Source organism: Sebastes umbrosus, chromosome 3 (assembly GCF_015220745.1).
Source record: "Sebastes umbrosus isolate fSebUmb1 chromosome 3, fSebUmb1.pri, whole genome shotgun sequence".
In the NCBI taxonomy this organism is placed as follows: Eukaryota; Metazoa; Chordata; class Actinopteri; order Perciformes; family Sebastidae; genus Sebastes; species Sebastes umbrosus.
Genome location: NC_051271.1, coordinates 14,721,956 through 14,831,209, shown reverse-complemented (window position 1 = coordinate 14,831,209; position 109,254 = coordinate 14,721,956). Strand labels below are relative to the sequence as shown.

At 38.9% G+C, this 109,254-nt stretch overlaps 11 protein-coding genes and 2 long non-coding RNA genes across 20 annotated transcripts; 12 read left to right on the top strand and 1 right to left on the bottom strand.

The window, feature by feature from the left end:
- Nucleotides 1–1,281: 1,281 nt before the first annotated feature.
- On the top strand, nucleotides 1,282–3,430 carry scpp9 (secretory calcium-binding phosphoprotein 9). Its single transcript, XM_037765491.1, has 9 exons — nucleotides 1,282–1,374; nucleotides 1,477–1,535; nucleotides 1,646–1,660; nucleotides 1,761–1,964; nucleotides 2,535–2,609; nucleotides 2,711–2,767; nucleotides 2,876–2,944; nucleotides 3,030–3,080; nucleotides 3,287–3,430. Exons 2-9 carry the CDS (start codon nucleotides 1,491–1,493, stop codon nucleotides 3,353–3,355), a joined length of 585 nt encoding a protein of 194 aa, XP_037621419.1. The 5' UTR covers nucleotides 1,282–1,374; nucleotides 1,477–1,490; the 3' UTR covers nucleotides 3,356–3,430.
- Nucleotides 3,431–5,916: 2,486 nt separating this feature from the next.
- On the top strand, nucleotides 5,917–9,079 carry odam (odontogenic, ameloblast associated). Of its 3 annotated transcripts, XM_037765481.1 has the most exons (12): nucleotides 5,918–5,988; nucleotides 6,076–6,148; nucleotides 6,233–6,268; nucleotides 6,370–6,417; nucleotides 6,526–6,663; nucleotides 6,694–6,798; nucleotides 6,880–6,936; nucleotides 7,022–7,144; nucleotides 8,496–8,528; nucleotides 8,641–8,724; nucleotides 8,838–8,895; nucleotides 9,025–9,079. In XM_037765481.1, exons 2-11 carry the CDS (start codon nucleotides 6,089–6,091, stop codon nucleotides 8,868–8,870), a joined length of 717 nt encoding a protein of 238 aa, XP_037621409.1. In that variant the 5' UTR covers nucleotides 5,918–5,988; nucleotides 6,076–6,088; the 3' UTR covers nucleotides 8,871–8,895; nucleotides 9,025–9,079. The 3 variants fall into 3 exon arrangements, with proteins under 3 accessions (XP_037621408.1, XP_037621409.1, XP_037621407.1); XM_037765480.1 differs by having other exon boundaries at nucleotides 5,917–5,988; nucleotides 6,526–6,798; nucleotides 8,499–8,528; XM_037765479.1 differs by having other exon boundaries at nucleotides 6,526–6,798.
- Nucleotides 9,077–13,172, bottom strand: LOC119485735 (acidic proline-rich protein PRP25-like). 2 transcript variants are annotated; one of them, XM_037765488.1, is made up of 14 exons: nucleotides 13,049–13,172; nucleotides 12,892–12,957; nucleotides 12,678–12,806; nucleotides 11,315–11,434; nucleotides 10,660–10,680; nucleotides 10,538–10,558; nucleotides 10,418–10,444; nucleotides 10,274–10,300; nucleotides 10,149–10,178; nucleotides 10,031–10,060; nucleotides 9,818–9,853; nucleotides 9,695–9,730; nucleotides 9,341–9,406; nucleotides 9,077–9,235 (listed from the first exon to the last, which is right to left on the bottom strand). In XM_037765488.1, the coding sequence occupies exons 1-13, from the start codon at nucleotides 13,145–13,147 to the stop codon at nucleotides 9,353–9,355; spliced, it is 696 nt and encodes a 231-aa protein (XP_037621416.1). In that variant the 5' UTR covers nucleotides 13,148–13,172; the 3' UTR covers nucleotides 9,077–9,235; nucleotides 9,341–9,352. The 2 variants fall into 2 exon arrangements, with proteins under 2 accessions (XP_037621416.1, XP_037621417.1); XM_037765489.1 differs by having other exon boundaries at nucleotides 12,678–12,803.
- A 1,331-nt stretch (nucleotides 13,173–14,503) lies between these two features.
- Nucleotides 14,504–17,302, top strand: LOC119485745 (non-classical arabinogalactan protein 30-like). 4 transcript variants are annotated; one of them, XR_005206348.1, is made up of 5 exons: nucleotides 14,739–14,845; nucleotides 14,957–15,030; nucleotides 15,146–15,208; nucleotides 15,324–15,659; nucleotides 15,697–15,789. XR_005206348.1 is itself a non-coding variant. In XM_037765502.1 (4 exons), the coding sequence occupies exons 2-4, from the start codon at nucleotides 16,687–16,689 to the stop codon at nucleotides 17,204–17,206; spliced, it is 294 nt and encodes a 97-aa protein (XP_037621430.1). In that variant the 5' UTR covers nucleotides 14,504–14,845; nucleotides 16,668–16,686; the 3' UTR covers nucleotides 17,207–17,302. The 4 variants fall into 4 exon arrangements, 3 of the variants coding, with proteins under 3 accessions (XP_037621430.1, XP_037621428.1, XP_037621429.1); XM_037765502.1 differs by lacking the exons at nucleotides 14,957–15,030; nucleotides 15,146–15,208; nucleotides 15,324–15,659; nucleotides 15,697–15,789 and adding exons at nucleotides 16,668–16,740; nucleotides 16,892–16,939; nucleotides 17,015–17,302 and having other exon boundaries at nucleotides 14,504–14,845; XM_037765500.1 differs by having other exon boundaries at nucleotides 15,324–15,789.
- Nucleotides 17,303–23,768: 6,466 nt separating this feature from the next.
- On the top strand, nucleotides 23,769–25,098 carry LOC119485753. Of its 2 annotated transcripts, none has more exons than XR_005206355.1 (4): nucleotides 23,769–23,854; nucleotides 23,950–24,027; nucleotides 24,138–24,182; nucleotides 24,918–25,098. It is a non-coding gene; the product is annotated as an uncharacterized LOC119485753 (long non-coding RNA). The 2 variants fall into 2 exon arrangements; XR_005206354.1 differs by having other exon boundaries at nucleotides 23,804–23,854; nucleotides 23,954–24,027.
- Nucleotides 25,099–30,113: 5,015 nt separating this feature from the next.
- Nucleotides 30,114–31,749, top strand: LOC119485742 (uncharacterized protein DDB_G0284459-like). The gene is made up of 3 exons (XM_037765497.1): nucleotides 30,114–30,315; nucleotides 30,402–30,494; nucleotides 30,595–31,749. The coding sequence occupies exons 1-3, from the start codon at nucleotides 30,271–30,273 to the stop codon at nucleotides 30,865–30,867; spliced, it is 411 nt and encodes a 136-aa protein (XP_037621425.1). The 5' UTR covers nucleotides 30,114–30,270; the 3' UTR covers nucleotides 30,868–31,749.
- Nucleotides 31,750–34,765: 3,016 nt separating this feature from the next.
- LOC119485723 (MAGE-like protein 2) lies at nucleotides 34,766–37,879 on the top strand. Its single transcript, XM_037765472.1, has 7 exons — nucleotides 34,766–34,899; nucleotides 35,023–35,325; nucleotides 35,444–35,500; nucleotides 35,941–36,099; nucleotides 36,949–36,984; nucleotides 37,083–37,121; nucleotides 37,251–37,879. Exons 1-7 carry the CDS (start codon nucleotides 34,846–34,848, stop codon nucleotides 37,533–37,535), a joined length of 933 nt encoding a protein of 310 aa, XP_037621400.1. The 5' UTR covers nucleotides 34,766–34,845; the 3' UTR covers nucleotides 37,536–37,879.
- Nucleotides 37,880–39,316: 1,437 nt separating this feature from the next.
- On the top strand, nucleotides 39,317–41,704 carry scpp7 (secretory calcium-binding phosphoprotein 7). The gene is made up of 9 exons (XM_037765496.1): nucleotides 39,317–39,414; nucleotides 39,517–39,581; nucleotides 39,908–39,952; nucleotides 40,185–40,232; nucleotides 40,323–40,364; nucleotides 40,765–40,824; nucleotides 40,914–41,072; nucleotides 41,384–41,456; nucleotides 41,643–41,704. The coding sequence occupies exons 2-8, from the start codon at nucleotides 39,528–39,530 to the stop codon at nucleotides 41,426–41,428; spliced, it is 453 nt and encodes a 150-aa protein (XP_037621424.1). The 5' UTR covers nucleotides 39,317–39,414; nucleotides 39,517–39,527; the 3' UTR covers nucleotides 41,429–41,456; nucleotides 41,643–41,704.
- A 1,115-nt stretch (nucleotides 41,705–42,819) lies between these two features.
- On the top strand, nucleotides 42,820–45,004 carry scpp5 (secretory calcium-binding phosphoprotein 5). The gene is made up of 11 exons (XM_037765492.1): nucleotides 42,820–42,881; nucleotides 42,992–43,062; nucleotides 43,175–43,234; nucleotides 43,375–43,467; nucleotides 43,567–43,614; nucleotides 43,723–43,791; nucleotides 43,936–43,965; nucleotides 44,072–44,119; nucleotides 44,213–44,263; nucleotides 44,359–44,442; nucleotides 44,596–45,004. Exons 2-11 carry the CDS (start codon nucleotides 43,012–43,014, stop codon nucleotides 44,611–44,613), a joined length of 552 nt encoding a protein of 183 aa, XP_037621420.1. The 5' UTR covers nucleotides 42,820–42,881; nucleotides 42,992–43,011; the 3' UTR covers nucleotides 44,614–45,004.
- A 5,596-nt stretch (nucleotides 45,005–50,600) lies between these two features.
- LOC119485740 (resuscitation-promoting factor RpfA-like) lies at nucleotides 50,601–53,634 on the top strand. The gene is made up of 5 exons (XM_037765495.1): nucleotides 50,601–50,650; nucleotides 50,833–50,897; nucleotides 51,022–51,051; nucleotides 51,602–51,673; nucleotides 52,733–53,634. The coding sequence occupies exons 2-5, from the start codon at nucleotides 50,844–50,846 to the stop codon at nucleotides 53,063–53,065; spliced, it is 489 nt and encodes a 162-aa protein (XP_037621423.1). The 5' UTR covers nucleotides 50,601–50,650; nucleotides 50,833–50,843; the 3' UTR covers nucleotides 53,066–53,634.
- Nucleotides 53,635–54,125: 491 nt separating this feature from the next.
- Nucleotides 54,126–56,546, top strand: LOC119485750. Its single transcript, XR_005206350.1, has 4 exons — nucleotides 54,126–54,508; nucleotides 55,997–56,113; nucleotides 56,208–56,276; nucleotides 56,490–56,546. It is a non-coding gene; the product is annotated as an uncharacterized LOC119485750 (long non-coding RNA).
- Nucleotides 56,547–56,574: 28 nt separating this feature from the next.
- Nucleotides 56,575–62,501, top strand: cnga1a (cyclic nucleotide gated channel subunit alpha 1a; the record flags this gene model as incomplete). The annotated part of the gene is made up of 5 exons (XM_037764078.1): nucleotides 56,575–56,840; nucleotides 56,929–57,033; nucleotides 57,385–57,491; nucleotides 60,610–61,220; nucleotides 61,311–62,501. Coding segments are annotated over 5 exons (2,058 nt in total), but the record flags the coding sequence as incomplete, so codon positions are not given.
- A 12,182-nt stretch (nucleotides 62,502–74,683) lies between these two features.
- Nucleotides 74,684–105,772, top strand: tacr3a (tachykinin receptor 3a). Its single transcript, XM_037765458.1, has 5 exons — nucleotides 74,684–75,306; nucleotides 81,693–81,881; nucleotides 83,210–83,360; nucleotides 102,121–102,317; nucleotides 103,417–105,772. The coding sequence occupies exons 1-5, from the start codon at nucleotides 74,936–74,938 to the stop codon at nucleotides 103,748–103,750; spliced, it is 1,242 nt and encodes a 413-aa protein (XP_037621386.1). The 5' UTR covers nucleotides 74,684–74,935; the 3' UTR covers nucleotides 103,751–105,772.
- Nucleotides 105,773–109,254: the final 3,482 nt, after the last annotated feature.

Below are 109,254 nucleotides of genomic sequence, written 5' to 3'. Positions count from 1 at the left end.
AGTGCCCTCTATGGTGCTCTACCAGTAGAGAAAACAATATAAAGTGCCCTCTAGGGTGCTCTTACAGTAGAGAAAACATGATAAAATGCCCTCTAGGGTGCTCTTACAGTAGAGAAAACATGATAAAGTGCTCTCTAGGGTGCTCTTACAGGAGAGAAAACATGATAAAGTGCCTTCTAGGGTGCTCTTCCAGTAGAGAAAACATGATAAAGTGCCCTCTAGGGTGCTTTACCAGTAGAGAAAACATGATAAAGTGCCCTCTAGGGTGCTCTACCAGTAGAGAAAACATGATAAAGTGTCCTCTAGGGTGCTCCGGTAGAGAAAACTTGATAAAGTGCTTTCCAGGGTGTCATTCCGGTGGAGAAAACACAGTAAAGTGCCCTCTAGGGTGCTCTTCCATTAGAGAAAACATGATAAAGTGCCCTCTAGGGTGCTCTACCAGTAGAGAAAACATGATAAAGTGCCCTCTAGGGTGCTCTACCAGTAGAGAAAACATGATAAAGTGTCCTCTAGGGTGCTCCGGTAGAGAAAACTTGATAAAGTGCTTTCCAGTTTGTCATTCCGGTGGAGAAAACACAGTAAAGTGCCCTCTAGGGTGCTCTTCCATTAGAGAAAACACAGTAAAGTGCCCTCTAGGGTGCTCTACCAGTAGAGTAAACATGATAAAGTGGCCTCTAGGGTGATTTTCCAGTGGAGAAAACATGATAAAGCATCTTCTAGGGTGACCCTCCAGTAGAGAAAATGTGATGCAGTGCTATAGAGGTTGCCCTACATGCTATAAAACGTTATGCACGGGTGCCCCTTTGCATGCAGCTGGTACCCGTTTTATTTTTTTCGCCCGTGCCCCTCAGACAGCCTGAGTCGGCCACTTGGTGTGCTGCTTGCTGGGTAAATCTTTAATTACATATAAGCGAACGCACGTGTTTTTTATGGTTTCTCCATAAAAAGCAGTTGATGATGATGTCAGTTGTTTGCCTCCTGTAACCACAGCCCGCAACATTTAGATGGTTCATACTGGTTATAGCTTCCAGAAACCTCCTCAAACCCTCCCCAAGACACTGAATCACTCTGTTGTTGTCTGTGGTCACTCAGCTGTATCCAGAACAATGTCAGATGGTTGTACAGGGTGAAGTGCATTTGAAAACAGGCAGCTCACTGTTACATTATTTCTTTGAATCTAAGAAGCTGTCATATCACACAACAGGTTCCCATGACACACACAGGTACAAATATAGTTTATGAACAAGTCAGAGTTCTCCTCTCTAATTGGCTCTTAATAATCTCTGGGACCGATAAAAGGTGCTCTAAATTCAGAGAGCGACTATAGTCCTCCTCGGCACATAACAATTTGAAAGAAGAGCAAAAAAAACAAGGTATGTATTGTGCAACTGAGATAAAAAATACAGAAATAGTCATGGACTAATATCATGCATACATTACAATAATATTTACATTTTAAATGTGTCTGTTCTTGTCTTTTTTACAGCAAAATGAAGTTTCTTCTCCTCACAACATTTGTAGCAACCGTCTGCTATGTGAGTAGTCTATCTATCTATCTATCTATCTATCTATCTATCTGTCTATCTATCTATCTGTCTGTCTGTCTATTTATCTAACTTCTCTCTGGTCTCTTTACTTTTTGCAGGTCAGTGCAGGCAAGGTAAGAAACATTCCTACTAATAATTTCATTTATAATATGTGATTATTGTGATAATCCAAACAAAAATGGTTAAAAACGCTCTTTCTCCTCCTTCACACAGAAACAGAGGATGCTGGCCGCTATGAACGGTATGAACGGAGGGATGAACGGAGGGATGAACGGAGGGATGAATGGAGGGATGATGGGAGGTATGAACGGAGGAATGCCAAATGGAGTGAACCCTGGGATGATGGGTGGAGGCCTGAACACACGCATGGTAGCTGGTGGTGGGGCCGGTTTCATCGGGCAGCCGCAGTTTGCTCAGGTGAGTCTATTATCAGGTTGATTACATCAGATCAACAGGAAGGAAAATGACTCAACATAATTCAACAGTGTGGTTCAAATGAATGAAGAGTTGGAGTCTTCTTTAAAGGTACAGTGTGTAGGATTTGGCGGCACCTAGTAGTGTGGTTGCACATTGCAACTAACTGAGTACCCCTCCTCTCACTCCTATCCTTTCCAAGACTGCAGTGAACCACCGACAGCAAAACCGTGGTTACGCGTGGTTATAATAATATTAGAATGACTATTAATTCATATTTCACTTGTGAAAACAACTACTAATCCAACAAATGAGCAGTACATGCATGGTATTGCAATGAATTTGGTGGTTGTTTTCTGTGAACTCCAACTACACCACAAGATGGCACTCTCCTGTTGTCTCACCTGTTGGTCCCAGATGTCTTCATCATTAGCAAATAGAAAATACTTCACATTATGCAACAATCTGTGATACATATCTGATCTGATCTTTCTTATAAACTATTTTACACTAAATTGCAATTACTATAATGAATATAAATAATCACGTCTGTATCCTCTCTCTCTCCTAAAGTTTGTTCCCGGACTTCCTCCTTTTGCTGCACCGGCGCCCTTTCCTAATATGTTCGCTGCCCCTGCAGTCAACGGGGTTAGTGTTGCACATACTATCACTGTGTTATCATTTGATATTGTTTCAGGCTTTAGAGTCCCACACAAGAAGCATCAATTTATGTCTTTCTTGTCTGGCAGTTTCCTTTCATGGGAGTCCCTCAGATGGCACAAATGAATCCTCAGCAGCCTCTGATGGTGATCACTGATTCTCAGTCCACAACACTCTTTTATGACAGTTTACATGATGATCTGTAGAAGTTTAACAAATCACTTGAATCACTAAATCTTGCTGTCTTTGTTTAGGGGCTCACCGGCGGTGCCATGCAGCAACAGCAGCTTCCTCTTCAGCCTGATCCATTCAGAAGATTCAAGGTATAAACCGTATTTACAGCTACTGTATGTGAATACTGATGAAAGCTACACTATAGTGGCTCATTGTTGTTCTTTGACTCTCCAGCGTCAGATTATGAAACAGGACAACACCTTAAAGACCACTGTGGATACTCAGGTAATGTTATTTACAAGGAAAGAAGCAGATTTAGGTGGAAAACATCATCAACACCGTCTGATATGAGTTTTTTTTCTTCTTTTGTCTCGCTGCCATGTGTCTTTATAAGATAAGATAACATATTATTTATCATATAAATATACTTTATTGTCCCAAGGGGAGATTTTTAATGTCTCATTCATTCGTTCCCGTCTTTGTTCCCTCAGATTCAGGCTCCCACTGAAACCGCAACAACAATCCCCTGTGACGACGAAGATCATCATGAGGATAATTAAGATGTTAACTTTTAATCAAATATGCAAAAATGATCAAAGTGATAATGAAACCCTGACTTTGTCTATCACCAATGACCATGGAAGCTGTGTGTATTATTTTAAAACTAACTTTAGAATGAACCTCAGTAATTGATGTGACATGTTCAATAAAATAAATCATACTTTAAATGAAAGCTTGTTTTGTTTTGATTTTACATTAATGAATTGAATCAGACGCCTCTCACCAATAAACTGTGGTCGTCATTGCAATTTATAGTGGATCTCTGCTGCCATCTAAAGGATAATAAGTATAAAACACACATTATAAAACAACACAAGACCACAATGTCATGAAGAACAGAATAAAAGAGGTTAGCTGAATAATTGCAGTGAAGAAAATCCACATTTTGAACAAATTAATTTCCCAAGTAAGAGCTTTTTTTGGGTTTCACTCACTGTTGAAGTTAATAGAAACAGGGTGAGGACTATACAACTACTACTTTTTAAACCTTTATTTAACAGGTAATCTCACTGAGACTCTGGGTCTCATTCTCAAGAGAGAGGTGTGAACTGTTATATATATATAACCTTTATTAAACTAGGAAGTCACATTGAGATTAAAACCTATTTTACGACATTTTGACATGTCACAGTAAGAAAAGCACAGCATGTTGTAGACTATTGTCACACTGGGACACTTGAGGCATCGTGTTATTAGCTTTTCCTGCTGCAACAAGTCAAAATATCTGCTGTGAAAAGGGACCCCTTTGTCACATTTCAGGTTTAAAAACAAGGACAAGATTACAGTTTTTTAATTGCTTACACACTAAAATGACACATAAAGAACAATTATTGAAACTGACACTCAGAGAGCAAAGCCTCAGCTCAAGTCTCCAAAACTCTAAACAAATTTTCTGCATTACACCCAATTTGCAATTTGCAACACACTGCACACGGTTCTCTACATGAGACACAGGTATCTGACACAAAGTCACTTGTTTGTCATTTTAAAACACTACAATTCAAAATGCCACACCCATTCACCAATTGGCCAACACACGTACCACCTGGCCGAACACCCAATGGCTTGTCAACTCATCAATCAGGATGTCAAGCACTATAAATAGACCGAAGGTGAGTACCTGTTTACAACAACAAGGGAAGCCAATATAGCAGCTTTTTACAAAAATGTGTATTAGCAATTGAAATAAACTGTAATTCAAGTTTTCTTTTTTACTGTGTTTATGTACTTTATTCTGTTAGAATATGTCCTGTTCTGATTTCCAGTGCAAAATGCATTTTTGAAAATGCATGGATTTTACAGTGTGGAGAGAAATATCTATTTTCATTAGTGTGCCGTAAACCATTAATGCTGCTAATGTATTTAGTGTTATATATGTTATTGCAAACTTACTAATGTATATAGTGGATTATTCTGTGTTTATAATTTAGATTTTTATATGCTAGTTGTAATAGTATATTTATAGTGTATTCCAATATACTATCTATCTATCTATTTATCTATCTATCTATCTATTTATCTATCTATCTATCCATCTATCTATCTATCTAACACACTGATGTGTGTTGTGTTTGGTCAATACATTCATGTACTTTCCTTTGACAATATCTCAGAAAACATCAAACCCAGACTATATCATTAGAAGAGAAATGTTAAAAGTGTTTTAGATTGAGCACAGCAGTGTGTGACTGGTTCCAACAGAATCAGATCCTATGAACCATGTTTGTGCCATAAACTGACAAAATTGTTTTTTTAAATAAATTATTGTATAGTTTTGAAAGAAGTGTTTCATTTTGCAAAAAGTCTGGGGTGTTCTGCTACTTGTGTGTGTGGTTGTGTCAATTGTGCTTAAATAAGCAATCGTAAAAAAAACTGTAAACTCAATTTTAATTGTCATTTTAACCTGAAAAAGAAGTTACAACCGAGCACAAAATAATAAAAAAAAAAAAAAAAAAAGAAAAGTTCCTGTGTGCAGTAAAATTATGGTCCTTGACATTTGAACTAATGTAGAATCAGTTCAACTTATCTGGACAGACACACAAAAACACACAGCCGGTGTAACTTTTCCAGTTTTCTGCTGTGTATCATTTATTATTGTACCCACAATTTACAAATTAGATGTCAACATCAGTCAGCGCATCATGAACAACTTGTGACAAATGTCTGATTATAAGCTCCCAGCTCCTGTTTGCATTTCGCCCCCAATGACATGCCAATAAATTATAACCTGAAGTGCCACACTTGAATATATGCACAGAAACTTCACTTAAGAGAACATATCAGAAGTGTGTTATATACGGTACACAGTTCCCCTAAACTGAGGCTAAAACAGTCAGTGAAAAGCTGCAATGTCTGCACTTACATTTTTAAATTCTTTAGAGGATTGTTAACGTCTTGACGCAGACCATGTCATGGTGTTTAGAGACATGACTTACACCTAATAACATACTTACCTGTCCTGTGTTGTAAGTGTCTGAGTCTGATGCCATGAGAAACGTCTGTCACACTGACCACACGTTGTCTGGGTGGGTTGGCGGTGGACTATAACAGCTCACATGGACACAGTTTAAAAGGGATATGGACAAGGTGAGGAGACGGGCACACAGAAAGAGAAAGCAGAGCCAGACCAACGGTAAAGAGGAATTGGTAACAGCGAAAGTTTCATTTCTGTCATGATGATTTTATGGAGTTTATTAAACATGCCTTATGTTTTTTACAGACTGTGAGACATCATGAAGCTGCAGACCGCCCTTTTGTTGGTTTGTCTATTCAAGACAAGCTTTGCTCTTCCAGTGAGTTGAATCTCTTGCTAAAGTATATATTTCTCACATCTTCTAAAATGGCAGAGATGAAGTGTTATTTCTTATGTTTTACAGTTACAGATTGGAATTATTGCAAGCAACAGCAATGAGGTAACTGTTAAAACTTTTGTGTTTGTTGGTTGTTAAGTCAAAATCCTTTGTCATTTAGAAATAATATGACCGCATTTTATACAACCTTTGTGTGTGCTCAGATCCTCAGACTGAATGGACTAACACTTGCAACTCTTGGACAAACACAGGTACTGGAAGTGCATAAAAACTTGTAACCTTGAGTTACAACACTAATATTATGTGCATTCCTTTGTCAGATTAAAAATGCAAACTAAACCACATCCCTTCTCCTCCAGGCATCTTCCATACTACCACAGTTTGTGCTGCAGCAGCAGCAGCCGGAGGTACTGTTCACACCACAGTTGGTAAACTTCAACCCTCAAATGTCCGGTCCCTTCGGCCCCCAGGGGCCCCAGATGTTCCTCCCCAACCAGGGCAACCAGCCTGTGTTCCTCCCCAACCAGGGCAACCAGCCTGTGTTCTTCCCCAACGGCCAGCAAGAGCAGCTTGGACCGCCACAGGACCCCAACGCTCCTAATATTCCTCAGCAGGCCCAAAACCCCTTTCAGGTACAACAAAGACAACATGATAGTGTTCCTGCTCCTCACAGACATATGGACACATTAACAATTGTTTCAAATTTCCTTTAGATGTTTCCGCCATTCCAGTACCCGTCTTATGGATTTCCTCAGTTTCCCAGACAGCAGGTATGAAGAAAATCATAGTGACCTGTGTGCAAACCTCTTTATTTAGATGCTCGCTGCAGATTTAACCTGATTCTGTCACCCACAGGGCTTCCCGTACTTCATGCCTCCTTACCGCTATCCCCAGCAGAGGAACCCTGTGGTGCTGCAGCCCAACAACGGTCAGCAGAGGCTGGAGAGAACCACACAGAGACCGCAGCTCCCTCTGCAGGTAAAACACATGACGTAAAGCTCCCGAACTGAATGAAGATTTGCTTTGTATTAGTGTTACCCTGCATGTGTTCTACCAATTCGGCCTACAGTAGCTGACTTATCCATGTAGGTTAACTAGGTTAAAATTAGGGTATTTCTGTACTGTGTTACAGAAGTTAACACAATATGTTAATTTCTGTATCTCTCAATTTCTGTGAAAGGGGAAATATGTATTATATAAGATCCAATTACAATGTTATAGCTTAAAAAAACCTAAGAACTCACGTTGCTGGGTGGTAGAGGGTCAAATTACATAAAAAAAATGCTTTATTTTTCTTATACCAGCTGTGCTACAGCACCTCTTCTCACCCTCAAACTCCCTTTTTCGAGGGTGTGCCAAACTAGCTGCTAAGCAGGTGTTCTGCAAATTTGTTACTTGGTGACATCACCACGTTACGGAAGAAAAGGCAGGACTTCAATGAAGGCGTTTAAGGCAGTTCAGGAGCAGTGTTTCTGTGGGGGAGAGTAACTCCCTTTGGCCTGGACTTTGGGCTTTGTAACTTTGCACACATTTTACATACACAAAAAAACAATATAACACACTAAAGGAAAGGGGAAAAGCACAATAGCATAATAGGTCCTCTTTAAATGGAGGTTACATTTTTGTTTGTAATAAACTGTGATCTAAATTATTTGAAAGTTTTGTCTAAGCCATAGCACACCTATGTCCTTATCTCAGGTTGTCCTGGGTATACATTCTTTTTCTGTATTATTCACACCATTTATTTTTGTATTTAATTCCATGTTGCTATAGATTTATGTACATTTATTGTGAATATGTGATTACCTTAGATGTAGATGTGTTATGCAATGTCAACACAATATTTCAGTTACTTGATGCCTTACGGTAAACCAGTAAAATTTAGTCACAAAATAAAAAAAATGACAAAAAAAGTTGTGTCTATCAACTTCCCTTTGCCACTTTGAAATAAGGTTAAGAACAGATGCAGCAGACTATTATGACTAAAGACAAGACTTAATGATAATAACACAGCTGCAGATGTTGAGTCATGTGCGGTGACTGTGATGCAAAGTCGACTGTCTGCCATATTGACCACACACTGATGAGATCATGTCACATCTCAGTGTTCATCTCCTGCTATATGATTCCTATTGCAGCTTATAGGTTTGTTAGTTGTGTGCAGATGATGTTTGTAACAGAGATGCATCTTATTTTATATCTGTTTAATGTCCATGGTTGTGTGTCTGAGGTTGGCTTCAGATGTCGCATTCTCAAATTTAGAATCTAAAATGAAATATGTAGGATATACTTTGTAATATAATTTCCTTGCATTTTCTTCCCATTTTAGCAGGCGTCCCTGCCTAAGGTGCAAACAGAAAGAGTGAGTGCGCTACATAATCATCATCTTCATTTTTATTATTTCATCAATAAACCAGAGGCAAGAGAAAGTGTGCACCGGTTCAGTCTAATTTTTTTTATTAAATCTCTATCAGACGTGGCCCCTGGGGACACAGAAAGAGTCGACTACGATTCCTCCTGATCCTCGTGGCGACACATCTGGCCCAGGGGTTGATGAGGTAGGATTTTATACATTCATGTATATGCTGACAAACTGTTATACGTCACTGTCATTCAGCAGGATTTGATTCTGAATATTTCAACTATTGTTTTTTTTTTTATGTTTCTCCAGGGCCACAACTTCCCCTTCCTGTTTGAGCCTTAGATGTCACCTGAGAAATAACAACAAGGTGATGAGCCCAAAATTAATTTCTGTGTTCGGCCACATCGTTCATTCTTCTGTATGCCATTCTTCCAAATGCAATTTATTTATACTCAATTGTTTTTATATCACACTGAAACTGTCTTGCTTGTTTCAGGAATCTGCTCCTCGCTCTCACAACATGTCAAATAAAGACCTTTTTGCCAAAATAATTTGTTCAAGGATTTTATTTTGGTGCACAGAAATGATGGTTTTACAGGAAAATGCCGAATTACAGGAGTGATTTCTCAGAATATACCACAGGAAAGAAAACCATAATCTTCTTTATTAAAGTCGGTTGATCAAACTTGTAGTTGTTGGTTTTCTTCCTGAGAAAAGTGTGAGATAAGAAGATTTGTCAGCAGCAGTTACTGTAGCAAACTGATCATCAGGGAATTAAACTTAAATCACATTCAGTCCATTAACAGCCTCACCTTTTAAAGTTGTCAGTAATCTTCTTCTGGATGGTCTTCCACTCCAAAAAACTCACCAGGGTTCATCTTGAAAATAAAAAAAGTTGTTGAAATTAACTAAACAAAGCGGATCTCTACATACAGAAATGTCAGTAAATGTGCTTAACGTTTACTTTTTGTTATTAGGCTGATCCCAAATAATATGCATATTAGTCTCAGTTAAATATAAAAGGTAATATGAGTAGTGATACTACTAATAGTAGTACTATGACTGGCACATTTACATCTATTGGTGATCATAGCATGCCAACAACAATAAGCCTTGGGTAAAGGTTGCATGAGAGTGAGGATATAGGCTTAATAAATTATACTTACAGGTTTCGAAACCCCGACCTCGATGGAGACTTTGTTCTTCAAATGGAAAAAAGATAAATTATGATTATTATTGGAGACATATCTATAAAAATAAAACATATAATGTACAGTGAAGGAGATTACCGGCTCTGCGGCCTTGTAGATGAGCTTCACATATTGCTGAAATTGAGAAGAAGAGAAACAAAAATAACAATGCCGTTGTTTTAAAGATAAAATCAAGGGAAATTCTGAAGCCTAAACAAACCAACCAGAGTAGAAAATAAAGCTGTTTATATATACATATATATATGTATATATATTTGACTGAAATTAAAGTTTGACAAACAGCCAGTATACCCCAGTCTTTGGAGGCCCGTGTCTTCCTCCCTGTAAAACAGTAAAAATCAGACTGAGTGTCTGAGCTTTGTTGCTATAATCATTGCTACAAAGAGTTAAATACTGTATATTTGTATACCTTCTGATGGTGATGTCCTCTTCCACCATGCTGTGGATAGATTGTCATTAGTATTGATTGATAATGAAAATAATCTTTATGATTTTTCTAATTAAAACTTTATATTGAAAAATTCAGTCACTTACCCTCGGCATCAGAAATAAAGTTTCCCCCTGTAACATTTTAACACCGAGGGTCAGTGGACTCATAACATTTCATCAGATGGTGTAATTTATAATATAAAGTGAATCAATAAAAGTTAAATTAAGCCACTAAATCATGTTGTTTACCTCCTTCAGGGTTACATCAGTGACGTTCTGTGGATGAAACGTTACACGGTTAGTTGAACATTTAAATATTCAGTTAAGTCTGCCGTGTCAAACATAAACTAAACTGTATATTAATCTTACCTGAAATGCCACGTTGTCAACCTGAAAAGGAATTATAAACACATGAAAATCAGAGTTTTTTGCAAACTGTTGTGATAAATTTGAGTGTGTTAATATCACAGTGAGAGATGACAGTAGCCTACCTTGAACATCGGGGAAAACACCTAAAACAAAAGAGAAATTATATCATATTTTGTCATCATGTAGAATAAATATCAGGGTTTAGCTGGGATGTTTAAGTACGTAAGTAAAGTTTTTAAAGCACCTTTTGGAAGCAGACATTAATAAAAGACAAAAGCAGCTGACATTATACACAATATAAAAGTAAAAAATAAATAATTAATACATAAATAAAAATGAAAAGAATTAAAACTAAACAAAAATAAAGAGGTAGGTCACAAGCTGCTTTTTGAAATGTAAATTTGTCAGGGTCTAGTATGTTGGATGTAGGAAACGGGGGTGCTGAAGGGTTGTTTGTCTGTGCTATCAGTCCCTTTACCCAGCCGATTACCCAGACTGTTGTCAGTCTATTAAATAGGCATTATCAGTCACTTTTAACCCCATAGATGTGGGTGAATAGGGGCCTACTGCACCCACTAGTAGGTTTTATCATCTATTCACATGGTCGATCACTGGGGGAAGGTATAAAAGAACATGACAGCGACCTTTAGTGGCTGCAGTAATTATGAGTTTGCATCCCGTGTGAAACCAACAATGTATAGTTGGCTTTGTGTTCGTAGTTATTTTAACCCAAAACATGATGTTTTTCTCTAAACTTAACTGTTTTTTAATGCTCACCATTGTACTGGGGTCCCTCCTATTGGGCCTCTTGCCACCTGAAGATCCTCTGCGTCTCTCAAATTGCCTGCCGGGTCCAGGAGGAGGGACTCCAGGCCCATCAGATGTGAAACCAGGAGCCTGTGTGAGGCACAGATCAAATGTTGTGTACAGTAAATAACCTAATGCGCTGTCAGGTGTCGGTACAGTATGGTCTGTTACAGCAGATCTCCATAACCACTATTGTACTAAAGAGAGGTACTCTCTTTGGTTTTCTTTCCAAGATGAAGTATGGTGAATATATCTTAGTGTAACTTTGTCAAATGTAAAGTAACCTCTTATAAATTCACAACATCAGACAAAATATAGATATTACCAGAACTCCTCCAGATCTCCCTCGGTCGCAACTACAGTATATACTCCTTTAGCCCTCTTCATGTCTTATTATTTGTCTATTATTTGTGGTTTTAGAGGGAGTTGTATGCTGCAACTATCGATTGATGAACAACAGGTTGTCCGTCTACCCAGTATGCTGGTTGCCTGGCAACCTGACAGTGTGGGAAGTCACTATGCCTGCTTGTTGTTTGCTCATAGACTGTATATAAGCAGTGGACGTAGTCACCTTGACGTCACCCATTGGTTTGTGGACTGCCGTTTTGAAGCCTCGAGTTTGGCATTTTGGCCGTCGCCATCTTGTTTTTTTTGCAACCAGAAGTGACATGAGAGGATGGAGCTAAGTTCAACTGAATGCTAAATGAGACATTTTTAGTCAACCAAAAAGGTTATAATGAACTTTCATGAACTACAAACACACTGTGAAAGGGTTAAAGTTGCAAGACAAAAACACAGACAACTCCCAGACAGGACAACGTCGTGGTTGCGACCTGTCAATCACAAGGTAGCCACGCCCTAAAGCATCCCCTGCTTTATGGTCTATTTGACTCTAAATGGGACCATCATTTATTAAATGAACATCATGCTGTATTAAAGAAGACTTGAAACTAGCGATTGTGACCATAAACTCATGTTTTCAAATTTTTTGCTGAGGTAATAAATCAAGTGAGAAGTAGGCTCATTCTTTCATAGACCTCTATACATTCAGACTTCGTTTTGCAACCAGAGGAGTCGCCCCCTGCTGGCTGTTAGAAAGAATGCAGGTTTAAGGCACTTCATTTTTGGCTTCACTTTTCAGACCCCGGGGTTGCCCACTGTGTTTCCCACAAAAAATATTTAAAGGAAATAATTTCCCATAAAACCAAAACATGTTCACGTTATTGTTTGTGGAGAGTATATTAAATGTATATATGTATTTCCCAAAATGTTCAAATAGTCCTTTAATGAGACGACCAAACTGAATAACAAAAAAATAACTTAATGTAAAAACCTGTCTTTTGCCCCGAGCAGAAACTTGAGAAGGTCTCCCCGGCTGGTGATCATCCCCGTCAGTCCCTTTCATGGGTGGATTTCCATTTTCTGGTCTTGTGTCTGGCAACCAAGAGGGCATCTCATCCTGCTACCCCAAACAAGAACAGAATCACTGATTATCTGCAACCACCATGTCATCACAATCAACTCACATGACTTGAAACACCACATACCCATACTGGATGGCCAGACACCCATTGTGGCCAGACTCCATCGAACTCTCCGTCTCCATCTTCTGTCTAAACGAATAATTCAATGAGAAATACTTCACATGCAGAGAGTAGAAACACCTCTGGATTATTCTGTGCTACCTTAGAGTCTGCATCCTACCTGGGGTCCACCTGGAGGCGGAGACCTTTCATCCGGCCAGAAATCTGGCTGAGCAGCTACTGCTGACAAAAGTAGAGTTGCAACACACAAGAGCTGCATTGCTTCTGGAGAACCTGCAAGAAAAAATTACGCTCTATTATGCTCTTAAAACAGACCAGACAATTCACATTGCAAGTCGCTTACTGTATAGCATCTATTCTGTAACACTCACCTGTGCTGTGCAAGTACGTGTGTGGCCCCTCGTGCATCGATACTTATATCAGACATCAGACATTGAGACACACCACGCATTTCTCAAAACAACACATCTTAGTCACGCTTGTGCAAAACAGCAATTACTTCACACACTGTTTGCTAATGTCTTCTTAATTGACGCCAGTTCTTTGCAACAGTACATGATGACAACAATGATGATAATGTCTTAACATTTTCTTAACTGTAAGTGCAATTGTCACAACTGTTTCATGGAACATCACAACTCTATTGCATGTCTTCAAAATGGTAGTAACTCACCCAAAACACTTCATTTATACTTCAAAACATAGTTATTGTGTCTGTAAACTGGCCAATGACACCAAAATGAAAAGCTGTTTTGTCATCGTGGCAGCCGTACTGGTAAAAATGTTTGGGTGTTTTTTCATCAGTCAACCCTGGAAATGTTTCGTAATATACTAAGTATAAGTATAAGTATAAGTATATACTAATAAGTCTCTGTTTCGTTGACACTGACTGCTTACTGTATTATACCAGATTGCCAGTTTTGTCTACCTGAAGGTTGAGCTGTTTAGATTCCCATTTCAACAGTATAGGTCAAAGTTTACTGGGAAAAGTCAAAACTGTACAATAATGTATACACAGACAATGGATATGTACTGTATGTGTGTACATTATAAATAGAAAATTCAGCTTTGAGCTTTCATGTGAAGTCATATACAGTGAACAGAAAATTTGCCACAAAATTATGCAACAAACAAACCCTGCAACGATGAATGAACCTGCGGTAGTGCAGTAAAAAAACAATTGTGCCTCCTCACAGTATGTAACACCATGTCATAGATATTTATGGAATAATATACATGTATGTCTGACAGATTTTGATAATTGAATGGATCATTTTGCATGTGATGGCTCAAACGATAAAATAATGTTTAGAAGTTGTGAAGAGGACGACAATCACACTGAGAATCTACTCATCAGTTTTGATCAGCAAGACGTGTGCCATTGGTTATCGTTCAAAATTGGACAATTTTACTGACTCTTTTATGCTCATGTGCCAAAACCAGTGCAATTTTCTTGAATGAATGAGAAATTCTAATCTGTTGTGAAAAAACAAACTAATTGTTCAGAGATTTGAGCTCATTGTTTTTAAAAAAATAATTCTCATTCAAGAATTGAGCCAAAGCGAATGAGACAAACTTTAAGAAACTGGGACAGTACATGTGATTTTGGGTAGTAGAGGGAATAACAGCAGTTAATTTCCTAAAACAAAAGGAGGCAAGAGGAAATGCTTCACTAGGTGTTGCCTGTTACCTGCCTAAACCACTAAGTTTCTTGATTTGTAATAAGACCAGACATCTAATCATACGATCCAGGTGTGGTTCCCATCTCTGATCAGCCACACCTTGAAATGTGGAAGTGGGAGATTTCCTAATATTTGCTATTTCCCAACATTGCTGTGTGCTAATGACATGAAATCCGCTCAGGTAACTGTATATAAGAAAAACATTCAGAGCGACACTACAACAACCTCCTCGACCATCTACGAGACAGTCTGCTGAAGTTGCTGAAGACTTAAAGGTACATGAATCTTCTGTTTCTGTGTATTCTGTGTGAGGTTGGCGGTGATTTAGCTGATATTTTGTAAAATCTGTTCATCTGATCGAGTCTTTATTGTTCCCTTTTCAACAGTAAAGATCACTGTAACCATGCTGAAGATAGTGTTTGTGCTTGGATGCCTCTTGAGCATCGCTCTGGCTCTGCCTGTAAGTGTAACATCCACATACTCAGAATCAATACCACTGTACTTATATGCTGATACCATATTATAATAACTGTATAATGAAGCAATATCAAACTCGTTGAATTGTGTATTTTCAGATGGACATGGAGCACAAACGACTTGCTCGGTCAAGCTCTGACTCTGGCTCGAGCTCCGAAGAGGTGAGCGCTTTCTCTACAATTCAACATTCAACACACCTGAATGTCAATTACAGTAAAATCCTTAGAAACTACTCTGTTGTATATTTGACAATGAATCTTTCTGATTTTCTTGAAGCGTCCCAGCACTTCTGGCACTTCCGGCACTTCCAGCACTTCCAACGGCCAGCCTACTCCTGAACAGTGGCTCAACTTCTTGTTAAACGTCATCCGGCTACAACAACAAACTACTCCAGCGCCTACTACTACTGCTACTACTACTACTGCAGCTCCTACTACTACTACTGCAGCTCCTACTACTACAACTACAGCTCCTCCTACTACTACTACTACTGCAGCTGCCACTACCCCGACCCCTGCTCCTACTACTACGGTTGCCAAATAAAACCGGAAATTTAACCAATAAGGGAATGAACACCAGTATTGAATGGCTCAGCTCTGTCTTGTGTCAGTTTGTCATGAAAACTGTTTCTTTTTCTTTTCAAATTAAAATGATGTTGTCTTAATCAGAGTGTTTTCACATCTGCATCATTATAGATCAGTTAAACTGTGTGTTTATTCTCTGTAGTATGTGCTAAATAAACTTCATTAATGGAAAACTTGGACCAGATATGTTCTTAAAATCCTTATATTTAGATAGATAGATAGATAGATAGATAGATAGATAGATTACTCACATAGCAGACGGTTGCTACAAATGTTGTGAGCAGAAGAAGCTTCATTTTGCAGACCGAAACCTGTAAAAAAGACCACAATAGACACATTTAACTCATAAAATCTAACTATTCTTGCAATGTATGCATGATATTAGTTAGAACATGATTATTTCTGTATTTTTAATCTCACTCTAGTCTGTTCATCTCAGAGTTTTCATTCACATATCTTGAGGTCAGAGGTCAAGGGACCCCTTTGAAAATGGCCATGCTAGTTTTTCCTCGCCAAAATTTTGCGTAAATATGGGTATTTAGCGTTTTTGCCGCCGAGCTAACATAGATTTTCTAGTTTCATATGATGTTATCTTCACTCTAGCTTATAGACTGAGCCAACTACAACTACTACCACCACTAATAGATAGATAGATAGATAGATAGATTGATAGAGATGATAAAACAGAGCACCTGAAACATATCCAGTTTCAACACCTTCACTGTTTCCCAACACCTCTGAGTGTCTGTCTGACTCTTGTGGCGACTGTGGTCACAATGAGCCACCACATACATGGTTTCATCACATTTCACACCATCAATAGAATTACAAAATCACAGCCCAGTCTGACAGCTGATTGGATGACTGAGGAGTAAAAAATGTCTTTAAAAAGTGGACCTGGACTGAAGGAGGACCACTCTCGGTGGTTACTCTTACAGTAAAATCCTATTTGACTGAAGGTAAGATTATTTCCTTGTTTTTTTTTGTTTTTTTTAATGTGAAATATGCAGCTGACCCCTATTTGTCTTTTGTAAAGGATCACGCCCGTCCCAGCTATGAAACGTCTGGTTTTGATTCTGTGCTTCGCCGCGTTGTGTTCCTCCGCCTCTGTAAGTATCGCAAACCAACAATTACAACAATCTTCAGATCTGAGTCACATAGGGCTCTTTTAATCGCTGTGGTGGTGTCATGGTATTGTAATGCACTTAATTATATCACTTCTATCATCAGTTTTTGATGTGAGATCATTTGTATCTTAAGGTCTCTGAGGAGAAGATACGGGTAAAACGCTCAGATGACAGCGATGAGGTCAGTATCTGGACCCACTGTCTAAATAATCACACACACTATACAGAATTTAAAGATTTTTACTGTGTTTTCCAGATGAGCCAGAACAACATGCAGTTCCAGCAAATTCAAATCCCCATTCCTGTGCCATTCCCACGGCCTTTTCCTATCCCTTTCCCTTTTGCCTTCCCTATCCCTCCACCAGTCATCCCTCCAGTCTTCCCTCCGGTCATCCCTCCAGTCTTCCCTCCAGTCATCCCTCCAGTCTTCCCTCCAATCGGAAAATGAGACGAGCACCTGACTGACTGGGGAAAACTTAACTTTACTGTAAACATTGTCCCACTGAAATGGAATAAATAATGAATAAAGCAATGTATGAATTGACTTCTGTGTTTGCTTTTTCACTTGAACGTTTTCATTTTTTTTCATATATTTAGAGCGTAAGACAGACTTTAGTCCCAGCTGTTTGAGATTGAAATGTTCATTTCAACATATCAATATATGACAAGTTCACTGTTGCAGATAAAATAAGACTATTAGATTGTTTGGAAATTAACACTGTCATTGTCAGGAGCTCTCTAATTTTAACCGAGTGTGCTTTTAAACTTGCGCTAACACTTCATTTTACAGGTCCGCAAATTTCATGGTAATTAAGTGATAATTAGCAAGTAACCTATTTGAAATTTCTTTTGAATTACTGCCAAATTACCCCAATTTTTACCTCAAAATTTATCGAAAATTATGTTATTATAAACATTATTTAATAAATTACTTTGTTTGGCTGTCTTGTCTTTGGACTTGACTCTGGACTTTTATTATTATTATTTTATATATATTATAAACATTATTATTATCTATTTCTAACACTGTTATTAACATTATTTATTTATTTATTTATTTATTTATTTATATTCCGCTATTTCCCAATAAGCAGTAAAAAATAGCTGGTAATTTATTTAATACATTTCCAGGAAGAGAATACAAAGTTAATTGATATGCTTTATTTCCATGTCTGCTGATAAATAGATAATAATTAGCAAATCACTTATTTGAAATTTCTTAAAAAACTCCCTGAATCATTACATTAGCTACCAGGTTACATTTGTGTAGACAATAAGTCACATAATGGTGAGATTTGTGCCTGATCAGAAGTGTCTTCTATTAGTTTTGGTTTTCCACCTCCGAATGAAGAGCGGCGCACAGCCGCTTCTCAAGCCTAAGGGCCCTATTATAATGATTATATGCTATTTGATAATTTTCGATACATTTTGAGGTAAATATTGGGGTAATTTGGCAGTAATTCAAAAGAAATTTCAAACAGGTTACTTGCTAATTATCACCTAATTACCATGACATTTGTGGACCTGTAAAATGAAGTGCTACCTAACTCGCTTTGAACAACAACATCATCACATGTGGATGGAAACTGAACATTTTTACATTGTCATTAATAATACAGGTGTCATGGCTGTGGCTGTGGCCTTGTGGTGGGCGTGGCTCCGCTCCATGGCTCCCAGTTCACACACACACACCTGCCATCAATGGGCTCATCAGCCCTCCCAGTCTGCTCGCCTGCCTCTCATCAGTTCATCAACCTCGCAGTATTTCAACAACCTCAGCTCCTCACACATCCGGTCCCACATTATTATCTCAACTACTGTGGTAGCTCCGCTCCGCTCAGGCCAAGCTTTAAGCTTTCCTTGTGTTTTGTAACCATTTGTGTTTGTTTCCTGAGCTCCAGGATGCCTGTCTGCTTGCCCTCCTGTCTGCTACCCGCTGTGCAACCTCAACCTGCCCAGATGACTCACCCTCGTCCAGTCTGATCTCACAATAAACTTTCTTAAAACATCACCAACCTCTGTGTCAGTGTCCTGCAATTGGGTCCACCAAATTTAATGTACCACCAACAATTGGTAGTACGTTAAATACTACAAAAGTTTTTTTTTTAAAAGTGTTGATTATTTAAATATCAACCAAATTATTGGATTTTTTTTTTTGGCAACTTTATTTTCATTGACCTTTTTGGGCCTAAAGAAAGGGTTGATAAGGGTAACATTATATTTAAGTAATTTGCTACATTCTTCTACAATAATAAAAAAAGGAAAATCAAAATGCATAAATTCCTAACTTGGACCTAAAACGTTGTGAAAGACTTGTGTCAGGTGAGGAAAGGCGGTATTTTGTAATTGTATGAGACAATGTGGCGTTTCACCATTCTCTCCCAGTCACAGACTGGTTTACAGCCCGTTCCACGATGGTGTAACGTTTCCTCTCAGCTCCATTTCTCAAACCCGGAGAGGAATTCTTTACCTCATAGAAGGTTTATAACCAGCAGCCACGTGATCAGATGTCCCTGACGGATGTCTGGACACCTGTGGATGGATCAGGTGTGCCAAAACATTCTTTCCCATGTGTGTTGCAAGAGAGGGTTTAAGGTGTGATGTTGACGAGAGCTTGTGGCCAAATGCAGAAGACAGTGTTGACTCGCACTGTTGTAATTCTACATCTGTAGCTATCCTCTAAAAGTATGTACTGTGTGAATGTGTACAGTTTTTTATTGCAGTACTGGAATTACTTTAGTTTTATTTTTTTTCACATGAATTCGTTTTCTGCACCTGCTCAAACGCATTTTCTGAAACTAGGGCACTCTTTGTCAAAACTCTACAAACGTAAACAAAAGAAAACATACACAAGATACAAAATAGCTCTTGCAAAAGCAAACACTTCATTCAAAACTTAATAAACTCTTCTAAAGCTGGTATTTCTGCTTCACAACTTCACACACAAACAACAAATAAATGGTTCTTTCCACATGCCAACTGCACTCTGCTAAGTATAAAACATTATTATGTAGAGTCTTTTCATTTTCATTTGTAGCATGCTGTCAATATAGACCATGGACACAAATGCAATGGGGAAACAAACACATTTGTTTATTCTCAATACTCAAAACAGGATCAGCCACAATGACTTTAACTGAAGATGACATGAACATTACTGTGTTGTACTGTAAATGTATATTTCACACCTCTTCCTATTCCTCCAAAATTGGCCTTCATTATTGTCCTGTTTATAGTGTTCAACCTCTCATTTCTAAGTGATTTAATTGGTTACAGGTGTTTCGAAAGGTGCATTCTGAGTGCAGGTGATTGACAATTCAGTGTAGATATTTCACTGACAGTGTTTAGCAAACAACAGCCAGGCTTTTAGTTTTGAATGATGTTTATAATGTAGATATATGTGTAGTTATTAGCAAAAAGTGTGTTTTAGAATTTCAACCTTAGTTTAAAGCAGACAATGTGCTTCTGGTTCAGCATACCTGCTCAGTAGACATATAGATACAGTGTTAATGGCTTCAATTATTGTGCCACAAGTACAGTTTTTGTGTCTTGGCAATTGCAAAAAAAAACTGCGCTCATTATGCAAAAATGGCAAATAAAGCGTATTTAGGCATATGGCATTTCTGATTCATCTCTGTTACATATACTGTAAAAGATAGCACAACCCATGCAATAAACTATTTTACAAAGACAATAGTGATACATATTGTAATGCTGTTAGTGTTGTTTTAGGACATTGTGTAATGAGTGATCAAGTGTTGCTGTTGGGACACAAATGTTGTCAGTGTTCTGGTTAAAGACTTGATCCTGAGATCAACAAGCATTGTGGTTGCATGAGTGCATTTTGGATGTCAGACTAACTGTTGTGAGCTTTGTGTTGATAAAGAGAACTGTGTGAGTGGTTTTCAAAAAAGTGAACCGAGTATAGAGAAATGTCATTTAACAACAAAAAAAAATCTAAATGAATGTTACATATATGATCCACATGTGATTTCCATCTCTGATCATTAGCTACACCTACACGGTAGAGGATTTCCTAATATTTGCTATTTCTCAACATTGCTGTGTGCTAATGAGATGACATCCGCTCTGTAACTGTATATAAGAACAACATTCAGAGCGACACTACAACAACCTCAACGACCATCTGCGAGACAGTCTGCTGAAGTTGCTGAAGACTTAAAGGTACATGAATCTTCTGTTTCTGTTTTCTGTGTGATGTTGGTGATGATTTAGCTGATATTTTGTAAAATCTTTTCATCTGATCGAGTCTTTATTGTTCTCTTTTCAACAGGAGAGATCACTATGACCATGATGAAGGTAGTGTTTGTGCTTGGATGCCTCCTGTGCATCGCTCTGGCTCAGCCTGTAAGTGTAACATCCACATACTCAGTATCAATACCACTGTTTTTATATGCTGTGACCACATTAGTATAATTGGTAAATGGTAAATAATTCTTTGGAATTACCGCCAAATTACCCCAATATTTACCTCAAAATGTATCAAAAATTACTTTTTTATAAACATTATTTAAGATTATATCCAGCTATTTCCTAATAGCTGGTAATTTATTTAATACATTTCAAGGAAAAGAATACAAAGTTAATTGATATGCTTTATTTCCATGTCTACTGGTAAATATAGATGATAATTAGCAAATAACTTCTTTGAAATTTCTTTAAAGAGAAGGTGAGATTTGTGCCTGATCAGAAGTGTCTTCTATTAGTTTGGGTTTTCCACCTCCGATGAAGAGCAGCTGCTTCTCAAGCCTAAGGGCCCTATTTTATCCATTATATGCTATTTTAGCATACAATTATTAAATAATATTTATAATGAAGTGATTTTCGATACATTTTGAGGTAAATATTTGGGTAATTTGGCAGTAATTCATAAGAAATTCCAAATAGGTTACTTGCTAATTATCACAAAATTACCATGACATTTGCGGACCTGTGATAAGAGGTGTTACCATATAATTATATAATGAAGCAATATAAAACCTGTGTTTTTTTTAGGTTGAAGAGCACAAACGACTTGCTCGGTCTGACTCTGACTCTGACTCTCGATCTATCGCCAACTCCAACTCCGATGAGGTGAGTGCTTCCTCTACAGTTCAACAATCCTTAACTCCTTGATGTAAAAGTCCTTAGAAACTTCTCTGCTGTATATTTGACAATGAATGTTTCTGATTTTCTTGAAGCAACGCTCCACCACCAGGGCACCTACGGTGACTACCCAGTCTGCCGGGACTACCCAGGCTACTCCGGTGACTATCCCACAGTGGGTCAGGGACCTTCTTCTCCTCATCAACCCAACTACTACTGCTGCACCTACTACTACTACAAAGTAAAGTCGGAAATCTGACCAGAGATCAATAAGTGGATGAAAACAAATATTGATAAACTGTTTTTTGTCAAATTCAAATTATGTTGTCTTAACCAGAGTGCTTTCACACTCATCTTCAATTACAGTTAACATGTGGATCAAAATCACTTTATTCTCTGTTGCATCTGACAAATAAACATCATTAATGGAAAACATGGACCCGATGTGTTTGTTTTTCTTAAAATCCATAGGTATGAGAAACATGAATGCATAGATAGATAGATAGATACTGTAGATAGATACTGTAGATAGATAGATAGATAGATAGATAGACAGATAGATAGATAGATAGATAGACAGATAGATAGATAGATAGATAGATAGATAGATAGATATATAGATAGATAGGTAGATAGGTAGATAGATAGATACTGTAGATAGATAGATAGATAGACAGATAGATAGATAGATAGATAGATACTGTAGATAGATAGATAGATAGATAGATAGATAGATAGATAGATAGATAGATAGACAGATAGCTAGATAGATAGATAGATAGATACTGTAGATAGATTATGCAGTTTGTCAACATCTGTTTTATCTATTAAGATTTTCACTCTGTTCATCTCAGAGTTTTCATTCACACATCGTGAGGTCAGAGGTCAAGGGACCCTTTTGAAAATGGCCATGCCAGTTTTTCCTCACCAAAATTTAGCATAATTTTGGAGCGTTATTTAGCGTTCTCCCGACAAGCTAACATGACACAGGTTTTCTAGTTTCATATGCTGTGATCTTCACTCTAGCTTATAGACTGAGCCCGCTACAACCTCTGACAGACAGAATAGCGACTGGTTTATATAATAACATATTGATACTTCACGTCTGTGTATTGATAAAAAAGTGCCACACTAAAATATTTCCCCCACCACTAATAGATAGATAGATAGACAGACAGTTTCAACACCTTCATTGTTTCCCAACACCTCTGAGTCTCTCGTGATGACTGTGGTCACAATGAGCCACCACATACACGGTTTCATCATATTATATCTGTGCAGCAGCACATAACTCAGGTTGCCACTTACTCTCCATTAAACAAAATTAATCTTCTCCAGTTATTAGTCCATATAAATGCCTGTAAATCAATATCTACTTATTGATTATTGATCTCACTGTAATTAATAGCATCAGGTAAATGATCTGCTTGATTTAGACGGTAGTGTAGTTTTGTATTCTATTGTATATTAATGATATTATATGTTTGTTATCATTATTCATATATGCATCAATGAATATATTGACTTGAATTTCTTCATAAATGTAATCTCTGACTTGGAGATATCTGGAGAAATCTTTCTGTTCAAGGTAATATGTATCTGATGAGGTGTTTAAAATACTTTTATTACTACTGTATATACAATATAAGCGCCTAAAATGAAGACTAGAGGGCTTAAACTCGAACTTGTTGTTGTTGTTGTTGTTGTTGTTTTGAGGAAGCATTAAGCTGTGTACATGAATCATGTCCATGAGCACTGTTTCCCAACAGCTATGAGATTAGTCTTGCACGGACAGTGGACATCATTTCATCACATTTCACACCTTTGGGACAAATACAAAATCAAAAACACGTTTGACAGCTGATTGGATGACTGGAGGCAGAATCCTTTCTTTAAAAAGTGAACTTGGAGATAAAAGTACCTCAGATTGAAATTCATCACTGGACTCTGTGTTTGGCTTTTGGTGTCGACATCACTCTTGACTTTGAAAGTAAGTAAGATTTTCATCTCTGGGGACTATTCATAGTTCACCCCTACGACTGACTTTACAATTTGCTTTTTTTACCCTTTCTGTTTCTGCTCTAGGAAGGACTCTCGTGATTTTCAGCCATGAAACTTCTGGTCCTCATTCTGTGCTTCATAGCTTTAAGTTATGCATTTCCTGTAAGTGCTCATGTCAGCTGTTTTTTATGGTACTTTCAACTCAGACTAAAAAAAGCAAGTAATGTGAATTCATGCAACAGTTGGTGACGTGAGATTCTTCACTCTTAAAGGTCTCTGAGGAGAATGATCGAGTCAAACGCTCAGGGAGTTATGAGGTGCAACAGATTCTCTTAGTCGCATAAAAAATTAATACTTCATACAAAATCCTATAAAATATAAATTATAACACTTTTTACAGGTCCACAAATTTCATGGTAATTAGGTGATAATTAGCAAGTATCCTTTTTTAAATTTCTTTGGAATTACTGCCAAATTACCCCAATATTTACCTCCAAATGTATTGAAAATTACTTTATTATAAACATGATTTCATAATTATATGCTGAAATAGTATATAATGGTTAAAATAGGGCCCTTAGGCTTGAGAAGCGGCTGCTCTTCATCGGAGGTGGAAAACCAAAACTAGTAGAAGACACTTCTGATCAGGCACAAATCTCACCATTATGTGACTTATTGTCTACACAAATGTAACCTGATAGCTAATGTCATGATTCAATTTTTTTTTTAAAGAAATTTCAAATAAGTTATTTGCTAATTATTATCTATTTACCAGCAGCATGGAAATAAATCATATTAATTAACTTTGTATTCTTTTCCTGGAAATATATTAAATAAATTACCAGCTATTGGGAAATAGTGGAATATAATTATTAAATAATGTTTATAATAAAGTAATTTTTGATAAATTTAGAGGTAAATATTGGGGTGATTTGGCAGTAATTCAAAAGAAATTTCAAATAGGTTACTTGGTAGTTATCACCTAATTACCATGACATTTGCGGACCTGTAAAATGAAGTGTTACCAAAATAATTTTTTTTTTCTTTTCTAGATGAGCCGATTCATGCTTCAGTATCCGTCACTCTACTCCAGCTATCAACCCAACTTGACAGCGTTGCTGCAATTTCTGTTGGCAGCAGGGAAATGAAAATCGGTTTTCTCACCTTCAGCATTTTGTTCTTTAAGTAACTGAAATTGAATAAACAAATCATTAAAAATAAACAAATAAATGATCAAGATACACTGTATTTTTCGTTCTTTGTTTTTTATTTGTATGCATATAATATGGTCTCTTTTGAAAGGTAAGAATCTAAGGAATATGAATAAATTGTATTACCGTAGAGATTCCAATGGAGGAGCAATAAAAAAATAAGATTTTCAAATGAAAACAAATTTCAAAGGCAATATAACCATTATAGTATTCTGCTACTCTTTGACTACAACTGTAACTATAAATTTGATGAAAATACACAAGAAATACAACATTTATGATACAATTTATAAAGATATACTCAGGCACTCTCCATGTTTTGCTCATGTTTACTGTTTACTGGGAGTTTTACTTAAAAAATCATATTCATTTCCATAAAGCCATTTTACAAATGACATAAATATCCCAAAACATTGAAATAGTAATAAACACAATGAATACTGATCAATATTCTTATATATATATATATATATATACACCATATACCATTTACCATATACTCAATATCCCCTTTAGTATTTTAAGAATTCAGCTTTAAGACTACTTTATTCTGACAGGTATGCAGAAATTATAACACAGTAGAAGGATCTCTCTTATTTATTATCGTATTTTCATTGTGTATAGTTTTTACAGTAAGCTGGATGCAGCTATGACAAAGTTCACAATAGAAGAATCAGTAACGGGGTAAGTGAGGAACAATATAACCGTTTACTCAACTAAGCTGTCCAGCACTCAGCTCACAGTGTCTAGACGGGTTTAAAATGTAGTATCAACGATGTTCCTGCTGCTCCGGGGCAGAAAACACAATGGCACAATGTCACAACAGCTTTTTTACAATATGAACATTTTCAGCATGAAACATTAGTATAACTCGCTGGAAAACAAAAAGCAATGTGAATTTGTCCTCACTTTTTCAAGTTGATGACTCAAGCTAACATACCACATTGAATTTCAGTGATAAATGACAGCTATAGCAGCAACGGTAACCTGCTGGAAAACAACAATAACTTCTTACAAGTGTGATAAATCACCTGGTCCCTCCTTACAGCGCCCCGGACCACAAATAGGAATAAAACACAAATATAACACAAAGTACAGCAGAGCTCAGTTTGTTTGGATGTCGAGGGAGTCTAAGAGCTCCAGACTGGGCCCAGGCCAGGATCTGATGTACTTAACCTGGTAAAACAATACATGTATGGGAAACTATGATTCATAAATATATACTGAAATAGAAATAACAACAGCAATAGCAGGAAAACACTCCCTGATTTTGTTAAACCCCCAAATCCCCAAACGGTGAGCTGGCAGAACTAAAACGCCTCGGTCTGACTTCAGTGCTGAATGACTCACACAGAAACAATTAACGATTATATCTGAGTTAAGTATAATAAACATTGAAGCCCTAATAATAAATGACACAACTATAATTGCAGTTATTATCATCATCAATATTATTATATGTATAATTATTGTTATTATCTGCATTAATATGATCATTATTACATGTATAATGACAATTTAATATCACAACTATTATTATAATTATCATAATTATTATTGCGTCTTTGTTATCATGATAATTGCCAATATAAACAGTTAATTAATACATGTATCTATTTTCACATCTACTATACATATATATGCTATACATCTACTAAATATCACAACACTTTTTAAGATATTTAAGATTGGATGAAAATTGTTTAAGTTTCAATTAAAATATATTTTTTTTAACAGTTTAATTGAAAAAGTTTCATATGTAGTTTTACATCATACAAAATTGATACTGCATCTCTGTACACTGTTTCTTCTGTAATGTAGTCTGTAAAGTGCATATACTTAAATATTAGCTGCATGCCGGTTGGCCGGCCCATTTTCATTCACACCAGGGTCCATTAATCGCCATAGCAACCCCACTGCAGGAAATACATATATTTCACAAATGTGCAATGCACAGTAACAACTCAGGTTTGTGTCTGACCCTGTGAGATTCAACCTGAAAAAATATAAAAATGTCCTCAATAGAATCAACAGGTTATGTTGGATATGTTATACTCCACACCAGTTTGATTTCATAGATCACATGTGCACTGCTTATAGCACATATACACTTAATGTTTCTTAGTTCAAAAGCGAAACTCTTCATATAAAGACATTCATGCTTTGATAATCTCTGTTGCAGTTTGACACAGTATTAAGTGAATCTGTCTTCGGCTTCAAGACGCTCTTCTAAACTCTGTTAAACACTTATAAACAGCTATTTCTGGTGAAATTGGTTCTCATAAAAATGTGTTTTCTTCACCTCGATTTCACACCAGGGATGAAAACATCATCATTGGAATCATTATTGGTTGCTTTAGCAAAGGAACACAAATTGATTTGGTTGCTTTAGCAAAGGAACACAAAGTGATTTGTCATGTGGTTAAATAGTAATTTCCTCGTAGAGAGAAGCATTTTATATTACCAGGAGCAAGAGTGGAATAAATGGACAAAGACCTGGGTGGTGGCACGAACAGACGTGCCCATTATAGATGAACAGAGGAGGGAAACTTTGGGAAAGTCAAATTGTACAAACAAAAAAGAGAGACAGCGTGCACATTGTTTGATTTAGATGTGATCTCCAGAAACTATTTGTGCAAAAACAACACGTTAAAAAACAAATTAGCAATTCAAATGTTTCTTACGTTGATTAGAATCTCTTTATTCATAAGGTTTAATGAATTGTAACACCCAGTCATATTTAATCACACCAAATGGAAAATTGTAGATGTCATTTGCATTATTTTGTACAAATTGCCCTGTAATTTAATGTGATTTAATATACTTTTGTAATTGTTGGGATTTCCACAATAATTTAAATTCTAGTTCAGTTAATTTGTGCAAAGCTTGGTTCTGCATAATGATCCTAAAGGCAATACAATTAGATTGATCCTCATATGGCAGTCCTCGTTTGACTCCTGCATTAAACATGTAGCGTGTCAGCAAACTATACATCATAAAACCTGTTGCCAAGATGATCTTTTTATGAGCTGTGTGTCTGATGTGTTGATCAGAGTTTTACCTGATTCGCTCTGCTTTTGTCCCTGAGGGCAAACGTCTCTGTTTTATGATAGTATACATGTCATATTCTGAGGTCTCTCTTAAATGTCACTGTCTATTTTTGTTTTGATTTTCTTCCCAAAGGAAAATCAAAAAACAATATTGTTATTGCGAATTTAAAACTTTGCTATATGTTGTCTTCTCTCCCTTTATCCAGTATACACCTTCTTTGATATGCTTTATGTAATGCCATATTCACATTATCATAAAAAAAAAAGTTTCCACAGATTTGTTGACCTTTGACCCGAAGCTAGTGCTTGTGAATGTCATTAAAGATGAAGGACACATTAATGTTTTCTAAATGTAGTTGTGCAATAACAAATCATGATCATATTGAGATCAAAATGACAACTGGCAAAATATCAGCCATCAGATTCAGTCACTGTTACGAGAACCCGGTATCACGCCAAAGCGTGTAATAGACCCGCCTGTCCACCAATATCGTATGTCAGTGTGATGTCCTGCCTCGCCGAGGCATGAATATTAAGTACCATAAAGTGAAGTACCAGCAGGGGGCAACAAATCCACTCACTTAGGTTTAGGAAAAACGTCATGGTTGGGCTTAAAATAAGTACGTAAACTAAAATACGTACAGAAACAACGTAACATAATTACTGAAAACACGTCACAAATGTCAAAAGAAACACCTCACTAACGTGACTAATAAAACGAAACACTGATCTTGAATGTCAGTCTCCTGGTTGAGAGTCCTGTGTGTGTTGGACCCATCCACTTCCATTCCTGCCCGCCATAAGCAGTCTTTCTCACTTTTTATTCTACGTCACTAGCTCTGACGTAGCACATTTACGAGGATGAATTTACATTGCAGTCAGTTAATATTTTAACGGGTGAGATTTATGAAAATTCACCCCCCGTACAACAGGGAAATTAGCTATAGAGACCGTTTTTTTGTAACAGTTTGTAAACATCTGTGGGGGTCTATGGGGATTGACGAGCTTTTGAAGGCAGCTTCAAGTGTCCATTTGATGAACTGCAGTTTTTGGCACTTCCGCATTGGCTTAATTTCTCAGCATCGGAGGTTGCCACTTGATTCAAATGTCCCAGATTGATCTGACAGTGACAGACTTGGCAAAGTTAGCTGAAGGATACACGTGTGACTTGTCCTTTTGTTTTCTCGTGATAACGAAATAATTAGCTTGTGATCTCGAGATAACAGCATTTAAAAAAAGCCTTGGCTTCCGTACTAGTCTGAACAGATAAAAGAGATTATGAAACTTGTGTTAATTATTTTCTAAAAAGACAGAGTATGATGATGGAACCAGTGGTCTGTGAAGCATGACATTTTAATATCAGTGTTGCTCTTCACACTTTTGCCCATTCATTTGGAAATAAAACGTCTTTTTTTTAAATCTCTATAGTCAGAGAAAGACTCTCTGGATGACACTTGCAACAGGTCGTAAAGTGTAATGACTGCTATCGGGGAAATAAAAGAAGTCCACCATGAGTAAACAAGATGATTACAGTATTTGGAAAAGGATTGAGCAAGTATTGTTTTGCAGGTAGAAATACAGCTGCAGGCAACAGATGTTACTGTTTCGCAAGTGCAGAGCGCTTCAACAACATATCAGTCTTCCCACAAATATTTGCAAATCCTTTTCTAAATATAACTGTGATGTGTTATAACCTGTTAATATTCAAAATGTTTTCTTTAAACACAAAAGGAAGTGAAGTGTGTGTTTGTATGATAAGCTGTACAAATTGAGCGGGATTAGTGGTTAATTCAGCTCAGCATGTGCCAGAAAACACTTTAAATCTCTGAGGATTACAAACAGGATGTGGACCTTTAATGTTGCAAAAGCACAGTCTAGTCCGGTAATGAAATTGTGTTCACGCCTATTTTGGTTTTGTCTCCGTTGGCTGCCATGAGAACGACCACATCGGACATGAAGTAACACACCTTTAAAGTGCGAGAGAGCGTTGTGGGCACACCGAGGCTGTTTAAAAGCTAATGGAGTGTCCTGAAGCGAGCAGCGTGAAGGAAGCGAACACAGGCTTAATAGTTTATTCATTATTCAGCACTCTGCTGTGGCAGCTCTAACTATCGGGGGATTTGAGTTACACTTGGAGGTGCAAGATGAAGTTTTTTCTTCTGATGATTTTGATCTATTACCCTGTAGCTGTAAGTACCAAAGAATTAATACATATTCTTTTCTTGCTGCAGTCTTTATGATTTTCAGCTAAAAACTAATATTTCATGTTTTCCAGTATTGTCATGATAGCAGTGATTCAGACAGTGATGAGGGAAGATCGAGCTCTCATCACTATAGTAGCAGCGAGTCTGAGTCTGACAGTGATGAGGTATGAGTTAAATCTATCCTATCATTCATCAACTACAGTGAAATTATAGCAAAACACATTTTTTATATATCTTATTGTGATTATTTTTGTGTTGCTGCAGAGAGGCAATCATCAGCCGGGGTTTCAGCCGTTTCCTCCCTGGCCTTCCTTGCCTATCTGGCCATTTCCTGGTCTGTGGCCGCAGCCACCACCAGCTCCTGTCCCACCTCCACCTCCACCTCCACCTCCACCTTCAGCAACAACATCAAGCCCAACCACAACAACAACCACAACCACAACCACAACCACAACCACAACCACAACCCCTGGACAGCAGACCCCCCAGACTACCGTTGTTATAACCACCGAGGAGCCGCGAGGAGACAACGGCTGAACTGTGATAACAGATTAAGTTACTCAGTGATATGGAAATGAATGCTGTGTGTGTGTGTGTGTGTGTGTGTGTGTGTGTGTTTTGCATTTACAGTATATATGTTGGTAGTAGTTTTTTCATGTACGTATATGTACAGTATTTGTCTGTGTATTTCAGTATTGGTTAAGCAACCTTTCCTCATTCTCATGCATTTTTCTGTAGACAACTTTCATGCACTTTTCATATAATTTCAATTATACTACATTTTTTATGCCAACATGCATATAAAAACCTAAAGAATGAAGTGCTATATTGTGATTTGCAACATGTAAAAGTGAGACAGGCACTTTGTCGGGGTGTAATTATGAGTTTGGTCACCTGTGGGAGGATGCTGACGACACACTGATGTAACATCCACTCAGCGGGCACACACACATCACCATCCCCGGATCAACACAGCTTAAGAAAGGGACGAGTGTTGAGCCTTTAATATCCAACTCTTTGCTTCACAAGTGACGTCTGTCACACTGTACTTTTATCATGACTCAGCCCATTCATCGCACTGCTCTGCAAACTCTTTGCTGCGTTTATTCATGGAAACTTGACTGTACAACAGCGTTAACATTCCCACACATCTTAAAGCATAATTTAATTACTGTTCTTTCATTTTCATGTTTTGTGCCAAAACTTTGGGTTTCGTAAAGCTACTCATTATGAATGTAATCTTATTTCTAAGGTTTTGTGTCTTGTCAATGTTAATTTAACTTGCAAATTGTGTTAAATAATGTAATCCAACAGGCAGGGGTTGGTGAAAATCAATCATTTTGAATCATGCACTGAATAATGTTTTGTAATTTGTATTTGATGGGGGTTTTGAAAAATAAAATACCATTTTTGAATGTTGAGGTCGCATTTTTGTGCTGAAATTTATCTTAATCTAGTGTCTGTCTTCTGTCTGTTTATCAGTTTTTTTTAAATATATTCCTATGAAACCACGACTAAATCATGGAAATCAGAAACTTGTAATGTGTTGAACACCTCACTGAATTATGATGTGGAGTTCATATTGATGCTGTGTGGATGTTACTCTCGATAAACAAATTATTTCTATCATCTCTCTTTAAACTGTTGTTTCAGTTAGTGGTGTTGCTAAAACATCTGAGATGTTTTATACTGTAAATCAATGAGAGGGGAATTTTCTCATATTTATTTTTTACCAAATCAAATATGTGGCTAACTGTGAGCTAGTTTTAATGTGGTACCACTTGGTTGATTGTTAATATGGTGACCACACTGTACATACTGCAACCTAGACTCATTTACAATGAAAAGTTTAAGTACTTCAACTCATTTTTATCTTTTTTAAGTACATTTCTGTCCAAAGTATGTCCAGATTCATAGTATTTTTAATAATTGTAACATATAACTATTGTATATTAAGTCTTTATTGATCCCCAGAGGTGAAATTCACATGTTACTGCAGTACTACAAACAGTCTGAAGAGGTAGGATACTGATAAAGAGCTCTTTAACTTTAAGTAAATGACATTCAAAACCTATATACATGATATACATTATATTATATACCAGGTTATGTATGTGACATGACTTGAACATTGTGTAGGAAGCAAATATATATGTGCAGAAGTAAAGAGTATTCTTAAAACTCTAATTCAATACTGTACAATATCAAATAACAGTGATTCAGATATCTGCCAGTTGTCAAAGAGGTAATAGTCAGGTGGGTTTTCTACAAAGTCGAGCCTCATAGCTTTGAATAAGAGGGAGTGTGCATCTGTCTATTACTGTTCACCATGTAATATAATGGTTACCTGTCCAGAGTGTCTCCTTGCTTCACAGTGCATGCTGGGATGGACTCCAGAAATACATATATTAGCATGATATATTTACAGTATCCTGGTCTTTTCTCCCCCACAACACTAAAACCTCCAGCTGTTACGGTATGAGCAGCTATTCAGGGATGTAAATGTAGATCATTGAGTGACAGTAAAGAAGCCTCCAGCTTAAGTCTGCCCCCTTGTGCACTTGTGTATACCTGCAATCCCTCACTGTGTCCAGCTGAAAAGACATGCAGTAAATGTTCAAACACATTACTTAGTGACAACGCCATAGGGTTGATCAGACTTCTGTGTCTGGGTTTCAGGAGTGATGTTGTATACCAGTATTGTATACCAGTATGATTTAATTGAATTGATGATTATATGTAATTGCAGGCATGTTATATTTGTTATGTTTGGTTTGTTTCATGTCATTCTATCCTGTTTTCTGTTTTATTTTTGTTTCTCGTCTCAGATCACTTCACTTTCGGCCTTTGTGTGTTTTCCCGCCACTTCTGATTGTCTTCCCCGCCCTGATTAGTTTCACCTGTCCCTCGTTAGCCCTGCAATCACCTGCTCACCTGTTCTCTTCTCACCAATCAGTCTTTCACTACATACAGTACAGTATACCAGCCCAGTTCCTTTGTTCTTTGTCCGTTCATCTTCGCTGTTTCGTTGCTGGATGGAGTTTTGGTTGACCTGTCATCTGCCAGCTGTTCCTGCCTTCCCTTTGGGACTTTGAGCCTGTCAAACTGTTTTTGTTAATTAACGTATCTTCATCGTATCAGCCTGTCTCAGAGTCTGCATTTGGGTCCTTCCTGCCTGTGCTGCTTCATCAGCCACAACAGTTGTATTCATCTATTTACCCTTTTCTGCAACTTGTCATCAAGAAACAGGCTTTCTAAATTTCTACCTTAAAGGTTCAATGTATAACATCTCAGGGGATCTATTAGCAGAAATGCGATATAATATTCATTAGTTTTACTATGTTTTCATTAGTGTATAATCACCTGAAACTAAGAATCACTGTGTTTTCGTTAGCTTAGAATGAGCTCTTCATATCTACATAGGGAGCGGGTCCTCTTCACCAAGTCCGCCATGTTTCTACAGTAGTCCAGAACGGACAAACCAAATACTGGCTCTAGAGAGAGACTTTATCTGAAGGCCACCGTAGTTCTCCGACACGCTTGTAAAACTGTGGTACCGCCAGCCGCCGTCTGACTTCCGTTGCTTCTAAAGTAGTGTTATTATGGTAAAGATGGCCTCTGAGCGAGGTGAACGGCGTTACCACAATTTTGCACTTGGCAGCTCACGTTACCACAGTCTTGTAAAGGAAGGATTGAGCAGAGGTGTACTCAGTTGGTTGCAATCTGCAACCACACCACTAGATGCCACCAAATCCTACACACTTTACCTTTAAGTGCTCTTTAAATGGCCACTTGTGGGTTTAGCAGCTTTAGTAATATTCAAAAGTACTAAACTAACTAAAAGTTCTCTAATACACATCTGGTGTGCTGGAAAAATCATGTCGAACATTTTAAATTCCCGCACAGTCAGCAATGAGTTTATTGAGATATTTCGGTCGTGGCCCTTTTGTCAAGCATCAATTTGACTTTATGAAACAACATCTTGATACTTCATACAGCTAATAACTCCCCTTTTGATTGATTGTTTTCACTTGTGTCTGTAGTATAAAAACGTTTTTGCATATTGTGAATTTGATGCCTGACGAAGGTCCGTGACTGAAATGTTATACTTTTCTATTATTTCCTTATTCATCATTTGGTTTGACCATAATTACATCAGTGAGACACTGACACATCAGCCGCACCCACAGGTGCTCTGAGTTACAGGAAAACCACAAATCCTGGGTTCTCATGTGTTTGTTTATTCATTTCTGTAGACATTACGGCATCATAATTGAGGGAAAACAGCCAGTTTGGAGCATTCAGTGGATTTTCTTTGGCTTCCACCTCATTGCTTCATTCACGCCAGAAGATTAGGCTAAATTTGTCTGTTTTTTCTGTCGTGTGATTGGTTGTTTCACTCCGTGAGCAGAGCATAAGTCAATGCCCCCTCTCGTAGTGCTTCATTGAAGAGCTCTTAGTGGACATTCCCTGACAATTTTTATTGATCTTGTGGGAACTATTTTGTTTTGGGAAATGATCATCTTAATCCTATTATCATGTTTTACCATAATGGGATCTGCAGTACCAGTAAGTAGGCTCATTTATCGTCTATATTTGAAATGTTATTTCCGGAGTTTGAACATTTGACTCACATTATGTGAACTCTGCTGTGACGATGACCATTTGGGGATTTTTCTGTTATATTTTCAGACACCTCCAAACGTCTTTCCCCACCTGATTTCACACGGAGGAACCACTCAAGCTCAAAGATTTGTTGAAGCCACAAACCAGCTACCTGACGCTCAGACTCCGGCCCCGCTTTCCCCTTATGTGGAGCAATCGCATGCTGGGGTCCCCCAGCAGCCAGGTCCCCAGGGCGGCCCCCAGTTTTGGCCTCCCACTCAACACTACACCTGGCCTCCACTTGGGGGAAGTCCAATGATCGTCCCGGTGCAGCCAAATGTCTTCGGATCTCAGCCTGCTAACCAGCCGACACTCCCACAGCAACCTCTGGTATAGGGCATAAAGAGAAACAAACAAACAACACAATTTATTTAACGATATATTTATTGTCTTACAGCAATAAAATACATTCAGAGAATCAGAATGCAACTATTGTTTTTTCTTTCAGATTTTTCCACCTTATACATACTTCCCTTTTTTCTCATCTCCCTACAGGAATCAACTGGTAAGATATTATATTTATATTATTGAAATACACTGTTTTTGTCTTCTGAGACTGATCTGATATTTCCATGCACTGCAAACAGTACTGATGTAAGAATATTTTCCAACCACAACCCAGCTTGAAAGATTTCACCTGGGAGGTGTTTAACATATTTCTACATGATTTGTGCTGTCAACATGTGCTGTAGGAAACCTGAAACAGCCATAACAGACATGTTGTGGAAATATAGACTTCACTACTTTGCTGCAGTCTGTCACTTGATTTATGACTCTAAGATGGAAGCGTGGTTTTGGCTTCAACATGTTTTTTCTGCCACGTGATTTTGTAATTGTGTCTGACTTTTTGAGTAGGAGAGGGTTAGAATTGCAGTTTTGTTTTGTCTCAGTGCAGAAAACTGTTGACAAATATCAAAAGACAAATGTAATTTTTCTGTCCTCCAGTATTCCCCGTATGGATTCCCGATGATTCTTGATTCACCTCCTCCACAAACTCCAGCAAATCAACCTCCGAACAGTCCGACATTGCCTGCAGAAACACCCCCTGGAGCTGCTCCCTCAGGAGATGCTCTTCAGCTAGTGCAGCAACAACAACAACAACAGGTGGCTCTACCTTTTTATAAACTTGAGTCGGACAGCAGTGCTCTTATAATGAAAAAGATAACATATTCTACTTCAAAATGCGGAAGAACTTAAGGCTGGCCCACACTAAAAGATTTTTCAAATCTTAACAGATGTTGAAAATGTGAGAGACCCCACACATAATGACATGATACGATAAATTTAACTGTTTTGTTCCTATAGTGTGGGGCGAGCAACGATTTGGCCAAAACAGCATTTTTCGTGACGACAGACAACGGCCAAAAAGAATTGGCGATGTTAGATTTTGCACTAGTTTTAGTAAAAAAATGAAGAAGGATGGATGGATGAATTCACGGAGACACGTTAAATAAACACTCGGGTTGTTGCCTCAAATGAACAAGTTGGTCCTCCAATTCTGAGGTCCATCTTACGACTACTTTATGCTTTGCGTTTGCCTCTGCCGCGGCCGCCGTGGCTCGCCATGACGGCGGTGGTTGTCCTTCCTTCTTCAGTCAGCTTGGTTCCCAATTGGCTATCGTTCTTTCTCATGTGACTGCGTCATCGGCTTTCCTTGGGGTTCCCCACACACAACAGGATATCCGATCGTAAATATTGAACAATAATATTTATAAATTGGTGCGGCCAAGATGGACTTCCGAGCAGATCGGGGGATGTAAAGAACATTTCTTAACATACCTCACACCACAGGAATATCTGGAAAGATAATCTTTAGAATCAACACAAAATTAGGGCTTTGCTGACGATTGTCGGGAGGGGAGAATCAGGCCCTAAATCAGCTCGTGTAGTGTGTGCCCGGCATTAAGGAAAAATAAAACCTTTCTACTCATACTGTCTGATTTTCTTCCACAGAATCCCCAAATTGTTCTCTTGCTGCAGCAACCCAAGGTAATTTGGGTGTAAACTTAGATATAATCATGATTAATGCTCAGTGTGGTTTCATAATCCTCTTTCTGATGATGTTTTATTTGACGTTTGCTGTATAGAGCTCTCTACTTGGCAGTCTTAGCTCAGAGGAACTCCAGGTAACACAGCCAAGATTTGTATCTGTCTCTCTCAGCTTGTTCAAACAGTCTACTGAGTGAACCCGGTGATCCCACTGATGCTCCTCTGGTTCCCCCTCCCTGGCCTCTTTCCTCTCTTCTGTGTTTCAGATGGCAGCTGAACTGGGCCAGCTGAGTGTGTACCTGAGCACCATGCTCACAAACTCGCATGCAGGAGCCGTTCAGTCTGTGAGCCAGGCCGCTGGGCTCGTAAACCAAGAGCAGCAAGGCGTCGTGCCAACTGTGGGGACTTCCTCAATCCCACAGACACCGGGGCCGGCCAGCTCTGGACCACAGCCCAACGCTAACAGGGACCCTGCAGGTTTGGAGAGACCAGTGCAGGAGGCAGCCACGGTCCAAACACCTGTTCAACCCACACAACCAAACCTTGTCTGAGACTGCATCCACTGGAAGAGATGACTCATAACATACTGAGATTTTTTCTTTTTCTTTTTAATAATTATAATAATAAACCTAAATTGTTTCAACCTTTTCAAATAATGTGCTTGTTTTCATTTCATTTTTCATTTTCATAGTTTAAAATCTTAAACCTGCATTAACTTATATTTTAGGTCACTTGTCAGCGCTAAAAACAAGCTGTGAACACAACATTGACATTATCAGCCCTTAAGTTGATATGGTGAACATGTTACAAACCCAGCAGACACAGAGTGACAATAACATTCATGTAGACTCATGTTTGTGTCCACCTCATCAATAAAATCTCAATAATCACTCTCCTTTTAGCTCTGTTTTTGGTCTCCTCCTCCAACTCCTGAGGGAAGTATGTGGTTCTTTAGCTGCTAAATGCTCCACTATGTTCACCAGATAGTTGCTAACTGTATCTGTTTGCTGTGCAGGTAGTGTACAGTGGATTTTAGTGCTTTTTAAGCTGAAAACAGCTGCCTGTTGTGGTCGATAACAGGATTAGTGACAGTGGTGATAATGAACCAAAACGGTCGTGGTAGTAGAGCTGAGAGGAGCTGCTGAATAGATAATTCTCTGTGGGTTCATCACTCTGAGTGACACATACAAATCTGAATTATAGCAGCTTTATTATAATACATTTCATGACATTAAATTGGCACTGTGACTTTCTTTGTTACACCTGATTTTCTCAGTAATGCCCTGATGGTGTTCGTACAGCAGCAGGCATGTTTGTCAAGAAAACAGATACTGTATGTGTGAAACTTCTCCTATTTAAGAATTACAGTTCCACTCAACTTAAATGCCTTGAATGGTACTTACAGTACTGAGTGTGTTTTTTTCTGCACAGTAACCCCATAATGTCAGAGGTTGCCTAATCACCATGCTGAGACCTTTTCTTCACCGTTACTGGATTTTGTCCAAAGTGCAGCTCTTAAGTTTCCCCACAGGCTCACATACAAGTCGCTGTTTGATAACAGTATTGTGAAATGACAATAATGTTGGTTTATGTTGCTTTTGGATTGTATGTTTGCTTGTTTGTTTACTTTTGTTGATAATATGCCTTTTGTATTTGCTTATAATGCTTATTGAGGTGAGAGTACTTCTATAAGCCTCATTGGGTTTTTTTAATCTCACCTGTACAACTTATTTTCTTTTGTTGTTGTATTTCTGCAGTTTTGTTATATTGTGAGAATAAATAAATCTCAAATCTCAAACTGTGAGTAATTAACTGAAGCCACTAAATCAGTCCATATTGAACAAAAAGTCAATGAGTTTTGACACAAACTCAACGAGGAAGTCTTAATAGGCCTCAAACATGTTGTGATTGAAGGAATTAAGAAATGGTACAACTATGATATAATCATAATATGCATCATCAAATCATAATCAGCTATAATACAGTTTATTACCTATTATAGCAGGTAGCTTAGAGGTCTGTGATAAGACATGATGTTTTAGAATAACCACCTAAATAAAATGAATCTATTACAGTATAATGTCAGTTTCAAAAGATTCACTTTTCAACCTCTGGATACATTTAACTCCTCATCTCATGCGACCCTGATGCCCTTTTAGGTGTCAGTGTGTAAAACATGTTGCAAGGGTTCACCTGATAAAGCACATCAGTACGTTTCAAGCCAAAAATGTGTTACGAGACTTCTCACAGAGAGTACGGCTGCCAATTTTGTCATCGTAAATATGAAAATCCTTGGCTTGTCACCAATACCTGTCATAGGTTTGCTCGTCCTTTGTTTCTGTCAGCAAATAAATAGGAGTAAATCTCTCTGCAGTGATCACACCCCTCCTCAACAATCCTTCAGTACTCGTGTGTTGCCAGAAAGGAAAGGTAAAGTAGACAACTAATATCATATGACATGACAATTTTAAAATGGTTATCTGTTTAAATGCTCTTTCAAATCTAATAACTATAAAACGTTCTCTTTGACAGCTTCATTCAAAATGAAATTCATCCTGCTGACTGCCTGCATCGTTGGGATGGCTGTCTGTGCCCCTGTAAGGAAAGCACCATCTATTCTTAAACTATTTCTTCTTCTTATTTCTCTCTCCAATATGTTTTAGCGCTGCATGCTGCAAATATTTGACAGAACAATCTGACGCCAAGGAACTGTTTCGAGCTCCACGTAATTGTTTTTTTCAATTGTAGATTGTTCAAACTTCCACTTTTTCTGAGCACTTTAAGGACTTCTTATGCATGATGGTTATTGACAATGATGTCAGTGAATACTACTGCCTTCACCAATAAATGTTTATCTGAATTATTGATTTTACACTTACCTGCATTCCATTGATTTAGCAGTATTTTCTTTTCTTCTTCACAGCTGCAGTCGTACATGGAGTTTGACATCCGTCACGCTCCCGCTGAGGTACAGTATGACAGAGACTCAGATCCAACTGCTCTAAATCGTTACATATACTCACAAAAACCACAGTAAAAGACACATTTTCATCACTGAATATAAGCTCTGCACACAGGTCTGCTATTATGTGTTGACCACTGATGGTAATGTCTCTATAGCTGAGCCTGTTGGTGGCTCTTTTACTTGTAGTTTGCTGCTTTTTCTCATAATCTAATGGTTAAAATGATCTACTTCACAGGCAGCCCAGGCCTTTCCTGTGGGAGTCCCAGTTGGAACTCTGGATGTTGTAAGAGCTATATTATTTACACCTTTTTTTAATGAATTGTATCTAATGAACTCTCTTTTGTATGATAATCTGGACTGTTTTTATTTCCAGCTGCTCCCGGTTGATGACCAGAAGCGACCTATTGGAGGACCTGTGAGTGACACAGTATAGCTTGATTTGTGTGTCTGCATATGTTTTTTATTTATATTTATTTTACCTTTTGAGAACCAATTCTCATTTACAATAATGACCAGGCCAAGAGGCAGCGACAGAAGGTGAGTCGGTACAAGACATTAGAACAATAGATACAACTAGTGCAATAAAACATTAGACAAAATTAAAACATCACAATATATACGTATATACAACAATAGAGAGTAGTGGAGTAGTGAGTGGAGAGTAGTGAGTGGAGATATGTAGGGGTTTTACCAATGATAGTACTTTGTAGATGCTTAATGCAAATAATTTAAGATGCAATGAAAGTTATTTAATAGTATATACAGTCCAGTCATATTAAATGCACGTGTGTGCCTGCATGTGTTGTCATTGAAAGGTCCGAGGCTTCATCAGGCAGGAGATCCTTGAGCCAAACGGTAGAGACACCAAGGACGTGGTAAGTGCCTGCAGATCTTCATTCTTCTGACACAAGTTGTATGTTATTTGATTGAACTAATCATCTCTTGTTTTTTTTATCTACTACAGTACTACCCCTTTGGTTTTGACCTGCCTGTTGCTGCCCCTGCTGCTCCTGTTGCTCCTGCTGCTCCTGTTGCTCCTGTTGCTCCTGTTGCTCCTGCAGCTCCTGCAGCTCCAGTTGCTCCTGTTGCCCCTGTTGTACCCATCGTTGCTGCTAGTGCCCCTGTAAGAATGACTACAGATTTTTATTCGGAGCCATTAAAGTTTATGAATAATCAGTAGGACTTGGTGAGCTGTCGACCACATAAATTGTTTGATTGATTTGAATGTACAATAATAGCTTCAAATTACCGCAGCAGGTAGGAAACTGAATTGAAGTGAAGTGGTGAGGAGGGCAACAGGTTCATTCTAATAAATGAGTATTGCATCAGAGCAACAGTCTTCCAACTATTTCTGCTGAGGTGTTGAGAAACATCGACTCATCAGCAGACGATCCTCACTCCTGATTGGCTCATCAGAGGCCTCTGTCATTTCAGGCTGCCAGATCCAGCGAAGATGATGATGATGATGACGATGACTAAACAATCAGAGTCAGCAGGATAGGAGGAGGTAGGAGCGGGTACACATGCACACAAAATACAGTTTGCTCTACAGTATACCGCATAATTCCGACTTTTAGGTTTTAATAATATTTGAAACAAAATCTTACAATCAAATATTCTCTTTCTGGGTGACAAATGAAAGTTTTCTTCATCACAAGAACAGTTAAGATGTTTTCTTCTTTTCCCACTTTAGGTGACCAATGCAGTCCACCCCGGTGAAAGATGAACAGCCAACACTGCTGTTTCCCAAAGTATGAAAAATATGGTGCAATGCTTTTGAAAAGAAAATGGTGCTCTTCATTTTTAGGGAAAATATGGTGCTCTGCAGATGGTGCAATGCTTTTCTGTGAAAAAAACAAAAAAAGTGGAAAAAGTGCTATGTCTTGTAATAAAAAATGTTGCAATGCAAAGGAATATGAGTGTGTTTTTTTATCCCAGTTTTGAGTCACTGACAGTTGTTGTTTCCTTGATTAAATTTCCTATAACTATGCTTCAATAATAAATAAAAATATAAACTTCTTTGCTTCAAATATATTGAATATTACACTAATAAAAAACACACCAATTATTGTGTATCGGATTGCGAAAGTAAAGTGAATCAATCACATTTATTATTTTGTAATATGTTTATTATAAAATTCTGTAACGCTACTCTGTAAATCGGCTTTTTGACTAATGCTCTACAAATTGAATAGTTACAACTAAAAACACAGGCAGACACTAATGTATGAAGATTATGCAAGCTCTAACAGGAACGTTTTACTGTTTTTCAGATTGTTTAAATGGGAAATTCACTAGAGCAAAAGACACGGGAGTCTTTAATTCTATCTTCTGAGTATATATTCAGTACTTTTACCCTCAGTTAGAATTGTAAAGCTGTTGTGCTCTGCTATTGTCACAAATCACATGCAAGCAACTGGAAAACAAACAATATTACATTTAATAGTATACATTCACATAAATAGAATAGAATTGATTATGTCATCCTTTATTGTCAAAGCAATTTATTTATTTTACCTTTATTTAACCAGGCAAGTCAATTGAGAACCAATTCTCATTCATAATGACAGGCATACTAATGCAGTTTCAGATATTTCTGCCACAACGCCTCAGTGTCACAGAACCAATAAAACTGTCGTGATGGCAGAATGAGGAGCAAGCAGAGTGACACAGTGTGCCCTGCTGCTCTAGACAGTGTAATCACACAGTCTGCTATTACACAGAAAGTGGATTTGACCACTGGTCATTTAGTAAAGCTGAAGACTAGACACCTGCTCTGCACCCACTCATTGGGTAAGATGACTCCCATCGACTGTGATTGGCTCTCAGGTGAGCTGGCGTCCTATAAAAGACAACTCGATACGATCAACTGGCATCATCTTCAACATCGACATTCATCATCCTCACCTGTGCTGTTTTTTTATCGCAAAAGGTGAGTTATGAAGACTTTCAACCTAAGTTTATGCAAGCTTTTCCAATAGGACGCCAACCATCCAGTGTGACTTTGATTTTTGTTGATGTAATTATGAATTGTGTCTGTAGGACTTGGATAATCTGCAAGAATGAAATTTATCATCCTGAGCCTCTGTCTGGCTACGGCCTCCGCTGCACCTGTAAGTTTTAAGAAATCGACAAAGGTTGCTCTTGTGACTTCACTTATTCATCCAGAAAGATTTTTGATGTTTCTTTTCATCTAACTATTTCTGTTTTTGTCTTCGTTTTCAGTCCGTCTTTCATTACCTGCCTCATTACGCGAGTTCCAGAGGTCAGGTACCACCTTCACCGGTAATCGTACAACTTCTGAGTCAAAAATCAATAATATACACACTACCGAGCAAAGGCTCCTTTTGATACAGATATGAAGCACTGCAGAAGTATTGCTATGTGGAGTTCACTGTCCACTGATCATTTTTCCATCCATTCAGATGAGAAATCCCTTCACAGCTGGTCAGTCTCTACCACAAATGCCAGGACTATCTGGACTACCTGGACTACCTGGCGCTTACAGTGTGGAACTGGTATGTCTTTCTTATCTCATATGTAGGCTTTAATTTCACTGAGATTTGTTTTTTATGCTTTTGCTGTGTACACTTATGTTTATTTCTATTTTTTCTAAGATTTATCCACATAGATTTCCTCTAGGTGCCGGTGGATCAGCTGCACAGGTAAGCACGCACATTTTACAGAAGCATCTTTTTAAAAAAGCGGTTAAAACATCACCTAACCGCTTGCTACTTTCTATTGATTTTTCTTTCTTTTCTCTCTCTCTGCAGCCCTTTGCCACCCATGGGTTCATCAAATACTCCATCCCTCAGCCACCAGGCAGACAGAGTGTGGAAGTCGTAAGTGTTTTTTTCCCCACAGACACTATATTGGAACTGAAAACACTTCAATTAGTGCTTGTAGAACAATGTTTGATACAATAAATATCTTGTTGGAACAAGATTTATTGATTTATTCGTGCTCTTCTGTTTTTACATTTGCAGTACTACCCCTATGACTTCTCCCAGCAAAGGGTAAACATTTTAAACTTTGAGATATTATAGAATACATCATATGAACTTACTTCTACATCATTTTACATGGCGCAGTACTAAATTAGGGTATGTGGTTTTGTTCCAGATAATGACAAACATGCCTCCTATGACAAACGTCCCTCAGATGCCAAATGTGAGACATTATTTATTCTAAATAATACATTTTACTGTTTCTTTTCATATTTTACTACTACTACTGTTTTACTTTCATTTGTTTTTTTCACAGGTGATGCCATATGACTATCCCCTTCAAAATAATCCCCAGCAAAACCCAAATGTGAGGGGGAAATACTCAATGTGCTTTGAAGATGTTAATTTGATTGATTCTGAGCATTTCTTAACTTCTGGAGTTTTACATTTCTTTTTTTTCAGATGCCCTCATTTGATGCCAGTCCTCTTCCATCCCAGGTTCCCCTGCAGCCTCTCCAACAGGATCAGCCCGCACAGACAAGCCAGGTACTTATCAATGTATATATTACTTTAATATTAAAGTTTAATAAGAGTTGGAATGCAAATAACTATTAATATGAAAATATAGCAAATGTCATCTGTGGGGAAAGTGTGTGAAATTAACAATATTTGCTTTAAATTGCTTATTTGTCTTTGCAGATGCCGGCGAAGGCGTGAAGTGGATGAGAAAAAGGAGACGAAACTATTCCTTCCTCCTTAACATTCAGATGGATGGAACAAATGATGTTAAATAACTGAATCTGTTTCTGCAACATGTAGATGTGCCTACTAAATTAAAAATTTAATTAGCATGAAAAAGACACTTTTCAATAAGATATAGTATTCTAAATAACAACATCATCTGCATAGAATGAAACACATTTCTGAAGTATTTTCTGCTTTGCTTTATAGTCGTCATAGATTTTCACTATTATTGTGTTTCTCAAGTACTTTGTAATGCTGCATTTCCACAGTATGTAACAAATGTGCTGCATGTGTTTATTAACGCATTTGAACTTTTCCTTAAATGTCATTTTCCTTAAGAATTAAAGTCTAAGTTTTCAAGCAATTTCATGTTTTTTCTGTTTATTCAAACAGTTTCGGAATTTGATTGGTATTGTTTGTATGTGGTAACATGATGAAAACATGGCTGTAGGACTCCAAGTAAAGATTGATTACATTACCAATCAACCTGCAAAAAACTGAGAAGTGTTCATCACAATTTCCCAGAGCCCAAGATGCTGTCTTCAAACATTGTTTTTTGTCCTTCAAACCAAGGGCGATTCCAGGGTATTTTAAATGTGGTGCGGACCAAGAACCAGTCAGGGGGGTACAGGCGCATGGGAAATCAGATAATTATATCAAAAATAAATACTGTGTTGGAAATTGGCTTAGAAAAGCAGCAAAACCTCAAATTTAAGACGGTGAAACTATCAAATATGTTGGCATTTTCCTTGAAAAATTACTTAAAAAAATCATTGCAGGTTAATTTTCTGTTGATCAAGCAATTGCTTAATGGACTAATTGTGTCAGCTCTACATAGCTGTAGTCAACTGAAATCTACTGTTTTTTTCCTAAGAATATGTGTTGTGGATTGATGTACATTTTTCCAGACATTCCAGGCATCCATTGGTTTCCATCCAATTAACTATATGGTACAAGACTCAACTTGCAGAAACTTGCTAGAGATAATTCATCCTTTACAGTGAATATTATATTGTCAATGTGCTGATCATGAGCTTTAAAATATGGGGGTATAGGCACTGGCTGCCAAACACCATTGCATTCTTGACCTATATAAGTTTTCTGATAGTCAAGCCCAGAAGATGATCAGTAGGGAAACATGGGCAACATGAAAAGGAAAGCGGATAATGTGAATTTGACTTCTTACATTAAAAGTGATGCTTTTTAGCAGCCAAGTGTTCCAATGCTGCTGTTTTACATAGAGGTTTCTTGTGGAGTTTTTCCCCACTATTAATGAAGTAAGGGATAATGTACAGCAAGCTGGTCATTGTTGCGAAATAAACCCCAACAGGGCGATGCATGACCCCGACGAGAGGCCTTGAAAGGGTTTATTTCACAACAATGACCCGCTCGCTGTACATTATCCTGCTTATTACATGGCTACTTACTTAAGAAATCAATAACTTGACACAAAAATGGTCCGCCAGATTCCGACATCAGAACTGCGTCCATAGCAATGGTCTGTTACACATAGCAGCGGTCTGCTATAAAGAATTAACAGACCATAGAACGCCATAATTGACCGATCTGAATCAAGTATTCAACAAAGACGTGTAATAAATTTTGTTTATGAATAATGTACAAACAGTGGAAATTGAAATAACAGTGGCGACCCTATGATTGACCCCTGTGAAACACCACAGGGCAAAGGGAAATCATTACTGAACCCAGCATGTACAGCACAGATACGGTACATGTATCTGTAGAGTACATTATAATTACAACACACAGTGAATATAATTGCCGCAGTGGTTGAGCAAATACCCCAACAGTGAAATGTAACTGACGAAAGAAACACATTACATAAAGGGAAAGACTTTCCTGTTCTTCACTTCCCTGGGGACAAACGCCTGTCACAACATGACTTCACATTTATCTCTTCAAAGACACTTAAAATACACATGCGCCATCCTCTCACGCTATGACTGTCTCCTCACCACAAGTTCCCTTTCCTGGAACATTCACCACATAAATTCAATCTTCTATCAGCCACAGCAGAGGAGACGTTGACAGGAGGTTTAATAGCCTTCACTTGACTTGTCACAACTACGGTATGATGGCCTTTGTACCACACAGTACTTCTGTGAAGTTATAAAGTCACGTTCAAATAAACAAACATACAAGTAAGGAATTTTTCACATCAATGACCCGCTAGCTGTACATTTTCCCGTTTATTACACGGCTACTTACTTAAAGGGACTGTTTGTAACTTCTTACACGTATAAATCACCCGGGTCGGTGTCCCATGCGTGCTCGCATATGCACGCTCGCATGCTCACTAAATTAGTACCAAAACATTTTCACACATATAACATACATTTGCACCCATTGCTAAACTGATTAGAATACATATACATAACTCCTTTACCCAAATTTACCTCGCCCCTGATTTGTCCACTCCGGTGACATCTCTGATGATGTCACTGAGTGCATAATGGCAGGAAGTGGTTGGGTGCCTCCTCCTTTTGTCTGTGGAGCACATGTTGGGTGTGGTGAGTAGGAGAGAAAAAAAAAATGAACTTATAAAATGCAGAACGAAGCCAATAAACAATAACTAAACTTAACAATGCTTGTCCGTGTTTTAATGTAACCAAAACATTGTATATGAACTGTAACCAAACATACGACAAAACACAAACAAACCTGGTATAGAAAGTTACAGAAGAAGGAATTATGGCTAAATAAAGAATAAACAAGCATGGTTAAATTAGTATGAATTTTTGTAATGGGAAAAATGGGGACAAATGGTGTTTTCTCACCCACTTTGTCACACAATCAGAATCAAGTTTTTAACAAAGCCGGGTAATAAAAGCAGATGTAATAAAGAAACGCTGCATCAGACAATGAGATGATAACATCTGCAGGTCTGGATGGATAAAGAAACAATGGCAACATGGTTGGGGAAACAGAGCATGTGTGGTTTTGATCCTGAACCGTTTTTGTTTTCATAAAGCTACATAAAACACACATTTATTCTAGTGAGATTCATCCTCATAGCCATGATGGATAACTGTACCAAACTGCAGTACATCCAATAGTGTTGAAATATTTCTGTCAGGACCAAAATGGTGTAGCAAATGAGTGACCAACAGGTCGTGTTATCTTACAGCCATGTCGCTATATGTGTGGCTTAAAACCAGTAACAAGAAGACTATGAGGAGTTGAGTCCCTACCACGTGTCAACAAATCAACCTTTGCAACCCTTTAATTTGGATATTTTACCTTGAGATTATAACTTTATGTTGCTTTGCAAGGTTCCTGAATCCAAACTCAAACCAAAAACCTGCTTCAGAGTTGATTTTAAAGTTGTGAACTGATTTTCATTTCCATTTGCACTGTAAAGAAATCTGATTTACTGATTTTGATCTTTGTTGAAACAGAGCACAATGTATTCAAGCTGGCAAAAGTTAGGGATTCCTGTTGGTACAGGAAATATTCAGTTTATAACCTCATTGCTCTTCTCACTACCCAGTTTTTCAAGTTATCAAACAAAGGAACAGTCCCACTGTGAGCCAAGATAACAACAGTAAAACTTTTGAAGAACAAATGAAAAGATCTTGCGTGTAGTGAGACTCATTAGCTCAGCAGTTTGGATCCAAGATTGTCTATAATACAGTTTTGCAGATTACAGAGTAAGTCTTTCAGTATCTGATTTGAAACCACAAAAAATAAACATAAGAACCCTGTAATGTTCAAAATCTCTGTGATACGACCACGCCAGCTAAAACAAACACAGGGATCAGGAAACTCAGACACCGTGAAAGTACTTCCCATATACACACACACACACACACGCACACACACACTAAAATCCAGTATGTATGTAGATGTCTGGAAAATTTGTGTTAAATGCACTAAATGGTCGTATTGGAAACACAACTAAAGTGCAGAGGTTGAAGGAGTATTAAGATCTTTTACTTAAGTAAAGGCCCCTGTCAAATCACATAAAAGTGCTCAATTTCTATTAAAAGTCCTGTTTTCAAAATCTAATTTGTGCAAAAGTATTACCAACAAAATGTACTTTAAGTATCAAACGTAAAAGTACTTGATCTGCAGAGAAATGCCCCCTGTGAGTGACTATACCATATGCCATTATTAGATTGTAAATACAGATGCAACCATGTGTAAGCAGTATTTTATAGCTGGCTGAGGTGGAGCTATTTTTTGTACTTTATTTACTTTTAGGTATACATATACATTCATACCTAACAGGCTACACTGTGGTGTAGTCCAGTGGTTCTCCTTCCATAGGGTCACAAGATAAATTTGAGGTGTCGTGAGATGAGTAATGGGATATGAAAGAAGAAAAAACAAAGTTCTGCTACACAAATCTCTGTTCTATTTTTGTAGTTTCAGCCTTTTATCTAATCTTGTCTTGTTTTGTGAAATACACTTCTGTGGTCCTCAAACAGTTAAATAAATGAAATCATCTGAGAAGTTAGAGGGGAAATGTCAACTCATAGTCTAGACATCTGAAATGTGACAAGGGGCCCCAACTACACACTGCTCTTTTTAAAGGGGTCACAAGCAACAACAACAAAAAATAAAGGACAACACTGGTTTAATCTTTGACAATATATTGTATTTGGTAAGCTTATTATATGTTTTCTATGTAAAATTTGTACCTATAACTGTGAGATGAATCGTGAAGTGAATAGTGGAGTAAAAAGTACAATAATTCCCCTAAAATGCAGAAGAGTATAAACATAAAATGAAAATACTCACGGAAAAGTACCCTAAAAACTGTACACAAGTACACTACTTGAGTAAATGTACTTTCCGCCACTGCTCAAGTGTCTACTGAGTAGTGTAGTGTGTGTTAACCTCCAGGTCTGAAAAGTGAAGCCAATGCTGAAGTGCCTTAAACTTGCATTCTTTCTAATATCCAGCAGGGGGCGACTCCTCTGGTTGCAAAAAGAAGTCTGATTGTAAAGAAGTCTATGAGAAAACGTCCCTACTTCTCACTTGATTTATTACCTCAGTAAACATTGTTAACATGAGTTTATGGTCTCAATCGCTAGTTTCAAGTCTACTTCAATACAGCATGATGTTGATTTAGTAAATTATGGTCCAATTTAGAGTCAAATAGACGATAAAGCAGGGGATGCTTTAGGGCGTGGCTACCTTGTGATTGACAGGTTGCTACCACGGCGTTGTCCGTGTTTTTGTCTTACAACTTTAACCCTTTCACAGTGAGTGTTCAGCTCATTAATTTTTACCTTTTTGGTCGCCTAAAAATGTATTATTCAACGTTCGGTTGTACTTAGCTCCACCTTCACGTGTCACTTCTGGTTGCAAAAAAACAAGATTGGCGACGGCTAAATCCCAAAATGGCAACGGCCAAAATACCGAACTCGAGGCTTCAAAACAGCAGTCCACAAACCAAAGAGTGACATCGTGGTGAGTACATCCACTTCTTATATACAGTCTATGGTAGTAAAGGAAAAGCATTGTAGTATTTGTTTTGTCATCTGAGGACCTCCCTGTCACTATCATCAGTATTATCAGTGGTTTTATTTTAATATTCAGAGCACTACAGTACATATTATTTATTACAGTATTGAACTGCCTTAACAAACACTTTATTTTTCTATTCATATATATATATACATATATATATATATATATAGTCCTTTAGAATATTTTCAAACTAAGTGGCGTCTCATGCTTATGTCAGCTTCATGCCGTCTTGTCTTTTTTTAGTTTAAGTTTTAGTTAAAGAGAGGGGCCTGTGTGCTCAGCATACTTGCGCAGCATGTAATTAACTATAAGAGGGGCCTTAACTCTACATGCCTCTTTTTTTCAAAGTGTAAAGAGATTTCTTCAAACACATAGCTCTGTTTGTTTTCCTGGATGTGATTGGCTGTTACAGGATGTTCCAGTATATAAATGGCATCCTTGTTAGAGATGAAGTAGATAACTTTCCAACCCTGAGGAAACCCAGTTTCTCTCTGCGCCAGGAAAAAAAAAGGTGAGATGGACTTTTCATATGGATTTTACAAAGTTTTTGAAACATAGTCCTGCTGATCTTATAGGTCTTGAAGCCATTTACTTAATTTTAATTTCAGAAAATGCCTTCTCTTATTAAGCAAAGGAAATGAAGAAAAGAAAATCATTGTTTTACAGTCTGTAACATAATGTATTTTTTTGCAGGAACAATCACGATGAAGCTGTTTGTGTTGATGATGTGCCTGCTGGTCTCTACCATAGCTGCTCCTGTAAGTCTTTCCTAAACATGATCTCATTCAGTCAGTCAACTGATCCCTGTTTAAGATTTTAAACACTGTTTTGCTATAGAGAAAAATGCATAAAGTCATTGTTGCTTCCTCTTTTCTCTTGCAGGTGTCAGACAGTGAAAGCAGCGAGGAAGAAGTAAGCCTTTTGCTTTTCTTTGAGATTTCTCTGTCTGTCTGCCACGGCGTGTCATACCATGTTTTAGTCATGTCATCAAACATATGATGGGTGTCTGACAGAGGGAGGATAATTGGCTTAATTGCAGCGCATGTCTAGAGATGTCTGGTATTTCCTCAGCAGGTTGTAGCTCATGCTAATGAGGCCCTGAGGTGGATGGAGATATACAGGCTTTATCAGCAGCAGGTAGTGGGGGTTCACCAAAAAAGAAATAAATCATCATCAATTCAGTTTGGCATTAATCATAAATTATAATCAGGGAGTAGTTGGAAACCCCTTCTTGCCTGCTGCTGATGCTCCTGTAAGTTTACATCTTAACATGATTTATATGAAAACTTGAACATAAGCTAGCATTATTACTGAAGTTTGTGCGTTACTTTTGCGTGAATTATTCATTTGTTCAGGCTGATCCAGCTGCGTCAGCAGTGGTAAACTCACATCCAGCACCGCAACATCTTCTTCCGTCACAATTCAATATGCTGTTGGAGTTAAAGGTGTGTTATTTATGCAGGAGGATGCTGAACCAGCCCAGCCAGCCGATGTCGCCCCTCCTGCTCCTGCGGCTGTTGGAAACGCATCAGAGGTGAGCAGACATCTTCACACCAAACTGAAATATATTGTTTTTTTTAACAGATAACTATAAATGTAGTTGATATAAATGGTACTACAGGTACTCCTGCTGGAGGTGCCAATAAAAGCACAATTTTATATCCAACGCATGAACCACAAAAACACCCCCATTGGATTTCCACTGAGTTGATGGATGGAGGCTACCTGTGGACATTATAAAAACAGCCCTGAGGCAGCAAAGGAGCATCCACACATTTATAAAAGGAAACGGGTGCACTTCTCCTGCCGTGAATTTCAGTTTGGAGCTCTGCCTTAAAAAAGATCTGTAGTGTGTTTGTTTTTCCAAAAGCATGCAAAATCCAAATCATGTGTTGATCATTTTGCTGAATTGTGTAACTACGAAACATATCCTCATACAGCGGTTCGTAGGATATCTTACAAAAGTTATTTCTCATTTTTCATGCATTTTACTACGAATGTCCAGCAACATGTCACGCACATGTCAACTTCCGCTCGTCACATGTATACAGTCTTTTCAAAATAACCTTCTGTCTTCACAGGAACCAACTTCGTTAGGTTTAGGCAACAAAACTACTTAGTTAGATTTAGCAAAATATTGTGGTTTAGTTTAATATAACTCTGGAAGTGGCATTACTTAAGTACTGAAGTTATGTGAGAAATAAATCAACGTTGACCTCTGGTTTCAGTAACACTTCATTTTACAGGTCCGCAAATTTCATGGTAATTAGGTGATAATTAGAAAGTAACCTATTTAAAATTTCAATCTCAAGGTAGCCGCGTCCTAAAGCATACCCTGCTTTATGGTCTATTTGACTCTAAATGGGACCATAATTTACTAACTGAACATCATGCTGTATTGAAAAGACTTGAAACTAGAAAATTGAGACCATAAAGTCATGTTTCCAATGTTTACTGAGTAGGCTCATTTTCTACTGGACGTCTATACAAACAGACTTCTTTTTGCAACAAGAACCGGAGGTTGCCGCCTGTTAATCCCCACAGACAAAATATATGCACATCAAGTCATTTTCTGTCTATCTCCACGGCACAGGATGGCAACCCTGACCACAATGCTACAGCACTTGCCCCCAATGCTACAGCACCTGATGCTCCTGCTGTCGCCCTAAACTCTGATGAGGAAGAGGAGGCTGAGGAGGTGGAGGCAGCGGAGGCTGAACCAGCTGTGGTTGAAGAAGTGCCAGCGGTGCCCGAAGCAGACCCTGCAGCTGCTGCTGTTGAGCCAGCCATGGTTGATGTTCCTGTAGACGCTGCAGCAGTTGATGCTGCTGCTGTGGATGTGCCTCCTGTAGATGTGGTTCTTGTCGATGTGGTTCTTGTTGACCCTGCAGCCCCTGAGGTGGCTGTCGATGCAGCTGTTGTCTGATGCTGATGTCCCACTGGCAGCTGAGATTGACACAACTGGAGTGGCAACAGATCCTGCTGCAGTGTAGTTATCTTCCTTCTATTACCAGCCTAAGTGCACCTCAGTTAGCAGTTACAGCAATAGCTGGAAACAGCAATTAAACGCTGTGGCATATTGAATAGAAACAGAAGAAAAACAAGTGAAGTGTGTTTTTAGTTCATAATTGAACAATTAAAACATTTTGCTGTGTTCTTATTTCTGTCTTTAATTAAAAGACATTTTACAATTCTGTACTTGAAATTCAGTTGTAATCGATTAGTCATGTGCGCACAAGATAAAAATAAATATCTGTCCGGTCTTCAGCACAGGTAATTACTAATAGCATTAATGATGGTTCTGTCCTATTCAAGTGCCCCAGCGAGCTATGATGTGCATGCACATTACCAGGACCCTGAAACTGAAGCAGCTAAATGGAACTCAGCCATCATGAATTTTATTATTTACACCCGTGCTTTTCCTGCTGTAACATGTCAAAATGTCAAAACATATCTTCTCAAATAAAGGCAAGCATGCCATAAAAAATCATGGTATCTAAAAGGTGACAAGTCCATTATTTTTGCCTTTCCTTTCACTCGGCTGCCCCCATTAACATAAACAAACACATCAAAATGCCATCATAACTTATAGTTGTTCCAAAATGATTCAATATAAAAAGACATCTGGAGATGCTCCTGGGTTTATATAAGAGCAGCTGCAAACGCCACATCAGCCAACAGGGAGAGCCACTGAACCACAGGATGTCTGTAGTACGCACTAGGGGGAGGAGGATCTCCTGCTGTTAGGATGCAGCATTCAACACTGATAGAGGTTCAGATTTATATTTACTCTCATGATTCTTATTCATATAGAAGGAACTAGATCCACCTGATCTGAAATCTGTAATGCCCGGCACGATGTAATAGGATCAGGGGTGGATATGGCTGAGGGTGCTGACTGAGCAGGACATGCCGGTGTGTCTGTGTGTGCAGACTAAATCCTCTGCCGTTCCGCAGATGGTCAGGAAAGTGATAGCCTGTAGCAGATAAATATATATATAAAAAAGAGGGGTCAACACAAAAAGTTTCTCAGTATGCTGGATGTTCACTGACAGGTCAACTGAAGTTGTCCAAACTTCACTTAAACGAATCTCGTCTGAGTGGACAAATAAGAAGGATGAGTGCCTCTCGTCTTCTCAGCCAAGTCTAATCCTCAAATCCTTATCAGGGTCACTGAGACTCTGTGACACAGTTAGTTATAGACTCAATGCTTCTAGGTGACGCTTGTCTATAGCTACATTTTATTATTTCGATTAGCATCTTATGATTAATACCATAAATATGCTGCTGCTACTGTGAGTGGCCAGCTTCTAACTACAAAAGGATAAAAAGGAAAATGGACTTCACATTACATTAACGAGTGGAAAAGGTAAGTTAGGCAAATACTGAATGGATTATGAGTCATCACTACACTTTGGAAAACTATTTTGTAGCATCGCCTGTTCGTGCGGCCACATTGAAGGTCACATTATACAGTTTTTCTCCTTTCAGTTGATGCAATTCTGGTGGTTTTGGACTGAAAGTGCAGTGATGAATGCATTCACTTAACTTTGAATGATTGCTGGTTCTTTTCACACAGCTCTGGATAGGTCAAGTCAAGTTATTTATTTAGCATATTTAAAAACAACAGGAGTTGTCCCAAAGCGCTATCCAGTCGAGGCAGAGGGGTTAGGATCTGCCTCCTTAAAGTTATGCATAATTAAAGAAATAAATGGTGCATAAAAAAACAATAATAGAGAGATACAATGAAATAGGAAGTTAAGAGAAATAAATATAAAACTATGTCACCCAAACTATTTTGCAGTATTTTAGATGAATGACCAAAGAGAATATTACAGTAGGTGTGATATAAATCACAGGACCTTTATATGGAGTAATAAACATACTGCATGAAATGTCTTGCTAATTTATTTTTCTGTTTTGTGTAACACCATTAAATAACTGCAGGTGTGAATTAATGATTTGATGTACTGTTTTGAAAAAGGTCTTTTATCAAGAGAGAAGATTTTTGTTATAGTACGATTGGTTTTGAGAACACAGCACCTTTTGTTGGAAACACAATATCGCTGCTTGTGTCATCTATTCTTAAACTTTTCATTCTAATGATGCATCAAAACATGGAGACTGTGATACATGCAGGGCTGTGTCTTCTGCAGATTAACTTCTTAAAGGACCAGTGTGTAACGTTTAGGAGGATCTATTAGCAGAAATGGAATATGATATTTATAACTATGTTTTCATTAGTGTATAATCAGCTGAACCAAACACTGGCTCTAGAGAGAGCCTTTCACGTTTTTACGTTACCTGAAGGCCACCGTAGTTCTCCGACACGCTTGTGAAACTGCGGTAACGTGAGCCGTCGAGTGCAAAACCGTGGTAACGCTGTTCGCCTCGCTCAGAGGTCATCCTTACCATAATAACACTACTTTAGAAGCAACAGAAGTCAAACAGCGGCTGGTGGTACCCCGGTTTTGCACTCTGTGGCTCACATTACTGCAGTTTCACAAGCATGTCAGAGAACTACAGTGACCATCGGGTAACGTAAAAACGTGAAAGGCTCTCTCTAGAGCCAGTGTTTGGTTTGTCCGTTCTGGGCTACTGTAGAAACGCAGCGGGGCAACATGGCAGACTCCGTGAAGAGGACCCGCTCCCTATATAGATATGAAGGACTCATTCTAAGCTAACGAAAACACAACGATTCTTAATTTCAGGTGATTATACACAAATGAAAACATAGTAATGAATGTTATATTCCATTTCTGCTAATAAATCCCTCGAAATGTTACACACCTTTCCTTTAACCTCTAGTCACGTCATCCTGACACAAAATCTCCACTTTTTTTATTTATGTTTTTAGGGTAAACTGCAGATCTGCTGCCATGACCACTTCAACCACCCTTCCCCACCTCACTGTGCCGCCTCACACGGCACCACAACGCTCCACAGACAGTGAAGAGTCCAGCGAGGATGATCTGTAAGCAAAAAAATTATTCAAACAATACGCTTACAATACATTAGTGAGAAAGTAAGACAGTTAATTAATGTGTAACGTGCTGTGTTTCTTCCAGAAGTGCACCTAAATCAAATCCTCATCGTCTGCTCAATATGAATAACAGCAATAACAATGAAGAAGAAGAGTAAGTACAATTATGGAGTCACTAAGAGATAAGTGAAGCCCTTGTAAAACACAGTTTCTCTTTGATGTATCTCGCTGCAAAAGTAATTTCAGAAAGGCTCATTAAATGGGTTAATTAATCATTTTCCAGGCAGAAAAAGAAAAAAAAGGAAATAGGAGAAAAATTGTATATGCATATTGATGCATATTTCCAATGTATTGATGTGTGTTACAGAAATGAGGAGACAGAGAAGGAAAAGGAAGAAAGGGAGGCAAAGGAAAAAGAGGAGAAGGAAAAGGTAGAAAATGAGGCAAAGGAGAAAGAAGAGAAGGAAAAGGAAGAAAAGGAGGCAACGGAAAAAGAAGAGAATGAAAAGGAAGACAAGGAGACAAACGAGGAAGAAGAGAAGGAAAAGGAAGACACGGAGACAAAAGAGGAAGAAGAGAAGGAAAAGGAAGACACGGAGACAAAGGAGAAAGAAGAGAAGGAAAAGGAAGACATGGAGACAAAGGAGAAAGAAGAAAAGGAGGCAAAGGAAAAAGAAGAGAAGGAAAAACAAAAACAAAAGCAAAAGGAGATAGAAAAGTAAGTGCATCATTCAGAGCGACATCCTCGTGGCAACTTTTTCCACTTTCATATATTAAATTAACACTTTCTTTCTCTCTTTTCACAGAGCCAAAGAAATATTTGTCATTAATCCTGCTGGGAATTTGTATTACAACTGGCTCTTCATCATCACAATACCAGTCATGTACAACTGGACCATGATCATAGCCAGGTGATTTCTATTTCAACAATGCCATTTCCCTGCAGGTCAAATGGTCACGTGATTCCATTCAGCTATTCATTAAGTGCTATTCATATCCTCGTCCATAAGAAGCTGTAACAAATCATTGCAATTTAGCAGCGGGTTGACTTTGTGCAGAGAAATAGACTCGTTCTTTCAAAAGTCCTTTGATTTACAGTAATTTGAATTCACTGCAGTAATGAATTCTATAGTTTGTGTTGAGATTGGTGGGCTTTGCACCACATCAGCTGCAGCAGTGGGACATACAGTATAGTGGTGAAGTTGCTCAACATTATTAATTTACAAAACTCATTGCTGGTGGTTTTCTTCTCCTGCACACAGGGCTTCTTTTGAGGAACTGCAGCATGACTATCTCATTTACTGGGTTGTTCTGGACTACACCTCGGACATAATCTACCTGGCTGACATGTTCTTCAGGACCAGAACAGGTGACCTGAGCCTCCCAATCAAAATCTGTTAGAGGATGAGTTCACATTGTTCTCCAAGTGTGTCTTAAAACAACGTTCACATACCCAAATGAACACAAATTATCGGCAGCTCCTGCTTTCTAAAGCTCCTCTGTAACTAATATGAGGTTTCAGCAGTCTGAGTGGTTCCACTGCAGCTCTACAAGACTGTCAGGGGAAACACAAGGAAGAGATTTTGTACTAAAAAAGACTGTAACTCTGGAAGATATTCACCTCATTTGACTAATTCATACTGCTGTAGCCTCATATTAGCTTCTGCTCAACTTGAAAATGCATTATTGCACATACAGTGCAACAACAAGGGTGAATTTTGTCCCCCATCACTTGCACTGAAATCACGTTAGGGAGGGACCAAGGTTATAATAGTTTTGAATTTTCAATTAGTTTTTATTTTATTTTAGTTTTGACTAGTTTCCAGAGCGCATTCTTTAATTAAGTTTCATCCATCCATTATCTGTAACCGCTTATCCTATTCAGGGTCGCGGGGGGGCTGGAGTCGATCCCAGATGACATTGGGCGAAGGCGGGGTACACCCTGGACAGATCGCCAGACTATCACAGGGCTGACACATAGAGACAGACAATCATCCACGCTCACATTCACACCTACGAGCAATTTAGAGTCAACAATTAACCTGCATGTCTTTGGATTGTGGTAGGACACCGGAGAACCCGGAGAAAACCCACCCTAACACGGGAAAAACATGCAAACTCCACGCAGAAGGGCCCCAAGCCGGGTTCGAACCTGCAACCCTCTTACTGTGAGGCGGCTAACAACTGCACCACCGTGCCGACCTAGTTTAGTTTTAGTTTTACAGTAGTTTTAGTTTGTTTCTGTTAGGGCCAGGTATGATGTCTCAGAAGTATGTAGCATTATACATACAAACACATGGTGGGAGAACTGTGAAGGATGTTTAATCTTTGCGCTACTTTAGTGAAGCAATTGCGGCCTAGCGTCATCTCCTGGAAGGTCAAGTCCGTTCAATTTCTGTGGTTCAACGTCACGAGAGCGGAGGGTAATTCATGCCGTCTCCTTTTTTCGGTAGCGATATGTTAAAAAACTAAAACTGAAATGAATTTACATTTGTTTTTTTGTTTTATTTTTATTCATTTCTTACCCAGGCAATATCGTTTCAGTTTAGTTTTTCTTAAAGGATATAGATTTTATTTTTCTAAAAATATTTTTCGTTGCTTAACCCTGGTATGGGCAGGAAGAATGATTACAGCGACCGAGAAGTGTTTCACTAGCAAAGACCACCACAACAATGTCATTTAAGGGTTTAATGGAAATTCAGGGGGTATTGTACGTTGTGGACAGACGGAAGGATGTAGAGGGGAGGAGTGAAGATGGAAGAATGACAGGAGGACGTACTGAAGACCGGGCAGTGTGCTGATTACAGGACCCCAGACGGTACCTAGAATGAGACACGGGAGAGTTATGCACCAGACTGAAGAGGAAGGGAAGAGAGAATGAAGGGATGAGGAAGGAAGGAGGATGAATGAAGGGAAAGGGAGGGAGGGAGGGTCGAGAAATCTTAGACGAACAATGCAGTATGGGTTGACCCAGCCCAGTCGCACTGAATGCCGTATGAATTTCGCAAGTCATTTCGCATGCAATAAGAACGCCATTCTAGCATGTCAATTGAACACCACGTAGTCTGTATCAACACATTCTCATCCCAACTCTTCACATACCGCCCCTTTTTCACTTTAGGATTGGGCACCAAAACCGCTGTAGTTAGGTTTAGGAAAGAACTACGTGGTTTGGCTAAAAACTACTATGTTCGTACAGTGAAAATGACACTGTACGTTGTGAACACAGGACACGAACGAACAGCTGATAGTAATGGTGACACATGGGACACAAACAGCGGTCTCCTGGATGAAAGCCTCGTGCTTGTTGGACCCATCCACCTCCCTTCCCGTCCGCCATGTGTGTCTCTTTTCCCTCTACGTCACCACACTCCTGGCGCACTTTTTCTGAACGTTTACTGTCGCCGCGGATGGGTTTGCGTTGCAGTTAATGGAACGCCCGGTACGTGTCATACCGGTGCTAAGGGGCGCCTCGTGCGGCGGTATCGAACGCCGATGGCCGTGACAAAGCCTCTGTATTTGATGCACTGGGAATGAGAACAGGCTGTCTGTACTGACTGCAATGTAAATGCACCTGCATAAATATGCTACGCTCAGAGCTAGTAACGTAGAATAGAAAGTGAGATTATGGTGGGCAGGAGTTGAGGTGGATGGGTCCAACAACTGCAGGATTTCAACCAGGAGTCCCAAAGTGACATTAGTAACATGTTTTCTGTACTTCTTTTAGGTTGTTTCCGTAACCTATTTCACTTAGTTTACATAGTTATTTTAAGCCAAACCATGACGTTTTCCTAAACCTAACTAGGTGATTTTGCTGCTGCCGTTACTGTAGATTTGTTGCTTGGTTAAAAAAATGACACGCAAAAAGGCTAAAATGCATTCTGAATAAATATCCGCTTAATGTCATGCCATTTTTATGCCTTACCATGAGATCAGGTTGGTTGACCTAGTATAAGTAGCCTTGACAGGCGATTAGAGGTGTGGTTGAGGCGTGGCCCTGCTCCCAAAAAACTAATCAACTTCATTTCAATGTGCATTCGGGCAGGTGAGTGTTGTATTAAGGTAGACTTGAAGAAATGTGACCCTATCCTTTAAGCATTTCAACACATCTCTTTACAGTGCAGATGAAAACATATTCACCCTTCTTGGACAAAATGTTTCATTGTGTTACAAATCTGAATCAAAATAGATGTAATTTTTTGGGGGACACTAATCAAGAGAAAATAAACACTAATTATAACGCGAGAACAAATCTTCACACATATTAAACCCTAAATTGAGTATTGACGTCCCTTTTCTATGAGATGCCTAAATCATCACTGATGCACCCAACTCTGAAGTTGCGTGATAATTTAAATTTGAATGACAATCATCTGTGTGTAATCAAGGGTTGATTATTGCAATAACAGGGACTTTTACTTTTACTCATGAAAAAAAAAGGAGTTGTTCATATTGTGTCTTTAAACGTTCTACGTCTTTGAATGCAGGTTACCTCGAGCAAGGCCTGATGGTGAAGGATAAGAAGCTGCTACTTGATCGCTACATGGCCACCTTCCAGTTTCGTCTCGACTGCATCTCCATGCTGCCGACTGACTTCCTGTATTTCCTCCTTGGCCTCCAATACCCAGAGATCCGCCTCAACAAGCTGCTGAGAATCGGACGCATGATGGAGTTCTTCACGAGGACAGAAACTAAAACCAACTACCCCAACATCTTCCGTATCGGAAACTTGATCATGTACATCCTCATTATCATCCACTGGAACGCTTGCTTCTACTTCTCTTTCTCCAAATACATTGGTTTCGGTGCTGATGACTGGGTTTACCCAGCTCTGGATGATCCTGAAGCGCCTAGGTTGGCAGAGTTGGGCATGAAGTATTCGTTCAGCCTCTACTGGTCAACACTGACCCTGACTACCATCGGAGAAATGCCACCACCGGCCCTGGACTCAGAGTTTTTCTTCCACGTGATGGATTTTTTAGTGGGGGTCTTGATCTTTGCCACCATTGTAGGAAACATCGCCACCATGATCTCCAATATGAATGCTGCCCAAGCTCAGTTTCAGTCCCGGATTGACAACATCAAGCAGTACATGCGGGTAGATGGACCACATTTTTTTACACTCCAAAAATTGGAACAAAATAATATTTTTTTGATTATATGTTGAATGTTTTCCTTTTGTTCACAGGTCCGAAAGGTCAGCAATGAGCTCGAGTTGCGAGTCATTAAGTGGTTTGACTATCTGTGGAATAACGGCAAGGCGCAGGATGAAAGAGAGGTGCTGCGGTATCTTCCAGACAAGCTAAAGGCTGAGATCGCCATCAAAGTCCACATGGACACGCTCAAGAAAGTTCGTATATTCGCAGACTGTGAGGCGGGACTGCTGATCGAGCTGGTGCTCAAGCTGCAGCCACAGGTGTTCAGTCCCGGAGACTATATCTGCAAAAAGGGCGACATTGGCCGTGAGATGTACATCATCAAAGATGGAAAACTTGCAGTTGTTGCTGATGATGGCATCAAAGAGTTTGTTGTGTTGGGAAGCGGCAGCTATTTTGGTGAGATCAGTATCCTCAATATTAAAGGCAGCAAAGCAGGCAACCGGCGAACAGCCAACATCCGCAGCGTTGGATACTCAGACCTCTTCTGCCTGTCCAAGGATGACCTGATGGAGTCACTGCAAGAGTATCCGGATGCCAAAGGCATGCTAGAGGACAAAGGGCGGGAGATCCTGATGAAAGATAATCTGATAGATTTGGACCCAGCTAACATCAAGCCTGAGGCCAAGGAGCTGGAGGAGAAGGTCAACAAATTGTACAGCACAATGGAGCTGTTGCAATTCAAGTTGAAGAAGATTCTGGTGAATTACAAGAACGCGGACAAGGCTCTGAAACATCGCATCAAAGATCTGGAGCACCTAGCAGGAGAGGAGGTGGAAGAAGAGGACGAGGAGGAAGAAGAGGTGAAAAAGGTAGAGGTAGAAGGGGAAAAAGGTGAGGAGAAAAAAGAAGAGGAAGGAGAAGGAGAAGAGGAAAAGGAAGAGGAGGAAAAAGATGAGGAGATTAAGGAAGGCGAAGGAGAAGGTGAAGAGGAAAAAGGTGAGGAGGCAAAAGATGAAGAAGGAGAGGGTGAAGAGGCAAAAGAAGAGGAGAAAAAATAAACCCATAGTTTCTGTAAAACACTGAGCACTTTTCTAATTAGCCACAAGAAATCGTTCCTACTGGACTTGCTTCTTAAATGACTAGAGACTGGCTGAAATACCGACTGGAACTTGTCTTAAAAAGGTATTGTCATTATATATATTATAAAGTTAACGTAATAAATATTGCCAATGACAATATTGATATTGAATTCAAATAAAATATTGGCTTCAGTTGTCCTATTTATTGTGATTTTCTGCTCGTTACATGCATACAGTCTTTTCAAAATAAACTTCCGTCTTCACAGAAAGCAACTGGGTTAGGTAGGTAGCCATTTGCGAGTAAGCCCTCCAATGACTCTGGGCAAGTGTTACTTAACTCACATGCTTTCAAATACAGAAATGGCCTGAGGTTGATGCATTAATCAGCAGTCTATTAGATTAGAAAAAAAAAATTAGATCACCTGAAAATTCTTGTATCACAAAGAGCGGGGTGATGTGGCTGTTTAAGTCATGTTTATCTAAATGCTGTCACTATATTAGTTTGCACGGCAGCTAGATTCTCGCAATATAAGCGAGAACTGCTGGATCACATATCACAGGAAAATCCATTCATGGCTAGAGGCTCTCGCGAGATGGTTAGAGTTAGGCATTGGCCTTGAATGGTTAAGGTTAGGCATTGACCTCATATAGTTAAGGTTAGGCATTGACCTTGAATAGTTGAGATTAGGCATTGACTTTGAATGGTTAATGTTAGGATAGGTGGTCGGGCAGCGAGTCTCACGAGAGTTTTTGCAATTTGGTTACCTTCTAGACACAACCCAAAATCCATCTGGTCAGGATTCAAGTCATGCGTTTGTGTCCCGCACGCCAGATCTCGGACCAATCGGCATTCTGTGAGGAGCTACTGGCAGCGAACGGCACTGAAGGCTATTCTCGATGGAAAAGATGTTTTCGCTCTTCTGCCGACTGGCTTCAGTAAGAGTTTGATTGACAGATGGTTCATCCAATCCCTGCCAAGTATTTTTTTTGAAAGAGCCTGCCGTTTTCTAAACACTTTCCAATGACGGCTTCTCAGATGGTTCTGTGTAACAGACCATCTGGCGGATCAGGTTACATACAGGCCACCCCTGGCTGTCTATAGTGCAGTTAATAAATTAGCAGAATGTCAGTACACTGACTCAGAGATGCTGGTGACTTTGACCTAAAGTCTAAAAGGGATGTGAAACAATCTCAATCTGTCACAGCTGATTGATGAGCTGACCGGATCAAATTTGAAGGATTCTTCAAAATCAACATTCATAGATTTGATTCTGTCCAATTAGGAGGGACAAAATTGCTCAATGTCTACTAAAAGTTACCTTTTCATTTTGTTATGTCGCAGTTATCTTTTATGTTGAAAGAGATCAAATTTGCCATTTAGTCATGCGTACCTTTTACCCTAGAAAGGTTGTCTAGAAAAGGTGAACACTTCATATTCAATGAGCCCATTCCCTGTTTCAGTCTGCGCTCACACTAAACTACATCACCGCTGCAGTGAAAATGACTGGATTTGAAAGAATTGAGGCTATTTTCTGCGGCTCAAGTGACTTCCTTAGTGTTTTTTCCTCAAGTGAAACAAAAAGTCAACATTCAATCATTACAAAAAAACTTTTTGAAAGATGATATGGTTGTCTGGTTTTGAGCTCAAAGCTATGAAAATAAAACATCAGATTTTGTTAAATTGAAAAGTGTTTCTACTTGAATGGAGAGGCTTTGGAGAGACAGAAACAACTGCACATGTTGGAGATTACCATTCAAATGTGTGTACCTGCTTGTTGTGTTTGTTGCTCTACATCACTGAACATGTTTGATTTGAATTTGCTCAGAAATGACGGAAAGAAAAATCAAATCAAAAGCTTACAAACCTTCCTCACTTGCCGGTGCTTTACATGTACACACATCAACAGCACACTGAACTGAACCATTTCCACTCAAAGCCTGACGTCTGAAGAAACACAAATAAACACCACTTACTCTCTCTAGCGTGAAAGCAGCTGAGCATGTGACTATTGATCATCTTTTGTGTTGGTTTTTCAGCACTGATGACTAGGAAGCACCAGCACAGAGTCACATTCACAAGCTTTAATGCATTACTTAAATCATTGATAAAGCCGAACAAAGAAGAAAAGCAACCAGTTGGTGATATTTGGCACCAATGAATGATGAAGACAGAGATGACGGTGAATTGTTGTGGAGGAGCTGTGTGCATCACTTTGCCAGCTTCTGCCATTTCCTTTGACTTTATAGTCAGTGTGGTGCATTGAGGGAGTAGATCAATGTATTTGCATTAATGAATGAAGGGACAATGACAGCAGATGGTTTGTTATACTGTACAGCAGATGGTAGCATTTTAGCAATTAAGGAACAATGAGCCTTGGTACTCTACTCTTATCTTATCCTGTGTCGTATCCTACTTTTTCCTATGAGGTTTGCTCGTACGTGTTTCAATTCAGATTCATCAAACTTAATCACTCGTTTCAGCTTGATGAATGCCATCTGTTTATCATTAAGGTTAATTTGCCATATAGTGCATCTTGCTCCGCTCCATTTGTGGGCAGTTTCATTCACAAAACTGTTACCAAAGAGTAAAAAGAAGACTTTGATGAGCTTCAAGTCCTGTTTTCAGAAATCAGCAAATACATTTAGCACATTTAACTATTTAAAAATATTAGTACTATAGGCCTGCAGCAGCCAACGGCTTGAGTAAATGCTTGACATGAAGTTAGATGCTAAAAAATGTCTTTCTAAAGCAAAGTGGTCCATGATGGGTGAGACGGATTAGGCGGCTATGTGATGTTTCAATGTAACAGTGACTACATTTACATGCAGCCATGCATAACTTAACCGGTGGTGCACTTGTTCCTCGTGAATACACAGCCTCCCTCTTTCATTCCTTAAACCACCTTCTTGAAAAGGCCGGCGTTGTGATATTTGCACATTTCCAAAAACCTGTTGATATCCTAGTCTTTCTGAATGTTTAAAAGTAGGTGTGTTTCTCCTTCCGACCAGAAATGTAGGCTTTTCTTTTGGGCATGCATCTCTGCAAACTGTTGGCTAGTTGGTTGTACAACGCACAGAGCTGGCCGTAAACAGGCAAGAGGATGCGTTTCGCAAACTGCCGTAAAAATCCCATTTGAGACACATTTTCAAAATGCGCTGTATAAATGTCCAAAGAATGTTCCTAAACCTGAATAATATCGGCATATCCCACATGTGTTAATCGCAAAATGCTATGTTCGGAATAAGGCCTAATTCGGAAAATCCAAACGAAATATGCTCTTTAAATGACCCGTATCAAATTTTAAATATTGTCATATTCTGAATAATAGTGAAATATTAGTGTGCATGTAAACATAGTCAATGTTAATGTGCATAACAGGATACTGGCTAGAGACCGGAATAAAGAACCTGAGTTAAAAATTTGACTCCAGAGACCAGGATTTGCATCCTGAGTCCAGTTTGTGGTTGAGTTTAGGCAGCAAAAGTACTTTGGATAAGTTTTGGAAAAAAGATTGTGGTTTTGGTTAAATGTTAATAAATGCATTGTGTCTCAAGTCAATGTTGACTTTTTTTTTATTAAACCAGACAATAATCTGCCCTTAACCTTAACTAAGTGCTGAGAGTTAAAAAATGCTGTAGTCACAACAAAAACATGTGAAATACATCGTCAGTGAACATTTTACTGAAACGTTAATTAAGTACATTTACGCATTATGTTACCAGAAAACGTAATTTCTTTCAAAACATATTTGCAGTTGCAAATGACTTGTAATAAACATAATTTCTAGGAGACAGGTTGGTCTGTTTTTATTGCAACTTTACTGTGTACTAATACTTTTATCATTTGTCAGGTTTTAGGTGTGTTGGGATGCAAATTAGCTGCACATTCACATCGATTTAATGTCAATGTTGACCAATGGACACTGTCCCCAATGAATAAACAAAGAACCCAGGGCCTTGTGTCAAAATTTGCAAATTTGGGTTTAACCACATAACCACAAGCAGAGGGCCCACAGCTAATTCTTTTTTTCTTATTATTTTTCTTATTATAATAATCTTAGCTCAATGTCCACTTGCAAGCTTTTTGTGGAGCTTTTTTACCCTATCTCATGGTTTTCATCAGTTGCTGGAGTATGATTAGTCGTCACAGAAATAGCTTTGTTGTCATTGTGTACATGGCATAGATTGTTTATTTGGGCAACAGGTTTCCTCTTTTCCCATCTCCAGGTCTGATGCTTTAAATCCTTTGCTTTTATCTGGACCTGTATAGCACACTCTACGTCGTATAAATATTAATGTCCCATACTCAATGTTGTCATGAACTCAATTGTGATAGCCAATGAGAACATCTTAGCAGACCGGGAGTGGTGAAGTGATGGAGCGCATATCATTTATTCTGGGGAAATTGCTGTCTATAAGGCTGATTTCCCAGTGGAGATATTTCTCTGTGGGATTCAAAGCCTGAGGGTCTTCACTGTATTGACCAGTATTAGCACAACAAGAGGAAAGAAGAGTAAAAGGGTCATATTTTATTTTATATTTGCTATTCGGTTGAAGACGTGTAGCAGTGACGCTGTTTACTTTGCATTTCTTGCTGCTCAACTAAGTTCAGCAATGACTGCACCCTCAAAGAAACTCATCAAATGAATGGCCATAATGCAAATAATCAAAATGTTTACCTTAGAATGAGACGTTTATAGGGAGCGGGTCCTCTTCACGGAGCTGGCCACCATGTTTCTACAGTAGCCCAGAACGGACAAACCAAAAACTGGTTCTAGATAGGGACATTCATGTTTTCCAGTTTTCGTTTCGGCCACCTTAGTTCTCCTACACACGCGGGAGAAATTTCAGTTGGTTGCAATCTGCAACCTCACCGCTAGATGGCACCAGATCCTACACACTGCACCTTTGAGTACAAATTTGAGGTACTTTCACATGAGTATTTCAATTTTATAGTACTCTACTGCTCTACATTTCAGAAGAAATGTTAAGTAAATTTCATAAAAACTGTTTTGGTGCTTGTTTGGGTCACCGCTGTACTAAATTATGTGTGAATGCTGATTAAGCACTATTGATTAAAACAAGTATTTTTTTTTCTTCAACAGATTTTTACAATATAAGCGAATGGGAGGAATCTTCAGATCCTCTTCAGCCTACTCCACTTCATACTTAGCTCCTGCATATGTTAAGCTACATACTTAATTAGAGTATTAAAAGGGCCACAAGACTTTGAACTATTAAACTTGTATTCAGCTTTTTGATATCGTTTACAGTTCAGGACCGCTCTCTCTCTCTTCAAACTATCAGGGTTGCTGCGTAGCTCAATGGTTACAGTGCATACCAGTTGTCTACACACCTTGTGGGACTGGTGGTAAAGAAAATTACCACATCTCCTCTTGCAGGACCAGTGTGTAAAATTTCAGGGGATCTGAAATTGAATATATAATATTCATATCTATGTTTTCATTAGTGTATAATCATCTGAAATTGTGGCTCAAGTCTCGAGAGATCCTTTAGTGGCAGCGACGTACATGAAACCTGCCTTGGCGGAGGTCTGCGCTCTCCGAGTGCACTTCTAGTTGAATAATAGCAACAACTTCTTCAGTGCTTCCATACTTTTCAGCAATGATGTAACATCTGGTGCTGTATCTGACGTAGCTGAATACTTCTTCAAACGCTATCTATCTCATATGGTACTATAGGAGCATATTGTCCTCCTGGTGTTTAAAACCCAGAGCAACAAACGGTACATGAAAGCTTCACTCCTGTCACTTATTTAATGGAGCTGTATTGAAAAAATGCCAATACCCTGCCGAGCCCTCTCCCCCAGCTCTCATAAAACACTAATGCTGCATGTAGGGAATGAATGTGGTGAAAGTGACGTCCACTGATTGCAGCAGGGTGACCGACTTATAGAAACACTGCACTAATAGGAGGACGGGCGATAACATTTATGCATAAAACATACCTTAGCTTGTCATTATCATTAGGGTCATTGTCAGGAGCAAGAGTGCTTTATTATTATCAGAGGTGATATTCACAGATAATTGCAGTGCTTTAAATTCTTAGTCTCCAGTCTTGTCCTGCTTGCTTATGCAGGTGACTGTCTGCATATAGAATCATTTTAGCTGAGCCAAAACTATCTTGAATCTGTGTCACAATGTTTCAGTAGAACAAACATGCCCTCTAACAGACTGTAATTGATTAGTGTGTGACAGTCTGTTGGTGGTCAATACTCGCTTTGCCCACAATGACAAAAGAACAATAAGCCACAAAGTGAAGCTTTCATGTGGTTTTGTTCTTATAAAGGTAATGCTCAGCTGTTAATATCTGAGGTATGGACTAATGAAGAAATGTCGGAGGAGCAATGCTCTTTCATTAGCAAATAAATTGCTGTCCCTGGTTACATTTTGAATTGATCAAAGCAAATAGCCTCGAGCCCTGACACGTGTTTTGACACACCACGGAGGCAGCTATGAAAGGACCTGATGACAATGCTGCAGCTGAACCGATGCATACCCGTTGCCCTGATGTTTTCACCAGAACTATAGTGGGAGACGTGCAAAAATTACATTTCACGTCAAAAAATGTAATTACCAAATGACAATGGAGTCTCTACACGCACATAACAAAGCTACGGCCAGATAATGAGCTTGCACCTCATTAAAGCAGCCCGTCTCTGAATGATCAGAGGAGAGAACAGACTATAGGGGTCAAGACTGGACTCTGTGGAAATATGCAGCATCACATGCAAATGAAGCATTTTTTTAACATCGTCTTTTGTCTTGGTCACTGTGTTCTTTGACAGTTATTACTGTAAATCGCATACTTCACAAGGCCAGCGCCTAATGGGGCCCCAGTGGTGTTTTAGTGGCGTTCTGATTGGTCAAAAGTCTTGAAATTTGGTACAGACAAACTTTGAACAAGTATCTAACAGTGAAACTTTGAAATCTTTAGATCACATGAAAAATCACATTTTTATGAATACTCAAAGTCAGGATTTTTTAAAAATGAGGAAAAACACTAACATTGTGTTTATTAAATGTTTTCCATATGATTTTTTTTTACACTGTATATGTGTGTATATCTTTGATATTCAACTTGTTCAATACTTGATTGTGCTCCTTGTAGTTTCTGAGATACAGCCAATGTTTTTTATCATGCTATATCTATGATTTGGGCACATGAGCCAAACCATTTGACCAATTTTGAAAATCTCTTCACATTAGTGCTCAGGCGAGCCGAGAGAACACTTCCACCTATCCATCCATTATCCGTAACCGCTTATCCCATTTGGGACCGCGGGGATGCTGGAGCCGATCCCAGCTGACATTGGACAGGTCGCCAGACAATCACAGGGCTGACACGTAGAGACAGACAATCATTTACGCTCACATTCACACCTATGGGCAATTTAGAGTCAACAATTAACCTAACCTGCATGTCTTTGGACTATGGGAGGAAGCCGGAGAAAACCCACGCTAACACGGGGAGAAAATGCAACATGCAAAGAACATGCAGTCTCCACACAGAGGGACCCCACGCTGGATTCAAACCTCCTATGATGTTAAAGTAAAAGCAAAACTTAAAAGCAACACGTTCTAACACGTAAGACTGAATGAAATGTTACATTTTGAACACAAGCAAAACTAAAATTTTGGTTTAGGCAACAAAATACAACTTTTTTAGAACGCTTGTGAACATAAAGACAACTACACGTTGTTGGTTTCACACAGGATGCGAAACCCAGTCTCCTGGATGAAAACCCTGTGTTTGTGTCCTATCCATTGAGAATGTGTTGCTATACTACAGCGCCTGACTTCTGCTCCTGTCATAATTACTACGGTGGCTAGAGGTTGTTGTTGTCTTCTTTAATTCCTTCTTTTGGTGATTGACCATGTGAATAGATGATAAAACCTACTGGTGGGTGTAGTAGGCCCCTATTGACCCACATCTATGGTGCTTAACTGATAACGCCTATTTAATGGCCTGACACTGGAATCATTGTGATCTTTTCTTCCTTTTCTAAATACTAATTTCAGGAGTGTCCTTTGTGTGTTAGGTTGCATCAACATAACCACAACGTCTTTGCATCAGGGGACCTTTGTTATGTGTCATCCTCTTCCCATGTTTCCAGTCTATCAATAGATGCTAGAAATTCCTTTCATTACTGAGTAAGGTTTCCATCATCAAAAAATGGAAAAAGAGCAACAATATAAATGTAAACCTTTCTGACAGCTTATCAGAATCCACCAGATCTTGACTTGTCAGCATCAACTGTAAACACCGTCAGTCTGTCAATCTCAAACAATCACAAACGTGTTTTTCTTCCCTTATTTTTGCACATTATTAAAATGAAACATCCTAGAATATATTTCCACAGTATTCCTCTGAGAGTTTAGCTTCATATTTCCCTCAGGAGGACACCTCTAAATATTGAAATAGACTTACTGTGGTGCAGACAGTGTAAGTGTCACTGATTCTATATCATATTGATCTGCGGCGTGTGTGTCTGCTGATTCACTGAAGGGAACTTAAAGACTCAGGATCTGCAAAAGTTTGGAAGTTTCCCTACAGAACCTGAGAAACCATTACATTGTGGTCTTTATTTTTGTTCCCTCTCATTATCCTGTTATCAAAAACAAACCAGACTTTTAAAGAAATTACTTGTCAAGAATTAATTTGTATGCAACTGTATGTATGTATTCTTCTTTGCTCAGTATTTCTAAACACTGGATTTCCCATTTAGGTGCATCTAACTTCCCGCTAGTTCATCCCTGCAAGTATCACATCCTTTCAATCACAAAGTAATGACTTCCCCTGCTCTGTAATAAAGGCCTTGGATCACGCAGTTAACAACCGGAGAGCCCCAGATGAGGTCCATTCCTTCTAGTGGCAACCTCGATATAAACTGCATAGTTGCTTTTTTTTCTGTAATTGCGTTTTTTCCCCTTTTCACCTAATGCACTTATTCTCTCTGGGGAATATATACTTTTAATATTGCATTGAGGTCTTGAGCACTAGGCCTTTGACCCAGGCCCCTGTTCGAAAATGACATGCCCAAAATTAATATATCTGTAATTACAAGGTCTATTTGAATAATTGGTATCATAATAAAGGTAACATTTGTGAGATTTCTGCCGAGGTGCAAGCATCAGTATATATGTTACTGTGTCGATGACGATGGAACTCAGCATAGATGAAAGCAACAAACAAAACTGTACACTTTCAGAGTGAATATCCATTTGGAATGAAGCAGTTGCCCCAAAACCTCTAACAAACCATATCACAACATCTGAACATTACCTCTGCACAGACTGATGCTACTAAAGTGAAGCAGAGCAAAGTTGGAGTGGTTTTAGTGGAGGTATGTTAAGGCGGATTCTTCAAATTGGCCATTTGGATACATTTGGGTACCATCTGTGTCAATTGTAATTTTCTCTTTTAAACTCATTTAATTTCATTTACATTTATTAATTCCATCTAAATACCACTGTTTTTGGCTTTGTTTTGACAAATCAATCAATCAAAGCTCTATACATGTTCCCATTCATAGAAACCCACGACTCATTGGTCTACTTGACCAGCTCATACCTGTATTGCACAATAGTATCAATCTTGCAGCCTGCAAGACCCACTGAAAGTTACACCCCTTTCTATTATTCTATTATTATAAAATAATAATTTGATCAATAATTACCACCATTGCACATGTTGTAATATATATATATATATATATATATATATATATATAAAAATAATGATTTGATGAATAATTACCACCACTGTACATAGAGTGAATATGTATATTATAAAATGTATCAATCAATTTGATGTTGTGATAAACCATCATTTATTATTATTATTATTATTATTATTTGCAAAAATTAAAAAATATATATTATAAAACCTGTCAATTTAATATTGACATAAACCATCATTTGCAAAGATAATTTCTTTAATCGCAGGTTGAATGCCACAATAAGAAACAGAAAGGGGCGTAACTTTCAGTGGGTCTTGCAGGCTGCAAAATTGATACTATTGTGCAGTACAGGTATGAGCTGGTCAAATAGACCAATGGGTTATGGTTTTCTATTAATGGAAACATGTATAGAGCTTTGATTGATTGATTTGTCAGAATAAAGCCAAAAATAGTTGTATTTAGATGGAATTAATATATGTAAATTAAATTAAATGAGTTTAAAATGGAAAATTACAAGAGGTTACAGATGGTACCCAAATGTATCCAAATGGCCGATTTGAAGAATCCGCCTTAACATACCTCCATTAAAACCACTCCAACTTTGCTCTGCTTCGCTTTATTAGCATGGTTTTAAATAAATGTATTCAACAGGTCACACAGGAAAAATGCCACAGTACACTGCAAACCGAAGTCCAAAAATGTAATCAAAATATTATGCAGTATTCATTCATACGAACTAAGTCACTGAATATGTATGCTCTATTTCCACACTGCAAACACTGTTGTGATATTAAACCGAGTCCCCCATCATGACACTTTTGGCAGTATTTACATATCCTCGGGGACAAAACTTCAAAATTGTTAGTTGTCTCATATGAATTTCAATCAGCATCAACATGCAGGATTGCACAGCAGAGCAAAACAGTCATTTGATTTACGTAGGCTGCTGGGCCTAACACATAAACCCCCCTTGTTTTAAACCACTACAACATCAATCATTTTAACATCTTGTAATGATTATGGGCTTTCTTAATTAGGGGTAATTTAGGTTTTGTTTCTGCACCACACAACCCTCTCGATTACTCAAACATACCTTAAGCCTACATTCAGATGCATTTCAGAGCATAAACAATAAGACTATAATGTTTGGGTAACCTTTGGCAGCTTTTTTACGTAGACCTGAGATCTGTTTGTATAGTAAGTATTTTAAGATGAATTTCAGGATGTGTGTGAACAACTATTTTTCTTCTGCTGTGTTGTGCAGTAGCTATAATGCATCCACACTGTGAACTGCAGCCTGTCTAGATCAGATTATAGCTAGGTATGTGTTGTTTCAAACAACTAAATGACTCTGGACACCTGCTACTGTGTAGTACAAGACAAATAGCTGTCTGTTGAAGAGCTTTACTGGACTGATTGGATTTGATCTGCCATGTAAGACATGTAAATGTACTCGTGTAGAGGTTACCACATAGCACTAAAGGCTATGCAAGGAGATGAAGGAGGTTTATCCGATGTGAACAGTTGGATGTCTGGGGGGGACTGCAGCCTGATAGCTGTGAATATTGATGTGACAGAAAGAGGAAGAGTCGCAGCCATTCGGATACAGTATTGCACATCTCTTTTTCTATTTAAATTTGACAGTGGTGGGAAAACTCAACAGAAGGAGGCTGAACTGTATGGACTGTATAATGGTACGTGTCCACAGGATCCGTTCTTTCCACGCTCCCCATTCATTGTCTATGTAAGCAGTTGAGGTCTAGTCAACTTTATGCAAATCACGGGGCGACCGACGTGACTCACCGCCTCTCGAAACTTCCGAGAATCTTTTAAAATAAACGTTGTCGATCCAAAATAAAGACAGATTCAGAAACTGCATGGCTTATTTCTTGCCTCAAATGTTTTCAAATACACATTTCGGTGAACTATTTTCGTGAAATAAGAGAAGAAAGTTTCCAAACAAGCCTCCATACCGGTTCCGGTTTGAAAGCTGGGAGCAGCAGCCAGCGGAGGGAAAGCGTTCGTCCAATCAGGTGGAGACAGCCTGTGACTAACGACAGCCCACCAAGCGTCCGATGTTGGGAAGTGTCGCGTCCCCTCGCGATAAAAAACATTATGGTACGTGTCCACAGGCTTCGTGCTTTCCACGCTCCCCATTCATTGTCTATGTAAGCAGCAGCGCAATGCATTCTGGTAGCGTGGCGTCGGGATCCGAGAAACGGAAAGTTGAGGGCTAGTCTACTTTATGCAAATCACGGGCATCCGATGCGACTCGCCGCCTCTCGGAACTTCAGAGAATCTTTTAAAATAAAAGTTGTCGATCCAAAACAAAGACAGATTCAGCAACTGCATGGATTATTACCATTAGAGTGTGTTAATGTACACACACACACACACACACACACACACTGCCCTGCAATATCACAATATCCTGTTTGTGGCTTCTTTGAAATACTGCTGCTGCTGACACAAGATCATCTGAAGGGGTCACAGAAGATAGCAATGTGACTGTCTGACTGATTGTATCGCGAAGAGAGAGACACACAGCCAGCGTGTTATTCATGAAGTTTAAAACAGCAGCCACAAGTATCAATCAATCTCTTTCACCGCGTGTGCCATTTGTGCGTCACTGAGTGCGCACTGCTGCTGCTGCTGCTGCTGGAGGAGGAGAGGAGAGGCTGTGCGCTCACACACCCGCATTCAACAGGCACTGGAGGATACTTCTCACATGTTTTCACCGCGTTTTTATTATTAGGTTTATTACTTTTATCTGCTGACATCTGTGCAGGACGATTGGAGACATTCACCGTGGACATCTTGGAAGGACATATGCGTCTTTAAGGGATGGTGATGTGCGTAAGTTGCGCGCTATGGTGCATATAGTGCACCTCAGTGAGTAGATACGACTCGTGAAAACAACCAAAGCAAGAGGATGGCAGCTCCGCATAACGGATCCAACATAACGACGGCGAACTACACCAACCAGTTCGTGCAGCCTCCGTGGCGCGTGGCTCTCTGGTCCGTCGCCTACAGCTCGGTGCTGGCGGTGGCTGTGTTTGGAAACCTCATCGTGATCTGGATCATTCTGGCGCACAAGCGCATGAGGACGGTGACCAACTACTTTCTGCTCAACTTGGCGTTTTCGGACGCGTCGATGGCCGCGTTTAACACTTTGATAAACTTTATCTACGCAGCCCACGGAGAGTGGTACTTTGGAGAGGCTTACTGCAAATTCCACAACTTCTTCCCGGTCACATCTGTGTTTGCAAGCATCTACTCCATGACTGCCATAGCTGTGGACAGGTGGGGTTTATGAAATGCTGCAAGAATTACAGATTATGCTCGATATGGTCCACACACACACCCCTCTTTCTCTATAAGTGACCAGTTATATGTGTGGGTAAATAATATGATTTTTTTTTTTTTTTTTTTATTAGAGCTAGTTTGAAGAAACACCATCTGCATGTAGATTATCTGAAAAAGCACCTACAATATATTTATACATATATTCATAAATTACTAAAAAGCTGTAACTTAAAATAAACGTTTTTCTTGAATAGTCATCCATATTCTCCAGAATACTACTTAAATATATAATATATAGATAGACCAATTATAAATTCTTCATCATTCAAAGAGCTTTTGTATTAGTGGCCAGACTTAAGCTTGTTTGAAGAAACACCATCTGCATGTAGATGGTGCAGCTTGGACACATCATCAGTGATGAGTGAGAGGAGTAATAATTTCGATTTTGCCAGACATTGTCACATGTGTGGGTAAATATTGTGATTTTTTTTTTTTTTTATCAGAGGAGTAATAATTTAGATTTTACATAATGCAAGAATTACAGATTATACTAGATATTAACACCTGTGTTGAGTGGAAACTGTGGATGTGTCAAATACAGTCTTATTATTACCTGCAGTGATATACAGTACATATATATATATATTTATATACTATTTAATGTCAAGTGCAGGGAGAACAGGAGGAGACAGAAGGCAAGCATCACTGAGAATAACAAGTGCTCTTTTCTATAAAGGGTCAGTTCACTATTAACTTACACAAATATTGGTTTAATTTGTCTAGTTTTTTAGATTTCTGCCTCCACGCCAATAAAATGTAGGTTAATGTCACTTTGCTTCAGCAGAAATATAACTTCTCAAAAATTCAACAACAGTGTCTTTTCAGAGACAATGATCCTGTTACTCTGGACAGGCTGTTCTCATACACCTTTCGTAGCTATACCTATATGCATTAGATTTTGGGTGAGGTAACATGATGTATTAGTTGTGTATTGGAGTTAAAAGGGGGGAAAGCAATAAAGCCATTGAGGTGGAATATCCCATTGTAATGCAGACTGCATTCAACACACCTTAACCATCAGAGAAGAAATGAAATACCCGACCACATGCACATGAATGAATTTGAATATGAATATTTCAAGCTGCTGTGTTAAAAAAATCCTTAACCCAAACACTTTTAGCTCAGCTTGCATGATGTTTTCAACATCTCTTTTCAGATTATTCCACTTGGCTGCTTCCCACCAGCAGTGGAGGAAATCTTCTTCTTTAAACATACATCAGTGTTGTGTCTTGAAGACAAACTGCACTCCACTTGGCGCTGCTTATGCAGTTAAAAGTCATTTGATGTTGTAGCTCGTGCCCTTGTGCTCATAAAAACATACTTATGGTGTCCCCATCAGTTTCATTTAAATTCCACTGATGGCATCGCATATAGACGTATAGACATTGTCCCCACATCATTTCATCAGAGTTAAAGCTCCCTGCTGATCTCAGTGCATGTATTTCAGTTCGCAGACGAGGGTGATAATTACTTGTTTGTGATTTGAATTATTATACTGGGAAGGCGGTTTCCCAGCGGGGTGACTGCCGTCTCACCCACAATGAGTCTATATTCAACACATTCATTCGTACATTTTGCTGCAAATGAATCATAAAGTGAAGTTGTTTTGCAGAGTCTGCAGTGCAGTGAATTACTCTGCCAACACCCTAGAAAAAGATCACCCTTTCCTCCGCGCCTTTACGCTCTCTGACTCTCTTGTTTTCTGTCACATGCATTTATCTTCTTTGCTCTTTCCCACTTCTTTCTTTCTTTGTTCCACCGTCTCTTTCTCTCTCTCCCTGCCCCTGTCGTTTCCAGTAATGTGGTGATGCAGTCATCGCTATCAGCCGGGCTTTGATACTGATCAGTGGGCCGTCATACATTGAATAAAGGGATTAGACTGATGAAGGAAGCGGCCACAGGCCCAACATAATGAAAACAAAATGCGTGTAGAAGGTGCATGCAGGCCACAGTGTGCGTCTACAGCCAGTGTACAAGTGTCACAGTGCGTTGTGATGTTGTGCGAGGTGTTTTCCTCCTCCAGTACTTCTTTGACACACAAAACGGAGCAATGCATTTCCTGAGGCCGCACTCGTTTTGGCTCCTCTATGGCAACTTCCATGGGTTTATAATTTTGGTCTGCAGTGTCTGTTTGATTCTGTCAACTGTGTACTGAGAAAGAGAACATCGGTATGACCTACACGATGTAGCTGTAACCTCCGGTCATGCTTTCTGTAACCTCAGTATGTTGCTGTTTCCGCTCTCTGATGTCTTGAAATGGCATGAGGCCACAGTTCATGATCATTTGTGAATTTGTCCTTCCTGTTGACTCTCTGTACTGCCAAGTGTGTTTCCTCAGGCACTAGAGCAAAACAAACGCAGATTGCTGTGTGAAAGGTAACCGGCGAAGCCTTGGAGCTTTTTGTGATAACACGGCTGCTGCCTTTTTCCATTATTAACACCTGTGTTGAGTGGAAGCTGTGGATGTGTCCAATACAGTCTTATCATTACCTGCAGTGATATACAGTACATATATATATTTATATATTTAATGTCAAGTGCAGGGAGAACAGGAGGAGACAGAAGGCAATCATCACTGAGAATAACAAGTGCTCTTTTCTATAAAGGGTCAGTTCACTATTAACTCACACAAATATTGGTTTAATTGGTCCAGTTTTTAAGATTTCTGCCTCCACGCCAATAAAATGTAGGTTAATGGCACTTTGCTTCAGCAGAAATATAACTTCTTAAAAATTCATCAACAGCGTCTTTTCAGAGACAATGATCCTGTTACTCTGGACAGGCTGTTCTCATACACCTTTCGTAGCTATACCTACGAAAATGTAATTCACCGTAATTTGTATCTATCCCACAAATTCAATTTGTATGTAATCTAGGGCTGCACAATTCATCAAAATTGTATCAGAATTGCAATATGGCCTACTGCAATTTTCAAATCACAGTATTTGTTAAAATCGCAATATTTGTTAAAGGCAAAATGTGGGTCAAAATACCATTTATATGAAATATTGTGGTGCTGCAGAGATATCCCAGCCTACACATCATATTCTACAGGCTTAAAGGAAAACACATTTGTTTGGTAAAGATGCCCGAAAAAAATCACAACATAACCATTTTAATGTGTTTTTCAATGAAAATGAGAATAATGATGTATGAATTATCATTCCTTCTAATATCGCAATTGCAATATCAGTCAAAATAATCGCAATTAGATATTTTTTCAAAATCGTATCCAATTAATCGTGAACCAGGAAGTATAAAGAGCGACAAACGATGTGTACCGAGGAGGTCGGGGTGAATGGGTGGGTCCAAAAACACTGCTGTGCGTACCCTGTGTGAAACCAGAAGTCGACGTTGATTTATTTGTCACTTAACTTTGGTATTTAAGTTACGCCACTTCTGGATTTAATCTAACCCAAACGACAATCTCTTTCTAAACCTAACTAAGTCGTTTTGTTGCCTAAACCTAACCAAGTCAATATTTTACTAAACCTAACTAAGTAGTTTTATTTTGAAAAGACTGGAGCGGAAATTTACATGTGCGTCATGTGTTGCTAGACATTTGTGGGAAATCGCATAAAAAATGAGGAATAACTTTTCGTAAGAAATCAGAAAAAACATTGATCTTTTGCCCAGAAGACAGGTGTTCGTACCCCTTGTGAGACCAGAAGTCAACGTTGGTTTATTTGTCACTTAAAGTACTTAAGTTACGCCACTTCTGGAGTTATATTTAGTTTTGTTGTCTAAACCTAACCAAGTCGATCTTTTCCTAAACCTAACTAAGTAGTTTTATTTTGAAAAGACTGGAGCGGAAATTGACACAAGCGTCACATGTTGCTGGACATTCAAACCCACGAAAAATGAGAAATAACTTTTCTTGAGAAATCATACGAACCGTTGTATGTGGATACGTTGCTCCGGATGATCCACAGACTTGAATAGTTTTAAATGAAACTACTTTCAGGAGCAGAAATAGTCTTTTTGAAAACTGTTGACAGTGATATCTACAGAGTCTCCAGTGTAATGGGGACATTGTTTCTGGAAGGAGCAGCAACACAAATAAAAGTCCATTGATTCACTTTGATTGTATGGTGGTGACGGCAGAAATCTCAGAGGTGGATACCTCAAAATCCAAACAAACAAAACCAAAAAAGTATCTGCGGGCTAGATACCATTAGTGTTGTCATTTGAACTGACCATCTAAGTATTTTTAAAGATACTGTGAAGTGAGGGTGTCTGAAACATTAAACACACTCCTCACCTCCCGAGGACATGTGAGCCAACACTTGACATTTAGCTGTGTGCATAATGTTGGGCTACTGGCGCTGCAAGTCTCATCCAAGTTAATCTCTGCTAGTTAAACACCAGGCGGTGATAAAGTGAGTGTTTAGTTGGTGTTGTCAAACCACGGTGACTCCTTTTTCCAAACAATACGTTGTCTGAAAGCTTTCATGCAGCTTGAGCCATAACAGACTCCCAGGTTGAACAAAAAAACTGTAAAATGATTTATTAATTTGCTGCTGTAATGTCTCTGTGACCGTTCCCAGTCGATGCTGACGCCTCTGTGAATGTGCCTTGATGTGTGTAATACTAAGCAGGAGTGTCTGTGTGTGTGTGTGTAATCATATTATTCAAGTGTTCCTGGCTTTGCATTGTGGTTATTGTTCAGTGGTCACAAGTCTATTAGATCAACCACCGTTATACAAGCTCGTTGGATCTCAAATAACACAGACTGCTGTGGCACATTCTTGATTGGACATCTAACAATCTATTCACACACTGCCAACCACAAGGGCCAGCGGGACACGCGAATAAATGCCAAGCAATTACTGGTGAATAGACGGTGCATCTTTGTTGTCGTCCCTCAGAGAGCTCTAGTCACTAAGGTGACAGGACAAGACCCATTCTTTACCATCTTATGAAGAGTGATTTAGCGCTTCTAAGCCTGCATTAGCAGCAATTGAAAATCATCTATAGCATCCTGAGTTGGGTTCATGTTCAGCTGGTAATCTCCTGCCAGTTCTGAGTGCTTCAACGTGCGGTTCAAACCAAATCCCATCACAGTTTTTTGGAATGAAACATCCATCAATTTCCCTGAAAATCAAACACCACAGTGTTTAATGTTTAAAGCTAATTTGACTTTTTGCAGGCTGCCAGGCAGAAAATACAGTATGATATAAATGTAGAATGTTTTTAATTTGTTTCTATGGGTACCCACGAGTCTCCCTTTTACAGACATGCCCACTTTATGATAATCACATGCAGTTCGGGGCAAGTCATAGTCAAGTCAGCACACTGACACACTGACAGCTATTGTTGCCTGTTGAGTTTGCCATGTTATGATTTGAGCATATCTTTTATGCTGAATGGAGTAGCTGTGAGGGTTTCTGGACAATATGTGTCATTGTTTTATGTTGTTAATTGATTTCCAATAGTAAGTATATACATACATTTGCATAAAGCAAGCATATTTGGCCTCTCCCATGCTGATAAGAGTATGACATACTTGACAAATCACTCTTTAAGGTACATTTTGAACTGATAAAAAATGTGTGATTCATTTGTGATTAATCGCAATTAATCATGCGATAAATATTTTAATCAATTGACATTCATGCATACAACACGTACAATACATATATATATATATATATTAGGGGTGTAACGGTACGTCAATCTGGATCAATATATCGATTAAATGATCGCATCGATGCAAAGTGAAAACAGCGATACATATCATCATCTTTAAGATATGGCCTTTATTTTGAAATTCACATGGTACGTCTGTATAACCATTTCTGTCCAAGCGCACCTCCTTACCACAGAGCCTGGTAATAAAATGGTCAAATCATATTTTAGTTGCTTTGAACCAAAATTGCATCTTGGCAGACTTTTTGATATCAGCAAATATCGTATAGTTGTCCAAGGAATCAATATAATATCATATTGTGATGAAACTTGTGATTTTCACGCCTACTTTTCATACTATTCTCTAATATGTTCCTTTTTTCTCTCAAATACTGTTTACTTTTAATTCAGGCCACTGAAAATCCTTTAGATTAAACCATCCAAGAAATTGAAATTACTCTTTATTTGAACAACTCTTTGGTAAAAACAAGATTTAAAGGGCTTTTGTGTGATTTTTTTGTGGGCAAACTCAGTTTCACAGATCTGTCGATTAAATCAACTTATAAATTAGTCGACAAAGTTGTATGTCATTTGACTAAGAATTTCTTTGGTTGAGGACAGCCCTGTTAAATATGTTATTGAGGCTTTGAACACAATTATGTCTTTATAACCTACGGACATCTCTGACCTTGTAGGTACATGGCCATCATCCATCCGCTGAAGCCTCGTCTGTCGGCGAAGGCCACCATCGGAGTCATCGTCTGTATCTGGAGTCTGGCCGTGGTTCTGGCCTTCCCTCTAGGCTACTTCTCCACCACCCGAGCTCTGCCCCGGAGGACCCTCTGCTATGTGGCCTGGCCCCGCATGGCCGACGACGCCTTCATGTGAGAAATGTTTTGTGACTTGCTTTCACAAAAACTGTTAACTTGCTTTGATACCACCAGGCAGTGTAGCTCGGTCCTTTCCACTTCAGCTAACTGTTGCAACAGCTTTGTCTAATGTAGCTTATTTTAACTGGTTGCTTCATACAAGTTAATTATAATTTTCACAGAGATGTAATCATTAAGTCATTCCTTGTTAACTGTTGTCATAGCAGAACGATTAGGCAAATGGTTGAAACTAGTGTTATCAATTTACACTGGGAGCTCGTTGCCTGTGACGGACCACATCCCTTCACGTTCATGTTGACAGTGACATGCACACTCAGTGTTGTGCTGCAAAGTTAGGTTTGGAATAGATGAAAATCTAGCGTATACTATTCATACACAAATCTACTATAATGTTACTCAACCACTGTGCTGCTCAACTGGCTCCAGTGTTCACCAACATCTTCAATACCTCCCTCCGCCAATGTACAGTATCACAGTGCTTCAAGGACTCAACCATAGTCATCCTCTCTTACTTGAAATCAATCACCACCCCTCTGATGGATATTTATCAGTTTGCTTACTCAACACCTATGCCCGCATCCTATTCATTGACTTCAGCTCGGCCTTTAATACAATAAACCTGATCAATCTCTTCAATAAACTGTTGGACATGAATATTGACCCCTACAGAGCCTCCCGTGGCCGGCAAGCCTATTTAGAAGCACAATTATCTGACATTAAGTACTTATGATAATGCCTGTATTCATTAAATATGTGTCTGAGTTCTTATTCAGAGGTGTACTATTGAGCCTTGCTGACTCAGCATAAATATGACAATGTATTTGCTAAGTGTGAAGAAGCTGTTTTGTACATAATCAGCAGGGCCAGAACTCGCATATCAGAATATGTACCCAAAATATATTAAACCACAACTGTGGTGTTGTCTGATAACAATGTTGAGATAAAGTCACCCACATCAAGTGGCCTTGATATCTGTGTAGGTACAGTAAGTGCCAGGCATTGCTCTTGCAGTCTGAAGCTTTGTTGAAAACTGTGGATTTCCTGCGTGCAAGTATTGCAAATAAATTTCAGAGACACTCTCTGTTTGTGAGCCTTTATTACAGACATTTCCACCACATGTTGTTTTGAGAGCACTTGCTGAAATGATGCTGTCGTTCTTCTTGGGAAGACAGTCAAAATTCAGATCAAACCCACAATCATCTGGTACAACAGGTACCATAAATACACAAGGTTGATAGGTTATAAAATCTACTATGTATGAAATTATATATGAGTACAAATATTTTATAAACGTAAACATTTGTCTGCCTTTTTCTTCCCAGGTATCCTATCATAGTGACAGTTCTGGTCTACCTGCTGCCGTTAGTGGTGATGGGCATCACTTACACCATCGTGGGGGTGACCCTGTGGGGAGGGGAGATCCCAGGAGACTCATCTGATAACTATCATGGACAGCTCAGGGCTAAAAGGAAGGTAAGAATGTTTGAGCGGAAATAGAGCACTATTCATTCAAGAATTCAGATATGACCCGGGGCAGCCCAATTACTGTGAACATGACGGTCTTTGAATGCCAGAAGTCAGAGTACCAGGAATAATCTGTAATGTTCCGCCAATGAGCAGCCTATCGCTCCAAGTAATTATTATCTCACTTCTGGAAAAAAAGAAGGATGATTAGAGGCAGTCTGCCATTTTGATAGAGATCCGGGAGGTATTCCAATTTTCTGATCTTTTTTTGTAAAACTAGAAGGCATTCAAAAAGCATCTGCCAAGGCAGAGCAATTATCCATCTTGCTGTTACTGTATACCTTTAGGATTTGGATTTAAGCTTCTGTCTATTAATTTAGTTGCTGTGGCAAAAACATGAATTGTCTGATGGGGGAAAATCCCAAACCACCACCAAATCTAATTAATTGTAATGAATTCAGTGTATTCCTCTGATAAACAACCTGGTGCAAACAGAACATTTTTTGTACATGATTTTGTACAATTTTAAACCTCTTATTCTTGATATTTTACATCTCTAGATGGACCAAAATAAAACTCCCTGTAAGCTTTGGGTTGTGTTTAATCACTGAAACTAATATTTCTGCTTTGAAAATGATTTAGTTTGATGAATATTCAGCAGGTCTGTTTAGAAACCATTGTTTTTCTTCACTAAGGCAAGAACACTGGGCTCTTGAAAGAAATTAATTAAAAGTAGGAATATTACATTCAATTCCCACTAGTGAGATCGAAAAGAAAAATAATTCAAAAATAATTGCTCAACAATTAATGATGGATGTTGTGCAGCTTTGCATCAGTTTTAATTTGCTCTGTAGTGTAGAGAACGATTATATAAATCTTACACTTCACAGATGTTTCACTCGTAAGTGTAAGATTTAGTTACAGCATATTGCATTGAACAAGAATAATAACTTTTGCCTCCTGCATGCGTTTGCAGACAGCTAGACTGACTGCACTGTGAACATTTCAGGGAGGAAAACCTTGATTCCACAGAACACAACCTTTCTGGTTGTCACTTGTCCTCAATCAGCTCTTTGTCCATGCCCACGGACAGGCACAAGCTGTAAAAACCAACAGTGTCTCAAGGCGTTATGAGTTTGTCTGCACTTTGGTAAACGTATTTGACGTGGTAGTTGTATTTGACGTAAAGTGTTGTCACAATATCAAAATTCAGACTTTGATACGATACCCTGCCCAAATATCTCGATACCGATACTGAAACAACGCCACGGCTAAAACCTAAAGCATCAGGAAAAGTAATGGCATAATAGATGACCGAATGAAATTCTTTTTTTTTGTTAATTAAATATGTTAATGTATTAATAAAAAAAATATACATGGTATGCTGTAATCTGATGTTCCCTATAATTAAGTTTATGTTATTCCTTTGATAGTTCATTTTATATTTGCAACCAGATATCGTTTTTTTTTGTAAAACAGCGCCAGCGCCAGTGGATCAGTAACAGTTCAGGCGGAGAGTGATACTGCAGCACGGTAGACGGCGAGAGGCTTCCAAATCAAAAACCCACAAAATAATAAATTATTGATAATAAATTCAGATGAAGTTCTGTAAGAAGCTGATGAGAGAAAAGCTGCTAAAATCAGGAAGACACCACAGTAACTGTAAAAAGTGCTGTGTTGTGTCAAAGTGGTGTTTGTGAAGAGAATCTCACTGTCGCTGCACCACTTTTCCTTTCCTTCCATTTCACGTTACTGAGACACAGTAAAATAATGTACTTTAACACATGCTCTTTGGTGGATTATGTGTTTGCTGAATTACAGGAGATGCTTGGAAAGACTCGGAAAAGATCTAATCTAATCGAATCTATCTAATCAATCAATCTAATCTCGCGGCTCATATTAAAACACTGTCATTCTTAAAGCACCAGTACTAATACAATGGGGTATTGTTCCCCGTCAGAGTATTGCGATAACTTTCTTGTATCGGTATAAAGCACAACTTCATTAACTGTTCACTGTATACTGTGCAACGCTCTTGACGATAAGGCCTTTATGTCTCAAGGGCTCATTCAAGACATGCTTTTACAATCAGACCGTTTACTGCTACAATGAAGAATGGCCAAATATGAGAAAACACATCTGGAAGCCGACAACTAGGTCATAAAAGGGTGATAGAGGCAAATAAATCATTTACTGCAGCATCCCTAAAATGACATAACACTTCCCATAGACGATATGATGGATATCCATTCCTCTTGTTATCTTCGTTGGAAAACATTGCTTTGCTTCTGATTTGGTCAACCCACTATTTGATTTCCCTGTGGCTGCCCGAGCTCCCGAGCATCAACAGAATCGTTGCCTATGAATGCAGTGTCCATATTTTCTGTCTTTGCCTTTCACCTTCTCCTAAGAGCCAGTATTTGCTTCACCACGGTGATCATTATTTCTGAGTCTTCCAGCCAGAAAATGGGTCTCTGGGGAGTCCGTCCTGAGTAACCGTGAAAATCAATAAGTGAAAAGGAATGGTTGTGTCTGTGTGTGTGTGTGTGTGTGTGTGTGTGTTGTTTGTGCACAGGAGTATCCATCTGTTTCACTGTGCTATTTCAAACAGCATGATAGTTATTGTTGATTTCGGTGCCGATTTCAAAAGCAGTTTGCATTTTTCAGTGTGTAAAGTCTGAACTATAACAAAAGATGAAGCATGTTTTTCTTTCAACCTCCACTCTGTCCTTATCACTGGTTTACGTGGTACAGTCAGTGTTTTTTTTCTTTGACATGAATGTCATGCAGGTGGAGAGTTTTGTGCTGGCAGGCTCTGGTCAGAAAAGGTTACAGAAAGGAGAGAACATAGCCCGAGGCAACACTGTTAACCATCACTAGCTGGCTCAAAAGCCAATGTTTTCACTGTACTCCAGACTTCTGGCAAAAACACATGAATGTATCTGGTCCATCAGCTCAGAGTAGCAGGTGTCACACACTGGACGAGAGAGTTGATAGACCGAGAAATGGCAGAGGCTTTGTTGTCGAAATGAAATGCAAACACACCTATTTGGCAATATTTCACGTTCAATCTCAATGCTATAAGGGAACCATAACGTTAATGAGGTAATCTCCGCGAGGCGGATGGAGCTGTCACAGCCAGTGTGCACGGAGCAGCAGCTGCCGGAGAGACCAGACACACCGCCACCCGACAGTAGAGATCAGAGTCAGCGCTCTGCACATATTGACCGTCATCTTTCTTGTAAAATGTCCAGTGTAATCGGTAACACCGGTGTTGTCACAAGTTTATTAACCGGTGGGAAATTTTCCTCACCGTCACATCCCTACCAACGACCATTACAGACATCGTACGGTACCTTCGTTACTGTAGAAAAAGAGTACCGTCACGTTTTTAGAATTTGGGCATGGACTTGGTACCGAAGTATCGGTTCTCGTGACATCCCTAGTGTGTGTACAGTTTATTTGTCGGTGAATAAATGCTACGAAACTACAACTCCTCCGCTCTGCTCAAGCGAGCTGAGAGACCAGCGCCGACTTCCTGTATCCTGCAACTCCGGCTCTGCCTCTTAAGGTGGGCTGTTAAGGTGGACCAGCTTTCCTCCTTAAAGTGACAAGCCGCACCTCTGAGCCGCTCAGCTTTTTAATTAATTATTAATATTTCTTTTAACCGTTTTAACCGATATCGTTAATCGGTTAAAATGCCTAATGTCGGTTAACGGTTAAACGGTTAATTATTAAAATCCTTAATCAGATAAGATGAAAAATGAGAAGAGCCTTCTGTGAGTGCCATCATGACTTAACTCGTTTGCTTGCTTTCCTCACTTTCGTTTCTTTTCTCGTGCACTGATTCAACTTTGACCTGATGGTGACGCTGGAGGATAAGTCAGGGGATCACCAGTGTCCGTAAGATTCATCCTCTGGGGACCATGAATGTCTGTACCAAAATAATTACATCCAGCAGATTGTTTAGGTGAACTGTAACTCACTCAAGGGACTGACGGAGTAATTCATTTTTTGTCGACTGTGTGATGGTGGCGAAAGTCACTACGATGACATGAATGAATGAACTGAAGTAAAGAAGGAGAAAGTGGTAATTTCGTACAGAAATAACCCATGAAGAGTCTCAAGATCGTCTAGTGTTTCACCTTAATGATGCATGTCCTGTGCAGCCATCACAGGTCTGTGAGGTGAAGGGAAGCAATAAAAAGCTCCATCTTTCTATCATTTCTCATCATCTTTATTGAGATACAGATCGACTAGCCCATTGTTTTGAGTTAATCCATTCTGTCTCAATAATCATGCCACAGGTTTTAAGCTGATGCCTGGGGCTGTGCGTTTGAAATGTCAGTCTGAAGTGCAGCAGTAATGACCTGTCATAAGTCTGCTGTACGGCTCTTTAAGACAATCCGTGTTCGACTTGTGTCTCAAGCACCATCGATCGTCCATCTTCCTTTCTGCCTGAAGACAAATTACTGTGTGTGCGCGTCTGCATGCATGTGTGCATGCGTGCATGTATGTATGTAAGGCTTGTGATGGATTAACTCTACAAGATCAGATTTTTCCTGAAATGAACTACAACAGTGTTAAGCTGCAGTATGTGTAAATGTCATACTAGCCTGCAGGGATAATGGGACAGTAATCCTGACAGGACAGGTGCCAATCGACCTGTCTGTCCTGACAGAGAATAGTGTAGGTGTGCACAGTCAAGTACACAAGCTTGATCCATAAAGATAATCACAATAGAAGCAATTCCTTAAGGGTCATTCACCATTCACCAAGGACCACTATAACACAATAGGAGTTGGCTGCCTTCTTCTCGCAGTGAGTGCCAGCGTTAAGTACTGTGACTGCTGTCACACAAACCCCTCCGCTCTTTCTTCGCACCAGCAAAAATTGAATTACTGTCTTTTTCACACCTTAACAAAGGTTCCTGCTGGAGCACTTTGGTCTAAGCCATTCTTGAATAAAGGCTTTTTACCTTATTCAGACCCCCCCCCCAGTGCCTTCCTATTCTTTCTCACAATGACTTTTAACTAATTGGCTTCAAAGAGCAACCTTGTCTCTTAAAAACAGCATAACTGGAGGTCTTGATAAATGAGTAAGTAGGGCGACATTACAGTATGTTTCACTCAAAATATATTTGCTTTTGCAAATTAGTTGTATATACAGTATAGGTCATTTGTAGGAGACAGGGTTAGTTCGCTGGTAAGGGTTTTTCCAGTTGTAAGACACAGAATCTGTAGGCAGGCAATCAGGGTTGATGGTGGCCATACAGAACAAATCACAGGAAATAAATGACGGACAGTATATTGTCGTGAACAATTTTCATATTTGTTAAGTATGAAAATTTAGCAAAATTGTTGAATCTGAACTTCACGTCAAGAAAAACATTTCCTTATTTTGTGGATGAAAAACGTAATCCTGGCTGACATTATTTCATATTTGTAAATTAGTAATATATAAACATAATTTGTAGTAGACAGGGTTGCACTGAGGGATTTTCTTTCACTCAGAGGCATTCAGGCACACAACCTGCTGAGGTTTATTCTTATCGTATCACATCCCACTCATTCTGGCTTCAACCTAACTAATGGGTAGTCATTTACTGGATTAATAAAGAAACATAAATCTAGTGCTGGGCAAGCACAGTTACAATCTAACTCAACATCCATTTTTTGCATGAAAAAGCTCATTAGCATGTGAGTTTCATTACTTTTTGTCCAAAGCAAATCAGCATCAAACTAATATGTTTTCCTCGTCTACTCCCATTTGTTTCCCACTGCTCATTTGAATTTATATGTGAAATCCTGTGGTAATGGAGTTTTTGATAGCAGCGAGTCGGCATAAAGTATTTACTTCAGCTTCTTTTAAGTTGTTCTTTTTATTTTTTTTATACTATTTGGCTTCGTATTTGTTTTGCTTTGTAGCAACATTAGCAACACTTTATAATATTTTGACCTTAAAAGCTCTTCCCATATACAGTATGACTGATGCTTTAACTTTAACTCAAGTAAATACTAATTTCTGCAGTCCTAATGGTTCATAAACTCTGCTGGTGTACATGAGGAATTAGCTAATAGCACACAGAACCGTTTTAAAGGCCCCTCACATGTATAGTAAAGCCACAGGATTTTCACTTATTTTGGCTGATTAGGCCTCTTCTCAGGTCCCTGTAGGCGTGTAAAGCGCAGAAGCTTCAGTCCTCCATCTGTTTCTCCACAGGATGCGTTCAGGCACAGTATTGAGTTTAGGTCATATGCATTTTTGGCAGCGCTCAGAGCCCAACAAACAGTTACTGTAATTACACGTGTTAAGCGGAAGAACTTAAAGTGTAAAAATAAACTTGTATAGCGCAAGTGATACACTGCCTGTGTAGACCGCTGTACTGATTAAAAGAGAAGCACATCTTTAAAATGTGACTGAAACGCCTCCGGTGAAGGACAAATCGTTCCTTAACCTTAATCAAAGTGTTTTTTTGCTCAACCCACCGTCCACCCCGTCCATTACTCTACAAGATGTGTGCAGTAGAAAAACACATCATTACATGATTAAAAAAGTGTCACTGAATATCAACCAGGCAGCAATTATGGTTCCCTTTAAATTAATGTAATTTCTAGGAGACGGGTTGAAACAACAATTATTACATCTCATTTACATATTAAATCTATTAACTGTAGGAGCTGAGACTGAGTGGTTGACATTTGATGGTGACATCTGCTGCATTCAGAAGCCACTATCAGCTGTAAATCACTGTGTATGGTACCTCATCACAGTATTCCCACTATGTGCTCTTCAGGTGTGATATTTGCATAAACATGTGTCAGTGAAACATCGTCTGCCTATACTGTAGCTCATTTATTCTCCCAAAGGACTTGCTACCAACAAGGGACCAAATTAAGGTCTTCACACACCAAGTCCGTATTTTTCATATGCGTTTTTTTTAAATCCGCCATCCGATAAAAAACGTTACGCACAGAAAACTCGCACACTCACATGCGTTTTATTATTCTATTCCATGCGAAAACTCTTCTGTCTAATCTTTCGTATATATCCTTTGTTTTGCAACGTTCTGTAATCACCTGCCACAATCTATCTTTAAATTCTGCATCTCTGTATTCTTTTATTTCTTTATCGTGAAATGCTTTGTGCTGGGAGACGACGTTACGTTTGCATGGACGGTGGCTCCGAGTGGTCAAACAACCCTCTTTTGCCTTTTGACAGATGCAAAAAAACACAGTAAATCCAACCTCTTTCGAAAACTTTAATGACGGATGAAAGCTTTGGAGTCGGTGTGCAAAAGTGATCGACACAATGAGGTCATATTTACTTTTAAACGTGCGTCAATGTCGGACAAAGAATACGGACTTGACGTGAAAAAGCCTTATATCCTCACAATCTAATTTTCACCTTGACATTTTAGATGCCACTCTCCTCTTTGCCTCTCTTTTCCATGTCGTAGAATTCATATGAAATTGCCTTTAGATTACACAGACATGTTTCTATGGGCTACTTTGGTGTAGATTGACCCTTCGTATTTGAGAAGTGGAAGTAAATGAAAACACTTTGACTTCTACTATCTCTCAAACCTGATGGAAGGGCTAAGAGTAACTGCAGGGCCTGCTTGAATCTGTCTCTCCTAGTTATCATTGGTGTCTTCTAACAAGAAAAACAAACACCTGTGAACATTTGCCATGTCCAATTATAAGCCATAGATGGAATAAATTCTACCCTGGGCATCTCTCATCCGTCAGCCTGCTGCCATCCTGTTATGTTACAAGAAAATTGCCATGGCCATAAAAATTATCTGATAAAAATCAATGGAACTGGCTAATAAGTCACTCACTGTCTCACAAACATATTCATTCTTGTATAGCAAACAAGCTGCAGATTCACTGCGAGGAGCAGTTGTTGGCTGTTGAGAGGCTCTTTTTTGCATCATTAGTGAGGTTTTGCTGTGAACAACTAGGATGAACTCACATATTTGCTGTCAATGACTATGCCTATTTAATTCAAGCATAACCTTGGATGTGTTTTGCTGCAAGGGCAGAAAATAAACAAACCAAGAACAAAGTATCTGCCACTTAATACTTAATACCTGCTGTGGTGGTGAAATGAGTTAAATTGTTGACTTGTTACTCAGATAGAGGTAGGCATACACATCCTGGAGCTTCACTTTGTTTCAAATTTGTTTGTATTACTCTCGTACTGTTTTGTCTCAACATTGTGTTAGCTTGAATCGCAATGAGCCGAACTGACAACATGTTCCTTTCTTTCCTTTACAAAGCTTCTGAATAAGGAGTGTGTATTCATGTGCAAATTCAATAACCTAATTTCCTTTTTCATAGATTCACTATTGCTTAATTATCTGCAAAATTAAGCACTTAATGTGCTGATGGTTTAAAGTCATTATTTGTCATTTTTGGAAATACATTTTACTTTAAATTAGGAAATCAGTACCACTCTCATGTCTGAACAGTAAATACAAAGCTATACATCAACAGCCGGTTATCTTAGATAAACACAAAGACTGGAAACAGAGGGAAACAGCTAGCTTGGCTCTGTCTAAAGGTAACAAAAAAAGCACCTTGAAAACTCACCAATCATAAAACATGTTATATCTCGCTTATTTAATCTGCACAAAAACCAAAGATGTGGTTTTACAAAGGGGTATGTGTGGGACTATTTCTTGGTCAGGCACAACAGGCTGGAGTATTTGGTGCCTTCAAATTAAATCGTGAGCTCTTATTTACAACATGGGAAGTCGTGGCCACATATGCTTTGCGTCGTTTAAGTGGTTAAGTTGTGAGAACACCTCTGTCTGCGTCTAGAAGCCACAGAGGCTAACAATTCAGTGAGGTAGCAAGTGGGTAACTTAATGCATTAAATGCAAAGGCATAATGACAGAAGTAAAAGATTAGTCAATTGGGAATATCAACATTTTCCTCAGACATATAAAATTATGAAGAAAAACAATATACAACTAAAATTACAATATATTAACTTATTACACGCTCAAAAATGAACTTGCACAGCTTCCGCCATTTCTGGCAACGTCAAACAAACACGTCGCAACTCGTGAACTCAGAGCTCATAAACTTTCCATTTACAAGGTCGTGAATATCACAAGAGGGGGGCGTTCATATGGACTCTTCTCGTGAACACGGTAAACACGACCCCATTTGAAGGCACTATATTTCTTGGCCAGGCACAGTAACTTCCTTGTCACAGTGAGGTCACTGGCCCGGTCAAGAAATAGTACAGCACATAACCTCCAGTAAAACCACAACGTGTCGTTTTCACACTTTGGTTCTTAAACAGGTTAAACCAAAAAGATATTACATGTTAATTGTTAAGCTTTGAAGGTGCTGTTAGTTTTATTTTGTTACCTTTAGACAGAGCCAGGCTAACTGTTCTCAGCTCAACTCATTTTGCTTTCAGTCATTGTGCTAAACTAAAGAAACCGGTTGCTGGCTGGCTTTTTCTTCTCCTTATTCTTCTCTTCTTCCTCCAGTTTTCCAACCCTGTCCCCTACAAAATTACATTCCCATACAACTAAACTGCAATTACGTGAGGGAAACTTGTTACGGTTGCAGTTTTAAACATGTGGTTAATGTTGTAAATTGAAGCAAAACGAAAAATGCAACAAAATGACTTGGTTATGTTCAGTCAACAAAACTACTTGGTTTGTAAAACATCATGGTTTGGTTTAAAATAAGCATGTTTGTTACGTTATTTAAGTATGCAATTAATATAAGTCAACATTAACTTTTGGTTTTACACAGGAAACGCCCTGTGTTTGTGTGACCCACCTGGCCAACTCCACCTCGTCCCTACGCAGACTTCCGCGGACTATGATTAGAAATGGGAAAAGGGAAAATGTGTTTCCCTCGAAGCGTAATGCAGTTTCTTTGTACAGCAATGTGATTTTTAGGAAACCAGGTTGCATTTCTCCAATAGGAATCTGGGTCAAATTGATATGTTGCAGACCCCAGAGTCTCTACAGGCCTCACAATAAACATGTATGGTTATATTACATGTTGTTGTAGAGGAAAAATAGTTGCACACTTGTAGCCACGATGCAACATGATTTAATAAACATGTGCATAAGGCGCTGTGGAGCTGTTTGTTGTCCCTCAATACCCTGAAGAAGAATGAAACGTAAATTATTAAATCATTTTTGCATCCTGGCTACGAGTGTGTGACTATTTTCCTCCACACTTGTATTTTCCATCACTGTGGTCCGCACCTCTCCAACAGTGGTGTGCGCTCCTCCTCTAGCTTCTCCTATATTACATGTTCTGTCACAGCCTGTATCTCAATACAATAGCACCAGTAGACCTGCTGCAGGACTCTTGGGTACCATACGATTACCATTATTATTCTTATTATGTGACATTTTTTTTTCTCTCTCTGCGTTTTTGTCCGTCTGGCCTTTGTAGTACAGCAATCATAAAACATCAAAGTGGTAAAAAGTGATACGACATCCTCCCTTTGAGGTCTAGTCTACTGTATGCAAATTTAATATTTGTTCTTCACTCATCTCTTATTCTCTCTGCTCTGTCTGAACCCATTTATGTTGGATTTTCAAGTTTAATCCAAGTAAGAAACCATCAAAGGATCTCTGAATATGCATACATTCACCCAAAAACGTACTTGCACATGTGCAGTACATACCGTATTATCTGGGTGCGAAAAATTATGCATGTCCATCTGTTCTACCATTCTACCATTGCAGTGTTTGGTCAAAATGATGGCTGATGCAGCAATAATTTACTTTTTTCTTTCCATTTTAATTGTTATGTAAAGCACATTGTGGTTTCCCCATTTTTGCAATCTGCTTTATAAATCAAGTGTGCCTTGCCTTTTGTCTTGCCTTACTAATTGGCAAGAGTTAACATAATTTCTGGAAGACAAACTGTTAGTGTTGCGTACTAATGGAAATGGCCTAAAACTTACTGTCAGAAATTTATCTCAAAGTCTTTAATCTTTCAATGGCGCATAATATAGGAAGTAATGGATTTTGGGTTTGCAATTAATGCAATTCTGTCTTCCAGCAACCTAGAAAGTAACCTCTGCCAAGATAAAATCATATTTTGTATCTCTATTACACATATACTGTATTACACATACACTGGCAGTGCCGAGGAAGATAAATAAACAGAAAGAAATATTAAAAAATGCTGTTTGTTTTGCTCACTGTTAGCTCTCGTTTAGTTGATATTCCAGTCCCTCACTGGCTTTCCTTTTCATAGGCAGACTTTTACTGGATGCGGGAGATGTACGTGATGTGCAATTGTATGGTTCGCTCAGTAGTTAGACCTTTCTTCTCTTCTTTGTCCTCTGGACAATGACTTTTCCCATCAGGGACTTAGATAAAAAAAGTTTAAGATAGAGAGAATTACTTAGCTCTCTCTGTTTGATCACAACACAAAACACACCAGTCAGTCTGTTAGGAGAAAAGCAGAAATAATAGAAGACCTCAGTGTGAAACAGAGACGTTGGATATCAGTCAGAGTCGGGGTGCTGAGAGAAAGTCGGTCTGTATAATGACATCATACTAAATGCTGCGCACATTCATGTTTTTTGCTTTAATTAGAATGGCCAGGATCATTTATATTTAATCGTTATTAACAGCATTTTACACTAACTTTCAGGTTCCCCCTGGGTTTTTAGAGGGTTAGGTGCTGTGCAGCTGGCGGGGTTTATGGAGTGGGGGGGTCTTCTGACTTGGACTTGAAGGTTTTTGACTTGGACCCCTAGTTCTCACGTCCATGATGTGAAATGTAAAAAAAATAAGGTCATTTAGACACTTTTTAATCATAGTTATGCAGATATGTCACATTTTAAAGCAATTGTAATTACTTATCTTATAAATTATATCCTGTCTCCGCTAAAACTGACAAACAAAAGAACTGGCGTGCTCGACTCAAATGTGTTTAGAGTTTAATGGGTGCCGACCCAAAAATCACACAGTTGCAAATGAAGTCAGCACTCTCAAATCAGTCTGTAATTTGTAACTTTAATAATGCACAGCGTTTCTGAGGAAAGCCTTGGGCTGCGAAACACATTTGTTTCGTGTGTGTTACTACTTATTTACAAGTGCTGACAACTTCATTTGTTCTAAACTGCAAACCTAACAACCTGGCACGTCAGGTGGATTACAAACTTTAGAGTCCTATGGTTAAAAAGTCAACCTTTAAACAAAGAAAAGGTGAACTGTTGTGTTTTTAATCAACACCTTTTAAAAAAGCAATCAAGAAGATGGCCTCAAGATGATATCCTCTCATCTTCCCTTTTTCTTACGAATGCACGTTGCTGTGCTGCAACATCAAACAAACAGCTGTCACATGTTTTATTATTTCTCCCTTTCGTTGTTCACAAGGTGAGCTGTTTCTCAAGGCAGCTGTGTTTGTCAGACAAACAGTAGAAGCATGTTGGTGTGTAATCTACAACCAAAATAACCTTCCTACTGTAGCCTCATAGTACATGTCAATATAATGTGTGAAGGTCATACCAAGTTTATCAGAGTCCTTAAATATAAAGGTTGAAAAATATAAATGCATTTAGAGAGAAAAACATATAAACAGTGATTGACCAGAATATTGTTGGTTAATTCTAGTCAACAGGCAGATGGTATACCCAGTAAAAAAGGTTTTATGTTTTTTATTGTTTTTGAAAAAGGAAATTAATGGAGCTGATCCTCTGGCAGACGGTTCCAGCATGTGGGAGCATAAACATAAAAAGCTGCTTCTCTAGGTTTGGAGTTGACTCTTGATATTTTTGAAAGGCCAGCACCAGATGACCTGATTGATCTGGAAAGTCAGAAATACAGTGTATTGTGCCAGAATATCCAGAGGGTTGTCTATGAGAAGGAGTTTATATTCAATTCTATATTTCACTGAAAACCATTGATGCAATTTATGTGATTGTATTTCTTTTTACATGCTGCTGTGTTGTGAATATGCTGCCGCTGATCTTATAGTCCCCTTAACAAGGCCTGTAAAAAATTTGATTTACAGTAATCTATATGTCCCGCTGGTTCTTCGCACAGGTTTATGTTCAGTTTTGTCATTGTAAACAAGCAAAAGTTCCCATTTTGCTTTCCGTACCTCTTATGGCCACATTCTCAGGCTTTTATGTCAGACCATTAGTTCAGTGATCAGTTCATCTTTTACCAAGTTTCCCCTGAGCCACCCACTCAAAAATAAGCTTCTTAATTATTAACAAGACTAATGGGTTATGCTTCAAATATATCCTTGATTTACAGAGCTGAGCATGAACATCTCCCATGAACCAGTTCCTGTGCTCATCCACTTTAAATCAATCTGTCAACGTCAACATTTCTGGTATGGCATCTTGCTCATTAAGACAACATTACCCCCTCTTGTTTCACATTATAAGACCCCATATAGTCAATAAATGATTTGTTTATTTGCACATTCTCCCACATTAAGGCCCCCATAACTCAGCCACTACTGACGAAACACTCTCTCTTCACTCATGGCTTTTTTTTTTATTACAGACCTATTTAAAAGTTTATGTTCCTTTGAAATATTTTAAGGAAATATATTTTACTATTTGTTTTTGTTTATAGCAATACATCTGCTCTAATCATTGTGAGCAATGACTTGCAGTTAAATGACTGCTGTACCATTTGAATTTTACTAGATTTTGGCTTTTCTGCCGACCCCATTTTAATTAACAATCTTGAATAATGGGTTGGGGTTAATGATGCAGCTATTAATTAGTTTAGTTCCCACCTTGTTGGTAGAAGATTGTGTGTTTGTGTAATCTGACGGGCTTCTTCTGTACATGCCACCCTTTCCCTTGTGGTGTCCCCCAAGGAGCAATTTTAGGTCCACTTTTACTTTCCGTTAATAGTCTGAATTATGCATTATGCTGATGATGCACAGCTTTCTGCTCCCGTAAAACCTGGGGATACGCCCCACCTCTGCCCCCACTTCTTTAGCATTTCTTGTCATCGACAACTTGGTTACTTGGTTGTTTATCTTCTGCATTAAAGCATGAATATCAGACTGAAAACCAAGTGATTAAAGTGTTACAAATATGCTTCATTCACCTGAGGACTACTTTTATCACTTGTTTGGAGTCACTTGTTTATCAAGGTGAACATTTTGCTGCATGCCTTTAGATTACTTAAAATACTGCCAGTTCTGGCCTCATTTCACTGGCTCTCTATGATATTTTGAATACATTTTAAGTTGAATTTCTGATAAATTCAAAGGAATTATACTTTAGATATACAGCCCCTACAAGTGTGACCGGCTCTGCGTCCCTCAGTTTTGCAACTCCCACACTTATAATCTCATGTTATTGTAATCAGTATCATCTTTTAAATCACTTCTTAAAACTCGTATTTCGGTGGAGGACCTTCTTAAATTTTACCTCATCACTTTTAACTTATATATTTCCTGTCTTGTTACCTCAAAATGTTAGCGCATGTCTTCTCTTCAGCTGTAACGGTGTAGCATATACTTCAAACGATATATGTAAAAAGACAAACTCTTTACACCTCCATGTGGGCATTTTTTTTTCCTTGTTTGTGCACCAGTCAGTCTACTTTAATTCTCATTCTGCGGCAGTTTGCAGGATGATAATGCTCAATTCAGTTTATAACTTGCAACCATACTATTGTAATCAATCATATTATATAACATGAACACAAGACAACGCTTCAAATATGTCCTCTGACACTCTTATTATCCCCAATGATGAAAAATGGATGACAGGGAACTTTTCTCAATCTCAGTGTCTTTGTAGTTCACAGCTCTAAAGACATCCAAACAATGTTTATATAAACCGCTTCGTGACCTAAATCTCCTGTGCTTCACAGGACATACTTTCAATATTGTTTATGTAGCAGTGTGAGGAAGAGATTATGGATTATGTCTTTCTATCATGCTCAAAACCTTGGCCCCAACGACTGGATTCTACAGTAGAGAACTTGGAGAAGGATTCATGCTCCTGCTCTGCTCTGGCATTTCAAAACTACACTGATTGACCTAGCTGGGTGTTATATCTTTTATGTTTTTGACCATTTTTAGTTGCCTGTTTGTAATTCTTAATATTTTGGTGTCACTTTATTTTCAAAAATCTTAAAGAAATGCTGTCTTCTTGTTCACTTCCGAACTGTTCAAAATGGCTGATAAGACAGGCACAATAACATTTATTTGCTTGTGGGCACCAGTGTTTTGAATGAGGGATGACATGTTTATGTTCAGAATTAGAAGGTACTTGATTTTTTGCAGTTTGCAAATAATTTAATTCTATTATAGTATGTATACAGTAGTTCTTTAAGGGCTCTTTCACAAGCCATAATCCCTTTGGCTAGTCCAAATCAGCGTGAAATTGTAAATTTTTGTTTGTTTTCTATTTAGTTCAGTTTCACCGTGTACAATAATTTCCACATTTAAAAAAAAAGAAAAAAAAAGAAATGGTGAATATGTCTTCTTCGTCTCGAGAGCTGCCACCTCTACGCAGGGAATCACAGACATTGAAGTATTGCTGTCAAAGTTATTCACTTTGACTCGGCACAGATCTGTGCGCACGAATCCCTTCTCCTCTAGTTTATCTGGAATGACTTTATAAACGTCACTATTTTCGTAGACTTTATTTAGCGTGTTCTGTGTGTTCACTTTGGCCCAGATGTCAAGTAAACATCAGACTTCTGCTGAACTCCAGGTCAGTCTTCTCCCACTCATGTTAACCTCGTTTACCTCTGTCCATGTCAACAAACGCCTGCACCAGAAGCCTGCGTTTTGGTTCACTTGGAAACGGTCCAAGACCACCTCTCGCAAGCGGCATCGGTCCGGTTGTTTTGGTCAGCACCAGAGTAGGATTAATGTGTTCACAACTGCCTAAACGAACCACACCAGAGTTTGATTAAAACAGACTAAATGTTGGCTTGTGAAAGCACCTTAAGTCTATGCCAAAACCATAAGTCTCCAGTAGAGCCTGCAGTGTTAAAGCAGACGATGTTCAAGAAGCCAGCCTCATAAAAAATATGTGTGTTTACACATAATAAATTATAGGGATTGTGTAAAGTTCTCTGGTAGTCCTAATATGGAACGTTTAAAGAAGACCCAAGAGCACTTAACAAACGTGTTTCTCCTCCTCAAGTTTGTTTACATATTTAGCCTATTGACAAACTAGACGTCTTTCATAATGATGGGACAGCTCTTTTTAAAAGTGCATTAACAAGAAACTAAAGAGTACAACAAGATTTCCAACAGTTGGTTCTTTCTGTCACATGATGAACATGGACACTGAAGTTTATTCCAGTCCCACCTACACAGTCCTGCTGCCATGTCTGCTAGAACACCAAATGTGTGTTAATGCACTGCTGAAAATAGTCCCCATCAAATGCGCAATTTTCTCCTGTTTGAGTATCATTTTCTAAAACTACAGTGACCAGCTGCTTCAGGAAATGACTGCACCCTAAAAATTCACAGCGGGAACAAATGGGCTCATGGCTGGGTGCCACAGATGGTGTAGTGAAGTCAAAAAGTACTGAGAGATGGACTAATGTTTTTGGGATTTGTTGACAATAATGAGAATATAGATTAAATCAGTTTGTCCTTTCACGGTCATTTTCAGTTAGTAGTTATTTGTGTTGTGAGCTAAAAACTTCACAACAAAGCCTTTTATTGCCAATTGGGAAACAAATGAGTTGATCAAGTGACATAAACAACATTCATGTATGTTCTGCCCTCCTTCAACATCTGAGCTTATACAGAACTGAAGACACATTTGACTGATACAGTGCATGTATGTTAAAATATACACAACACTGAACTCTTCACCTTCCCCTCTGAGTGTTCTCCCCCCTCATTGCTTTAATACATTGTTGAAGGATTCTTTGCAACCCTGTCTCCCATACAACTAAACTGCATTTTCCATTACTTTTAGAGGGAAACGTATTTTCTTTCTATAATGGTCGCAGTTTTTTAAGCATGTGGTTAACGTTGTGGATTAAAGGGGGGGAAAAAAATGCAAAAAAAACCGATTTGACTACGTTTAGGCATCAAACTCCTGGGTTATGTTTAGTCAGTGGGCAACCTCTGGGTCTGAGAAGTGAAGCCAATGCTGAAGTGCCTTAAACATTTTTTCTTTCTAATAGCCAGCAGGGAGCGACTCCTCTGGTTGCTAAAAGAAGTCAAATTGTATAGAAGTCTATGAGAAAATGAGCCTACTTCTCACTCAATTTATTACCTCAGTAAACATTGTAAACATGAGTTTATGGTCTCAATTGCTAGTTTTAAGTCTTCTTCAATACAGCGTGATGTTCATTTAGTAAATTATGGTCCCATTTAGAGTCAATTAGACCATAAAGCAGGGGATGCTTTAGGGCGTGGCTACCTTCTGATTGACAGGTTGCTACCACGGCGTTGCGCGGTCTGGGAGTTGTTGTGTTTTTGTCTTATTACTTTAACCCTTTCACAGTGAGTTCATGAACTTTGATTATAACCTTTTTGGTCACCTAAAAATGTCTTATTCAGCGTTTGGTTGTGCTTAGCTCCACTCCCTGTCACTTGTGGTTGCAAAAGACCAAGATGATGCTGAAATTGAGGCTTCAAAACGGCAGTACACAAACCAATTGGTGACGTCACGGTGACTACGGCTACTTCGTATATAGAGTCTATGGTCTTAGTAAAAGATTATGGTTTGACTTAAAATGAGTAACTTATGCTTACTTATAAAAAACGTAAGTAAGTTATGTTGCGTGTAACAGTTAACGTTAAAATAAATTAAATTCACACGGGACACAAACTTCGGCCTCCTGGGTGAAAGTCCTGTGTTTGTTTGACCCACCCATCCACTCTGACCTTGTCCCTACGTGGACGTCCGCGGACTAGAAACGTATTTTTGATACGTCAAAAACAAACATAATCCGGGAGGAAATATGTTTCCTTCAAAACGCAACTGACGATGCAGTTTTGCTGTATGGCAATTTAGAGCATTTCCCATACGATGGAAACATTTACACTGATGCACCCATAACAACTATAGCTCTTTACGTCTTTCAATTAGTCTTATCACATCACTGTCAAGCCTGACTCGTACCTTCTTGAGAGAATCCGACCCTTCATTTCACTTCAATGTCCACACTGTCATCAAACAAACTGAGGGTTTCACCACTCTTTAGCTCCACTAAGCATAGTTTACAGCATGGATTGTGTTATTTCATGAACGTCTTTGAAACATGCACTCAAAACAAGGGGTGCCAGGACTTCTGTTTGGATTTCAGGAGGGACGCAATGATGTCTGTTTTGTCTCCGGTAGCGTGCCTCTGCAGCCTGCCTCTGAGGAGCCACTCAGTATTATGGATTGTGTTCCCAGTTATCATCCAGAGACAATGTACAGCAGGTCGTTCAGCTCACTTCCATATAGGTAGAAAGAGAAAGATAGATAGATAGAGAGATTATAATAATTGTCTTTCAGGTAAATGATATGTTATAAGGTAGAACGTACTGTCCCGCTTTCCATTACAGTCTTATAGTGATATACGTGCAGCACCAGCTGCTACAAAAATGCTTTAATTGGACTGAAATTACATGCTCCACATTCTTCCCCTCAGAAATGTTTCAGTGTCAGAGAGAGAGACAGGTTAGTGATATTTTCTTTCTTGTGTAATTTCCTCCATCTTACACACCACTGTCCTGCACTATCAGTTGCTTCAGGAATTCTAAACACAGGTAACGATGACCGCGTGTGAATGTTTCTCATAGTCGCTCATTCTCTCTTGCAGGTGGTGAAGATGATGATCATCGTAGTGGTGACCTTCGCCGTCTGCTGGCTCCCCTATCACGTCTACTTCATTGTGACGGGTCTCAACAAGCGTCTGGTCAAGTGGAAGTACATCCAGCAGGTTTACCTGTCGGTGCTGTGGCTGGCAATGAGCTCCACCATGTACAACCCCATCATCTACTGCTGCCTCAACAGCAGGTGGGTAACAGCAGGGAGGTGGGGACAATCTGAAAAACTAAAAGTTACAATTTAATGTACTTTAAAAGGTACAGTGTGTAGCATTTGGCGCCATCTAGTGGTGTGGTTGCAGATTGCAACCAACTGAGTACCCCTCCGCTCACTCCTCCCTTTCCAAGACTGCAGTAATGTGAGCCACAGAGTGCAAAACTGTGGTAACGCCGTTCACCTCCCTTAGAGGCCATCCTTACCATAATAACACTAATTTAAGAGCAATGGAAGTCAGACAGCGGCTAGTTTTGCACTCTGCGACTCATATTATCGCAATTTCACAAGCGTAATGGAGAACTACGATGGCCTTCAGGTAACGTAAGAACATGACAGGTTCTTTCTAGAGCCCATGTTTGGTTTGTCCGTTCTGGGCTACTGTAGAAACATGACGGAGCAATATTGCGGACTCCGTGAAGAGGACCCGATCCCTATGTAGATATGAAGGGCTCATTCTAAGCTAACGAAAACACAATGTTTCTTAGTTTCAGGTGATTATACACTAATGAAAACATAGTTATGAATATTATATTCCACCTCTGTTAATAAATCCCCCGAAATGTTACACACTGTTTGATTAACGCTGCTACTAAATGAGACAACAAAAGTGATTGTTGCATCACATCACTGATTGTAATTAAGTTCAATTATGTTTTATTATAAGACTAGAAGTAAACTTGGAGAGCGCAGACCATGTAAAAATGGATTTGTTCCTTAAAAAACATTGCATCTCTCAAGCATCTGTAGCTGATTTATGCATTCAGAGAAGATCCACAGCCAGGGTCTCAAGTACCGTTGGTTTACTGTTAAGTAGCCTGCTCTTAGCGTAAATACTGCACTTCCACACCAATTGACGTCTTTGTCATCACTACACAAACATTTAGACGTGCGTCACTATCTGTCTATTTAAAAGCTTCAGGGTGTCTCCTCAGCTGAAGAGCCAACCTTTGATACAGTTCTGTTTACAGTATCTGCTGCTTCTTTGTTTATAAAGGAAAACATCTAACAATAAAATGGACATATTTGCGTGTGTTTTCCAACCCTTCCCTTCTCCCTCTTGACCTGGCACCAGGTTTCGGGCTGGCTTCAAGCGAGCGTTTCGTTGGTGCCCGTTCATCAAGGTATCCAGCTACGACGAGTTGGAACTACGGTCCACGCGGCTGCACCCGACACGCCAGAGCAGCATGTACACGCTGTCACGAATGGATACTTCCGTCTTGGTAGTTTACGACCCTGCCGAGGGCGAAGGCGGAGCCGGCGGTGGCTCCGGAAGGAAGCACTCCCTGACCGGTAGGAAGAGGAGCTACATCACGGCCCGCCACACGGAGATCGCTGGAAGCAACGGTGGCGATGCGAAAACGCAAAACGGAGGGGCTCCGGGCGCTCAACCTGAGGAGTTCTGCTAAAGGGTTTTTCTCACAGACATATGCATGTAAGAAACGTACGCACGTGCTTGTACATAGAAACAGTGCACTGATGTTTGCTTAATTTAGACGTAGAAGCATTGTATCAAAACGGTTACCTGCAAAGAATGACCACATGGATATAGGGATTATTCAATATTTCATCTTTATGGATAATACCGATTTTTTAAGATACTCTGGAGCATGGATGGATCATTGGGCACAGACGCAGAAGCTCAAGGGGTCAGTGTGATCCAACATTATTTTTAATATATGTCTGATCATTTTTCCCAACATAAAACAGCTGACAGTATTAGGCGATAGTAAACCTATATCAAAATAAGTAAAGCAATTTAAATATGTTTTCACAGCTGAATATCTCTGCTTTAAGAAAAAACAGCATGCATCACAGGTTTTTTTCCAGTGGTTTCCCAAACAGGTTTTGTGTATTATCTTGTATTGTTTTGTATGTTATCCGTGGAGAGGAGTATCAGCCTGTTTCACAAAAAGCAACTTGCGCTCGAGTGTTTACACGCAGATCCAAAAAGGTGGCAGCCTCACAATTCACAAGGGATTGTTGCTTACAAATTCCAGATAACTTTGTGAGTCCTACCGGGCTCTTCCATCCTCATGCATGGTGTTTGTTTTAATTAGTGAGATGTCTCAAAATCAACAGGGGAGGAAATAATCTTGTCGCAAATTGCAGCTTGGTGAAACGGGCCTCTGCTTTGGCAGGATGCTTTGGGAAAGGTTCATACAGCCTGCCGTCGCCTCCAGCTTAAACAAACTACTGAAGTTCAGGGTTTGTAACTGTAGAGTCAAGGTTAACCTGCAAAATAGCCCAGAAAAAAAATGTGAATGGCTAGCGACTGGGGCTTTGGTGCGTGGTGTTTTACATGTCACGCTCGGGAGCAGCCTTAACAACACACGAGATGAAGAATGCTTAACTTGTACAGTATGATCATCTAAGCCGAAGGCATTTTGTCTCTTCATAAGGGTCCCTCTGCATTAATGAAAGCTTTGATTGAGATTAGCATTTAAACAGTCAGCGCCCTGCTGTTTCAGATGATTGATAATGAAATTAATCAGCTCTGCTTGAAGATTCGCTGCTAGGAATGTCACGATGGTGATAATCTGAAAATACGCAACAGTGATTGTAATTATGTAAGTATGTCAAAGTTTTCATTTCCATCTGTAAGTATTAACCGTGAATTTTATGTGATGCAGAGGATGCAGTCGGCATCCAATTCCCCCTGGAGCCACGAATGAGCGGCTGCAGAAAGTCGCCGATACTGTCGATTGAACTCTGTTTGAGTTTGGCTCTGAAAGTACTGAAATTGAGTTTGTCTTTCAGTTATGTAACGATTGTAAAGAACAGGTTTCCTGTAACTGGCAACAAGCCAGAGGCAAATTCTAGTATTTGCAGCACGCCAATAAAACAGGCGGCTGCAGAATGAGCTGATTGGAAGCGAACCAAACCAACTGGGGCCTTCACATTGCGACTAAGTGAAGGAAAAAATAAAGGAAGCTGCACAGTGAAGTGCAACCACTGTTCTATAATGCTTTTTTAAATGTCTTCACACAAAGTGTGATGAGAAGCAGCTGTTGGTGTTACAGTAGTTTCTTCCAGCACGCTGTTATACTGTGTTGCATCTTTATTTAAACCTCTGCTTGTGTGCACATCAAGTGTTGAAACTGCACCAAGCAATGCGCTGGCCCGTGCCATGTTGGGTTTACAATATGATAAGTGGAACCATACTGTGACAGGATTATATAAACCATAGGACCAGTGTTTCCCCTCTGACTGTACACAGCAACACACGGACATGACTCACTGCTGAACATCTAAGCGTAACATCCGGGCCACACTGCCTGCTACCTCGCTGAACTGCTGCGTCTCTCTATCGCATGTGGTGTCCACCCGGACAGCATTATTGCTGCTTTGCTGCTACTGCCAACCCTTTCTTTCTACATAGAGTTTGCCTTTAATGAAGGCCATTTCATTTCATTATAAATATCAAACATATATATATATATATATATATATATTAGGGATGTGACAGAGAGGAAATTTTCCCACCGTTTAATAAACTCGGGAAAACGCCCGTGTTACCGATTACACTGGACATTTTACAAGAAAAAGTGACAGTCAATATATGTAGTGCGCTTACTTTGATCTTTTACATCGGGTGGTGGTGTGTCCGGCCTCTCCGGTCCAGCTTTTGCTGCGGGGCGCAGGTTTCCACCCTGCCATGACGTTGATGAGGCGATGGCCTCATTAACATTATGGTTCCCTTATAGCATTGGCTTTAAATCTGAAATATTGCCAGACAGGCGCTTTTGCTTTTCGTTTCGCATCATCTTGTCTGTCAGCTCTCTCTCTCATCCCGTGGGTGTGAAATATGACTCCTACTACTCTGAGCTGAGATTCTGTATGGAGCAGATGCATTCACGGTCAGTTTAGTGTTCGTCGTCCGACTATGTATCGATTACACAGCGCTGATATGCCAAAATGAACTAAATGGGTTTTATTTATGTAAAAAAAAAAAGCGAAAGAGCGGTGGGTACGTAATGTAATCTGTGTGTGCCTGACCACTGTGTAACACCGGTAACACCAACTACCGCTACAAGCAAAAAGTCAAAGTCTAGCACTGACAGCTAGCTTTTAAAATGGGTACATTGAAACTGTAGTAATGTTGCTGGTACGATGTCAATATACTGTCAAAAGATAATTTTCACTGCCTATTTTCGCTGTGATTTTGCGGAGAAACAGAAAGCAAGTGGTTCCGTGACGCACGCACGCTGCTCACACAGGCAGTGTGGCCCAGGCATAATAATACCTTTGTTTGACTTCTTTTATCACAAGTGTTTTGGTTTGTTTCTTTGTTTTTCTCCACCAAACAGACCATTTTTAAAGATACTGCAAAAATTGAAAAAACAAATTATTAATATGCCAGTGCTTGGTGCTGAATTTGGAGTTCGCCAGTTTGTGATGGCAGGTTATTATGTTGTTCAATAAATGACAGAAGGTTCCCAGATATTCATTTTGTCACGTATGGAAGAAAATTAATTTAAAATCTTCCAGATTTACCAGACAGTGCAACCATAGAAACATCTTATAAATGTCCTTCATTGTTTTTACCAACAGTTCTGAATGTTAGAAGACTTCATGAAAGTATTTACTCGAGAATGTGAAGAAAAACAAGTTGTGCATTTCAGTGTCATGTATTTTTAAGCTGTCGTCTAATCATTATATTGAAGTTGGTTAAATATTTGTACGTGGTAATCAATCTATTTTCATCTTTCTCTGTATAAACGTGTGTGTTTTGTATGAATGTACAGTACAATGTGTGCCTCTGTCTCTGTCAAGTGGTGACCATATTATTTGTTGTGTCTTTAAAGGATAATTAGTAAATTTCGACCTGAGCCTCATTTCTATGTTTTTACAGCCACACTATCAATTCTGATGTTGTCATTACTTCTCTATATTATGTCCCCTTTACTTTGCTGAAGTAATACTTATTCAAAAACTCAGGGCTCAGGTTGAAATAAACTATTGTATTATCCTTTAAACTAATATTTGTAATGTTCTTATTGCTGGCAAATGACAATTATTTGGTAATTTGAGATGAAGAAATGTAGGAACTCTTTGTTATTGATACTAATCTTAAGGTCTTTCATTGCTCTGCACTGGTCAGTGCTGATGTATTTGCTTAATGTAGCTTCATTGCAACGGTCTTCTTTACAATAGCATGAGTGTTTACAAGTGACATGCTTATGGTGAAATGTAGCTATGACTTGTTGCAAACGCAGTCACATTTTTAATGAGGAAAAAAAAATCTCCAACTTAGAATTTGTGTTTTTGTTCATTGTCAGAAACAATGTAGGCTATTGTAATAATCCGCAACTTTTAAATATCTCAATTTTTAAAAATATTTTTTAATTCTATACCATACAGTATCATAGATTCGACCCTATGGAAGCAAATTGCATTCATGAAATAGAACTTTTTTTTCTCTACCACATCTCATAATTACCTGTACATCTCAGTAATTTTGATTTTGTAATTATGAGATCGTTATGCTGTTATTGCAACGTACTTCCATCTACCTCTTCCCAACATTTTAAATATACTCTTACATTAGAAACGCACACCTTCTTAGAAGAATTTAAGGAAAAAGAAACAGAAAATGAATTGCCGCTACTGCCTCTCAAATTAAAACAAACCAAATTGTGTTTAATATGTATAATCTTAAACATGAATCTCTCTGTAGACATGTAACTCATGCTTATTATTATTTTTTGCTTTAGAAGCTGCTGTCAGACCATTGAAATGCAATGCAATGACAACTCATCACCAAAGGAGTCACCAAAATTGAGATCAACTCAAATGTTGCAGATTATAACATTAAATTGACCTTTATTGAAGTGTCAATATGTGTTGCTGTCTTTGTCTTGCTATACAAAAGGGGTTAATAAAACATTCTAACACCGAGTATGAATAGATGCGTTCTAGTACCAGACTTCCATGTGTTGCCTGTCTCATCGCAGTTAGCAATCTGTCAGGGAATTATCTGAAGTTTTACAATTACACCAAACAAGCGACCATTCCCCTTTGGTGCCACAATGTTCAAACACACTGCTGGAAAAGTAACCTATAGGGTGCCCTTCCAGTGGAGAAAACAAGATGCAGTGCCCTCTAGGGTGTCTTTCTGGTAGAGAAAACATGATGAAGTGCCCTCTAGGGTGTACTTCCTATGGAGAAAATTGGTTGCACCTCCCTCTAGGGTGTCCTTCCAGTGGAGAAAATGGGATGCAGTGCGCTCTAGGGTGCCCTTCCAGTGGAGAAAACGGGATGCAGTGCCCTCTAGGTTGCCCTTCCAGTGGAGAAAACAGGATGCACCTCCTTCTAGGGTGCCCCTCCAGTGGAGAAAACGTGATGCAGTAACCCTCGAGTGTGCCCTTAAAACGGTATGCTGTGCCCTCTAGGGTGCCCTTCCAGTGGAGAAAACGGGATGCAGTGCCCTCTAGGGTGCCCTTCCAGTGGAAAAAACGTGATAAAGGGCCCTCTAGGGTGTCTTTCTGGTAGAGAAAACATGATGCAGTGCCATATAGGCAACCTTACAACCTAGAAAACGTTCTGCTCGCTGGTGTCCCACTGCATGCAGCTGGTTTCCATTATGTTTATTTTTTGCCACTGCTTGTTGGGTTTTTCAAAAATGTGTCAAAATTACAGATACAACTTCAAATTTCCTGTGAGTTCAGTTGATTCAATGTGTGGACCATGGGCTAAAGGCTTTATGAGCATGACAAAATGGAAAAAAAACAATTATAAATAAGGAAGCAGTTTCACTTGACTTGCAGCACAAAAAGTCAAGATAACTTATTGAGCGAGGATACCAAGTTTCACAGTGAGACATCCTTTTGTTGCTGTTCTGAGAAGAACCAAACAAAACCTTGGCGAAATGGCTGCTGTCTCATTTGCCTTTCTACTTCTGCTACACTGC

What these genes read in the sequence shown, in the direction of transcription:
- scpp9 (XM_037765491.1), top strand. Translation starts at nt 1,491, where the DNA reads ATGAAGTTTCTTCTCCTCACAACATTTGTAGCAACCGTCTGCTAT. An exon ending in ATCCATTCAGAAGATTCAAG is followed by an intron (nt 2,945 to 3,029) that starts GTATAAACCGTA and finishes TTGACTCTCCAG; the next exon opens with CGTCAGATTATGAAACAGGA. An exon ending in AGACCACTGTGGATACTCAG is followed by an intron (nt 3,081 to 3,286) that starts GTAATGTTATTT and finishes TTGTTCCCTCAG; the next exon opens with ATTCAGGCTCCCACTGAAAC.
- odam (XM_037765479.1), top strand. Translation starts at nt 6,089, where the DNA reads ATGAAGCTGCAGACCGCCCTTTTGTTGGTTTGTCTATTCAAGACAAGC. An exon ending in CAACTCTTGGACAAACACAG is followed by an intron (nt 6,418 to 6,525) that starts GTACTGGAAGTG and finishes CTTCTCCTCCAG; the next exon opens with GCATCTTCCATACTACCACA. An exon ending in CTCAGTTTCCCAGACAGCAG is followed by an intron (nt 6,937 to 7,021) that starts GTATGAAGAAAA and finishes TGTCACCCACAG; the next exon opens with GGCTTCCCGTACTTCATGCC.
- LOC119485735 (XM_037765488.1), bottom strand. Translation starts at nt 13,147, where the DNA reads ATGCAGCTCTTGTGTGTTGCAACTCTACTTTTGTCAGCAGTAGCTGCT. An exon ending in CTTTATTTCTGATGCCGAGG is followed by an intron (nt 10,179 to 10,273) that starts GTAAGTGACTGA and finishes ATCTATCCACAG; the next exon opens with CATGGTGGAAGAGGACATCA. An exon ending in ACGGGCCTCCAAAGACTGGG is followed by an intron (nt 9,854 to 10,030) that starts GTATACTGGCTG and finishes TCTCAATTTCAG; the next exon opens with CAATATGTGAAGCTCATCTA.
- LOC119485745 (XM_037765500.1), top strand. Translation starts at nt 14,974, where the DNA reads ATGCTGAAGATAGTGTTTGTGCTTGGATGCCTCTTGAGCATCGCTCTG. An exon ending in GCATCGCTCTGGCTCTGCCT is followed by an intron (nt 15,031 to 15,145) that starts GTAAGTGTAACA and finishes GTGTATTTTCAG; the next exon opens with ATGGACATGGAGCACAAACG. An exon ending in CTGGCTCGAGCTCCGAAGAG is followed by an intron (nt 15,209 to 15,323) that starts GTGAGCGCTTTC and finishes ATTTTCTTGAAG; the next exon opens with CGTCCCAGCACTTCTGGCAC.
- LOC119485742 (XM_037765497.1), top strand. Translation starts at nt 30,271, where the DNA reads ATGAAGTTTTTTCTTCTGATGATTTTGATCTATTACCCTGTAGCT. An exon ending in TGATCTATTACCCTGTAGCT is followed by an intron (nt 30,316 to 30,401) that starts GTAAGTACCAAA and finishes CATGTTTTCCAG; the next exon opens with TATTGTCATGATAGCAGTGA. An exon ending in CTGAGTCTGACAGTGATGAG is followed by an intron (nt 30,495 to 30,594) that starts GTATGAGTTAAA and finishes GTGTTGCTGCAG; the next exon opens with AGAGGCAATCATCAGCCGGG.
- LOC119485723 (XM_037765472.1), top strand. Translation starts at nt 34,846, where the DNA reads ATGATCATCTTAATCCTATTATCATGTTTTACCATAATGGGATCTGCA. An exon ending in CTCCCTACAGGAATCAACTG is followed by an intron (nt 35,501 to 35,940) that starts GTAAGATATTAT and finishes TCTGTCCTCCAG; the next exon opens with TATTCCCCGTATGGATTCCC. An exon ending in TCTTGCTGCAGCAACCCAAG is followed by an intron (nt 36,985 to 37,082) that starts GTAATTTGGGTG and finishes TTTGCTGTATAG; the next exon opens with AGCTCTCTACTTGGCAGTCT.
- scpp7 (XM_037765496.1), top strand. Translation starts at nt 39,528, where the DNA reads ATGAAATTCATCCTGCTGACTGCCTGCATCGTTGGGATGGCTGTCTGT. An exon ending in GGATGGCTGTCTGTGCCCCT is followed by an intron (nt 39,582 to 39,907) that starts GTAAGGAAAGCA and finishes TCTTCTTCACAG; the next exon opens with CTGCAGTCGTACATGGAGTT. An exon ending in AGCGACCTATTGGAGGACCT is followed by an intron (nt 40,365 to 40,764) that starts GTGAGTGACACA and finishes TGTCATTGAAAG; the next exon opens with GTCCGAGGCTTCATCAGGCA.
- scpp5 (XM_037765492.1), top strand. Translation starts at nt 43,012, where the DNA reads ATGAAATTTATCATCCTGAGCCTCTGTCTGGCTACGGCCTCCGCTGCA. An exon ending in CTACGGCCTCCGCTGCACCT is followed by an intron (nt 43,063 to 43,174) that starts GTAAGTTTTAAG and finishes CTTCGTTTTCAG; the next exon opens with TCCGTCTTTCATTACCTGCC. An exon ending in GCAGACAGAGTGTGGAAGTC is followed by an intron (nt 43,792 to 43,935) that starts GTAAGTGTTTTT and finishes TTACATTTGCAG; the next exon opens with TACTACCCCTATGACTTCTC.
- LOC119485740 (XM_037765495.1), top strand. Translation starts at nt 50,844, where the DNA reads ATGAAGCTGTTTGTGTTGATGATGTGCCTGCTGGTCTCTACCATAGCT. An exon ending in GTGAAAGCAGCGAGGAAGAA is followed by an intron (nt 51,052 to 51,601) that starts GTAAGCCTTTTG and finishes TTATTTATGCAG; the next exon opens with GAGGATGCTGAACCAGCCCA. An exon ending in CTGTTGGAAACGCATCAGAG is followed by an intron (nt 51,674 to 52,732) that starts GTGAGCAGACAT and finishes TCCACGGCACAG; the next exon opens with GATGGCAACCCTGACCACAA.
- tacr3a (XM_037765458.1), top strand. Translation starts at nt 74,936, where the DNA reads ATGGCAGCTCCGCATAACGGATCCAACATAACGACGGCGAACTACACC. An exon ending in ACTGCCATAGCTGTGGACAG is followed by an intron (nt 75,307 to 81,692) that starts GTGGGGTTTATG and finishes CTGACCTTGTAG; the next exon opens with GTACATGGCCATCATCCATC. An exon ending in TACTGCTGCCTCAACAGCAG is followed by an intron (nt 102,318 to 103,416) that starts GTGGGTAACAGC and finishes ACCTGGCACCAG; the next exon opens with GTTTCGGGCTGGCTTCAAGC.